Below are 144179 nucleotides of genomic sequence, written 5' to 3'. Positions count from 1 at the left end.
CTCCACTCCCGCTTTTGATGGTGTATTGTCAGGCATTTGAACCTTTTCTTACCCGCTTTTTACAAACTATGCTCGGACATTCAAACCTTCTTGTAGCCAAAAACCTCCGCTCCCTCTTTTAATCATACATTGTCGGGCATTCGCACCTTTTCTTACCCGTTTTTTACAAACCATGGTCGGACTTTCACACATTCTTGTAGCCAAACACATCCGCTCCCACTATTGATTGTGTACAGTCGGGTATTTTAACCTTTTCTTACCCACTTGTTACGAACTATGGTCGGACATTCACACCGTCTTACAGCGGAACATCTCCGCTCCCGCTTTTGATGGTGTATAGTCAGGCATTTGAACCTTTTCTTACCCGCTTTTTACAAACTATGGTCGGACATTCAAACCTTCTTGTAGCCGAAAACCTCTGCTCCCTCTTTTGATTATACATTGTCGGGCATTCGCACCTTATCTTACCCGCTTTTTACAAACTATAGTCAGACATTCACACCTTGGTGCTGAACCACCTCAGCTCCCTGTTTTGATCATGTATGGTCTGGCAATACTAGCTTTTCTTACCCGTTTGTGAGTAAGCATGGCTGGACATTCACACCTACTTGCAGTCGAACAGCTCTGCTCCCGCTTTTGATTATGTTTGGTTGGATATTCGAACCTTTTCTTAACTGCTTTTTACAAACTTTGGTCGGACGTTCACACCTTCTTAAAGCCGAACACCTCCGCTTCCGCTTTTGATGGTATATATTCGGGCATTCGAACCTTTTCTTAGCAGCTTTTTACAAACCATGGTTGGACTTTCACACCTTCTTGTAGCCGAACAACTCCGCTCCCGCTATTGATTGTGTACAGTCAGGTATTTTAACCTTTTCTTACCCGCTTTTTACCAACTATGGTCGGACATTCACACCGTCTTACAGCGGAACACCTCCACTCCCGCTTTTGATGGTGTATTGTCAGGCATTTGAACCTTTTCTTACCCGCTTTTTACAAACTATGGTCGGACATTCAAACCTTCTTGTAGCCAAAAACCTCCGCTCCCTCTTTTGATCATACATTGTCGGGCATTCGCACCTTTTCTTACCCATTTTTTACAAACCATGGTCGGACTTTCAAACCTTCTTGTAGCCCAACACATCCACTCCTGCTTTTGATGATGTATGTTTGGGCATTCGCACCTTTTCTTACCCATTTTTCACTAATTATGGGTGGACATTCACACCTTCTTGCAGCTGAACACCTCCTCTCCCGCTTATGATGGTGTATGTTTGGGCTTTCAAGCCTTTTCTTACCCGGTTTTTACAAATTATAGTTGGACATTCAGACCTTCTTACAGCCGAAAACCTCCACTCCCTCTTTTGATCATACATTGTCGGGCATTAGCACCTTTTCTTACCCGCTTTTTACAAACCATAGTCGGACTTTCACATCTTTTAGTAGCCGAACAACTCCGCTCCCGCTATTGATTGTGTACAGTCGGGTATTTTAACCTTTTCTTACCCGCTTTTTACCAACTATGGTCGGACATTCACACCTTCTCACAGCGGAACACCTCCGCTCCCTCTTTTGATGGTGTATTTTCGGGCAGTCAAACCTTTTCTTACCTGCTTTTTACAAACTATGGTCAGACATTCAACCCTTCTTGGAGCCGAACACATCCACTCCTGCTTTTGATTATGTATAGTTGGGCATTTTCAACTTTTCTTACCCATTTTTCAGTAATTATGGGTGTACATTCACACCTTCTTGCAGCCGAACACCTCCGCTCCCTCTTTTGATCATACATTTTCGGGCATTCGCACCTTTTCTTACCCGCTTTTTACAAACCATGGTCGGACTTTCACACCTTTTAGTAGCCGAACAACTCCGCACCCGCTACTGATTGTGTACAGTTGGGTATTTTGACCTTTTCTTACCCGTTTTTTACCAACTACGGGCGGACATTCACACCTTCTTACAGCGGAACACCTCCGCTCCCTCCTTTGATGGTGTATGTTCGGGCATTCGAACCTTTTCTTACCCGCTTTTTACAAACTATGGTCAGACGTTCAAACCTTCTTGTAGCCGAACATATCCACTCCTGCTTTTGATGATGTATGGTTGGGCATTCGAACCTACTTGTTGCCCGCTTTTCATTAATTATGGGTGGACATTCACACCTTGTCTCAGCCAAACACCTCCGCTCCCTGTTTTGATCATGTATGGTTTGACATTCGCACCTTTGCTTACCCTCTTTTTATACTGATTGCTCAAGATTAAGTTGTTCTTTCTCAAACTACAAAATTTTTTTAATTGTTGAAACTTGATTTGAAGTGGATAAATAAGGAAGACAAACAGTTTTAAGTCAGGCTGATAGCAATTAATTTTATAGCAAAATCTGTATTTCGTTATTTGTCGAGAGATGCTTATTGCTGAAGAAGTTCTTTCTCATTCTACAAAGTACAACGTTGTTTATCATTGAAACTTGATTAGACATGAATAAATATGAAGGACAAAGCAGTCTTAACTTGGTTTGAGTTAAGGAATTCGTTTTATAGGAGAATCCGAATTCGTGCATAACTCGTAAAATAGAGCTTATTTTCGGATTCCTGAAGAATGAGTCTGGTTCTTTCTCATAATACAAAGTTTGTGGTTTATTGTTGAAACTTCATCAGACCGTTAGATATAGTCGGACTCATCTCGACGCATGGCTTGGGATCTCGAACCAGTACTCTTGAGAGGGGTTGGACTCTCTTCCACTCTGGAGTTGCCCGTGGTGAGAGGCGCAGAGCAGGTGTGGGCATACTTATTGCCCCCCGGCTGTGTGCCAGTACATTGGGGTTTACCCCAGTGAACGAGAGGGTAGCCTCCCTCCGCCTTGGGTGGGGGGACGAGTCCTGACTGTTGTTTGTGCCTATGCGCCAAACAGCAGTTCAGAGTACCTACCCTTTTTGGAGTCTCTGGGGGAGGCACTGGAGAATGCTCCTACCGGAGACTCCCTCATTCTGCTGGGGGACTTCAATGCTCACGTGGGCAATGACAGTGAGACCTGGAGGGGTGTGATTGGGAGGAACGGCCCCCCCGATCTGAATCAGAGTGGTGTTATGTTGTTGGACTTCTGTGCCAGTCATAGACTGTCCATAACGAACACCATGTTTAGGCATAAGGGTGTCCATATGTGCACTTGGCACCAGGACACCCTTGGCCGCAGTTCGATGATCGACTTTGTGGTTGTATCATCGGACTTGCGGCCGTATGTCCTGGACACTCGGGTGAAGAGAGGGGCGGAGCTGTCAACTGATCACCACCTGGTGGTGAGGTGGCTCCGCTGGTGGGGGAGGATGCCGATCAGACCTGGCAGGCCCAAACGTATTGTGAGGGTCTGCTGGGAGCGTTTGTCAGAATCCCCCGTCAGAAGGAGCTTTAACTCCCACCTCCGGCAGAGCTTCAACCATATTTGAGGTGGGGGACATTGAATGGGTCATGTTCCGTGACTCCATTGCCGAGGCAGCTGGTCGGAGTTGTGGCCGTAAGGTGGTCGGTGCCTGTCGTGGCGGCAACCCTCGAACCTGCTGGTGGACACCAGTGGTGAGGGAAGCCGTCAAGCTGAAGAAGGAGTCCTATCGGGCCTTTTTGGCCAGTGGGACCCTGGAAGAAGCTGATAGGTACCAACGGGCCAGACGGGCCGCGGCTTCGGCGGTTGCTGAGGCAAAAACTCGGGCCTGGGAGGAGTTCGGTGAGACCATGGAGAACGATTTCCGGACGGCCTCGAAAAGATTCTGGTCCACCATCCGGCGTCTCAGGGGGGGGAAGCGGCTCACAGTCAACACTGTTTACAGTGGGGACGGGGCTTTGCTGACCTCAACTCGGGATGTTGTGAGTCGGTGGGGGGAGTACTTCGAGGAACTCCTCAATCCTACCAACACGTGCTCGGAAGAGGCAGAGTCGGAGAGCTCGGAGACGGGGCCTCCCATTTCTGGGGCTGAGGTTGCCGAGGTGGTTAAAAAGCTCCTCGGTGGCAAGGCAAGGGTGGATGAGGTCCGTCCTGAGTTTCTCAAGGCTCTGGATGTTGTAGGGCTGTCTTGGCTGACACGCCTCTGCAGTATCGCGTGGACATCGGGGACAGTGCCTCTGGACTGGCAGATTGGGGTGGTGGTCCCCCTCTTTAAAAAGGGGGACCGGAGGGTGTGTTCCAACTATAGGGGTATCACACTCCTCAGCCTCCCTGGTAAGGTCTATTCGGGGGTATTGGAGAGGAGGATCCGTCGGATAATCGAGCCTCGGATTCAGGAGATGCAGTGTGGCTTTCGTCCTGGCCGTGGAACAGTGGACCAGCTCTATACCCTCGGCAGGATCCTGGAGGGTGCATGGGAGTTCGCCCAACCAGTCTACATGTGTTTTGTGGACTTGGAGAAAGCGTTCGACCGTGTCCCTCGTGGAGTCCTGTGGGTGGTGCTCCGGGAATATGGAGTGCCGGACCCCTTGATAGGGGCCGTTCGGTCTCTGTATGACCGGTGCCAGAGTTTGGTCCGCATTGCCGGCAGTAAGTCGGATGCGTTTCCGGTGAGAGTTGGACTCCGTCAGGGCTGCCCTTTGTCACCGATTCTGTTCCTAACTTTTATGGACAGAATTTCTGCTGTGACAGCTCACTGACACTGTATTTCTGCTTAATCAGTTTCAGTCTCGCCAGAGTTACATTAATATCTGTATTTTTATATTTGAAATTCAGGGGATTTTGATAATAGATTATTAAAGTTTGTTTGCGAGGCTGTGGCCTCTGCATGTGCAAAGCTTGTGCGCCAAACTTTAGGGCGTATTTGCGCCGGCATATCATTAGTGCAAAATGTTTTGGGTAAAAAATAGGCTATTAAAAGGAACTGTCGGAATGTTAAAAAAAAAAAAAAAACATACCGCCATTCCGACCATAGGAGGAAAAAAGTGTCGGAATGGTGGGACGTTTGATAAAAAATTAAGTGTCGCCATTCCGACAATTGGAGACCCATGTCGGAATGGCGAGATGTCGGAATGGCAGCATGTAACCATGATGAAGGAGAGACCATTTGAGCAGCACAGCCATTTCGCAGCACAGGGACAGCAATCCAAGTTACAGGATCTCCCACGTGGTATCACCTGTCACATTGTGTCAAGGCATCAAAAGAAGAAAAAATCACCAAACTCAAGGACAAAAAGACAAAGACTCCGGTGAACGAAGACAGAGGACTGACAAACCAGAAATACAAAAGGATTCTCGATATCAAGATCCAGAAGAAGAGGCTAACAATGCCACGAACACTTACGATGCTGGGAATGATGCCAGCAATGAACAGAGAAGAAGATTCAGTGTCATCAATCTGCATTACGTGCCTCTAATGAGGGGGTGAATATAGAATCCTCAACGATTACAACGTCTCTGGGAACTGTGACAACAACAAGGTTTAAACCATTTTGATATATATTGTAACCTATTGTCTAAGGAATAGTGCTGAAAATGAGGTAAATCTAATCCACCACTGTCCTTGGTCTTCTGTAGGGTTTTTAAACTAATACGTGGTGGTTTGTTTTTCCACAGAAATTTGGAGATGCATGAATCTAGTGACTTAAACCAAGTAGCAGATGGTTTTATGGGGATCATTGAGTCAAACCATCAAATGCGGGAGCGGAAGTGTTCGGCTGTGAGTAGGTGTGAATGTCCGACCATAATTGCTGAAAAATGTATTAGAAGAGACTAGAATGCCGGACAAGACATCATCAAATGCGGGAGCGGAGTTGTTCGGCTGTGAGTAGGTGTGAATCTCCGAGCATAGTTTGTAAAAAGGGGGTAAGAATAGGTTCGAATGCCCGAACATACACTATCAAAACAAGGAGCTGAGGTGGCTCAGCTGCAAGGTGTGAATGTCTGACTATAGTTTGTAAATAAGGTGCGAATGCCCAACAATGTATAATCAAAAGAGGGAGCGGAGGTTTTCGGCTACAAGAAGGTTTGATTGTCCGACCATAGTTTGTAAAAAGCGGGTAAGAAAAGGTTCAAATGCCTGACTATACACCATCAAAAGCGGGAGCAGAGGTGTTCCGCTGTAAGACGGTGTGAATGTCCGACCATATTTGGTAAAAAGCGGGTAAGAAAAGGTTAAAATACCCGACTGTACACAATCAATAGCGGGAGAGGAGGTGTTCAGCTGCAAGAAGGTGTGAATGTCCACCCATAATTACTGAAAAATGGGTAAGAAAAGGTGCGAATGCCCAACCATACATTATCAAAAGCAGGTGTGAATGTCAGATCATAATTTGCAAAAAGCTGATGAGAAAGGGTGAGAATGCCCGACTATACACCATCAAATGCGGGAGCGGAGTTGTTCGGCTGTGAGTAAGTGTGAATCTCCGACCATAATTGCTGAAAAATGTGTTAGAAAAGGTAAGAATGCCGGTCCATACATCATCAAAAGCGGGAGAGGTGGTGTTCGGCTGCAAGTAGGTGTGAATGTCCAGCCATAATTACTAACAAACGGGTAAGAAAAGGTAGTATTGCAAGACCATACATGATCAAAACAGGGAGCGGAGGTGGTTCAGCTGCAAGAAGGTGTGAATGTCCGACTAAAGTTCAAATATATTAACAAAAGCGGGAGGAGAGGTCTTCGGATGAGAGTGGTTGAGAATTTCCAACCATAATCTATAAAATGCGGTGAAAAAAAAGGTGTGATAGAACACTAAAAGGTGGAGCGGAAGTGTTCGGCTGCAAGAAGGTGTGAATGTCCTCCTATATTTGGTGAAAAGCAGGTGAATCAAGGTCTGAATGCCCAACCTTACATCATCAAAAGCGAGATAAGAGGTGTTTGGCTGCATGAAGGCCATAGTTTGCCAAAAGCGGGTAAGCTGCGAATGACCGACTAAATATCAACAAAAGGTCTTCGGATGCAAGTGGGTGTGAATATCCCACCATACAAGTATGGTGGAGAGGAAGCTGTGAACAGCCGACCATAGTTGGCAAAAAGCGGGTGAGAAAAGGTGCGAATGTCCAACCATACATGATCAAAACAGGGAGCGGAGGTGTTTGGCTGTGACAAGGTGTGAATGTCCACCCAAAATTAATGAAAAGCAGGCAACAAGTAGGTTTGAATGCCCAACCATACATCATCAAAAGCAGGAGTGGATATGTTCGGCTACAAGAAGGTTTGAATGTCCGAGCATAGTTTGTAAAAAGCGGGTAAGAAAAGGTTCGAATGCCCAAACATACACCATCAAAAGAGGGAGCGGAGGTGTTCCGCTGTAAGAAGGTGTGAATGTCCGACCATAGTTGGTAAAACACGGGTAAGAAAAGGTTAAAATACCCGACTGTACACAATCAATAGCGCGAGAGGAGGTGTTTGGCTACAAGAATGTGTGACAGTCCGACCATGGTTTGTAAAAAACGGGTAAGAAAAGGTGCGAATGCCCGACAATGTATGATCAAAAGAGGGAGCGGAGGTTTTCGGCTAGAAGAAGGTTTGAATGTCCGACCATAGTTGGTAAAACACGGGTAAGAAAAGGTTAAAATACCCGACTGTACACAATCAATAGCGGGAGAGGAGGTGTTTGGCTACAAGAATGTGTGACAGTCCGACCATGGTTTGTAAAAAACGGGTAAGAAAAGGTGCGAATGCCCGACAATGTATGATCAAAAGAGGGAGCGGAGGTTTTCGGCTAGAAGAAGGTTTGAATGTCCGACCATAGTTTGTAAAAAGCGGGTAAGAAAAGGTTCAAATGCCTGACTATACACCATCAAAAGCGGGAGCAGAGGTGTTCCGCTGTAAGATGGTGTGAATGTCCGACCATATTTGGTAAAAAGCGGGTAAGAAAAGGTTAAAATACCCGACTGTACACAATCAATAGCGGGAGAGGAGGTGTTCAGCTGCAAGAAGGTGTGAATGTCCACCCATAATTACTGAAAAATGGGTAAGAAAAGGTGCGAATGCCCAACCATACATTATCAAAAGCAGGTGTGAATGTCAGATCATAATTTGCAAAAAGCTGATGAGAAAGGGTGAGAATGCCCGACTATACACCATCAAATGCGGGAGCGGAGTTGTTCGGCTGTGAGTAAGTGTGAATCTCCGACCATAATTGCTGAAAAATGTGTTAGAAAAGGTAAGAATGCCGGTCCATACATCATCAAAAGCGGGAGAGGTGGTGTTCGGCTGCAAGTAGGTGTGAATGTCCAGCCATAATTACTAACAAACGGGTAAGAAAAGGTAGTATTGCAAGACCATACATGATCAAAACAGGGAGCGGAGGTGGTTCAGCTGCAAGAAGGTGTGAATGTCCGACTAAAGTTCAAATATATTAACAAAAGCGGGAGGAGAGGTCTTCGGATGAGAGTGGTTGAGAATTTCCAACCATAATCTATAAAATGCGGTGAAAAAAAAGGTGTGATAGAACACTAAAAGGTGGAGCGGAAGTGTTCGGCTGCAAGAAGGTGTGAATGTCCTCCTATATTTGGTGAAAAGCAGGTGAATCAAGGTCTGAATGCCCAACCTTACATCATCAAAAGCGAGATAAGAGGTGTTTGGCTGCATGAAGGCCATAGTTTGCCAAAAGCGGGTAAGCTGCGAATGACCGACTAAATATCAACAAAAGGTCTTCGGATGCAAGTGGGTGTGAATATCCTACCATACAAGTATGGTGGAGAGGAAGCTGTGATAAGCCGACCATAGTTGGCAAAAAGCGGGTGAGAAAAGGTGCGAATGTCCAACCATACATGATCAAAACAGGGAGCGGAGGTGTTTGGCTGGGACAAGGTGTGAATGTCCACCCAAAATTAATGAAAAGCAGGCAACAAGTAGGTTTGAATGCCCAACCATACATCATCAAAAGCAGGAGTGGATATGTTCGGCTACAAGAAGGTTTGAATGTCCGAGCATAGTTTGTAAAAAGCGGGTAAGAAAAGGTTCGAATGCCCAAACATACACCATCAAAAGAGGGAGCGGAGGTGTTCCGCTGTAAGAAGGTGTGAATGTCCGACCATAGTTGGTAAAACACGGGTAAGAAAAGGTTAAAATACCCGACTGTACACAATCAATAGCGGGAGAGGAGGTGTTTGGCTACAAGAATGTGTGACAGTCCGACCATGGTTTGTAAAAAACGGGTAAGAAAAGGTGCGAATGCCCGACAATGTATGATCAAAAGAGGGAGCGGAGGTTTTCGGCTAGAAGAAGGTTTGAATGTCCGACCATAGTTTGTAAAAAGCGGGTAAGAAAAGGTTCAAATGCCTGACTATACACCATCAAAAGCGGGAGCGGAGGTGTTTGGCTACAAGAAGGTGTGAAAGTTCAACCATGGTTTGTAAAAAGCTGCTAAGAAAAGGTTCGAATGCCCGAATATATACCATCAAAAGCGGAAGCGGAGGTGTTCAGCTGCAAGAAGGTGTGAACGTCCGACCAAAGTTTGTAAAAAGCAGTTAAGAAAAGGTTCGAATGCCCGAATATATACCATCAAAAGCGGGAGCAGAGCTGTTCGACTGCAAGTAGGTGTGAATGTCCAGCCATATTTACTCACAAACGGGTAGAAAAGGTAGTATTGCCAGACCATACATGATCAAAACAGGGAGCTGAGGTGGTTCAGCTGCAAGGTGTGAATGTCTGACTATAGTTTGTAAAAAGCGGGTAAGACAAGGTGCGAATGCCCGACAATGTATGATCAAAAGAGGGAGTGGAGGTCTTCGGCTGCAAGGTCTGAATGTCCAACCATAATTTCTAAAAACCGGGTAAGAAAAGGCTCGAAAGCCCGACTATACACAATCAAAAGCGGGAGCGGGAGGTTTTCAGCTGCAAATCCTTCACTCAAACCAAGTGAAAACTGCTTTGTCCTTCATATTTATCAATGTCTAGATCGACTTCAACAAAGAACAACATTGTACTTTGCAGTAAAGAAAGAGCAAATCAAAAGTTTTAGGAATCCGAGAATAAGCTTATTTTCATGAGTTCTGCACGATTATTGATTTTACTATAAATGAATGCCTTCACTCAAACTATGTTAAAACTGCTTTGTCCTTCATATTTATCAATGTCTAGATTGACTTGAACAAAGAACAACACTGGATTTTGCTGTAGAAGAAAGAGCAACACTGAAGGATCAGTAATCCGAGAATAAGCTTATTTTCATACGTTCTGCATGATTTGGGATTTTATGTATAAAATGAATTCCTTTACTCAAACTATGTTAAAACTGCTTTGTCCCTCATATTTATCAATGTCTAGATTGACTTCAACATAGAGCAACATTGTATTTTGTAGTAGAAGAAATAGCAACACTGAAGGATCAGGAATCCGAAAACAAGCTTATTTTCATACGTTCTGCATGATTTGGGATTTTGCTATAGAATTAATTCCTTCACTCAAACAAAGTGGAAACTGCTTTGTCCTTCATATTTATCAATGTCTATATCGATTTCAACAAATAACAAGGCTGTATTTTGCAGTATAGGAAAGAGCAACACTGGAGGATCAGGAATCCGAGAATAAGCTTACTTTCATGAGTCCTGCACGATTTCGGATTTTCCTATAAAATGAATTGCTTTGCTCAAACCAAGTTAAAATTGCTTTGTCCTTCATAGTTATCCATGTCTAAAATGTATCAAGCATAAAGTTCCTCATATTACCCTGAATGAGAAAGAAGCATCCCTTTGGTTGAGCAATACGTTCCTTTTGCGGAGTTATGCATGATTACGGATTTTGCTATAAAATTCATTCCTTCACACCTTTTTTTTTCACCGCATTTTATAGATTATGGTTGGAAATTTCAACCACTCTAATCCGAAGACCTCTCCTCCCGCTTTTGTTAATATATTTGAACTTTAGTTGGACATTCACCCCTTTTTGCAGCTAAACCACCTCCGCTCCCTGTTTTGATCATGTATGGTCTGGCAATACTACATTTTCTTACCCGTTTGTGAGTAATTATGGCTGGATATTCACACCTACTTGCAGCTGAACACAATCTCTCTCGCTTTTAATTATGTTTGGATATTCGAACCTTTTCTTTACTGCTTTTTGCCAACTTTGGTCGGACGTTCACACCTTCTTGCAGCCGAACACCTCCGCTTCCGCTTTTGATGGTATATAGTCAGGCATTTGAACCTTTTCTTACCCGCTTTTTACAAACTATGGTCGGACATTCAAACCTTCTTGTAGCAAAAAACCTCTGCTCCCTCTTTTGATTATACATTGTCGGGCATTCGCACCTTATCTTACCCGCTTTTTACAAACTATAGTCAGACATTCACACCTTGGTGCTGAACCACCTCAGCTCCCTGTTTTGATCATGTATGGTCTGGAAATACTACCTTTTCTTACCCGTTTGTGAGTAATTATGGCTGGACATTCACACCTACTTGCAGTCGAACAGCTCTGCTCCCGCTTTTGATTATGTTTGGTTGGATATTCGAACCTTTTCTTAACTGCTTTTTACAAACTTTGGTCGGACGTTCACACCTTCTTGCAGCCGAACACCTCCACTTCCGCTTTTGATGGTATATATTCGGGCATTCGAACCTTTTCTTACCAGCTTTTTACAAACCATGGTTGGACTTTCACACCTTCTTGTAGCCGAACAACTCCGCTCCCCCTATTGATTGTGTACAGTCGGGTATTTTAACCTTTTCTTACCCGTTTTTTACCAACTATGGTCGGACATTCACACCTTCTTACAGCGGAACACCTCCGCTCCCTCTTTTGATGGTGTATGTTTGGGCATTCGAACCTTTTCTTACCCGCTTTTTACAAACTATGCTCGGACATTCAAACCTTCTTGTAGCCGAACACATCCACTCCTGCTTTTGATGATGTATGGTTGGGCATTCAAACCTACTTGTTGCCCACTTTTCATTAATTTTGGGTGGACATTCACACCTTGTCACAGCCAAACACCTCCGCTCCCTGTTTTGATCGTGTATGGTTGGACATTCGCACCTTTTCTCACCCGCTTTTTGCCAACTATGGTCGGCTGTTCACAGCTTCCTCTCCACCATACTTGTATGGTGGGATATTCACACCCACTTGCATCCGAAGACCTTTTGTTGATATTTAGTCGGTCATTCGCAGCTTACCCGCTTTTGGCAAACTATGGCCTTCATGCAGCCAAACACCTCTGATCTCGCTTTTGATGATGTAAGGTTGGGCATTCAGACCTTGCTTCACCTGCTTTTCACCAAATATAGGAGGACATTCACACCTTCTTGCAGCCGAACACTTCCGCTCCACCTTTTAGTGTTCTATCACACCTTTTTTTCACCGCATTTTATAGATTATGGTTGGAAATTCTCAACCACTCTCATCCGAAGACCTCTCCTCCCGCTTTTGTTAATATATTTGAACTTTAGTCGGACATTCACACCTTCTTGCAGCTGAACCACCTCCGCTCCCTGTTTTGATCATATATGGTATGGCAATACTACCTTTTCTTACCCGTTTGTTAGTAATTATGGCTGGACATTCACACCTACTTGCAGCCGAACACCACCTCTCCCGCTTTTGATGATGTATGGACCAGCATTCTTACCTTTTCTAACACATTTTTCAGCAATTATGGTCGGAGATTCACACTTACTCACAGCCGAACAACTCCGCTCCCGCATTTGATGGTGTATAGTCGGGCATTCTCACCCTTTCTCATCAGCTTTTTGCAAATTATGATCTGACATTCACACCTGCTTTTGATAATGTATGGTTGGGCATTCACACCTTTTCTTACCCATTTTTCAGTAATTATGGGTGGACATTCACACCTTCTTGCAGCTGAACACCTCCTCTCCCGCTATTGATTGTGTACAATCGGGTATTTTAACCTTTTCTTACCCGCTTTTTACCAAATATGGTCGGACATTCACACCGTCTTACAGCGGAACACCTCAGCTCCCTGTTTTGATAGTGTATGTTCGGGCATTCGAACCTATTCTTACCCCCTTTTTACAAACTATGGTCGGAGATTCACACCTACTCACAGCCGAACAACTCCGCTCCCGCATTTGATGATGTCTTGTCCGGCATTCTAGTCTCTTCTAACACATTTTTCAGTAATTATGGTTGGACATTCACACCTACTCACAGCCGAACACTTCCGCTCCCGCATTTGATGGTGTATAGCCGGGCATTCTCACCCTTTCTCATCAGCTTTTTGCAAATTATGATCTGACATTCACACCTACTTGCAGTCGAACAGCTCTGCTCCCGCTTTTGATTATGTTTGGTTGGATATTCGAACCTTTTCTTAACTGCTTTTTACAAACTATGGTCGGACGTTCACACCTTCTTGCAGCCGAACACCTCCGCTTCCGCTTTTGATGGTATATATTCGGGCATTCAAACCTTTTCTTACCAGCTTTTTACAAACCATGGTCGGACATTCAAACCTTCTTGTAGCCGAAAACCTCCGCTCCCTCTTTTGATTATACATTGTTGGGCATTCGCACCTTATTTACAAACTATAGTCACACATTCACACCTTGCAGCTGAGCCACCTCAGCTCCCTGTTTTGATAGTGTATGTTCGGGCATTCGAACCTATTCTTACCCCCTTTTTACAAACTATGGTCGGAGATTCACACCTACTCACAGCCGAACAACTCCGCTCCCGCATTTGATGATGTCTTGTCCGGCATTCTAGTCTCTTCTAACACATTTTTCAGTAATTATGGTTGGACATTCACACCTACTCACAGCCGAACACTTCCGCTCCCGCATTTGATGGTGTATAGCCGGGCATTCTCACCCTTTCTCATCAGCTTTTTGCAAATTATGATCTGACATTCACACCTACTTGCAGTCGAACAGCTCTGCTCCCGCTTTTGATTATGTTTGGTTGGATATTCGAACCTTTTCTTAACTGCTTTTTACAAACTATGGTCGGACGTTCACACCTTCTTGCAGCCGAACACCTCCGCTTCCGCTTTTGATGGTATATATTCGGGCATTCGAACCTTTTCTTACCAGCTTTTTACAAACCATGGTTGGACTATCACACCTTCTTGTAGCCGAACAACTCCGCTCCCCCTATTGATTGTGTACAGTCGGGTATTTTAACCTTTTCTTACCCGCTTTTTACCAACTATGGTCGGACATTCACACCGTCTTACAGCGGAACACCTCCGCTCCCGCTTTTGATGGTGTATAGTCAGGCATTTGAACCTTTTCTTACCCGCTTTTTACAAACTATGGTCGGACATTCAAACCTTCTTGTAGCCAAAAACCTCCGCTCCCTCTTTTGATCATACATTGTCGGGCATTCGCACCTTATCTTACCCGCTTTTTACAAACTATAGTCAGACATTCACACCTTGGTGCTGAACCACCTCAGCTCCCTGTTTTGATCATGTATGGTCTGGCAATACTACCTTTTCTTACCCGTTTGTGAGTAATTATGGCTGGACATTCACACCTACTTGCAGTCGAACAGCTCTGCTCCCGCTTTTGATTATGTTTGGTTGGATATTCGAACCTTTTCTTAACTGCTTTTTACAAACTTTGGTCGGACGTTCACACCTTCTTGCAGCCGAACACCTCCGCTTCCGCTTTTGATGGTATATATTCGGGCATTTGAACCTTTTCTTAGCAGCTTTTTACAAACCATGGTTGGACTTTCACACCTTCTTGTAGCCGAACAACTCCGCTCCCGCTATTGATTGTGTACAGTCAGGTATTTTAACCTTTTCTTACCCGCTTTTTACCAACTATGGTCGGACATTCACACCGTCTTACAGCGGAACACCTCCGCTCCCGCTTTTGATGGTGTATTGTCAGGCATTTGAACCTTTTCTTACCCGCTTTTTACAAACTATGGTCGGATATTCAAACCTTCTTGTAGCCAAAAATCTCCGCTCCCTCTTTTGATCATACATTGTCGGGCATTCGCACCTTTTCTTACCCGTTTTTTACAAACCATGGTCGGACTTTCAAACCTTCTTGTAGCCCAACACATCCACTCCTTCTTTTGATGATGTATGTTTGGGCATTCGCACCTTTTCTTACCCATTTTTCAGTAATTATGGGTGGACATTCACACCTTCTTGCAGCTGAACACCTCCTCTCCCGCTTATGATGGTGTATAGTCGGGCTTTCAAGCCTTTTCTTACCCGGTTTTTACAAATTATAGTTGGACATTCAGACCTTTTTACAGCCGAAAACCTCCACTCCCTCTTTTGATCATACATTGTCGGGCATTAACACGTTTTCTTACCCGCTTTTTACAAACCATTGTCGGACTTTCACATCTTTCAGTAGCCGAACAACTCCGCTCCCGCTATTGATTGTGTACAGTCGGGTATTTTAACCTTTTCTTACCCGCTTTTTACCAACTATGGTCGGACATTCACACAGTCTTACAGCGGAACATCTCCGCTCCCGCTTTTGATGGTGTATAGTCAGGCATTTGAACCTTTTCTTACCCGCTTTTTACAAACTATGCTCGGACATTCAAACCTTGTAGCAAAAAATCTCTGCTCCCTCTTTTGATTATACATTGTCGGGCATTCGCACCTTATCTTACCCGCTTTTTACAAACTATAGTCAGACATTCACACCTTGGTGCTGAACCACCTCAGCTCCCTGTTTTGATCATGTATGGTCTGGCAATACTACCTTTTCTTACCCGTTTGTGAGTAATTATGGCAGGACATTCACACCTACTTGCAGTCGAACAGCTCTGCTCCCGCTTTTGATTATGTTTGGTTGGATATTCGAACCTTTTCTTAACTGCTTTTTACAAACTTTGGTCGGACGTTCACACCTTCTTGCAGCCGAACACCTCCACTTCCGCTTTTGATGGTATATATTTCGGCATTCGAACCTTTTCTTACCAGCTTTTTACAAACCATGGTTGGACTTTCACACCTTCTTGTGGCCGAACAACTCCGCTCCCCCTATTGATTGTGTACAGTCGGGTATTTTAACCTTTTCTTACCCGTTTTTTACGAACTATGGTCGGACATTCACACCTTCTTACAGCGGAACACCTCCGCTCCCTCTTTTGATGGTGTATGTTTGGGCATTCGCACCTTTTCTTACCCGCTTTTTACAAACTATGCTCGGACATTCAAACCTTCTTGTAGCCGAACACATCCACTCCTGCTTTTGATGATGTATGGTTGGGCATTCAAACCTACTTGTTGCCCACTTTTCATTAATTTTGGGTGGACATTCACACCTTGTCACAGCCAAACACCTCCGCTCCCTGTTTTGATCGTGTATGGTTGGACATTCGCACCTTTTCTCACCCGCTTTTTGCCAACTATGGTCGGCTGTTCACAGCTTCCTCTCCACCATACTTGTATGGTGGGATATTCACACCCACTTGCATCCGAAGACCTTTTGTTGATATTTAGTCGGTCATTCGCAGCTTACCCGCTTTTGGCAAACTATGGCCTTCATGCAGCCAAACACCTCTGATCTCGCTTTTGATGATGTAAGGTTGGGCATTCAGACCTTGCTTCACCTGCTTTTCACCAAATATAGGAGGACATTCACACCTTCTTGCAGCCGAACACTTCCGCTCCACCTTTTAGTGTTCTATCACACCTTTTTTTCACCGCATTTTATAGATTATGGTTGGAAATTCTCAACCACTCTCATCCGAAGACCTCTCCTCCCGCTTTTGTTAATATATTTGAACTTTAGTCGGACATTCACACCTTCTTGCAGCTGAACCACCTCCGCTCCCTGTTTTGATCATATATGGTATGGCAATACTACCTTTTCTTACCCGTTTGTTAGTAATTATGGCTGGACATTCACACCTACTTGCAGCCGAACACCACCTCTCCCGCTTTTGATGATGTATGGACCGGCATTCTTACCTTTTCTAACACATTTTTCAGCAATTATGGTCGGAGATTCACACTTACTCACAGCCGAACAACTCCGCTCCCGCATTTGATGGTGTATAGTCGGGCATTCTCACCCTTTCTCATCAGCTTTTTGCAAATTATGATCTGACATTCACACCTGCTTTTGATAATGTATGGTTGGGCATTCACACCTTTTCTTACCCATTTTTCAGTAATTATGGGTGGACATTCACAACTTCTTGCAGCTGAACACCTCCTCTCCCGCTATTGATTGTGTACAGTCGGGTATTTTAACCTTTTCTTACCCGCTTTTTACCAAATATGGTCGGACATTCACACCGTCTTACAGCGGAACACCTCTGCTCCCGCTTTTGATGGTGTATAGTCAGGCGCTTGAACCTTTTCTTACCCGCATTTTACAAACTATGGTCGGACATTCAAACCTTCTTGTAGCCGAAAACCTCCGCTCCCTCTTTTGATTATACATTGTTGGGCATTCGCACCTTATTTACAAACTATAGTCACACATTCACACCTTGCAGCTGAGCCACCTCAGCTCCCTGTTTTGATAGTGTATGTTCGGGCATTCGAACCTATTCTTACCCCCTTTTTACAAACTATGGTCGGAGATTCACACCTACTCACAGCCGAACAACTCCGCTCCCGCATTTGATGATGTCTTGTCCGGCATTCTAGTCTCTTCTAACACATTTTTCAGTAATTATGGTTGGACATTCACACCTACTCACAGCCGAACACTTCCGCTCCTGCATTTGATGGTGTATAGCCGGGCATTCTCACCCTTTCTCATCAGCTTTTTGCAAATTATGATCTGACATTCACACCTACTTGCAGTCGAACAGCTCTGCTCCCGCTTTTGATTATGTTTGGTTGGATATTCGAACCTTTTCTTAACTGCTTTTTACAAACTTTGGTCGGACGTTCACACCTTCTTGCAGCCGAACACCTCCGCTTCCGCTTTTGATGGTATATATTCGGGCATTCGAACCTTTTCTTACCAGCTTTTTACAAACCATGGTTGGACTTTCACACCTTCTTGTAGCCGAACAACTCCGCTCCCCCTATTGATTGTGTACAGTCGGGTATTTTAACCTTTTCTTACCCGCTTTTTACCAACTATGGTCGGACAATCACACCGTCTTACAGCGGAACACCTCCGCTCCCGCTTTTGATGGTGTATAGTCAGGCATTTGAACCTTTTCTTACCCGCTTTTTACAAACTATGGTCGGACATTCAAACCTTCTTGTAGCCAAAAACCTCCGCTCCCTCTTTTGATCATATATTGTCGGGCATTCGCACCTTATCTTACCCGCTTTTTACAAACTATAGTCAGACATTCACACCTTGGTGCTGAACCACCTCAGCTCCCTGTTTTGATCATGTATGGTCTGGCAATACTACCTTTTCTTACCCGTTTGTGAGTAATTATGGCTGGACATTCACACCTACTTGCAGTCGAACAGCTCTGCTCCCGCTTTTGATTATGTTTGGTTGGGTATTCGAACCTTTTCTTAACTGCTTTTTACAAACTTTGGTCGGACGTTCACACCTTCTTGCAGCCGAACACCTCCGCTTCCGCTTTTGATGGTATATATTCGGGCATTCGAACCTTTTCTTAGCAGCTTTTTACAAACCATGGTTGGACTTTCACACCTTCTGGTAGCCGAACAACTCCGCTCCCGCTATTGATTGTGTACAGTCAGGTATTTTAACCTTTTCTTACCCACTTTTTACCAACTATGGTCGGACATTCACACCGTCTTACAGCGGAACACCTCCGCTCCCGCTTTTGATCATACATTGTCGGGCATTCGCACCTTTTCTTACCCGTTTTTTACAAACCATGGTCGGACTTTCAAACCTTCTTGTAGCCCAACACATCCACTCCTTCTTTTGATGATGTATGTTTGGGCATTCGCACCTTTTCTTACCCATTTTTCAGTAATTATGGGTGGACATTCACACCTTCTTACAGCCGAAAACCTCCACTCCCTCTTTTGATCATACATTGTCGGGCATTAGCACCTTTTCTTACCCGCTTTTTACAAACAATAGTCTGACTTTCACATCTTTTAGTAGCCGGACAACTCCGCTCCCGCTATTGATTGTGTACAGTCGGGTATTTTAACCTTTTCTTACCCGCTTTTTACCAACTATGGTCGGACATTCACACCTTCTCACAGCGGAACACCTCCGCTCCCTCTTTTGATGGTGTATGTTCGGGCAGTCAAACCTTTTCTTACCTGCTTTCTACCAACTATGGTCGGACATTTACACCTTCTTACAGCGGAATACCTCCGGTCCCTCTTTTGATGGTCTATGTTCGGGCATTCGAACCTTTTCTTACCCGCTTTTTACAAACTATGGTCGGACATTCAAACCTTCTTGGAGCCGAACACATCCACTCCTGCTTTTGATGATGTATGGTTGGGCATTCGCACCTTTTCTTTCCCATTTTTCAGTAATTATGGGTGTACATTCACACCTTCTTGCAGCCGAACACCTCCGCTCCCTCTTTTGATCATACATTTTCGGGCATTCGCACCTTTTCTTACCCGCTTTTTACAAACCATGGTCGGACTTTCACACCTTTTAGTAGCCGAACAACTCCGCACCCGCTACTGATTGTGTACAGTCGGGTATTTTAACCTTTTCTTACCCGTTTTTTACCAACTACGGGCGGACATTCACACCTTCTTACAGCGGAACACCTCCGCTCCCTCCTTTGATGGTGTATGTTCGGGCATTCGAACCTTTTCTTACCCGCTTTTTACAAACTATGGTCAGACGTTCAAACCTTCTTGTAGCCGAACATATCCACTCCTGCTTTTGATGATGTATGGTTGGGCATTCGAACCTACTTGTTGCCCGCTTTTCATTAATTATGGGTGGACATTCACACCTTGTCTCAGCCAAACACCTCCGCTCCCTGTTTTGATCATGTATGGTTTGACATTCGCACCTTTGCTTACCCTCTTTTTATACTGATTGCTCAAGATTAAGTTGTTCTTTCTCAAACTACAAAATTTTTTTAATTGTTGAAACTTGATTTGAAGTGGATAAATAAGGAAGACAAACAGTTTTAAGTCAGGCTGATAGCAATTAATTTTATAGCAAAATCTGTATTTCGTCATTTGTCGAGAGATGCTTATTGCTGAAGAGGTTCTTTCTCATTCTACAAAGTACAACGTTGTTTATCATTGAAACTTGATTAGACATGAATAAATATGAAGGACAAAGCAGTCTTAACTTGGTTTGAGTTAAGGAATTCGTTTTATAGGAGAATCCGAATTCGTGCATAACTCGTAAGATAGAGCTTATTTTCGGATTCCTGAAGAATGAGTCTGGTTCTTTCTCATAATACAAAGTTTGTGGTTTATTGTTGAAACTTCGTCAGACCGTTAGATATAGTCGGACTCATCTCGACGCACGGCATGGGATCTGGAACCAGTACTCTTGAGAGGGGTTGGACTCTCTTCCACTCTGGAGTTGCCCGTGGTGAGAGGCGCAGAGCAGGTGTGGGCATACTTATTGCCCCCCGGCTGTGTGCCAGTACATTGGGGTTTACCCCAGTGAACGAGAGGGTAGCCTCCCTCCGCCTTGGGTGGGGGGACGAGTCCTGACTGTTGTTTGTGCCTATGCGCCAAACAGCAGTTCAGAGTACCTACCCTTTTTGGAGTCTCTGGGGGAGGCACTGGAGAATGCTCCTACCGGAGACTCCCTCATTCTGCTGGGGGACTTCAATGCTCACGTGGGCAATGACAGTGAGACCTGGAGGGGTGTGATTGGGAGGAACGGCCCCCCCGATCTGAATCAGAGTGGTGTTATGTTGTTGGACTTCTGTGCCAGTCATAGACTGTCCATAACGAACACCAAGTTCAGGCATAAGGGTGTCCATATGTGCACTTGGCACCAGGACACCCTTGGCCGCAGTTCGATGATCGACTTTGTGGTTGTATCATCGGACTTGCGGCCGTATGTCCTGGACACTCGGGTGAAGAGAGGGGCGGAGCTGTCAACTGATCACCACCTGGTGGTGAGTTGGCTCCGCTGGTGGGGGAGGATGCCGATCAGACCTGGCAGGCCCAAACGTATTGTGAGGGTCTGCTGGGAGCGTTTGTCAGAATCCCCCGTCAGAAGGAGCTTTAACTCCCACCTCCGGCAGAGCTTCAACCATATTTGAGGTGGGGGACATTGAATGGGCCATGTTCCGTGACTCCATTGCCGAGGCAACTGGTCGGAGTTGTGGCCGTAAGGTGGTCGGTGCCTGTCGTGGCGGCAACCCTCGAACCTGCTGGTGGACACCAGTGGTGAGGGAAGCCGGCTTCGGCGGTTGCTGAGGCAAAAACTCGGGCCTGGGAGGAGTTCAGTGAGACCATGGAGAACGATTTCCGGACGGCCTCGAAAAGATTCTGGTCCACCATCCGGCGTCTCAGGGGGGGGAAGCGGCTCACAGTCAACACTGTTTACAGTGGGGACGGGGCTTTGCTGACCTCAACTAGGGATGTTGTGAGTCGGTGGGGGGAGTACTTCGAGGAACTCCTCAATCCTACCAACACGTGCTCGGAAGAGGCAGAGTCGGAGAGCTCGGAGACGGGGCCTCCCATTTCTGGGGCTGAGGTTGCCGAGGTGGTCAAAAAGCTCCTCGGTAGCAAGGCCCCGGGGGTGGATGAGGTCCGTCCTGAGTTTCTCAAGGCTCTGGATGTTGTAGGGCTGTCTTGGCTGACACGCCTCTGCAGCATCGCGTGGACATCGGGGACAGTGCCTCTGGACTGACAGATTGGGGTGGTGGTCCCCCTCTTTAAAAAGGGGGACCGGAGGGTGTGTTCCAACTATAGGGGTATCACACTCCTCAGCCTCCCTGGTAAGGTCTATTCGGGGGTATTGGAGAGGAGGATCCGTCGGATAATCGAGCCTCGGATTCAGGAGATGCAGTGTGGCTTTCGTCCTGGCCGTGGAACAGTGGACCAGCTCTATACCCTCGGCAGGATCCTGGAGGGTGCATGGGAGTTCGCCCAACCAGTCTACATGTGTTTTGTGGACTTGGAGAAAGCGTTCGACCGTGTCCCTCGTGGAGTCCTGTGGGTGGTGCTCCGGGAATATGGAGTGCCGGACCCCTTGATAGGGGCCGTTCGGTCTCTGTATGACCGGTGCCAGAGTTTGGTCCGCATTGCCGGCAGTAAGTCGGATACGTTTCCGGTGAGAGTTGGACTCCGTCAGGGCTGCCCTTTGTCACCGATTCTGTTCCTAACTTTTATGGACAGAATTTCTAGGCGGAGCCAGGGCGTTGAGGGTGTCCCATTTGGCGACCTCAGAATCGGGTCTCTGCTTTTTGCAGATGATGTGGTTCTGTTAGCGTCGTCAGGCCGTGACCTTCAGCTCTCACTGGAGTGATTTGCAGCCGAGTGTGAAGCGGCTGGGATGAGAATCAGCACCTCCAAATCCGAGACTATGGTTCTCAGCCGGAAAAGGGTGGAATGCTCTCTCCGGGTCGGGAATGAGATCCTTCCCCAAGAGGAGGAGTTCAAGTATCTCGGGGTCTTGTTCACGAGTGACGAACGAATGGAGCGGGAGATTGACGGACGGGTCGGTGCAGAGCCTGCAACACTGCTGTGAAGAGGGAGCTGAGCCAGAAGGCGAAGCTCTCTACTTACTGGTCAATCTACGTTCCCATCCTCACCTATGGTCACGAGTTGTGGGTAGTGACCGAAAGAACAAGATCGCGAATACAAGCGGCCGAAATGGGTTTCCTCCGCAGGGTGTCTGGGCTCTCCCTTAGAGATAGGGTGAGAAGCTCAGTCATCCGGGAGGGGCTCGGAGTAGAACCGCTGCTCCTCCGCATTGAGAGGAGTCAGATGAGGTGGCTCGGGCATCTGGTTAGGATGCCCCCTGGGCGCCTCCCTGGGGAGGTGTTCCGGGCACGTCCCACTGGGAGGAGACCCCGGGGGAGACCCAGGACACGTTGGAGAGACTATGTCTCTCGGCTGGCCTGGGAACGCCTCGGGGTCCCCCCGGAAGAGCTGGAGGAAGTGGCCGGGGACAGAGACGTCTGGGTTTCTCTGCTCAAGCTGCTGCCCCCGCGACCCGACCCCCGGATAAGCGGCAGATGATGGATGGATGGATGGATATATCCTCCACCAACCAGACTTACAACCCCCGACTAGGGTAGCAGAATTTCTAAGCATCTGTACCCCAAAACTACTATCAAAAATATATAAATTATTGTCTAAGATAGATGACGTGATGTAGTGGATGGGGCCACGTAGGTGGTCCCCTTTGGTTGCACTCTGCAGTTCCCTGCCCCTGTTTTAATTACACCTTAGACATTACTACTTATCAAACACACTCACACACACACATTAGGTCTTGGGGGGTGGTTACACTGAGTGGCATCTGGTGGGCGGGGCTCTTTGGGTATGTAGGCTGCCCAGAGTGCCGCGCTCCCAGTTCTACAAGTTTGGCTGCCCCTCAATTTTAATTGCTCACTATTAGAAAATATTGAAGAGCCAGAAGGGTGAGGGGAGGGGTCTTCTTCGCACACCCCTGCTTCCTGGTGTCTGCTCGGGGCAGGAGGGGCCAGGAGGATTAATTAATTTTTCTGCTGGTTCGGGGTCTGTGGTGGCTGGGGGGTTGCTGGCCTCCTGGTGTGCCCACTGCACTACACCCCAGCAGAGTCGAGGGAGGTAGGATGTGTGGATGTGTGGATGTATGGGACGTGAAAGTGTGTGTGGTAATGATTGGGCCTGGATCTGGGACTTGCTGTCGCCTGGCCTGCCTGTGTTTCTCCCGATGGGGCATCAGCGTTGCCTCTCCCCACTGCTCGCGACTTCACCCACCTGTGGGCACGTCTTGACTCCCAGGGCACTTGGCCAGGGGCGCTGGGGCAGGCGCTGACCCACTTTGTGGCTGTCTGGGGCGCTTGGCCCTCCTGGGTATTGGGTGGGGCCTCTGCCGGGGGGTTTGGGGGCGCTCGGGCTCCTGGGGCCCAGGTCCCGGAGTGCCTCTGCCCTATGCTTATGGGGGCTCTTTCCGGGGGCTTCCTCTGCAGTCTTCTGGGTGGATGCGTGGTTGCCCCTGCGGTGGGCTGCCTGGGTCCTGTGCTCTGTGGGGGCTGCTGGTGGCCTGGGTCTTGTGGCCCTCTCTGCCTGCTTCTGATTGCTTGGGGGGGGGCTGTGGATTGTGGCCCTGTACGCTTATACACTCATAACTAAGCACGGTTATCATGTAGGTCCTGTGCCATGGGTGTTGCATGTTCTCACACACACACACACACACACATTCATTAGTCCAGTAGCATGGTCACTAAGCAGTTGATGTATTATCATGTCGTCTCAGGTCATCTATATCCACAGCTGTGTTGTATGCGATTGCCGCTTCTTGTGCTTGTTTTTGTTTGTCTGTTTGTTTTTTCTCTGCTTGTCTGCTTTCAGGTGCTCCTGGTGGCGCTAAGGCTGGATTCCCCTCATAGGCCATGGATTGTTGTCTGTTTTGTTTTTTACAGGTGTAGCAGCTGGTTGTCTGGTTTTTGTTTCTATTTTTGTTCTGTTTCCTCTTCTTTCCTCTTCTTCTTTCCTTGTCCCCCGGTCCGGTTCAGTTCAGTTCATGTCATATATTGTAAACAGAAATAAATAAATGGGCATCAAGGGGAGCTTTACATTTATAAAACTTCCCTTGGCAAAACAAATCTGTTTGGCATCAAAGGTATTCAGACTACAATTCTTCTGACATAATGCTGAACAGGACAAGGGGAAAAAAAAGTAAAGAAGACAGTTCTGCCGAAAGCCAGGGATAGACCTGTTCTAAGTTCTATACTTTTTAAAAGGGGCGTGTTTATCAACTATGGAATTAGAAGATTTACAAAAATGGTCAAGTGCTAGATCTTCATCTGGGATTTTAACAGTGTCATATAACTATTCAACAGATCAGTTAAAAAAAAGCCTGCTCATGGAGATGTTTCAGGATCTGGATACCAAGCGTGGACCTAATGTTTTCATTTTTGCAATTCTGATACAGGCTATTGAGCAGTGATAACTAACACCAAGTTCAGATACTGCGGATTTTCTACCTTTGATATGTTAAGATTGAGCCAATCAGGGACAACCTTGAAGGATCTCTTTGGTTTTGTAGGATCAGTAATTACCTGAGAAAGGTTGATATTGGTACACACTTTTTTTAAATGATCAGAGGCAGAGTTCAACTTGTTTAAATTAAAATTGCCATGGGTTTAGGCCACATGCACACAGAATGACATCAACAAATATAAGAAATATTAAACATTTACACATAGATTTTTGAATATATGTAGAGGAATGATACTTTGAAATGTGCTCATTGCGGAGTTATGATCAGTTGAGTAATGAAGGTTGAACTATTTTACTGATCAGTCAAGTTGCTCCAGTGTACTCCATACAAACTGGTTGGCTACTGAAGGGATAGAAAATGGGGAATACTTGTTTTAAAGCAAACAAGGAATTAGATGGGAAAGATACATGTTTTAACGGGACCCAGACAATATTAAATACTCAGACAGATGGGAGAAGAAGTGTAGTTTTGTAGGAAATCACAAAATTATTACATAGAATTAGTGAAATCAATTGAAGAATGCCTTTCTGAAGAGCTGTTTACCATAGATGAGCAGCTTTGCGACCAAGCACATTGTAGATCGCTTTACTGCCAAAATGATCTAATTTAATGGATTGGTTTAGACATGCATAACAGCATTTTAAGAACAAAGAGAGAAACAAAAAGGGACAACGCTTCATGGTGGAAGGTGATGTATAAATAACTGTGTATATGATGAAGGGGGTGGCAACACCCATTCCGAAATCCAGCCATTCCGACATCCCGCTATTCCGACATCCCACCATTCCGACATACCACCATTCCGACATGCAAACGTCCCACCATTCCGACATCCCACCATTGCGACATCCCGCTATTCTGACGTTCAAATGTCCCACATTTCCGACAAGGCTTTCCGTATAAGGAAATGTGTGTTACTCAACAGGTGAGTCCCTTCTTTCTGTTCATGCAATTTATATGTTTAACACATGTTTATAGACAAGCGTTATTAAAAACACAAAGTCTCGGCAACTGGAGGAGGAGAAGCAGTCCGCGGTGGTTTTTAATCACACACTCCAATGCCACTTGTTTCAACTTCCGAAAATTTAATCCAGGAAAAAAAGGCTTACAAACATGGACCAAAACGGCTCCATAACACGCACAAGAATCCAAAAGAAACGAAAGTTAACTAAAAGAAAGCAAATAAACAGTATGAAGTGGTCAAAATTGGTTTTACGCATGCCTATGTGCGTCTGGCACATGCGTCTTCGGGCTCTCCCACGTTGGTTTGTGGATGAAAGCTATATGTTCAGCTGTAATGTCATGTAAAAACAATCTCTACATGACATTTACTCCCAGGTGTGACCAGTTAGGTCCTTAAGATATCAACAGGCTGTATAAAGCTACAACCGTTGCGGCTGTGTGTTTGTGCCAAATGCGCAAAACCCATCCGCGCTTCCCAAAATTGGAGTGAGTACTCATAAATCACGTGAATAACATGAATAAACGTTTTTACTGCATTTTGTTGTGTTTTATACGTTCTATGCTGTCATTTCTCTATTCTCCTATTGGCAAGGCAAGGCAGAGTGCTCGCAACTGTGTCCTGTGCAGTAGCCGTGATATCTGTAATTGCAATTATTACTTTTGCATATGATGACAGCGTGCAAAAGACGCATGGGCTCTGTGGAGAGCTCCGCTCCAGCTGGCTGCTGTGACAGCTCACTGACACTGTATTTCTGCTTAATCAGTTTCAGTCTCGCCAGAGTTACATTAATATCTGTATTTTTATATTTGAAATTCAGGGGATTTTGATAATAGATTATTAAAGTTTGTTTGCGAGGATGTGGCCTCTGCATGTGCAAAGCTTGTGCGCCAAACTTTAGGGCGTATTTGCGCCGGCATATCATTAGTGCAAAATGTTTTGGGTAAAAAATAGGCTATTAAAAGGAACTGTCGGAATGTTAAAAAAAAACAAAAAACATACCGCCATTCCGACCATAGGAGGAAAAAAGTGTCGGAATGGTGGGACGTTTGATAAAAAATTAAGTGTCGCCATTCCGACAATTGGAGACCCATGTCGGAATGGCGAGATGTCGGAATGGCAGCATGTAACCATGATGAAGGAGAGACCATTTGAGCAGCACAGCCATTTCGCAGCACAGGGACAGCAATCCAAGTTACAGGATCTCCCACGTGGTATCACCTGTCACATTGTGTCAAGGCATCAAAAGAAGAAAAAATCACCAAACTCAAGGACAAAAAGACAAAGACTCCGGTGAACGAAGACAGATGACTGACAAACCAGAAATACAAAAGGATTCTCGATATCAAGATCCAGAAGAAGAGGCTAACAATGCTACGAACACTTACGATGCTGGGAATGATGCCAGCAATGAACAGAGAAGAAGATTCAGTGTCATCAATCTGCATTACGTGCCTCTAATGAGGGGGTGAATATAGAATCCTCAACGATTACAACGTCTCTGGGAACTGTGACAACAACAAGGTTTAAACCATTTTGATATATATTGTAACCTATTGTCTAAGGAATAGTGCTGAAAATGAGGTAAATCTAATCCACCACTGTCCTTGGTCTTCTGTAGGGTTTTTAAACTAATTTGTTTGTGGTTTGTTTTTTCCACAGAAATTTGGAGATGCATGAATCTAGTGACTTCAACCAAGTAGCAGATGGTTTTATGGGGATCATTGAGAACAAATAGTTAACTTTTGGTAGTATCATCATTTTAATGGATGTAACTCTCCCCATAAGTGATATAGGTAAGGACTTCCAACGAGAGATCGTCCTCTACTGTCTTTATTAATTGCACATAATTTAGCTTTGTTAGCTCTGAGAGCCTGGAGGAAATGTTTATGCCTAAATATCTAATATTTCCTGACTGTAAAGTGATCGCAGGTATATTATGGACCCTACAGTTAATGGGCAGAACTGTGGTCTTAGACCAGTTGATAGAGTAGTCAGAAAGTGCTGAGAATTTATTTATGAGTGTGATCGTGTGACTGAGAGACGTCTGTGAGTTCTGAAGGAAAAGTAATACATCATCAGCATAAAGACTTATTTTATGCTCAATATTTTGGGATTAATTACTCACAAACGGGTAAGAAAAGGTAGTATTGCCAGACCACACATGATCAAAACAGGGAGCGGAGGTGGTTCAGCTGCAAGGTGTGAATGTCTGACTATAGTTTGTAAAAAGCGGGTAAGATAAGGTGCGAATGCCCGACAATGTATGATCAAAAGAGGAAGCGGAGGTTTTCGGCTGCAAGAAGGTCTGAATGTCCACCCAAAATTCCTGAAAAATGGGTAAAAAAAGGGTGCGAATGCCAAACCATACATCATCAAAAGCAGGAGTGGATGTGTTCGGCTACAAGAAGATTTGAATGTCCATCAATAATTGCTTTAAAACATGAAAGAAAATTTTCGAATATCAAACCGCACATGATCATAAGCGGGAGGGGAGTTGTTCAGCTGCAAGAAGGTGTGAATGTCCACCCATAATTACTGAAAAATGGGTAAGAAAAGGTGAAAATGCCCAACCATACATCATCAAAAGCAGGAGTGGATGTGTTCGGCTACAAGAAGGTTTGAATGTCCGACCATAGTTTGTAAAAAGCGGGTAAGAAAAGGTTCGAATGCCCGAACATAGACCATCAAAAGAGGGAGCGGAGGTGTTCCGCTGTAAGAAGGTGTAAATGTCCGACCATAGTTGGTAAAAAGCGGGTAAGAAAAGGTTAAAATACCCGACTGTACACAATCAATAGCGGGAGCGGAGTTGTTTGGCTACAAGAAGGTGTGAAAGTCCGACCAAAGTTTGTAAAAAGCAGTTAAGAAAAGGTTCGAATATCCAACCAAACATAATCAAAAGCGGGAGCAGAGCTGTTCGACTGCAAGTAGGTTTGAATGTCAGATCATAATTTGCAAAAAGCTGATGAGAAAGGGTGAGAATGCCCGGCTATACACCATCAAATGCGGGAGCGGAAGTGTTCGGCTGTGAGTAGTTGTGAATGTCCGACCATAATTGCTGAAAAATGTGTTAGAAGAGACTAGAATGCCGGACAAGACATCATCAAATGCGGGAGCAGAGTTGTTCGGCTGTGAGTAGGTGTGAATCTCCGAGCATAGTTTGTAAAAAGGGGGTAAGAATAGGTTCGAATGCCCGAACATACACTATCAAAACAGGGAGCTGAGGTGGCTCAGCTGCAAGGTGTGAATGTCTGACTATAGTTTGTAAATAAGGTGCGAATGCCCAACAATGTATAATCAAAGGAGGAAGCGGAGGTTTTCGGCTACAAGAAGGTTTGATTGTCCGACCATAGTTTGTAAAAAGCGGGTAAGAAAAGGTTCAAATGCCTGACTATACACCATCAAAAGCGGGAGCAGAGGTGTTCCGCTGTAAGACGGTGTGAATGTCCGACCATATTTGGTAAAAAGCGGGTAAGAAAAGGTTAAAATACCCGACTGTACACAATCAATAGCGGGAGAGGAGGTGTTCAGCTGCAAGAAGGTGTGAATGTCCACCCATAATTACTGAAAAATGGGTAAGAAAAGGTGCGAATGCCCAACCATACATTATCAAAAGCAGATGTGAATGTCAGATCATAATTTGCAAAAAGCTGATGAGAAAGGGTGAGAATGCCCGACTATACACCATCAAATGCGGGAGCGGAGTTGTTCGGCTGTGAGTAAGTGTGAATCTCCGACCATAATTGCTGAAAAATGTGTTAGAAAAGGTAAGAATGCCGGTCCATACATCATCAAAAGCAGGAGAGGTGGTGTTCGGCTGCAAGTAGGTGTGAATGTCCAGCCATAATTACTAACAAACGGGTAAGAAAAGGTAGTATTGCCAGACCATACATGATCAAAACAGGGAGCGGAGGTGGTTCAGCTGCAAGAAGGTGTGAATGTCCGACTAAAGTTCAAATATATTAACAAAAGCGGGAGGAGAGGTCTTCGGATGAGAGTGGTTGAGAATTTCCAACCATAATCTATAAAATGCGGTGAAAAAAAAGGTGTGATAGAACACTAAAAGGTGGAGCGGAAGTGTTCGGCTGCAAGAAGGTGTGAATGTCCGACTATATTTGGTGAAAAGCAGGTGAAGCAAGGTCTGAACGCCCAACCTTACATCATCAAAAGCGAGATCAGAGGTGTTTGGCTGCATGAAGGCCATAGTTTGCCAAAAGCGGGTAAGCTGCGAATGACCGACTAAATATCAACAAAAGGTCTTCGGATACAAGTGGGTGTGAATATCCCACCATACAAGTATGGTGGAGAGGAAGCTGTGAACAGCCGACCATAGTTGGCAAAAAGCGGGTGAGAAAAGGTGCGAATGTCCAACCATACATGATCAAAACAGGGAGCGGAGGTGTTTGGCTGTGACAAGGAGTGAATGTCCACCCAAAATTAATGAAAAGCAGGCAACAAGTAGGTTTGAATGCCCAACCATACATCATCAAAAGCAGGAGTGGATGTGTTCGGCTACAAGAAGGTTTGAATGTCCGAGCATAGTTTGTAAAAAGCGGGTAAGAAAAGGTTCGAATGCCCAAACATACACCATCAAAAGAGGGAGCGGAGGTGTTCCGCTGTAAGAAGGTGTGAATGTCCGACCATAGTTGGTAAAACACGGGTAAGAAAATGTTAAAATACCCGACGTACACAATCAATAGCGGGAGAGGAGGTGTTTGGCTACAAGAATGTGTGACAGTCCGACCATGGTTTGTAAAAAACGGGTAAGAAAAGGTGCGAATGCCCGACAATGTATGATCAAAAGAGGGAGCGGAGGTTTTCGGCTACAAGAAGGTTTGAATGTCCGACCATAGTTTGTAAAAAGCGGGTAAGAAAAGGTTCAAATGCCTGACTATACACCATCAAAAGCGGGAGCGGAGGTGTTCAGCTGCAAGAAGGTGTGAAAGTTCAACCATGGTTTGTAAAAAGCTGCTAAGAAAAGGTTCGAATGCCCGAATATATACCATCAAAAGCGGGAGCAGAGCTGTTCGACTGCAAGTAGGTGTGAATGTCCAGCCATATTTACTCACAAACGGGTAAGAAAAGGTAGTATTGCCAGACCATACATGATCAAAACAGGGAGCTGAGGTGGTTCAGCTGCAAGGTGTGAATGTCTGACTATAGTTTGTAAAAAGCAGGTAAGACAAGGTGCGAATGCCCGACAATGTATGATCAAAAGAGGGAGTGGAGGTATTCGGCTGCAAGGTCTGAATGTCCAACCATAATTTCTAAAAACCGGTGAAGAAAAGGCTCGAAAGCCCGACTATACACAATCAAAAGCGGGAGCGGGAGGTTTTCAGCTGCAAATCCTTCACTCAAACCAAGTGAAAACTGCTTTGTCCTTCATATTTATCAATGTCTAGATCGACTTCAACAAAGAACAACATTGTACTTTGCAGTAAAGAAAGAGCAAATCAAACGTTTTAGGAATCCGAGAATAAGCTTATTTTCATGAGTTCTGCACGATTATTGATTTTACTATAAATGAATGCCTTCACTCAAACTATGTTAAAACTGCTTTGTCCTTCATATTTATCAATGTCTAGATCGACTTCAACAAAGAACAACATTGTATTTTGCAGTAGAAGAAAAAACAACACTGAAGGATCAGGAATCCGAGAATAAGCTTCTTTTCATACGTTCTGCATGATTTGGGATTTTATGTATAAAATTAATTCCTTCACTCAAACCAAGTGAAAACTGCTTTGTCCTTCATATTTATCAATGTCTAGATTTACTTCAACAAAGAACAACATTGTATTTTGCAGTAGTAGAAAGAGCAACACTGAAGGATCAGGAATTCGAGAATAAGCTTATTTTCATACGTTCTGCATGATTTGGGATTTTATGTATAAAATGAATTCCTTTACTCAAACTATGTTAAAACTGCTTTGTCCTTCATATTTATCAATGTCTAGATTGACTTCAACAAAGAACAACATTGTATTTTGTAGTAGAAGAAATAGCAACACTGAAGGATCAGGAATCCGAAAACAAGCTTATTTTCATACGTTCTGCATGATTTGGGATTTTGCTATAAAATTAATTCCTTCACTCAAACAAAGTGGAAACTGCTTTGTCCTTCATATTTATCAATGTCTATATCGATTTCAACAAAGAACAAGGCTGTATTTTGCAGTATAGGAAAGAGCAACACTGGAGGATCAGGAATCCGAGAATAAGCTTACTTTCATGAGTCCTGCACGATTTCGGATTTTCCTATAAAATGAATTGCTTTGCTCAAACCAAGTTAAAATTGCTTTGTCCTTCATAGTTATCCATGTCTAAAATGTATCAAGCATAAAGTTCCTCATATTACCCTGAATGAGAAAGAAGCATCCCTTTGGTTGAGCAATACGTTCCTTTTGCGGAGTTATGCATGATTTCGGATTTTGCTATAAAATTCATTCCTTCACACCTTTTTTTTCACCGCATTTTATAGATTATGGTTGGAAATTTCAACCACTCTAATCCGAAGACCTCTCCTCCCGCTTTTGTTAATATATTTGAACTTTAGTTGGACATTCACCCCTTTTTGCAGCTAAACCACCTCCGCTCCCTGTTTTGATCATGTATGGTCTGGCAATATTACATTTTCTTACCCGTTTGTGAGTAATTATGGCTGGATATTCACACCTACTTGCAGCTGAACACAATCTCTCTCGCTTTTAATTATGTTTGGAAATTCGAACCTTTTCTTTACTGCTTTTTGACAACTTTGGTCGGACGTTCACACCTTCTTGCAGCCGAACACCTCCGCTTCCGCTTTTGATGGTATATATTCGGGCATTCGAACCTTTTCTTACCAGCTTTTTACAAACGATGGTTGGACTTTCACACCTTCTTGTAGCCGAACAACTCCGCTCCCGCTATTGATTGTGTACAGTCGGGTATTTTAACCTTTTCTTACCCGCTTTTTACCAACTATGGTCGGACATTCACACCGTCTTACAGAGGAACATCTCCGCTCCCGCTTTTGATGGTGTATAGTCAGGCATTTGAACCTTTTCTTACCCGCTTTTTACAAACTATGGTCGGACATTCAAACCTTCTTGTAGCTGAAAACCTCTGCTCCCTCTTTTGATTATACATTGTCGGGCATTCGCACCTTATCTTACCCGCTTTTTACAAACTATAGTCAGACATTCACACCTTGGTGCTGAACCACCTCAGCTCCCTGTTTTGATCATGTATGGTCTGACAATACTACCTTTTCTTACCCGTTTGTGAGTAATTATGGCTGGACATTCACACCTACTTGCAGTCGAACAGCTCTGCTCCCGCTTTTGATTATGTTTGGTTGGATATTCGAACCTTTTCTTAACTGCTTTTTACAAACTTTGGTCGGACGTTCACACCTTCTTGCAGCCGAACACCTCCACTTCCGCTTTTGATGGTATATATTCGGGCATTCGAACCTTTTCTTATCAGCTTTTTACAAACCATGGTTGGACTTTCACACCTTCTTGTAGCCGAACAACTCCGCTCCCCCTATTGATTGTGTACAGTCGGGTATTTTAACCTTTTCTTACCCACTTTTTACCAACTATGGTCGGACATTCACACCTTCTTACAGCGGAACACCTCCGCTCCCTCTTTTGATGGTGTATGTTTGGGCATTCGAACCTTTTCTTACCCGCTTTTTACAAACTATGCTCGGACATTCAAACCTTCTTGTATCCGAACACATCCACTCCCGCTATTGATTGTGTACAGTCGGGTATTTTAACCTTTTCTTACCCACTTTTTACCAACTATGGTCGGACATTCACACCTTCTTACAGCGGAACACCTCCGCTCCCTCTTTTGATGGTGTATGTTTGGGCATTCGAACCTTTTCTTACCCGCTTTTTACAAACTATGGTCGGACATTCAAACCTTCTTGTAGCCGAACACATCCACTCCTTCTTTTGATGATGTATGCTTGGGCATTCAAACCTACTTTTTGCCCGATTTTCATTAATTTTGGGTGGACATTCACACCTTGTCACAGCCAAACACCTCCGCTCCCTGTTTTGATCATGTATGGTTGGACATTCGCACCTTGTCTCACCCGCTTTTTGCAAACTATGGTCGGCTGTTCACAGCTTCCTCTCCACCATACTTGTATGGTGAGATATTCACACCCACTTGCATCCGAAGACCTTTTGTTGATATTTAGTCGGTCATTCGCAGCTTACCCGCTTTTGGCAAACTATGGCCTTCATGCAGCCAAACACCTCTGATCTCGCTTTTGATGATGTAAGGTTGGGCATTCAGACCTTGCTTCACCTGCTTTTCACCAAATATAGTCGGACATTCACACCTTCTTGCAGCCGAACACTTCCGCTCCACCTTTTAGTGTTCTATCACACCTTTTTTTCACCGAATTTTATAGATTATGGTTGGAAATTCTCAACCACGACGGTGCCTGTCGTAGGCATTCGAACCTACTTGTTGCCCGCTTTTCATTAATTATGGGTGGACATTCACACCTTGTCTCAGCCAAACACCTCCGCTCCCTGTTTTGATCATGTATGGTTTGACATTCGCACCTTTGCTTACCCTCTTTTTATACTGATTGCTCAAGATTAAGCTGTTCTTTCTCAAACTACAAAATTTTTTTAATTGTTGAAACTTGATTTGAAGTGGATAAATAAGGAAGACAAACAGTTTTAAGTCAGGCTGATAGCAATTAATTTTATAGCAAAATCTGTATTTCGTCATTTGTCGAGAGATGCTTATTGCTGAAGAAGTTCTTTCTCATTCTACAAAGTACAACGTTGTTTATCATTGAAACTTGATTAGACATGAATAAATATGAAGGACAAAGCAGTCTTAACTTGGTTTGAGTTTAGGAATTCGTTTTATAGGAGAATCCGAATTCGTGCATAACTCGTAAAATAGAGCTTATTTTCGGATTCCTGAAGAATGAGTCTGGTTCTTTCTCATAATACAAAGTTTGTTGTTTATTGTTGAAACTTCATCAGACCGTTAGATATGGTCGGACTCACCTCGACGCACGGCTTGGGATCTGGAACCAGTACTCTTGAGAGGGGTTGGACTCTCTTCCACTCTGGAGTTGCCCGTGGTGAGAGGCGCAGAGCAGGTGTGGGCATACTTATTGCCCCCCGGCTGTGTGCCAGTACATTGGGGTTTACCCCAGTACCCTTTTTGGAGTCTCTGGGGGAGGCACTGGAGAATGCTCCTACCGGAGACTCCCTCATTCTGCTGGGGGACTTCAATGCTCACGTGGGCAATGACAGTGAGACCTGGAGGGGTGTGATTGGGAGGAACGGCCCCCCCGATCTGAATCAGAGTGGTGTTATGTTGTTGGACTTCTGTGCCAGTCATAGACTGTCCATAACGAACACCATGTTCAGGCATAAGGGTGTCCATATGTGCACTTGGCACCAGGACACCCTTGGCCGCAGTTCGATGATCGACTTTGTGGTTGTATCATCGGACTTGCGGCCGTATGTCCTGGACACTCGGGTGAAGAGAGGGGCGGAGCTGTCAACTGATCACCACCTGGTGGTGAGTTGGCTCCGCTGGTGGGGGAGGATGCCGATCAGACCTGGCAGGCCCAAACGTATTGTGAGGGTCTGCTGGGAGCGTTTGTCAGAATCCCCCGTCAGAAGGAGCTTTAACTCCCACCTCCGGCAGAGCTTCAACCATATTTGAGGTGGGGGACATTGAATGGGCCATGTTCCGTGACTCCATTGCCGAGGCAGCTGGTCGGAGTTGTGGCCGTAAGGTGGTCGGTGCCTGTCGTGGCGGCAACCCTCGAACCTGCTGGTGGACACCAGTGGTGAGGGAAGCCGTCAAGCTGAAGAAGGAGTCCTATCGGGCCTTTTTGGCCAGTGGGACCCTGGAAGAAGCTGATAGGTACCGACGGGCCAGATGGGCCACGGCTTCGGCGGTTGCTGAGGCAAAAACTCGGGCCTGGGAGGAGTTCGGTGAGACCATGGAGAACGATTTCCGGACGGCCTCGAAAAGATTCTGGTCCACCATCCGGCGTCTCAGGGGGGGGGGGGGGGTGGCTCACAGTCAACACTGTTTACAGTGGGGACGGGGCTTTGCTGACCTCAACTAGGGATGTTGTGAGTTTCGGTGGGGGGAGTACTTCGAGGAACTCCTCAATCCTACCAACACGTGCTCGGAAGAGGCAGAGTCGGAGAGCTCGGAGACGGGGCCTCCCATTTCTGGGGCTGAGGTTGCCGAGGTGGTTAAAAAGCTCCTCGGTGGCAAGGCCCCGGGGGTGGATGAGGTCCGTCCTGAGTTTCTCAAGGCTCTGGATGTTGTAGGGCTGTCTTGGCTGACACGCCTCTGCAGTATCGCGTGGACATCGGGGACAGTGCCTCTGGACAGGCAGATTGGGGTGGTGGTCCCCCTCTTTAAAAAGGGGGACCGGAGGGTGTGTTCCAACTATAGGGGTATCACACTCCTCAGCCTCCCTGGTAAGGTCTATTCGGGGGTATTGGAGAGGAGGATCCGTCGGATAATCGAGCCTCGGATTCAGGAGATGCAGTGTGGCTTTCGTCCTGGCCGTGGAACAGTGGACCAGCTCTATACCCTCGGCAGGATCCTGGAGGGTGCATGGGAGTTCGCCCAACCAGTCTACATGTGTTTTGTGGACTTGGAGAAAGCGTTCGACCGTGTCCCTCGTGGAGTCCTGTGGGGGGTGCTCCGGGAATATGGAGTGCCGGACCCCTTGATAGGGGCCGTTCGGTCTCTGTATGACCGGTGCCAGAGTTTGGTCCGCATTGCCGGCAGTAAGTCGGATACGTTTCCGGTGAGAGTTGGACTCCGTCAGGGCTGCCCTTTGTCACCGATTCTGTTCCTAACTTTTATGGACAGAATTTCTAGGCGGAGCCAGGGCGTTGAGGGTGTCCCATTTGGCGACCTCAGAATCGGGTCTCTGCTTTTTGCAGATGATGTGGTTCTGTTAGCGTCGTCAGGCCGTGACCTTCAGCTCTCACTGGAGTGATTCGCAGCCGAGTGTGAAGCGGCTGGGATGAGAATCAGCACCTCCAAATCCGAGACTATGGTTCTCAGCCGGAAAAGGGTGGAATGCTCTCTCCGGGTCGGGAATGAGATCCTTCCCCAAGAGGAGGAGTTCAAGTATCTCGGGGTCTTGTTCACGAGTGACGGACGAATGGAGCGGGAGATTGACGGGCGGATCGGTGCGGCGCCTGCAGTGTTGCAGGCTCTGCACCGACCCGTCGTTGTGAAGAGGGAGCTGAGCCAGAAGGCGAAGCTCTCTACTTACTGGTCAATCTACGTTCCAATCCTCACCTATGGTCACGAGTTGTGGGTAGTGACCGAAAGAACAAGATCGCGAATACAAGCGGCCGAAATGGGTTTCCTCCGCAGGGTGTCTGGGCTCTCCCTTAGAGATAGGGTGAGAAGCTCAGTCATCCGGGAGGGGCTCGGAGTAGAACCGCTGCTCCTCCGCATTGAGAGGAGTCAGATGAGGTGGCTCGGGCATCTGGTTAGGATGCCCCCTGGGCGCCTCCCTGGGGAGGTGTTCCGGGCACGTCGCACTGGGAGGAGACCCCGGGGGAGACCCAGGACACGTTGGAGAGACTATGTCTCTCGGCTGGCCTGGGAACGCCTCGGGGTCCCCCCGGAAGAGCTGGAGGAAGTGGCCGGGGACAGAGACGTCTGGGTTTCTCTGCTCAAGCTGCTGCCCCCGCGACCCGACCCCCGGATAAGCGGCAGATGATGGATGGATGGATGGATATATCCTCCACCAACCAGACTTACAACCCCCGACTAGGGTAGCAGAATTTCTAAGCATCTGTACCCCAAAACTACTATCAAAAATATATAAATTATTGTCTAAGATAGATGACACAATGTCTCTTCCATCCTCAAAATGGGAGGCAGATTTATCCATCAGTTCTGGTCATAGCTTCTAACCACAAATATGTTTGAACACCTTCATAAAGACTCGAAATCCTAATTTACAGCTCATACAATACAAAATCCTTCATAGAACACACTATACAGGACAAAGGATGTTCAGGATGGGTCTAACACACTCAAACATCTGCTCACATTGCACAGATAACACACCTGATGATTATGCACACGCTTTGTGGTTTTCTGCGCCTGTCCAGAAGTTCTGGCTTGAAGTCTGTGAGGACCTATCAACATGGCTAAAGTGTAGCATCCCTGCATGCCCCACACTGTGCATACTGGGTGACTTAGACAACATCAACATGGAAATTAACTCAGCACACATGGTTGTCACAGTGTTATGTATCGCAAAGAAAACTATTCTCATGAACTGGAAAGCGAAGAACAATCTGTGTATTAACCAGTTTAGAAATTTTCTTTTAGATTATATTAGCATGGAAACAATGTCTGCCTCCTCAAAACATCAATTGGCTGAATTTCATTCTCTCTGGTCCCCTCTGATTAGTTTTATCACATAGTGGTGGTGGTGGGTTGCTGGGTGATGGTGGGTCTCAGGCCCGGGCTGCTGCGACTGGTGTGACCAGGTGGTTTGTTTGTTTGTTTTTTGATGTTGTTTGTTTGTTTTTTGTAGAGGTCCTCCTGGGTGGGGTTGGGTTGAGTGGGGTGGGGCGGGATGGGTACCTTCTGGGGGTACAGTAGCTCCCGGAATATGGTCGCTGCAGGCCCCGAGCCTGGTGGACATCAGGCCCTCCTGCCCATTGTTGGCTCCCAGTCCCTGGCTGCCCTCTCTGGGGGAGAGTAGCTCCCCCGGTATATATCCCCATACCCCTCTCCCTTCTGGCTCCTGTACACAGCACACACTCACACATGAAGGGTTTTGGGGGCGTGTGTGTTCGGTGGGGTGTAGTGGATGGGGCCACGTAGGTGGTCCCCTTTGGTTGCACTCTGCAGTTCCCTGCCCCTGTTTTAATTACACCTTAGACATTACTACTTATCAAACACACTCACACACACACATTAGGTCTTGGGGGGTGGTTACACTGAGTGGCATCTGGTGGGCGGGGCTCTTTGGGTATGTAGGCTGCCCAGAGTGCCGCGCTCCCAGTTCTACAAGTTTGGCTGCCCCTCAATTTTAATTGCTCACTATTAGAAAATATTGTAGAGCCAGAAGGGTGAGGGGAGGGGTCTTCTTCGCACACCCCTGCTTCCTGGTGTCTGCTCGGGGCAGGAGGGGCCAGGAGGATTAATTAATTGTTCTGCTGGTTCGGGGTCTGTGGTGGCTTGGGGGTTGCTGGCCTCCTGGTGTGCCCGCTGCACTACACCCCAGCAGAGTCGAGGGAGGTAGGATGTGTGGATGTGTGGATGTATGGGACGTGAAAGTGTGTGTGGTAATGATTGGGCCTGGATCTGGGACTTGCTGTCGCCTGGCCTGCCTGTGTTTCTCCCGATGGGGCATCAGCGTTGCCTCTCCCCACTGCTCGCGACTTCACCCACCTGTGGGCACGTCTTGACTCCCAGGGCACTTGGCCAGGGGCGCTGGGGCAGGCGCTGACCCACTTTGTGGCTGTCTGGGGCGCTTGGCCCTCCTGGGTATTGGGTGGGGCCTCTGCCGGGGGGGTTTGGGGGCGCTCGGGCTCCTGGGGCCCAGGTCCAGTGCACGGCCCATGTCTGGGCGGCTGGGGCCTGGCGGGGTCGGTGGGCTGTTACCCCTGGTTCCCGGAGTGCCTCTGCCCTATGCTTATGGGGGCTCTTTCCGGGGGCTTCCTCTGCAGTCTTCTGGGTGGATGCGTGGTTGCCCCTGCAGTGGGCTGCCTGGGTTCTGTGCTCTGTGGGGGCTGCTGGTGGCCTGGGTCTTGTGGCCCTCTCTGCCTGCTTCTGATTGCTTGGGGGGGGGGCTGTGGATTGTGGCCCTGTACGCTTATACACTCATAACTAAGCACGGTTATCATGTAGGTCCTGTGCCATGGGTGTTGCATGTTCTCACACACACACACACACATTCATTAGTCCAGTAGCATGGTCACTAAGCAGTTGATGTATTATCATGTCGTCTCAGGTCATCTATATCCACAGCTGTGTTGTATGCGATTGCCGCTTCTTGTGCTTGTTTTTGTTTGTTTGTCTGTTTGTTTTTTCTCTGCTTGTCTGCTTTCAGGTGCTCCTGGTGGCGCTAAGGCTGGATTCCCCTCATAGGCCATGGATTGTTGTCTGTTTTGTTTTTTACAGGTGTAGCAGCTGGTTGTCTGGTTTTTGTTTCTATTTTTGTTCTGTTTCCTCTTCTTTCCTCTTCTTCTTTCCTTGTCCCCCGGTCCGGTTCAGTTCAGTTCATGTCATATATTGTAAACAGAAATTAATAAATGGGCATCAAGGGGAGCTTTACATTTATAAAACTTCCCTTGGCAAAACCAATCTGTTTGGCATCAAAGGTATTCAGACTACAATTCTTCTGACATAATGCTGAACAGGACAAGGGGAAAAAAAAGTAAAGAAGACAGTTCTGCCGAAAGCCAGGGATAGACCTGTTCTAAGTTCTATACTTTTTAAATGGGGCGTGTTTATCAACTATGGAATTAGTAGATTTACAAAAATGGTCAAGTGCTAGATCTTCATCTGGGATTTTAACAGTGTCATATAACTATTCAACAGATCAGTTAAAAAAAAGCCTGCTCATGGAGATGTTTCAGGATCTGGATACCAAGCGTGGACCTAATGTTTTCATTTTTGCAATTCTGATACAGGCTATTGAGCAGTGATAACTAACACCAAGTTCAGATACTGCGGATTTTCTACCTTTGATATGTCAAGATTGAGCCAATCAGGGACAACCTTGAAGGATCTCTTTGGTTTTGTAGGATCAGTAATTACCTGAGAAAGGTTGATATTGGTACACACCTTTTTTAAATGATCAGAGGCAGAGTTCAACTTGTTTAAATTAAAATTGCCACACAGAGATTGGGTTTAGGCCACATGCACACAGAATGACATCAACAAATATAAGAAATATTAAACATTTACACATAGATTTTTTAATACATGTAGAGGAATGATACTTTGAAATGTGCTCATTGCAGAGTTATGATCAGTTGAGTAATGAAGGTTGAACTATTCTAGGAAAGAGGTTCTATTCCCAGCATCATGATGGACACTCCTGATATAGAAGGTTTCGCTAACGCATTGGAATTGTTTTACTATTTTCATATGCATGTGCAATGAAGAATTGCTTGCTGCTGATAAATGCAAAGAAGAACAGCTTACACATAGATGCTCACATATAGGCTGCTGAATGCAATGAAGACCTGCTTATCAAGTAAAGTTCAATGTCAATGTGTAATATTCAATTAGGATTTGCAAAACAGTGAAGTTAAACAATGAATGGGTCCATAGTCGGTATGAGAAGACTACAGGAATATTTACCTGGGTGTACGTTCAAACAGAGATGAGAAAATTGCGATAAATAATTGTTTGTTTGTTTGTTAGTATGTATGGGAATGTTATGTGTATAAACTGTGTTGAGTTATAGTTACTCAGTAGTGTCTCAGTGAAACAACCGACGGGGGAAGCCTTGCGGTGACAACAAAAGCAGTGTTTTACTGATCAGTCAAGTTGCTCCAGTGTACTCCATACAAACTGGTTGGCTACTGAAGGGATAGAAAATGGGGAATACTTGTTTTAAAGCAAACAAGGAATTAGATGGGAAAAATACATGTTTTAACGGGACCCAGACAATATTAAATACTCAGACAGATGGGAGAAGAAGTGTAGTTTTGTAGGAAATCACAAAATTATTACATAGAATTAGTGAAATCAATTGAAGAATGCCTTTCTGAAGAGCTGTTTACCACAGATGAGCAGCTTTGCGACCAAGCACATTGTAGATCGCTTTACTGCCAAAATGATCTAATTTAATGGATTGGTTTAGACATGCATAACAGCATTTTAAGAACAAAGAGAGAAACAAAAAGGGACAACGCTTCATGGTGGAAGGGGATGTATAAATAACTGTGTATATGATGAAGGGGGTGGCAACACCCATTCCGAAATCCCGCCATTCCGACATCCCGCTATTCCGACATCCCACCATTCCGACATACCACCATTCCGACATACCACCATTCCGACATGCAAACGTCCCACCATTCCGACATCCCACCATTGCGACATCCCGCTATTCTGACGTTCAAATGTCCCACCATTCCGACAAGGCTTTCCGTATAAGGAAATGTGTGTTACTCAACAGGTGAGTCCCTTCTTTCTGTTCATGCAATTTATATGTTTAACACATGTTTATAGACAAGCGTTATTAAAAACACAAAGTCTCGGCAACTGGAGGAGGAGAAGCAGTCCGCGGTGGTTTTCAATCACACACTCCAATGCCACTTGTTTCAACTTCCGAAAATTTAATCCAGGAAAAAAAGGCTTACAAACATGGACCAAAACGGCTCCATAACACGCACAAGAATCCAAAAGAAACGAAAGTTAACTAAAAGAAAGCAAATAAACAGTATGAAGTGGTCAAAATTGGTTTTACGCATGCCTATGTGGGTCTGGCACATGCGTCTTCGGGCTCTCCCACGTTGGTTTGTGGATGAAAGCTATATGTTCAGCTGTAATGTCATGTAAAAACAATCTCTACATGACATTTACTCCCAGGTGTGACCAGTTAGGTCCTTAAGATATCAACAGGCTGTATAAAGCTACAACCGTTGCGGCTGTGTGTTTGTGCCAAATGCGCAAAGCCCATCCGCGCTTCCCAAAATTGGAGTGAGTACTCATAAATCACGTGAATAACATGAATAAACGTTTTTACTGAATTTTGTTGTGTTTTATACGTTCTATGCTGTCATTTCTCTCTTCTCCTATTGGCAAGGCAAGGCAGAGTGCTCGCAACTGTGTCCTGTGCAGTAGCCGTGATATCTGTAATTGCAATTATTACTTTTGCATATGATGACAGCGTGCAAAAGACGCATGGGCTCTGTGGAGAGCTCCGCTCCAGCTGGCTGCTGTGACAGCTCACTGACACTGTATTTCTGCTTAATCAGTTTCAGTCTCGCCAGAGTTACATTAATATCTGTATTTTTATATTTGAAATTCAGGGGATTTTGATCATAGATTATTAAAGTTTGTTTGCGAGGCTGTGGCCTCTGCATGTGCAAAGCTTGTGCGCCAAACTTTAGGGCGTATTTGCGCCGGCATATCATTAGTGCAAAATGTTTTGGGTAAAAAATAGGCTATTAAAAGGAACTGTCGGAATGTTAAAAAAAAACAAAAAACATACCGCCATTCCGACCATAGGAGGAAAAAAGTGTCGGAATGGTGGGACGTTTGATAAAAAATTAAGTGTCGCCATTCCGACAATTGGAGACCCATGTCGGAATGGCGAGATGTCGGAATGGCAGCATGTAACCATGATGAAGGAGAGACCATTTGAGCAGCACAGCCATTTCGCAGCACAGGGACAGCAATCCAAGTTACAGGATCTCCCACGTGGTATCACCTGTCACATTGTGTCAAGGCATCAAAAGAAGAAAAAATCACCAAACTCAAGGACAAAAAGACAAAGACTCCGGTGAACGAAGACAGAGGACTGACAAACCAGAAATACAAAAGGATTCTCGATATCAAGATCCAGAAGAAGAGGCTAACAATGCCACGAACACTTACGATGCTGGGAATGATGCCAGCAATGAACAGAGAAGAAGATTCAGTGTCATCAATCTGCATTACGTGCCTCTAATGAGGGGGTGAATATAGAATCCTCAACGATTACAACGTCTCTGGGAACTGTGACAACAACAAGGTTTAAACCATTTTGATATATATTGTAACCTATTGTCTAAGGAATAGTGCCGAAAATGAGGTAAATCTAATCCACCACTGTCCTTGGTCTTCTGTAGGGTTTTTAAACTAAGACGTGGTGGTTTGTTTTTCCACAGAAATTTGGAGATGCATGAATCTAGTGACTTAAACCAAGTAGCAGATGGTTTTATGGGGATCATTGAGAACAAATAGTTAACTTTTGGTAGTATCATCATTTTAATGGATGTAACTCTCCCCATAAGTGATATAGGTAAGGACTTCCAACGAGAGATCGTCCTCTACTGTCTTTAATAATTGCACATAATTTAGCTTTGTTAGCTCTGAGAGCCTGGAGGAAATGTTTATGCCTAAATATCTAATATTTCCTGACTGTAAAGTGATCGCAGGTATATTATGGACCCTACAGTTAATGGGCAGAACTGTGGTCTTAGACCAGTTGATAGAGTAGTCAGAAAGTGCTGAGAATTTATTTATGAGTGTGATCGTGTGACTGAGAGACGTCTGTGAGTTCTGAAGGAAAAGTAATACATCATCAGCATAAAGACTTATTTTATGCTCAATATTTTGGGATTAATTACTCACAAACGGGTAAGAAAAGGTAGTATTGCCAGACCACACATCAAAAGAGGGAGCGGAGGTTTTCGGCTGCAAGAAGGTCTGAACGTCCACCCAAAATTCCTGAAAAATGGGTAAAAAAAGGGTGCGAATGCCAAACCATACATCATCAAAAGCAGGAGTGGATGTGTTCGGCTACAAGAAGATTTGAATGTCCATCAATAATTGCTTTAAAACATGAAAGAAAATTTTCGAATATCAAACCGCACATGATCATAAGCGGGAGGGGAGTTGTTCAGCTGCAAGAAGGTGTGAATGTCCACCCATAATTACTGAAAAATGGGTAAGAAAAGGTGAAAATGCCCAACCATACATCATCAAAAGCAGGAGTGGATGTGTTCGGCTACAAGAAGGTTTGAATGTCCGACCATAGTTTGTAAAAAGCGGGTAAGAAAAGGTTCGAATGCCCAAACATAGACCATCAAAAGAGGGAGCGGAGGTGTTCCGCTGTAAGAAGGTGTAAATGTCCGACCATAGTTGGTAAAAAGCGGGTAAGAAAAGGTTAAAATACCCGACTGTACACAATCAATAGCGGGAGCGGAGTTGTTTGGCTACAAGAAGGTGTGAAAGTCCGACCACGGTTTGTAAAAAGCGGGTAAGAAAAGGTTCGAATGCCCGAATATATACCATCAAAAGTGGAAGTGGATGTGTTCGGCTGCAAGAAGGTGTGAACGTCCGACCAAAGTTTGTAAAAAGCAGTTAAGAAAAGGTTCGAATATCCAACCAAACATAATCAAAAGCGGGAGCAGAGCTGTTCGACTGCAAGTAGGTGTGAATGTCAGATCATAATTTGCAAAAAGCTGATGAGAAAGGGTGAGAATGCCCAGCTATACACCATCAAATGCGGGAGCGGAAGTGTTCGGCTGTGAGTAGGTGTGAATGTCCGACCATAATACTGAAAAATGTGTTAGAAGAGACTAGAATGCCGGACAATACATAATCAAATGCGGGAGCGGAGTTGTTCGGCTGTGAGTAGGTGTGAATCTCCGAGCATAGTTTGTAAAAAGGGGGTAAGAATAGGTTCGAATGCCCGAACATACACTATCAAAACAGGGAGCTGAGGTGGCTCAGCTGCAAGGTGTGAATGTCTGACTATAGTTTGTAAATAAGGTGCGAATGCCCAACAATGTATAATCAAAAGAGGGAGCGGAGGTTTTCGGCTACAAGAAGGTTTGAATGTCCGACCATAGTTTGTAAAAAGAGGGTAAGAAAAGGTTCAAATGCCTGACTATACACCATCAAAAGCGGGAGCAGAGGTGTTCCGCTGTAAGACGGTGTGAATGTCCGACCATATTTGGTAAAAAGCGGGTAAGAAAAGGTTAAAATACCCGACTGTACACAATCAATAGCGGGAGAGGAGGTGTTCAGCTGCAAGAAGGTGTGAATGTCCACCCATAATTACTGAAAAATGGGTAAGAAAAGGTGCGAATGCCCAACCATACATTATCAAAAGCAGGTGTGAATGTCAGATCATAATTTGCAAAAAGCTGATGAGAAAGGGTGAGAATGCCCGACTATACACCATCAAATGCGGGAGCGGAGTTGTTCGGCTGTGAGTAAGTGTGAATCTCCGACCATAATTGCTGAAAAATGTGTTAGAAAAGGTAAGAATGCCGGTCCATACATCATCTAAAGCGGGAGAGGTGGTGTTCGGCTGCAAGTAGGTGTGAATGTCCAGCCATAATTACTAACAAACGGGTAAGAAAAGGTAGGATTGCCAGACCATACATGATCAAAACAGGGAGCGGAGGTGGTTCAGCTGCAAGAAGGTGTGAATGTCCGACTAAAGTTCAAATATATTAACAAAAGCGGGAGGAGAGGTCTTCGGATGAGAGTGGTTGAGAATTTCCGACCATAATCTATAAAATGCGGTGAAAAAAAAGGTGTGATAGAACACTAAAAGGTGGAGCGGAAGTGTTCGGCTGCAAGAAGGTGTGAATGTCCGACTATATTTGGTGAAAAGCAGGTGAAGCAAGGTCTGAATGCCCAACCTTACATCATCAAAAGCGAGATCAGAGGTGTTTGGCTGCATGAAGGCCATAGTTTGCCAAAAGCGGGTAAGCTGCGAATGACCGACTAAATATCAACAAAAGGTCTTCGGATGCAAGTGGGTGTGAATATCTCACCATACAAGTATGGTGGAGAGGAAGCTGTGAACAGCCGACCATAGTTTGCAAAAAGCGGGTGAGACAAGGTGCGAATGTCCAACCATACATGATCAAAACAGGGAGCGGAGGTGTTTGGCTGTGACAAGGTGTGAATGTCCACCCAAAATTAATGAAAATCGGGCAAAAAGTAGGTTTGAATGCCCAAGCATACATCATCAAAAGAAGGAGTGGATGTGTTCGGCTACAAGAAGGTTTGAATGTCCGACCATAGTTTGTAAAAAGCGGGTAAGAAAAGGTTCGAATGCCCAAACATACACCATCAAAAGAGGGAGCGGAGGTGTTCCGCTGTAAGAAGGTGTGAATGTCCGACCATAGTTGGTAAAAAGTGGGTAAGAAAAGGTTAAAATACCCGACTGTACACAATCAATAGCGGGAGTGGATGTGTTCGGATACAAGAAGGTTTGAATGTCCGAGCATAGTTTGTAAAAAGCGGGTAAGAAAAGGTTCGAATGCCCAAACATACACCATCAAAAGAGGGAGCGGAGGTGTTCCGCTGTAAGAAGGTGTGAATGTCCGACCATAGTTGGTAAAAAGTGGGTAAGAAAAGGTTAAAATACCCGACTATACACAATCAATAGGGGGAGCGGAGTTGTTCGGCTACAAGACGGTGTGAAAGTCCAACCATGGTTTGTAAAAAGCTGGTAAGAAAAGGTTCGAATGCCCGAATATATACCATCAAAAGCGGAAGTGGAGGTGTTTTGCTGCAAGAAGGTGTGAACGTCCGACCAAAGTTTGTAAAAAGCAGTTAAGAAAAGGTTCGAATATCCAACCAAACATAATCAAAAGCGGGAGCAGAGCTGTTCGACTGCAAGTAGGTGTGAATGTCCAGCCATAATTACTCACAAACGGGTAAGAAAAGGTAGTATTGCCAGACCATACATGATCAAAACAGGGAGCTGAGGTGGTTCAGCACCAAGGTGTGAATGTCTGACTATAGTTTGTAAAAAGCGGGTAAGATAAGGTGCGAATGCCCGACAATGTATAATCAAAAGAGGGAGCAGAGGTTTTCGGCTACAAGAAGGTTTGAATGTCCGACCATAGTTTGTAAAAAGCGGGTAAGAAAAGGTTCAAATGCCTGACTATACACCATCAAAAGCAGGAGCGGAGACTCTAATCCGAAGACCTCTCCTCCCGCTTTTGTTAATATATTTGAACTTTAGTTGGACATTCACCCCTTTTTGCAGCTAAACCACCTCCGCTCCCTGTTTTGATCATGTATGGTCTGGCAATACTACATTTTCTTACCCGTTTGTGAGTAATTATGGCTGGATATTCACACCTACTTGCAGCTGAACACAATCTCTCTCGCTTTTAATTATGTTTGGATATTCGAACCTTTTCTTTACTGCTTTTTGACAACTTTGGTCGGACGTTCACACCTTCTTGCAGCCGAACACCTCCGCTTCCGCTTTTGATGGTATATATTCGGGCATTCGAACCTTTTCTTACCAGCTTTTTACAAACCATGGTTGAACTTTCACACCTTCTTGTAGCTGAACACCTCCGCTCCGGCTTTTGATGGTGTATAGTCAGGCATTTGAACCTTTTCTTACCCGCTTTTTACAAACTATGGTCGGACATTCAAACCTTCTTGTAGCCGAAAACCTCCGCTCCCTCTTTTGATCATACATTGTCGGGCATTCGCACCTTTTCTTACCCGTTTTTTACAAACCATGGTCGGACTGTCACACATTCTTGTAGCCAAACACCTCCTCTCCCGCTATTGATTGTGTACAGTCGGGTATTTTAACATTTTCTTACCCGTGTTTTACCAACTATGGTCGGACATTCACACCTTCTTACAGCGGAACAACTCCGCTCCCTCTTTTGATGGTGTATGTTTGGGCATTCGAACCTTTTCTTACCCGCTTTTTACAAACTATGCTCGGACATTCAAACCTTCTTGTAGCCGAACACATCCGCTCCTGCTTTTGATGATGTATGGTTGGGCATTCGCACCTTTTCTCACACGCTTTTTGCCAACTATGGTCGGCTTTTCACAGCTTCCTCTCCACCATACTTGTATGGTGGGATATTCACACCCACTTGTATCCGAAGACCTTTTGTTGATATTTAGTCGGTCATTCGCAGCTTACCCGCTTTTGGCAAACTATGGCCTTCATGCAGCCAAACACCTCTGATCTCGCTTTTGATGATGTAAGGTTGGGCGTTCAGACCTTGCTTCACCTGCTTTTCACCAAATATAGTCGGACATTCACACCTTCTTGCAGCCGAACACTTCCGCTCCACCTTTTAGTGTTCTATCACACCTTTTTTTTCACCGCATTTTATAGATTATGGTTGGAAATTCTCAACCACTCTCATCCGAAGACCTCTCCTCCCGCTTTTGTTAATATATTTGAACTTTAGTCGGACATTCACACCTTCTTGCAGCTGAACCACCTCCGCTCCCTGTTTTGATCATGTATGGTCTGGCAATACTACCTTTTCTTACCCGTTTGTTAGTAATTATGGCTGGACATTCACACCTACTTGCAGCCGAACACCACCTCTCCTGCTTTTGATGATGTATGGACCGGCATTCTTACCTTTTCTAACACATTTTTCAGCAATTATGGTCGGAGATTCACACTTACTCACAGCCGAACAACTCCGCTCCCGCATTTGATGGTGTATAGTCGGGCATTCTCACCCTTTCTCATCAGCTTTTTGCAAATTATGATCTGACATTCACATCTGCTTTTGATAATGTATGGTTGGGCATTCGCACCTTTTCTTACCCATTTTTCAGTAATTATGGGTGGACATTCACACCTTCTTGCAGCTGAACACCTCCTCTCCCGCTATTGATTGTGTACAGTCGGGTATTTTAACCTTTTCTTACCCGCTTTTTACCAAATATGGTCGGACATTCACACCGTCTTACAGCGGAACACCTCTGCTCCCGCTTTTGATGGTGTATAGTCAGGCATTTGAACCTTTTCTTACCCGCTTTTTACAAACTATGGTCGGACAATCAAACCTTCTTGTAGCCGAAAACCTACGCTTCCTCCTTTGATTATACATTGTTGGGCATTCGCACCTTATTTACAAACTATAGTCAGACATTCACACCTTGCAGCTGAGCCACCTCAGCTCCCTGTTTTGATAGTGTATGTTCGGGCATTCGAACCTATTCTTACCCCCTTTTTACAAACTATGCTCGGAGATTCACACCTACTCACAGCCGAACAACTCCGCTCCCGCATTTGATGATGTCTTGTCCGGCATTCTAGTCTCTTCTAACACATTTTTCAGCAATTATTGTCGGACATTCACAACTACTCACAGCCGAACACTTCCGCTCCCGCATTTGATGGTGTATAGCCGGGCATTCTCACCCTTTCTCATCAGCTTTTTGCAAATTATGATCTGACATTCAAACCTACTTGCAGTCGAACAGCTCTGCTCCCGCTTTTGATTATGTTTGGTTGGATATTCGAACCTTTTCTTAACTGCTTTTTACAAACTTTGGTCGGACTTTCACACCTTCTTGTAGCCAAACAACTCCGCTCCCGCTATTGATTGTGTACAGTCGGGTATTTTAACCTTTTCTTACCCGCTTTTTACCAACTATGGTCGGACATTTACACCTTCTTACAGCGGAACACCTCCGCTCCCTCTTTTGATGGTCTATGTTCGGGCATTCGAACCTTTTCTTACCCGCTTTTTACAAACTATGGTCGGACATTCAAACCTTCTTGTAGCCGAACAGATCCACTCCCGCTTTTGATGATGTATGGTTGGGCATTTTCACCTTTTCTTACCCATTTTTCAGTAATTATGGGTGGACATTCACACCTTCTTGCAGCTGAACAACTTCTCTCCCGCTTATGATCATGTGCGGTTTGATATTCGAAAATTTTCTTTCATGTTTTAAAGCAATTATTGATGGACATTCAAATCTTCTTGTAGCCGAACACATCCACTCCTGCTTTTGATGATGTATGGTTTGGCATTCGCACCCTTTTTTTACCCATTTTTCAGGAATTTTGGGTGGACATTCAGACCTTCTTGCAGCCGAAAACCTCCGCTCCCTCTTTTGATAATACATTGTCGGGCATTCGCACCTTATCTTACCCGCTTTTTACAAACTATAGTCAGACATTCACACCTTGGTGCTGAACCACCTCAGCTCCCTGTTTTGATCATGTATGGTCTGGCAATACTACCTTTTCTTACCCGTTTGTGAGTAATTAATCCCAAAATATTGAGCATAAAATAAGTCTTTATGCTGATGATGTATTACTTTTCCTTCAGAACTCACAGACGTCTCTCAGTCACACGATCACACTCATAAATAAATTCTCAGCACTTTCTGACTACTCTATCAACTGGTCTAAGACCACAGTTCTGCCCATTAACTGTAGGGTCCATAATATACCTGCGATCACTTTACAGTCAGGAAATATTAGATATTTAGGCATAAACATTTCCTCCAGGCTCTCAGAGCTAACAAAGCTAAATTATGTGCAATTATTAAAGACAGTAGAGGACGATCTCTCGTTGGAAGTCCTTACCTATTTCACTTATGGGGAGAGTTACATCCATTAAAATGATGATACTACCAAAAGTTAACTATTTGTTCTCAATGATCCCCATAAAACCATCTGCTACTTGGTTGAAGTCACTAGATTCATGCATCTCCAAATTTCTGTGGAAAAACAAACCACCACGTATTAGTTTAAAAACCCTACAGAAGACCAAGGACAGTGGTGGATTAGATTTACCTCATTTTCAGCACTATTCCTTAGACAATAGGTTACAATATATATCAAAATGGTTTAAACCTTGTTGTTGTCACAGTTCCCAGAGACGTTGTAATCGTTGAGGATTCTATATTCACCCCCTCATTAGAGGCACGTAATGCAGATTGATGACACTGAATCTTCTTCTCTGTTCATTGCTGGCATCATTCCCAGCATCGTAAATGTTCGTGGCATTGTTAGCCTCTTCTTCTGGATCTTGATATCGAGAATCCTTTTGTATTTCTGGTTTGTCAGTCATCTGTCTTCGTTCACCGGAGTCTTTGTCTTTTTGTCCTTGAGTTTGGTGATTTTTTCTTCTTTTGATGCCTTGACACAATGTGACAGGTGATACCACGTGGGAGATCCTGTAACTTGGATTGCTGTCCCTGTGCTGCGAAATGGCTGTGCTGCTCAAATGGTCTCTCCTTCATCATGGTTACATGCTGCCATTCCGACATCTCGCCATTCCGACATGGGTCTCCAATTGTCGGAATGGCGACACTTAATTTTTTATCAAACGTCCCACCATTCCGACACTTTTTTCCTCCTATGGTCGGAATGGCGGTATGTTTTTTGTTTTTTTTTAACATTCCGACAGTTCCTTTTAATAGCCTATTTTTTACCCAAAACATTTTGCACTAATGATATGCCGGCGCAAATACGCCCTAAAGTTTGGCGCACAAGCTTTGCACATGCAGAGGCCACATCCTCGCAAACAAACTTTAATAATCTATTATCAAAATCCCCTGAATTTCAAATATAAAAATACAGATATTAATGTAACTCTGGCGAGACTGAAACTGATTAAGCAGAAATACAGTGTCAGTGAGCTGTCACAGCAGCCAGCTGGAGCGGAGCTCTCCACAGAGCCCATGCGTCTTTTGCACGCTGTCATCATATGCAAAAGTAATAATTGCAATTACAGATATCACGGCTACTGCACAGGACACAGTTGCGAGCACTCTGCCTTGCCTTGCCAATAGGAGAAGAGAGAAATGACAGCATAGAACGTATAAAACACAACAAAATGCAGTAAAAACGTTTATTCATGTTATTCACGTGATTTATGAGTACTCACTCCAATTTTGGGTAGCGCGGATGGGTTTTGCGCATTTGGCACAAACACACAGCCGCAACGGTTGTAGCTTTATACAGCCTGTTGATATCTTAAGGACCTAACTGGTCACACCTGGGAGTAAATGTCATGTAGAGATTGTTTTTACATGACATTACAGCTGAACATATAGCTTTCATCCACAAACCAACGTGGGAGAGCCCGAAGACGCATGTGCCAGACGCACATAGGCATGCGTAAAACCAATTTTGACCACTTCATACTGTTTATTTGCTTTCTTTTAGTTAACTTTCGTTTCTTTTGGATTCTTGTGCGTGTTATGGAGCCGTTTTGGTCCATGTTTGTAAGCCTTTTTTTCCTGGATTAAATTTTCGGAAGTTGAAACAAGTGGCATTGGAGTGTGTGATTAAAAACCACCGCGGACTGCTTCTCCTCCTCCAGTTGCCGAGACTTTGTGTTTTTAATAACGCTTGTCTATAAACATGTGTTAAACATATAAATTGCATGAACAGAAAGAAGGGACTCACCTGTTGAGTAACACACATTTCCTTATACGGAAAGCCTTGTCGGAAATGTGGGACATTTGAACGTCAGAATAGCGGGATGTCGCAATGGTGGTATGTCGGAATGGTGGGATGTCGGAATAGCGGGATGTCGGAATGGCTGGATTTCGGAATGGGTGTTGCCACACCCTTCATCATATACACAGTTATTTATACATCACCTTCCACCATGAAGCGTTGTCCCTTTTTGTTTCTCTCTTTGTTCTTAAAATGCTGTTATGCATGTCTAAACCAATCCATTAAATTAGATCATTTTGGCAGTAAAGCGATCTACAATGTGCTTGGTCGCAAAGCTGCTCATCTATGGTAAACAGCTCTTCAGAAAGGCATTCTTCAATTGATTTCACTAATTCTATGTAATAATTTTGTGATTTCCTACAAAACTACACTTCTTCTCCCATCTGTCTGAGTATTTAATATTGTCTGGGTCCCGTTAAAACATGTATTTTTCCCATCTAATTCCTTGTTTGCTTTAAAACAAGTATTCCCCATTTTCTATCCCTTCAGTAGCCAACCAGTTTGTATGGAGTACACTGGAGCAACTTGACTGATCAGTAAAACACTGCTTTTGTTGTCACCGCAAGGCTTCCCCCGTCGGTTGTTTCACTGAGACACTACTGAGTAACTATAACTCAACACAGTTTATACACATAACATTCATATACATACTAACAAACAAACAAACAATTATTTATCGCAATTTTCTCATCTCTGTTTGAACGTACACCCAGGTAAATATTCCTGTAGTCTTCTCATACCGACTATGGACCCATTCATTGTTTAACTTCACTGTTTTGCAAATCCTAATTGAATATTACACATTGACATTGAACTTTACTTGATAAGCAGGTCTTCATTGCATTCAGCAGCCTATATGTGAGCATCTATGTGTAAGCTGTTCTTCTTTGCATTTATCAGCAGCAAGCAATTCTTCATTGCACATGCATATGAAAATAGTAAAACAATTCCAATGCGTTAGCGAAACCTTCTATATCAGGAGTGTCCATCATGATGCTGGGAATAGAACCTCTTTCCCAGAATAGTTCAACCTTCATTACTCAACTGATCATAACTCCGCAATGAGCACATTTCAAAGTATCATTCCTCTACATATATTCAAAAATCTATGTGTAAATGTTTAATATTTCTTATATTTGTTGATGTCATTCTGTGTGCATGTGGCCTAAACCCAATCTCTGTGTGGCAATTTTAATTTAAACAAGTTGAACTCTGCCTCTGATCATTTAAAAAAGGTGTGTACCAATATCAACCTTTCTCAGGTAATTACTGATCCTACAAAACCAAAGAGATCCTTCAAGGTTGTCCCTGATTGGCTCAATCTTAACATATCAAAGGTAGAAAATCCGCAGTATCTGAACTTGGTGTTAGTTATCACTGCTCAATAGCCTGTATCAGAATTGCAAAAATGAAAACATTAGGTCCACGCTTGGTATCCAGATCCTGAAACATCTCCATGAGCAGGCTTTTTTTTAACTGATCTGTTGAATAGTTATATGACACTGTTAAAATCCCAGATGAAGATCTAGCACTTGACCATTTTTGTAAATCTTCTAATTCCATAGTTGATAAACACGCCCCTTTTAAAAAGTATAGGACTTAGAACAGGTCTATCCCTGGCTTTCGGCAGAACTGTCTTCTTTACTTTTTTTTCCCCTTGTCCTGTTCAGCATTATGTCAGAAGAATTGTAGTCTGAATACCTTTGATGCCAAACAGATTTGTTTTGCCAAGGGAAGTTTTATAAATGTAAAGCTCCCCTTGATGCCCATTTATTTATTTCTGTTTACAATATATGACATGAACTGAACTGAACCGGACCGGGGGACAAGGAAAGAAGAAGAGGAAAGAAGAGGAAACAGAACAAAAATAGAAACAAAAACCAGACAACCAGCTGCTACACCTGTAAAAAACAAAACAGACAACAATCCATGGCCTATGAGGGGAATCCAGCCTTAGCGCCACCAGGAGCACCTGAAAGCAGACAAGCAGAGAAAAAACAAACAGACAAACAAACAAAAACAAGCACAAGAAGCGGCAATCGCATACAACACAGCTGTGGATATAGATGACCTGAGACGACATGATAATACATCAACTGCTTAGTGACCATGCTACTGGACTAATGAATGTGTGTGTGTGTGTGTGAGAACATGCAACACCCATGGCACAGGACCTACATGATAACCGTGCTTAGTTATGAGTGTATAAGCGTACAGGGCCACAATCCACAGCCCCCCCCCAAGCAATCAGAAGCAGGCAGAGAGGGCCACAAGACCCAGGCCACCAGCAGCCCCCACAGAGCACAGGACCCAGGCAGCCCACCGCAGGGGCAACCACGCATCCACCCAGAAGACTGCAGAGGAAGCCCCCGGAAAGAGCCCCCATAAGCATAGGGCAGAGGCACTCCGGGACCTGGGCCCCAGGAGCCCGAGCGCCCCCAAGCCCCCCGGCAGAGGCCCCACCCAATACCCAGGAGGGCCAAGCGCCCCAGACAGCCACAAAGTGGGTCAGCGCCTGCCCCAGCGCCCCTGGCCAAGTGCCCTGGGAGTCAAGACGTGCCCACAGGTGGGTGAAGTCGCGAGCAGTGGGGAGAGGCAACGCTGATGCCCCATCGGGAGAAACACAGGCAGGCCAGGCCACAGCAAGTCCCAGATCCAGGCCCAATCATTACCACACACACTTTCACGTCCCATACATCCACACATCCACACATCCTACCTCCCTCGACTCTGCTGGGGTGTAGTGCAGCGGGCACACCAGGAGGCCAGCAACCCCCCAGCCACCACAGACCCCGAACCAGCAGAAAAATTAATTAATCCTCCTGGCCCCTCCTGCCCCGAGCAGACACCAGGAAGCAGGGGTGTGCGAAGAAGACCCCTCCCCTCACCCTTCTGGCTCTTCAATATTTTCTAATAGTGAGCAATTAAAATTGAGGGGCAGCCAAACTTGTAGAACTGGGAGCGCGGCACTCTGGGCAGCCTACATACCCAAAGAGCCCCGCCCACCAGATGCCACTCAGTGTAACCACCCCCCAAGACCTAATGTGTGTGTGTGAGTGTGTTTAAGTAGTAATGTCTAAGGTGTAATTAAAACAGGGGCAGGGAACTGCAGAGTGCAACCAAAGGGGACCACCTACGTGGCCCCATCCACTACATCACGTCATCTATCTTAGACAATAATTTATATATTTTTGATAGTAGTTTTGGGGTACAGATGCTTAGAAATTCTGCTACCCTAGTCGGGGGTTGTAAGTCTGGTTGGTGGAGGATATATCCATCCATCCATCCATCATCTGCCGCTTATCCGGGGGTCGGGTCGCGGGGGCAGCAGCTTGAGCAGAGAAACCCAGACGTCTCTGTCCCCGGCCACTTCCTCCAGCTCTTCCGGGGGGACCCCGAGGCGTTCCCAGGCCAGCCGAGAGACATAGTCTCTCCAACGTGTCCTGGGTCTCCCCCGGGGTCTCCTCCCAGTGGGACGTGCCCGGAACACCTCCCCAGGGAGGCGCCCAGGGGGCATCCTAACCAGATGCCCGAGCCACCTCATCTGACTCCTCTCAATGCGGAGGAGCAGCGGTTCTACTCCGAGCCCCTCCCGGATGACTGAGCTTCTCACCCTATCTCTAAGGGAGATTCCAGACACCCTGCGGAGGAAACCCATTTCGGCCGCTTGTATTCGCGACCTTGTTCTTTCGGTCACTACCCACAACTCGTGACCATAGGTGAGGATGGGAACGTAGATTGACCAGTAAGTAGAGAGCTTCGCCTTCTGGCTCAGCTCCCTCTTCACAGCAGTGTTGCAGGCTCTGCACCGACCCGCCCGTCAATCTCCCGCTCCATTCGTTCGTCACTCGTGAACAAGACCCCGAGATACTTGAACTCCTCCTCTTGGGGAAGGATCTCATTCCCGACCCGGAGAGAGCATTCCACCCTTTTCCGGCTGAGAACCATAGTCCAGGATTTGGAGGTGCTGATTCTCATCCCAGCTGCTTCACACTCGGCTGCGAATCACTCCAGTGAGAGCTGAAGGTCACGGCCTGACGACGCTAACAGAACCACATCATCTGCAAAAAGCAGAGACCCGATTCTGAGGTCGCCAAATGGGACACCCTCAACGCCCTGGCTCCGCCTAGAAATTCTGTCCATAAAAGTTAGGAACAGAATCGGTGACAAAGGGCAGCCCTGACGGAGTCCAACTCTCACCGGAAACGTATCCGACTTACTGCCGGCAATGCGGACCAAACTCTGGCACCGGTCATACAGAGACCGAACGGCCCCTATCAAGGGGTCCGGCACTCCATATTCCCGGAGCACCACCCACAGGACTCCACGAGGGACACGGTCGAACGCTTTCTCCAAGTCCACAAAACACATGTAGACTGGTTGGGCGAACTCCCATGCACCCTCCAGGATCCTGCCGAGGGTATAGAGCTGGTCCACTGTTCCACGGCCAGGACGAAAGCCACACTGCATCTCCTGAATCCGAGGCTCGATTATCCGACGGATCCTCCTCTCCAATACCCCCGAATAGACCTTAGCAGGGAGGCTGAGGAGTGTGATACCCCTATAGTTGGAACACACCCTCCGGTCCCCCTTTTTAAAGAGGGGGACCACCACCCCAATCTGCCAGTCCAGAGGCACTGTCCCCGATGTCCACACGATACTGCAGAGGCGTGTCAGCCAAGACAGCCCTACAACATCCAGAGCCTTGAGAAACTCAGGACGGACCTCATCCACCCCCGGGGCCTTGCCACCGAGGAGCTTTTTAACCACCTCGGCAACCTCAGCCCCAGAAATGGGAGGCCCCGTCTCCGAGCTCTCCGACTCTGCCTCTTCCGAGCACGTGTTGGTAGGATTGAGGAGTTCCTCGAAGTACTCCCCCCACCGACTCACAACATCCCTAGTTGAGGTCAGAAAGCCCCGTCCGCACTGTAAACAGTGTTGACTGTGAGCCGCTTCCCCCCCCTGAGACGCCGGATGGTGGACCAGAATCTTTTCGAGGCCGTCCGGAAATCGTTCTCCATGGTCTCACCGAACTCCTCCCAGGCCCGAGTTTTTGCCTCAGCAACCGCCGAAGCCGCGGCCCGTCTGGCCCGTCGGTACCTATCAGCTTCTTCCAGGGTCCCACTGACCAAAAAGGCCCGATAGGACTCCTTCTTCAGCTTGACGGCTTCCCTCACCACTGGTGTCCACCAGCAGGTTCGAGGGTTGCCGCCACGACAGGCACCGACCACCTTACGGCCACAACTCCGACCAGCTGCCTCGGCAATGGAGTCACGGAACATGGCCCATTCAATGTCCCCCACCTCAAATATGGTTGAAGCTCTGCCGGAGGTGGGAGTTAAAGCTCCTTCTGACGGGGGATTCTGACAAACGCTCCCAGCAGACCCTCACAATACGTTTGGGCCTGCCAGGTCTGATCGGCATCCTCCCCCACCAGCGGAGCCAACTCACCACCAGGTGGTGATCAGTTGACAGCTCCGCCCCTCTCTTCACCCGAGTGTCCAGGACATACGGCCGCAAGTCCGATGATACAACCACAAAGTCGATCATCGAACTGCGGCCAAGGGTGTCCTGGTGCCAAGTGCACATATGGACACCCTTATGCCTGAACATGGTGTTCGTTATGGACAGTCTATGACTGGCACAGAAGTCCAACAACATAACACCACTCTGATTCAGATCGGGGGGGCCGTTCCTCCCAATCACACCCCTCCAGGTCTCACTGTCATTGCCCACGTGAGCATTGAAGTCCCCCAGCAGAATGAGGGAGTCTCCGGTAGGAGCATTCTCCAGTGCCTCCCCCAGAGACTCCAAAAAGGGTAGGTACTCTGAACTGCTGTTTGGCGCATAGGCACAAACAACAGTCAGGACTCGTCCCCCCACCCAAGGCGGAGGGAGGCTACCCTCTCGTTCACTGGGGTAAACCCCAATGTACTGGCACACAGCCGGGGGGCAATAAGTATGCCCACACCTGCTCTGCGCCTCTCACCACGGGCAACTCCAGAGTGGAAGAGAGTCCAACCCCTCTCAAGAGTACTGGTTCCAGATCCCAAGCCGTGCGTCGAGATGAGTCCGACTATATCTAACGGTCTGACGAAGTTTCAACAATAAACCACAAACTTTGTATTATGAGAAAGAACCAGACTCATTCTTCAGGAATCCGAAAATAAGCTCTATTTTACGAGTTATGCACGAATTCGGATTCTCCTATAAAACGAATTCCTTAACTCAAACCAAGTTAAGACTGCTTTGTCCTTCATATTTATTCATGTCTAATCAAGTTTCAATGATAAACAACGTTGTACTTTGTAGAATGAGAAAGAACTTCTTCAGCAATAAGCATCTCTCGACAAATGACGAAATACAGATTTTGCTATAAAATTAATTGCTATCAGCCTGACTTAAAACTGTTTGTCTTCCTTATTTATCCACTTCAAATCAAGTTTCAACAATTAAAAAAATTTTGTAGTTTGAGAAAGAACAACTTAATCTTGAGCAATCAGTATAAAAAGAGGGTAAGCAAAGGTGCGAATGTCAAACCATACATGATCAAAACAGGGAGCGGAGGTGTTTGGCTGAGACAAGGTGTGAATGTCCACCCATAATTAATGAAAAGCGGGCAACAAGTAGGTTCGAATGCCCAACCATACATCATCAAAAGCAGGAGTGGATATGTTCGGCTACAAGAAGGTTTGAACGTCTGACCATAGTTTGTAAAAAGCGGGTAAGAAAAGGTTCGAATGCCCGAACATACACCATCAAAGGAGGGAGCGGAGGTGTTCCGCTGTAAGAAGGTGTGAATGTCCGCCCGTAGTTGGTAAAAAACGGGTAAGAAAAGGTTAAAATACCCGACTGTACACAATCAGTAGCGGGTGCGGAGTTGTTCGGCTACTAAAAGGTGTGAAAGTCCGACCATGGTTTGTAAAAAGCGGGTAAGAAAAGGTGCGAATGCCCGAAAATGTATGATCAAAAGAGGGAGCGGAGGTGTTCGGCTGCAAGAAGGTGTGAATGTACACCCATAATTACTGAAAAATGGGTAAGAAAAGGTGCGAATGCCCAACCATACATCATCAAAAGCAGGAGTGGATGTGTTCGGCTCCAAGAAGGGTTGAATGTCTGACCATAGTTTGTAAAAAGCAGGTAAGAAAAGGTTTGACTGCCCGAACATACACCATCAAAAGAGGGAGCGGAGGTGTTCCGCTGTGAGAAGGTGTGAATGTCCGACCATAGTTGGTAAAAAGCGGGTAAGAAAAGGTTAAAATACCCGACTGTACACAATCAATAGCGGGAGCGGAGTTGTTCGGCTACTAAAAGATGTGAAAGTCAGACTATTGTTTGTAAAAAGCGGGTAAGAAAAGGTGCTAATGCCCGACAATGTATGATCAAAAGAGGGAGTGGAGGTTTTCGGCTGTAAGAAGGTGTGAATGTCCACCCATAATTACTGAAAAATGGGTAAGAAAAGGTGCGAATGCCCAAACATACATCATCAAAAGAAGGAGTGGATGTGTTGGGCTACAAGAAGGTTTGAAAGTCCGACCATGGTTTGTAAAAAACGGGTAAGAAAAGGTGCGAATGCCCGACAATGTATGATCAAAAGCGGGAGCGGAGGTGTTCCGCTGTAAGACGGTGTGAATGTCCGACCATAGTTGGTAAAAAGCGGGTAAGAAAAGGTTAAAATACCTGACTGTACACAATCAATAGCGGGAGCGGAGTTGTTCGGCTACCAGAAGGTGTGAAAGTCCAACCATGGTTTGTAAAAAGCTGCTAAGAAAAGGTTCGAATGCCCGAATATATACCATCAAAAGCGGAAGCGGAGGTGTTCGGCTGCAAGAAGGTGTGAACGTCCGACCAAAGTTTGTAAAAAGCAGTTAAGAAAAGGTTCGAATACCCAACCAAACATAATCAAAAGCGGGAGCAGAGCTGTTCGACTGCAAGTAGGTGTGAATGTCCAGCCATAATTACTCACAAACGGGTAAGAAAAGGTAGTATTGCCAGCCATACATGATCAAAACAGGGAGCTGAGGTGGTTCAGCACCAAGGTGTGAATGTCTGACTATAGTTTGTAAAAAGCGGGTAAGATAAGGTGCGAATGCCCGACAATATATGATCAAAAGAGGGAGCGGAGGTTTTTGGCTACAAGAAGGTGTGATTGTCCGACCATAGTTGGTAAAAAGCGGGTAAGAAAAGGTTAAAATACCCGACTGTACACAATCAATAGGGGGAGCGGAGTTGTTCGGCTACAAGAAGGTGTGAAAGTCCAACCATGGTTTGTAAAAAGCTGGTAAGAAAAGGTTCGAATGCCCGAATATATACCATCAAAAGCGGAAGCGGAGGTGTTCGGCTGCAAGAAGGTGTGAACGTCCGACCAAAGTTTGTAAAAAGCAGTTAAGAAAAGGTTCGAATATCCAACCAAACATAATCAAAAGCGGGAGCAGAGCTGTTCGACTGCAAGTAGGTGTGAATGTCAGATCATAATTTGCAAAAAGCTGATGAGAAAGGGTGAGAATGCCCGGCTATACACCATCAAATGCGGGAGCGGAAGTGTTCGGCTGTGAGTAGGTGTGAATGTCCAACCATAATTACTGAAAAATGTGTTAGAAGAGACTAGAATGCCGGACAAGACATCATCAAATGCGGGAGCGGAGTTGTTCGGCTGTGAGTAGGTGTGAATCTCCGACCATAGTTTGTAAAAAGGGGGTAAGAATAGGTTCGAATGCCCGAACATACACTATCAAAACAGGGAGCTGAGGTGGCTCAGCTGCAAGGTGTGAATGTGTGACTATAGTTTGTAAATAAGGTGCGAATGCCCAACAATGTATAATCAAAAGAGGGAGCGGAGGTTTTCGGCTACAAGAAGGTTTGAATGTCCGACCATAGTTTGTAAAATGCGGGTAAGAAAAGGTTCAAGCGCCTGACTATACACCATCAAAAGCGGGAGCAGAGGTGTTCCGCTGTAAGACGGTGTGAATGTCCGACCATATTTGGTAAAAAGCGGGTAAGAAAAGGTTAAAATACCCGACTGTACACAATCAATAGCGGGAGAGGAGGTGTTCAGCTGCAAGAAGGTGTGAATGTCCACCCATAATTACTGAAAAATGGGTAAGAAAAGGTGTGAATGCCCAACCATACATTATCAAAAGCAGGTGTGAATGTCAGATCATAATTTGCAAAAAGCTGATGAGAAAGGGTGAGAATGCCCGACTATACACCATCAAATGCGGGAGCGGAGTTGTTCGGCTGTGAGTAAGTGTGAATCTCCGACCATAATTGCTGAAAAATGTGTTAGAAAAGGTAAGAATGCCGGTCCATACATCATCAAAAGCGGGAGAGGTGGTGTTCGGCTGCAAGTAGGTGTGAATGTCCAGCCATAATTACTAACAAACGGGTAAGAAAAGGTAGTATTGCCATACCATATATGATCAAAACAGGGAGCGGAGGTGGTTCAGCTGCAAGAAGGTGTGAATGTCCGACTAAAGTTCAAATATATTAACAAAAGCGGGAGGAGAGGTCTTCGGATGAGAGTGGTTGAGAATTTCCAACCATAATCTATAAAATGCGGTGAAAAAAAGGTGTGATAGAACACTAAAAGGTGGAGCGGAAGTGTTCGGCTGCAAGAAGGTGTGAATGTCCTCCTATATTTGGTGAAAAGCAGGTGAAGCAAGGTCTGAATGCCCAACCTTACATCATCAAAAGCAAGATCAGAGGTGTTTGGCTGCATGAAGGCCATAGTTTGCCAAAAGCGGGTAAGCTGCGAATGACCGACTAAATATCAACAAAAGGTCTTCGGATGCAAGTGGGTGTGAATATCCCACCATACAAGTATGGTGGAGAGGAAGCTGTGAACAGCCGACCATAGTTGGCAAAAAGCGGGTGAGAAAAGGTGCGAATGTCCAACCATACACGATCAAAACAGGGAGCGGAGGTGTTTGGCTGTGACAAGGTGTGAATGTCCACCCAAAATTAATGAAAAGTGGGCAACAAGTAGGTTTGAATGCCCAACCATACATCATTAAAAGCAGGAGTGGATGTGTTCGGCTACAAGAAGGTTTGAATGTCCGAGCATAGTTTGTAAAAAGCGGGTAAGAAAAGGTTCGAATGCCCAAACATACACCATCAAAAGAGGGAGCGGAGGTGTTCCGCTGTAAGAAGGTGTGAATGTCCGACCATAGTTCGTAAAAAACGGGTAAGAAAAGGTTAAAATACCCGACTGTACACAATCAATAGGGGGAGCGGAGTTGTTCGGCTACAAGAAGGTGTGAAAGTCCAACCATGGTTTGTAAAAAGCTGGTAAGAAAAGGTTCGAATGCCCAAATATATACCATCAAAAGCGGAAGTGGAGGTGTTCGGCTGCAAGAAGGTGTGAACGTCCGACCAAAGTTTGTAAAAAGCAGTTAAGAAAAGGTTCGAATATCCAACCAAACATAATCAAAAGCGGGAGCAGAGCTGTTCGACTGCAAGTAGGTGTGAATGTCCTGCCATAATTACTCACAAACGGGTAAGAAAAGGTAGTATTGCCAGACCATACATGATCAAAACAGGGAGCTGAGGTGGTTCAGCACCAAGGTGTGAATGTCTGACTATAGTTTGTAAAAAGCGGTTAAGATGAGGTGCGAATGCCCGACAATGTATAATCAAAAGAGGGAGCAGAGGTTTTTTGCTACAAGAAGGTTTGAATGTCCGACCATAGTTTGTAAAAAGCGGGTAAGAAAAGGTTCGAATGCCTGACTATACACCATCAAAAGCGGGAGCGGAGATGTTCCGCTGTAAGACGGTGTGAATGTCCGACCATAGTTGGTAAAAAGCAGGTAAGAAAAGGTTAAAATACCCGACTGTACACAATCAATAGCGGGAGCGGAGTTGTTCGGCTACTAAAAGATGTGAAAGTCCGACTATGGTTTGTAAAAAGCGGGTAAGAAAAGGTGTTAATGCCCGACAATGTATGATCAAAAGAGGGAGTGGAGGTTTTCGGCTGTAAGAAGGTCTGAATGTCCAACTATAATTTGTAAAAACCGGGTAAGAAAAGGCTTGAAAGCCCGACTATACACCATCATAAGCGGGAGAGGAGGTGTTCAGCTGCAAGAAGGTGTGAATGTCCACCCATAATTACTGAAAAATGGGTAAGAAAAGGTGCGAATGCCCAAACATACATCATCAAAAGAAGGAGTGGATGTGTTGGGCTACAAGAAGGTTTGAAAGTCCGACCATGGTTTGTAAAAAACGGGTAAGAAAAGGTGCGAATGCCCGACAATGTATGATCAAAAGAGGGAGCGGAGATTTTTGGCTACAAGGTTTGAATGGCCGACCATAGTTTGTAAAAAGCGGGTAAGAAAAGGTTCAACTGCCTGACAATACACCATCAAAAGCGGGAGCGGAGGTGTTCCGCTGTAAGACGGTGTGAATGTCCGACCATAGTTGGTAAAAAGCGGGTAAGAAAAGGTTAAAATACCTGACTGTACACAATCAATAGCGGGAGCGGAGTTGTTCGGCTACAAGAAGGTGTGAAAGTCCAACCATGGTTTGTAAAAAGCTGCTAAGAAAAGGTTCAAATGCCCGAATATATACCATCAAAAGCGGAAGCGGAGGTGTTCGGCTGCAAGAAGGTGTGAACGTCCGACCAAAGTTTGTAAAAAGCAGTTAAGAAAAGGTTCGAATATCCAACCAAACATAATCAAAAGCGGGAGCAGAGCTGTTCGACTGCAAGTAGGTGTGAATGTCCAGCCATAATTACTCACAAACGGGTAAGAAAAGGTAGTATTGCCAGACCATACATGATCAAAACAGGGAGCTGAGGTGGTTCAGCACCAAGGTGTGAATGTCTGACTATAGTTTGTAAAAAGCGGGTAAGATAAGGTGCGAATGCCCGACAATGTATGATCAAAAGAGGGAGCGGAGGTTTTTGGCTACAAGAAGGTTTGAATGTCCGACCATAGTTTGTAAAAAGCGGGTAAGAAAAGGTTCAAATGCCTGACTATACACCATCAAAAGCGGGAGCGGAGGTGTTCCGCTGTAAGACGGTGTGAATGTCCGACCATAGTTGGTAAAAAGCGGGTAAGAAAAGGTTAAAATACCCGACTGTACACAATCAATAGGGGGAGCGGAGTTGTTCGGCTACAAGAAGGTGTGAAAGTCCAACCATGGTTTGTAAAAAGCTGGTAAGAAAAGGTTCGAATGCCCGAATATATACCATCAAAAGCGGAAGCGGAGGTGTTCGGCTGCAAGAAGGTGTGAACGTCCGACCATAGTTTGTAAAAAGCAGTTAAGAAAAGGTTCGAATATCCAACCAAACATAATCAAAAGCGGGAGCAGAGCTGTTCGACTGCAAGTAGGTGTGAATGTCAGATCATAATTTGCAAAAAGCTGATGAGAAAGGGTGAGAATGCCCGGCTATACACCATCAAATGCGGGAGCGGAAGTGTTCGGCTGTGAGTAGGTGTGAATGTCCAACCATAATTACTGAAAAATGTGTTAGAAGAGACTAGAATGCCGGACAAGACATCATCAAATGCGGGAGCGGAGTTGTTCGGCTGTGAGTAGGTGTGAACGTCCGACCAAAGTTTGTAAAAAGCAGTTAAGAAAAGGTTCGAATATCCAACCAAACATAATCAAAAGCGGGAGCAGAGCTGTTCGACTGCAAGTAGGTGTGAATGTCAGATCATAATTTGCAAAAAGCTGATGAGAAAGGGTGAGAATGCCCGGCTATACACCATCAAATGCGGGAGCGGAAGTGTTCGGCTGTGAGTAGGTGTGAATGTCCAACCATAATTACTGAAAAATGTGTTAGAAGAGACTAGAATGCCGGACAAGACATCATCAAATGCGGGAGCGGAGTTGTTCGGCTGTGAGTAGGTGTGAATCTCCGACCATAGTTTGTAAAAAGGGGGTAAGAATAGGTTCGAATGCCCGAACATACACTATCAAAACAGGGAGCTGAGGTGGCTCAGCTGCAAGGTGTGAATGTGTGACTATAGTTTGTAAATAAGGTGCGAATGCCCAACAATGTATAATCAAAAGAGGGAGCGGAGGTTTTCGGCTACAAGAAGGTTTGAATGTCCAACCATGGTTTGTAAAAAGCGGGTAAGAAAAGGTTCGAATGCCCGAATATATACCATCAAAAGCGGAAGCGGAGGTGTTCGGCTGCAAGAAGGTGTGAACGTCCGACCATAGTTTGTAAAAAGCAGTTAAGAAAAGGTTCGAATATCCAACCAAACATAATCAAAAGCGGGAGCAGAGCTGTTCGACTGCAAGTAGGTGTGAATGTCAGATCATAATTTGCAAAAAGCTGATGAGAAAGGGTGAGAATGCCCGGCTATACACCATCAAATGCGGGAGCGGAAGTGTTCGGCTGTGAGTAGGTGTGAATGTCAAACCATAATTACTGAAAAATGTGTTAGAAGAGACTAGAATGCCGGACAAGACATCATCAAATGCGGGAGCGGAGTTGTTCGGCTGTGAGTAGGTGTGAATCTCCGACCATAGTTTGTAAAAAGGGGGTAAGAATAGGTTCGAATGCCCAAACATACACTATCAAAACAGGGAGCTGAGGTGTTCCGCTGTAAGACGGTGTGAATGTCCGACCATATTTGGTAAAAAGCGGGTAAGAAAAGGTTAAAATACCCGATTGTACACAATCAATAGCGGGAGAGGAGGTGTTCAGCTGCAAGAAGGTGTGAATGTCCACCCATAATTACTGAAAAATGGGTAAGAAAAGGTGTGAATGCCCAACCATACATTATCAAAAGCAGGTGTGAATGTCAGATCATAATTTGCAAAAAGCTGATGAGAAAGGGTGAGAATGCCCGACTATACACCATCAAATGCGGGAGCGGAGTTGTTCGGCTGTGAGTAAGTGTGAATCTCCGACCATAATTGCTGAAAAATGTGTTAGAAAAGGTAAGAATGCTGGTCCATACATCATCAAAAGCGGGAGAGGTGGTGTTCGGCTGCAAGTAGGTGTGAATGTCCAGCCATAATTACTAACAAACGGGTAAGAAAAGGTAGTATTGCCATACCATATATGATCAAAACAGGGAGCGGAGGTGGTTCAGCTGCAAGAAGGTGTGAATGTCCGACTAAAGTTCAAATATATTAACAAAAGCGGGAGGAGAGGTCTTCGGATGAGAGTGGTTGAGAATTTCCAACCATAATCTATAAAATGCGGTGAAAAAAAGGTGTGATAGAACACTAAAAGGTGGAGCGGAAGTGTTCGGCTGCAAGAAGGTGTGAATGTCCTCCTATATTTGGTGAAAAGCAGGTGAAGCAAGGTCTGAATGCCCAACCTTACATCATCAAAAGCGAGATCAGAGGTGTTTGGCTGCATGAAGGCCATAGTTTGCCAAAAGCGGGTAAGCTGCGAATGACCGACTAAATATCAACAAAAGGTCTTCGGATGCAAGTGGGTGTGAATATCCCACCATACAAGTATGGTGGAGAGGAAGCTGTGAACAGCCGACCATAGTTGGCAAAAAGCGGGTGAGAAAAGGTTCGAATGTCCAACCATACACGATCAAAACAGGGAGCGGAGGTGTTTGGCTGTGACAAGGTGTGAATGTCCACCCAAAATTAATGAAAAGTGGGCAACAAGTAGGTTTGAATGCCCAACCATACATCATCAAAAGCAGGAGTGGATGTGTTCGGCTACAAGAAGGTTTGAATGTCCGAGCATAGTTTGTAAAAAGCGGGTAAGAAAAGGTTCGAATGCCCAAACATACACCATCAAAAGAGGGAGCGGAGGTGTTCCGCTGTAAGAAGGTGTGAATGTCCGACCATAGTTGGTAAAAAACGGGTAAGAAAAGGTTAAAATACCCGACTGTACACAATCAATAGGGGGAGCGGAGTTGTTCGGCTACAAGAAGGTGTGAAAGTCCAACCATGGTTTGTAAAAAGCTGGTAAGAAAAGGTTCGAATGCCCGAATATATACCATCAAAAGCGGAAGTGGAGGTGTTCGGCTGCAAGAAGGTGTGAACGTCCGACCAAAGTTTGTAAAAAGCAGTTAAGAAAAGGTTCGAATATCCAACCAAACATAATCAAAAGCGGGAGCAGAGCTGTTCGACTGCAAGTAGGTGTGAATGTCCAGCCATAATTACTCACAAACGGGTAAGAAAAGGTAGTATTGCCAGACCATACATGATCAAAACAGGGAGCTGAGGTGGTTCAGCACCAAGGTGTGAATGTCTGACTATAGTTTGTAAAAAGCGGGTAAGATAAGGTGCGAATGCCTTTCATTTCACCAAATATAGGAGGACATTCACACCTTCTTGCAGCCGAACACTTCCGCTCCACCTTTTAGTGTTCTATCACACCTTTTTTTTCACCGCATTTTATAGATTATGGTTGGAAATTCTCAACCACTCTCATCCGAAGACCTCTCCTCCCGCTTTTGTTAATATATTTGAACTTTAGTCGGACATTCACACCTTCTTGCAGCTGAACCACCTCCGCTCCCTGTTTTGATCATGTATGGTCTTGCAATACTACCTTTTCTTACCCGTTTGTTAGTAATTATGGCTGGACATTCACACCTACTTGCAGCCGAACACCACCTCTCCCGCTTTTGATGATGTATGGACCGGCATTCTTACCTTTTCTAACACATTTTTCAGCAATTATGGTCGGAGATTCACACTTACTCACAGCCGAACAACTCCGCTCCCGCATTTGATGGTGTATAGTCGGGCATTCTCACCCTTTCTCATCAGCTTTTTGCAAATTATGATCTGACATTCACACCTGCTTTTGTAGATGTATGGTTGGGCATTCGCACCTTTTCTTACCCATTTTTCAGTAATTATGGGTGGACATTCACACCTTCTTGCAGCTGAACACCTCCTCTCCCGCTATTGATTGTGTACAGTCGGGTATTTTAACCTTTTCTTACCCGCTTTTTACCAAATATGGTCGGACATTCACACCGTCTTACAGCGGAACACCTCTGCTCCCGCTTTTGATGGTGTATAGTCAGGCATTTGAACCTTTTCTTACCCGCTTTTTACAAACTATGGTCGGACAATCAAACCTTCTTGTAGCCGAAAACCTCCGCTCCCTCTTTTGATTATACATTGTTGGGCATTCGCACCTTATTTACAAACTATAGTCACACATTCACACCTTGCAGCTGAGCCACCTCAGCTCCCTGTTTTGATAGTGTATGTTCGGGCATTTGAACCTATTCTTACCCCCTTTTTACAAACTATGCTCGGAGATTCACACCTACTCACAGCCGAACAACTCCGCTCCCGCATTTGATGATGTCTTGTCCGGCATTCTAGTCTCTTCTAATACATTTTTCAGCAATTATGGTCGGACATTCACACCTACTCACAGCCGAACACTTCCGCTCCCGCATTTGATGGTTTGACTCAATGATCCCCATAAAACCATCTGCTACTTGGTTTAAGTCACTAGATTCATGCATCTCCAAATTTCTGTGGAAAAACAAACCACCACGTATTAGTTTAAAAACCCTACAGAAGACCAAGGACAGTGGTGGATTAGATTTACCTCATTTTCAGCACTATTCCTTAGACAATAGGTTACAATATATATCAAAATGGTTTAAACCTTGTTGTTGTCACAGTTCCCAGAGAAGTTGTAATCGTTGAGGATTCTATATTCACCCCCTCATTAGAGGCACGTAATGCAGATTGATGACACTGAATCTTCTTCTCTGTTCATTGCTGGCATCATTCCCAGCATCGTAAGTGTTCGTGGCATTGTTAGCCTCTTCTTCTGGATCTTGATATCGAGAATCCTTTTGTATTTCTGGTTTGTCAGTCCTCTGTCTTCGTTCACCGGAGTCTTTGTCTTTTTGTCCTTGAGTTTGGTGATTTTTTCTTCTTTTGATGCCTTGACACAATGTGACAGGTGATACCACGTGGGAGATCCTGTAACTTGGATTGCTGTCCCTGTGCTGCGAAATGGCTGTGCTGCTCAAATGGTCTCTCCTTCATCATGGTTACATGCTGCCATTCCGACATCTCGCCATTCCGACATGGGTCTCCAATTGTCGGAATGGCGACACTTAATTTTTTATCAAACGTCCCACCATTCCGACACTTTTTTCCTCCTATGGTCGGAATGGCGGTATGTTTTTTGTTTTTTTTTAACATTCCGACAGTTCCTTTTAATAGCCTATTTTTTACCCAAAACATTTTGCACTAATGATATGCCGGCGCAAATACGCCCTAAAGTTTGGCGCACAAGCTTTGCACATGCAGAGGCCACAGCCTCGCAAACAAACTTTAATAATCTATTATCAAAATCCCCTGAATTTCAAATATAAAAATACAGATATTAATGTAACTCTGGCGAGACTGAAACTGATTAAGCAGAAATACAGTGTCAGTGAGCTGTCACAGCAGCCAGCTGGAGCGGAGCTCTCCACAGAGCCCATGCGTCTTTTGCACGCTGTCATCATATGCAAAAGTAATAATTGCAATTACAGATATCACGGCTACTGCACAGGACACAGTTGCGAGCACTCTGCCTTGCCTTGCCAATAGGAGAAGAGAGAAATGACAGCATAGAACGTATAAAACACAACAAAATGCAGTAAAAACGTTTATTCATGTTATTCACGTGATTTATGAGTACTCACTCCAATTTTGGGAAGCGCGGATGGGTTTTGCGCATTTGGCACAAACACACAGCCGCAACGGTTGTAGCTTTATACAGCCTGTTGATATCTTAAGGACCTAACTGGTCACACCTGGGAGTAAATGTCATGTAGAGATTGTTTTTACATGACATTACAGCTGAACATATAGCTTTCATCCACAAACCAACGTGGGAGAGCCCGAAGACGCATGTGCCAGACGCACATAGGCATGCGTAAAACCAATTTTGACCACTTCATACTGTTTATTTGCTTTCTTTTAGTTAACTTTCGTTTCTTTTGGATTCTTGTGCGTGTTATGGAGCCGTTTTGGTCCATGTTTGTAAGCCTTTTTTTCCTGGATTAAATTTTCGGAAGTTGAAACAAGTGGCATTGGAGTGTGTGATTAAAAACCACCGCGGACTGCTTCTCCTCCTCCAGTTGCCGAGACTTTGTGTTTTTAATAACGCTTGTCTATAAACATGTGTTAAACATATAAATTGCATGAACAGAAAGAAGGGACTCACCTGTTGAGTAACACACATTTCCTTATACGGAAAGCCTTGTCGGAATGGTGGGACATTTGAACGTCAGAATAGCGGGATGTCGCAATGGTGGGATGTCGGAATGGTGGGACGTTTGCATGTCGGAATGGTGGTATGTCGGAATGGTGGTATGTCGGAATGGTGGGATGTCGGAATAGCGGGATGTCGGAATGGCTGGATTTCGGAATGGGTGTTGCCACCCCCTTCATCATATACACAGTTATTTATACATCACCTTCCACCATGAAGCGTTGTCCCTTTTTGTTTCTCTCTTTGTTCTTAAAATGCTGTTATGCATGTCTAAACCAATCCATTAAATTAGATCATTTTGGCAGTAAAGCGATCTACAATGTGCTTGGTCGCAAAGCTGCTCATCTATGGTAAACAGCTCTTCAGAAAGGCATTCTTCAATTGATTTCACTAATTCTATGTAATAATTTTGTGATTTCCTACAAAACTACACTTCTTCTCCCATCTGTCTGAGTATTTAATATTGTCTGGGTCCTGTTAAAACATGTATTTTTCCCATCTAATTCCTTGTTTGCTTTAAAACAAGTATTCCCCATTTTCTATCCCTTCAGTAGCCAACCAGTTTGTATGGAGTACACTGGAGCAACTTGACTGATCAGTAAAACACTGCTTTTGTTGTCACCGCAAGGCTTCCCCCGTCGGTTGTTTCACTGAGACACTACTGAGTAACTATAACTCAACACAGTTTATACACATAACATTCATATACATACTAACAAACAAACAAACAATTATTTATCGCAATTTTCTCATCTCTGTTTGAACGTACACCCAGGTAAATATTCCTGTAGTCTTCTCATACCGACTATGGACCCATTCATTGTTTAACTTCACTGTTTTGCAAATCCTATTTGAATATTACACATTGACATTGAACTTTACTTGATAAGCAGGTCTTCATTGCATTCAGCAGCCTATATGTGAGCATCTATGTGTAAGCTGTTCTTCTTTGCATTTATCAGCAGCAAGCAATTCTTCATTGCACATGCATATGAAAATAGTAAAACAATTCCAATGCGTTAGCGAAACCTTCTATATCAGGAGTGTCCATCATGATGCTGGGAATAGAACCTCTTTCCCAGAATAGTTCAACCTTCATTACTCAACTGATCATAACTCCGCAATGAGCACATTTCAAAGTATCATTCCTCTACATATATTCAAAAATCTATGTGTAAATGTTTAATATTTCTTATATTTGTTGATGTCATTCTGTGTGCATGTGGCCTAAACCCAATCTCTGTGTGGCAATTTTAATTTAAACAAGTTGAACTCTGCCTCTGATCATTTAAAAAAGGTGTGTACCAATATCAACCTTTCTCAGGTAATTACTGATCCTACAAAACCAAAGAGATCCTTCAAGGTTGTCCCTGATTGGCTCAATCTTAACAAATCAAAGGTAGAAAATCCGCAGTATCTGAACTTGGTGTTAGTTATCACTGCTCAATAGCCTGTATCAGAATTGCAAAAATGAAAACATTAGGTCCACGCTTGGTATCCAGATCCTGAAACATCTCCATGAGCAGGCTTTTTTTTAACTGATCTGTTGAATAGTTATATGACACTGTTAAAATCCCAGATGAAGATCTAGCACTTGACCATTTTTGTAAATCTTCTAATTCCATAGTTGATAAACACGCCCCTTTTAAAAAGTATAGAACTTAGAACAGGTCTATCCCTGGCTTTCGGCAGAACTGTCTTCTTTACTTTTTTTTCCCCTTGTCCTGTTCAGCATTATGTCAGAAGAATTGTAGTCTGAATACCTTTGATGCCAAACAGATTTGTTTTGCCAAGGGAAGTTTTATAAATGTAAAGCTCCCCTTGATGCCCATTTATTTATTTCTGTTTACAATATATGACATGAACTGAACTGAACCGGACCGGGGGACAAGGAAAGAAGAAGAGGAAAGAAGAGGAAACAGAACAAAAATAGAAACAAAAACCAGACAACCAGCTGCTACACCTGTAAAAAACAAAACAGACAACAATCCATGGCCTATGAGGGGAATCCAGCCTTAGCGCCACCAGGAGCACCTGAAAGCAGACAAGCAGAGAAAAAACAAACACACAAACAAACAAAAACAAGCACAAGAAGCGGCAATCGCATACAACACAGCTGTGGATATAGATGACCTGAGACGACATGATAATACATCAACTGCTTAGTGACCATGCTACTGGACTAATGAATGTGTGTGTGTGTGTGTGAGAACATGCAACACCCATGGCACAGGACCTACATGATAACCGTGCTTAGTTATGAGTGTATAAGCGTACAGGGCCACAATCCACAGCCCCCCCCCAAGCAATCAGAAGCAGGCAGAGAGGGCCACAAGACCCAGGCCACCAGCAGCCCCCACAGAGCACAGAACCCAGGCAGCCCACCGCAGGGGCAACCACGCATCCACCCAGAAGACTGCAGAGGAAGCCTCCGGAAAGAGCCCCCATAAGCATAGGGCAGAGGCACTCCGGGAACCAGGGGCAACAGCCCACCGACCCCGCCAGGCCCCAGCCGCCCAGACATGGGCCGTGCACTGGACCTGGGCCCCAGGAGCCCGAGCGCCCCCAAACCCCCCGGCAGAGGCCCCACCCAATACCCAGGAGGGCCAAGCGCCCCAGACAGCCACAAAGTGGGTCAGCGCCTGCCCCAGCGCCCCTGGCCAAGTGCCCTGGGAGTCAAGACGTGCCCACAGGTGGGTGAAGTCGCGAGCAGTGGGGAGAGGCAACGCTGATGCCCCATCGGGAGAAACACAGGCAGGCCAGGCGACAGCAAGTCCCAGATCCAGGCCCAATCATTACCACACACACTTTCACGTCCCATACATCCACACATCCACACATCCTACCTCCCTCGACTCTGCTGGGGTGTAGTGCAGCGGGCACACCAGGAGGCCAGCAACCCCCCAGCCACTACAGACCCCGAACCAGCAGAACAATTAATTAATCCTCCTGGCCCCTCCTGCCCCGAGCAGACACCAGGAAGCAGGGGTGTGCGAAGAAGACCCCTCCCCTCACCCTTCTGGCTCTTCAATATTTTCTAATAGTGAGCAATTAAAATTGAGGGGCAGCCAAACTTGTAGAACTGGGAGCGCGGCAGTCTGGGCAGCCTACATACCCAAAGAGCCCCGCCCACCAGATGCCACTCAGTGTAACCACCCCCCAAGACCTAATGTGTGTGTGTGAGTGTGTTTGATAAGTAGTAATGTCTAAGGTGTAATTAAAACAGGGGCAGGGAACTGCAGAGTGCAACCAAAGGGGACCACCTACGTGGCCCCATCCACTACACCCCACCGAACACACACGCCCCCAAAACCCTTCATGTGTGAGCTACTCTCCCCCAGAGAGGGCAGCCAGGGACTGGCTGCAATAGGCATCCCCGCTACCTGGGAGCCAACAATGGGCAGGAGGGCCTGATGTCCACCAGGCTCGGGGCCTGCAGTGACCATATTCCGGGAGCTACTGTACCCCCAGAAGGTACCCATCCCATCCCGCCCCACCCCACTCAACCCAACCCCACCCAGGAGGACCTCTACAAAAAACAAACAAACAACATCAAAAAACAAACAAACAAACCACCCGGTCACACCAGTCGCAGCAGCCCGGGCCTGAGACCCACCATCACCCAGCAACCCACCACCACCACTATGTGATAAAACTAATCAGAGGGGACCAGAGAGAATGAAATTCAGCCAATTGATGTTTTGAGGAGGCAGACATTGTTTCCATGCTAATATAATCTAAAAGAAAATTTCTAAACTGGTTAATACACAGATTGTTCTTCGCTTTCCAGTTCATGAGAATAGTTTTCTTTGCGATACATAACACTGTGACAACCATGTGTGCTGAGTTAATTTCCATGTTGATGTTGTCTAAGTCACCCAGTATGCACAGTGTGGGGCATGCAGGGATGCTACACTTTAGCCATGTTGATAGGTCCTCACAGACTTCAAGCCAGAACTTCTGGACAGGCGCAGAAAAACCACAAAGCGTGTGCATAATCATCAGGTGTGTTATCTGTGCAATGTGAGCAGATGTTTGAGTGTGTTAGACCCATCCTGAACATCCTTTGTCCTGTATAGTGTGTTCTATGAAGGATTTTGTATTGTATGAGCTGTAAATTAGGATTTCGAGTCTTTATGAAGGTGTTCAAACATATTTGTGGTTAGAAGCTATGACCAGAACTGATGGATAAATCTGCCTCCCATTTTGAGGATGGAAGAGACATTGTGTCATCTATCTTAGACAATAATTTATATATTTTTGGGGTACAGATGCTTAGAAATTCTGCTACCCTAGTCGGGGGTTGTAAGTCTGGTTGGTGGAGGATATATCCATCCATCCATCCATCATCTGCCGCTTATCCGGGGGTCGGGTCGCGGGGGCAGCAGCTTGAGCAGAGAAACCCAGACGTCTCTGTCCCCGGCCACTTCCTCCAGCTCTTCCGGGGGGACCCCGAGGCGTTCCCAGGCCAGCCAAGAGACATAGTCTCTCCAACGTGTCCTGGGTCTCCCCCGGGGTCTCCTCCCAGTGGGACGTGCCCGGAACACCTTCCCAGGGAGACGCCCAGGGGGCATCCTAACCAGATGCCCGAGCCACCTCATCTGACTCCTCTCAATGCGGAGGAGCAGCGGTTCTACTCCGAGCCCCTCCCGGATGACTGAGCTTCTCACCCTATCTCTAAGGGAGAGCCCAGACACCCTGCGGAGGAAACCCATTTCGGCCGCTTGTATTCGCGATCTTGTTCTTTCGGTCACTACCCACAACTCGTGACCATAGGTGAGTCTTGGGGAAGGATCTCATTCCCGACCCGGAGAGAGCATTCCACCCTTTTCCGGCTGAGAACCATAGTCTCGGATTTGGAGGTGCTGATTCTCATCCCAGCCGCTTCACACTCGGCTGCGAATCACTCCAGTGAGAGCTGAAGGTCACGGCCTGACGACGCTAACAGAACCACATCATCTGCAAAAAGCAGAGACCCGATTCTGAGGTCGCCAAATGGGACACCCTCAACGCCCTGGCTCCGCCTAGAAATTCTGTCCATAAAAGTTAGGAACAGAATCGGTGACAAAGGGCAGCCCTGACGGAGTCCAACTCTCACCGGAAACGTATCCGACTTACTGCCGGCAATGCGGACCAAACTCTGGCACCGGTCATACAGAGACCGAACGGCCCCTATCAAGGGGTCCGGCACTCCATATTCCCGGAGCACCCCCCACAGGACTCCACGAGGGACACGGTCGAACGCTTTCTCCAAGTCCACAAAACACATGTAGACTGGTTGGGCGAACTCCCATGCACCCTCCAGGATCCTGCCGAGGGTATAGAGCTGGTCCACTGTTCCACGGCCAGGACGAAAGCCACACTGCATCTCCTGAATCCGAGGCTCGATTATCCGACGGATCCTCCTCTCCAATACCCCCGAATAGACCTTACCAGGGAGGCTGAGGAGTGTGATACCCCTATAGTTGGAACACACCCTCCGGTCCCCCTTTTTAAAGAGGGGGACCACCACCCCAATCTGCCAGTCCAGAGGCACTGTCCCCGATGTCCACGCGATACTGCAGAGGCGTGTCAGCCAAGACAGCCCTACAACATCCAGAGCCTTGAGAAACTCAGGACGGACCTCATCCACCCTTGCCTTGCCACCGAGGAGCTTTTTAACCACCTCGGCAACCTCAGCCCCAGAAATGGGAGGCCCCGTCTCCGAGCTCTCCGACTCTGCCTCTTCCGAGCACGTGTTGGTAGGATTGAGGAGTTCCTCGAAGTACTCCCCCCACCGACTCACAACATCCCGAGTTGAGGTTAGCAAAGCCCCGTCCCCACTGTAAACAGTGTTGACTGTGAGCCGCTTCCCCCCCCTGAGACGCCGGATGGTGGACCAGAATCTTTTCGAGGCCGTCCAGAAATCGTTCTCCATGGTCTCACCGAACTCCTCCCAGGCCCGAGTTTTTGCCTCGGCAACCGCCGAAGCCGCGGCCCGTCTGGCCCGTTGGTACCTATCAGCTTCTTCCAGGGTCCCACTGGCCAAAAAGGCCCGATAGGACTCCTTCTTCAGCTTGACGGCTTCCCTCACCACTGGTGTCCACCAGCAGGTTCGAGGGTTGCCGCCACGACAGGCACCGACCACCTTACGGCCACAACTCCGACCAGCTGCCTCGGCAATGGAGTCACGGAACATGGCCCATTCAATGTCCCCCACCTCAAATATGGTTGAAGCTCTGCCGGAGGTGGGAGTTAAAGCTCCTTCTGACGGGGGATTCTGACAAACGCTCCCAGCAGACCCTCACAATACGTTTGGGCCTGCCAGGTCTGATCGGCATCCTCCCCCACCAGCGGAGCCAACTCACCACCAGGTGGTGATCAGTTGACAGCTCCGCCCCTCTCTTCACCCGAGTGTCCAGGACATACGGCCGCAAGTCCAATGATACAACCACAAAGTCGATCATCGAACTGCGGCCAAGGGTGTCCTGGTGCCAAGTGCACATATGGACACCCTTATGCCTGAACATGGTGTTCGTTATGGACAGTCTATGACTGGCACAGAAGTCCAACAACATAACACCACTCTGATTCAGATCGGGGGGGCCGTTCCTCCCAATCACACCCCTCCAGGTCTCACTCTCATTGCCCACGTGAGCATTGAAGTCCCCCAGCAGAATGAGGGAGTCTCCGGTAGGAGCATTCTCCAGTGCCTCCCCCAGAGACTCCAAAAAGGGTAGGTACTCTGAACTGCTGTTTGGCGCATAGGCACAAACAACAGTCAGGACTCGTCCCCCCACCCAAAGGCGGAGGGAGGCTACCCTCTCGTTCACTGGGGTAAACCCCAATGTACTGGCACACAGCCGGGGGGCAATAAGTATGCCCACACCTGCTCTGCGCCTCTCACCACGGGCAACTCCAGAGTGGAAGAGAGTCCAACCCCTCTCAAGAGTACTGGTTCCAGATCCCAAGCCGTGCGTCGAGGTGAGTCCGACTATATCTAACGGTCTGATGAAGTTTCAACAATAAACAACAAACTTTGTATTATGAGAAAGAACCAGACTCATTCTTTAGAATTCCGAAAATAAGCTCTATTTTACGAGTTATGCACGAATTCGGATTCTCCTATAAAACGAATTCCTTAACTCAAACCAAGTTAAGACTGCTTTGTCCTTCATATTTATTCATGTCTAATCAAGTTTCAATGATAAACAAAGTTGTACTTTTTAGAATGAGAAAGAACTTCTTCAGCAATAAGCATCTCTCGACAAATGACGAAATACAGATTTTGCTATAAAATTAATTGCTATCAGCCTGACTTAAAACTGTTTGTCTTCCTTATTTATCCACTTCAAATCAAGTTTCAATAATTAAAAAAATTTTGTAGTTTGAGAAAGAACAACTTAATCTTGAGCAATCAGTATAAAAAGAAGGTAAGCAAAGGTGCGAATGTCAAACCATACATGATCAAAACAGGGAGCGGAGGTGTTTGGCTGGGACAAGGTGTGAATGTCCACCCATAATTAATGAAAAGCGGGCAACAAGTAGGTTCGAATGCCCAACCATACATCATCAAAAGCAGGAGTGGATATGTTCGGCTACAAGAAGGTTTGAACGTCTGACCATAGTTTGTAAAAAGCGGGTAAGAAAAGGTTCGAATGCCCGAACATACACCATCAAAGGAGGGAGCGGAGGTGTTCCGCTGTAAGAAGGTGTTAATGTCCGACCATAGTTGGTAAAAAACGGGTAAGAAAAGGTTAAAATACCCGACTGTACACAATCAGTAGCGGGTGCGGAGTTGTTCGGCGACTAAACGGTGTGAAAGTCCGACCATGGTTTGTAAAAAGCGGGTAAGAAAAGGTGCGAATGCCCGAAAATGTATGATCAAAAGAGGGAGCGGAGGTGTTCGGCTGCAAGAAGGTGTGAATGTACACCCATAATTACTGAAAAATGGGTAAGAAAAGGTGCGAATGCCCAACTATACATAATCAAAAGCAGGAGTGGATGTGTTCGGCTCCAAGAAGGGTTGAATGTCTGACCATAGTTTGTAAAAAGCAGGTAAGAAAAGGTTTGACTGCCCGAACATACACCATCAAAAGAGGGAGCGGAGGTGTTCCGCTGTAAGAAGGTGTGAATGTCCGACCATAGTTGGTAAAAAGCGGGTAAGAAAAGGTTAAAATACCCGACTGTACACAATCAAAAGCAGGAGCGGAGTTGTTCGGCTACTAAAAGATGTGAAAGTCCGACTATGGTTTGTAAAAAGCGGGTAAGAAAAGGTGCTAATGCCCGACAATGTATGATCAAAAGAGGGAGTGGAGGTTTTCGGCTGTAAGAAGGTCTGAATGTCCAACTATATTTTGTAAAAACCGGGTAAGAAAAGGCTTGAAAGCCCGACTATACACCATCATAAGCGGGAGAGGAGGTGTTCAGCTGCAAGAAGGTGTGAATGTCCACCCATAATTACTGAAAAATGGGTATGAAAAGGTGCGAATGCCCAAACATACATCATCAAAAGCAGGAGTGGATGTGTTGGGCTACAAGAAGGTTTGAAAGTCCCACCATGGTTTGTAAAAAACGGGTAAGAAAAGGTGCGAATGCCCGACAATGTATGATCAAAAGAGGGAGCGGAGGTTTTTGGCTACAAGAAGGTTTGAATGTCCGACCATAGTTTGTAAAAAGCGGGTAAGAAAAGGTTCAAATGCCTGACAATACACCATCAAAAGCGGGAGCGGAGTTGTTCCGCTGTAAGACGGTGTGAATGTCCGACCATAGTTGGTAAAAAGCGGGTAAGAAAAGGTTCAAATGCCTGACAATACACCATCAAAAGCGGGAGCGGAGATGTTCCGCTGTAAGACGGTGTGAATGTCCGACCATAGTTGGTAAAAAGCGGATAAGAAAAGGTTAAAATACCCGACTGTACACAATCAATAGGGGGAGCGGAGTTGTTCGGCTACAAGAAGGTGTGAAAGTCCAACCATGGTTTGTAAAAAGCTGCTAAGAAAAGCTTCGAATGCCCGAATATATACCATCAAAAGCGGAAGCGGAGGTGTTCGGCTGCAAGAAGGTGTGAACGTCCGACCAAAGTTTGTAAAAAGCAGTTAAGAAAAGGTTCGAATATCCAACCAAACATAATCAAAAGCGGGAGCAGAGCTGTTCGACTGCAAGTAGGTGTGAATGTCCAGCCATAATTACTCACAAACGGGTAAGAAAAGGTAGTATTGCCAGACCATACATGATCAAAACAGGGAGCGGAGGTGGTTTAGCTGCAAAAAGGGGTGAATGTCCAACTAAAGTTCAAATATATTAACAAAAGCGGGAGGAGAGGTCTTCGGATTAGAGTGGTTGAAATTTCCAACCATAATCTATAAAATGTGGTGAAAAAAAAAGGTGTGAAGGAATTAATTTTATAGCAAAATCCGAAATCATGCATAACTCCGCAAAAGGAACGTATTGCTCGACCAAAGGGATGCTTCTTTCTCATTCAGGGTAATATGAGGAACTTTATGCTTGATACATTTTAGACATGGATAACTATGAAGGACAAAGCAATTTTAACTTGGTTTGAGCAAAGCAATTCATTTTATAGGAAAATCCGAAATCGTGCAGGACTCATGAAAGTAAGCTTATTCTCGGATTCCTGATCCTCCAGTGTTGCTCTTTCCTATACTGCAAAATACAGCCTTGTTCTTTGTTGAAATCGATATAGACATTGATAAATATGAAGGACAAAGCAGTTTCCACTTTGTTTGAGTGAATGAATTAATTTTATAGCAAAATCCCAAATCAAGCAGAACGTATGAAAATAAGCGTGTTTTCGGATTCCTGATCCTTCAGTGTTGCTATTTCTTCTACTGCAAAATACAATGTTGTTCTTTGTTGAAGTCAATCTAGACATTGATAAATATGAAGGACAAAGCAGTTTTAACATAGTTTGAGTAAAGGAATTCATTTTATACATAAAATCCCAAATCATGCAGAACGTATGAAAAGAAGCTTATTCTCGGATTCCTGATCCTTCAGTGTTGCTTTTTCTTCTACTGCAAAATACAATGTTGTTCTTTGTTGAAGTCGATCTAGACATTGATAAATATGAAGGACAAAGCAGTTTTAACTTGGTTTGAGTGAAGGAATTCATTTTATACATAAAATCCCAAATCATGCAGAACGTATGAAAATAAGCTTATTCTCGGATTACTGATCCTTCAGTGTTGCTCTTTCATCTACTGCAAAATCCAGTGTTGTTCTTTGTTGAAGTCAATCTAGACATTGATAAATATGAAGGACAAAGCAGTTTTAACATAGTTTGAGTGAAAGCATTCATTTATAGTAAAATCAATAATCGTGCAGAACTCATGAAAATAAGCTTATTCTCGGATTCCTAAACCTTTTGATTTGCTCTTTCTTTACTGCAAAGTACAATGTTGTTCTTTGTTGAAGTCGATCTAGACATTGATAAATATGAAGGACAAAGCAGTTTTCACTTGGTTTGAGTGAAGGATTTGCAGCTGAAAACCTCCCGCTCCCGCTTTTGATTGTGTATAGTCGGGCTTTCGAGCCTTTTCTTACCCGGTTTTTAGAAATTATGGTTGGACATTCAGACCTTGCAGCTGAACCACCTCAGCTCCCTGTTTTGATCATGTATGGTCTGGCAATACTACCTTTTCTTACCCGTTTGTGAGTAATTATGGCTGGACATTCACACCTACTTGCAGTCGAACAGCTCTGCTCCCGCTTTTGATGGTATATATTCGGGCATTCTAACCTTTTCTTAACTGCTTTTTGCAAACTTTGGTCGGACGTTCACACCTTCTTGCAGCCGAACACCTCCGCTTCCACTTTTGATGGTATATATTCGGGCATTCGAACCTTTTCTTAGCAGCTTTTTACAAACCATGGTTGAACTTTCACACCTTCTTGTTGCCGAACACCTCCGCTCCCGCTTTTGATGGTGTATAGTCAGGCATTTGAACCTTTTCTTACCCGCTTTTTACAAACTATGGTCGGACATTCAAACCTTCTTGTAGCCGAAAACCTCCACTCCCTCTTTTGATCATACATTGTCGGGCATTCGCACCTTTAATTACCCGTTTTTTACAAACCATGGTCGGACTGTCACACATTCTTGTAGCCAAACACATCCGCTCCCGCTATTGATTGTGTACAGTCGGGTATTTTAACCTTTTCTTACCCGCTTTTTACCAACTATGGTCGGACATTCACACCGTCTTACAGCGGAACACCTCCGCTCCCGCTTTTGATGGTGTATAGTCAGGCATTTGAACCTTTTCTTACCCGCTTTTTACAAACTATGGTCGGACATTCAAACCTTCTTGTAGCCGAAAACCTCCGCTCCCTCTTTTGATCATACATTGTCGGGCATTCGCACCTTTTCTTACCCATTTTTTACAAACATTGGTCGGACTGTCACACATTCTTGTAGCCAAACACATCCGCTCCCGCTATTGATTGTGTACAGTCGGGTATTTTAACCTTTTCTTACCCGTTTTTTACCAACTATGGTCGGACATTCACACCTTCTTACAGCGGAACACCTCCGCTCCCTCTTTTGATGGTGTATGTTTGGGCATTCGAACCTTTTCTTACCCGCTTTTTACAAACTATGCTCGGACATTCAAACCTTCTTGTAGCCGAACACATCCACTCCTGCTTTTGATGATGTATGGTTGGGCATTCAAACCTACTTGTTGCCCGCTTTTCATTAATTTTGGGTGGACATTCACACCTTGTCACAGCCAAACACCTCCGCTCCCTGTTTTGATCATGTATGGTTGGACATTCGCACCTTTTCTCACCCGCTTTTTGCCAACTATGGTCGGCTGTTCACAGCTTCCTCTCCACCATACTTGTATGGTGGGATATTCACACCCACTTGCATCCGAAGACCTTTTGTTGATATTTAGTCGGTCATTCGCAGCTTACCCGCTTTTGGCAAACTATGGCCTTCATGCAGCCAAACACCTCTGATCTCGCTTTTGATGATGTAAGGTTGGGCATTCAGACCTTGCTTCACCTGCTTTTCACCAAATATAGTCGGACATTCACACCTTCTTGCAGCCGAACACTTCCGCTCCACCTTTTAGTGTTCTATCACACCTTTTTTTTCACCGCATTTTATAGATTATGGTTGGAAATTCTCAACCACTCTCATCCGAAGACCTCTCCTCCCGCTTTTGTTAATATATTTGAACTTTAGTCGGACATTCACACCTTCTTGCAGCTGAACCACCTCCGCTCCCTGTTTTGATCATGTATGGTCTGGCAATACTACCTTTTCTTACCCGTTTGTTAGTAATTATGGCTGGACATTCACACCTACTTGCAGCCGAACACCACCTCTCCCGCTTTTGATGATGTATGGACCGGCATTCTTACCTTTTCTAACACATTTTTCAGCAATTATGGTCGGAGATTCACACTTACTCACAGCCGAACAACTCCGCTCCCGCATTTGATGGTGTATAGTCGGGCATTCTCACCCTTTCTCATCAGCTTTTTGCAAATTATGATCTGACATTCACACCTGCTTTTGATAATGTATGGTTTGGCATTCGCACCTTTTCTTACCCATTTTTCAGTAATTATGGGTGGACATTCACACCTTCTTGCAGCTGAACACTCTCCCGCTATTGATTGTGTACAGTCGGGTATTTTAACCTTTTCTTACCCGCTTTTTACCAAATATGGTCGGACATTCACACCGTCTTACAGCGGAACACCTCTGCTCCCGCTTTTGATGGTGTATAGTCAGGCATTTGAACCTTTTCTTACCCGCTTTTTACAAACTATGGTCAGACATTCAAACCTTCTTGTAGCCGAAAACCTCCGCTCCCTCTTTTGATTATACATTGTTGGGCATTCGCACCTTATCTTACCCGCTTTTTACAAACTATAGTCAGACATTCACACCTTGCAGCTGAACCACCTCCGCTCCCTGTTTTGATCATGTATGGTCTGGCAATACTACCTTTTCTTACCCGTTTGTGAGTAATTAATCCCAAAATATTGAGCATAAAATAAGTCTTTATGCTGATGATGTATTACTTTTCCTTCAGAACTCACAGACGTCTCTCAGTCACACGATCACACTCATAAATAAATTCTCAGCACTTTCTGACTACTCTATCAACTGGTCTAAGACCACAGTTCTGTCCATTAACTGTAGGGTCCATAATATACCTGCGATCACTTTACAGTCAGGAAATATTAGATATTTAGGCATAAACATTTCCTCCAGGCTCTCAGAGCTAACAAAGCTAAATTATGTGCAATTATTAAAGACAGTAGAGGACGATCTCTCGTTGGAAGTCCTTACCTATATCACTTATGGGGAGAGTTACATCCATTAAAATGATGATACTACCAAAAGTTAACTATTTGTTCTCAATGATCTGGTTTAAGTCACTAGATTCATGCATCTCCAAATTTCTGTGGAAAAACAAACCACCACGTCTTAGTTTAAAAACCCTACAGAAGACCAAGGACAGTGGTGGATTAGATTTACCTCATTTTCAGCACTATTCCTTAGACAATAGGTTACAATATATATCAAAATGGTTTAAACCTTGTTGTTGTCACAGTTCCCAGAGACGTTGTAATCGTTGAGGATTCTATATTCACCCCCTCATTAGAGGCACGTAATGCAGATTGATGACACTGAATCTTCTTCTCTGTTCATTGGTGGCATCATTCCCAGCATCGTAAGTGTTCGTGGCATTGTTAGCCTCTTCTTCTGGATCTTGATATCGAGAATCCTTTTGTATTTCTGGTTTGTCAGTCATCTGTCTTCGTTCACCGGAGTCTTTGTCTTTTTGTCCTTGAGTTTGGTGATTTTTTCTTCTTTTGATGCCTTGACACAATGTGACAGGTGATACCACGTGGGAGATCCTGTAACTTGGATTGCTGTCCCTGTGCTGCGAAATGGCTGTGCTGCTCAAATGGTCTCTCCTTCATCATGGTTACATGCTGCCATTCCGACATCTCGCCATTCCGACATGGGTCTCCAATTGTCGGAATGGCGACACTTAATTTTTTATCAAACGTCCCACCATTCCGACACTTTTTTCCTCCTATGGTCGGAATGGCGGTATGTTTTTTTTTTTTTTTTAACATACCGCCATTCCGACAGTTCCTTTTAATAGCCTATTTTTTACCCAAAACATTTTGCACTAATGATATGCCGGCGCAAATACGCCCTAAAGTTTGGCGCACAAGCTTTGCACATGCAGAGGCCACAGCCTCGCAAACAAACTTTAATAATCTATTATCAAAATCCCCTGAATTTCAAATATAAAAATACAGATATTAATGTAACTCTGGCGAGACTGAAACTGATTAAGCAGAAATACAGTGTCAGTGAGCTGTCACAGCAGCCAGCTGGAGCGGAGCTCTCCACAGAGCCCATGCGTCTTTTGCACGCTGTCATCATATGCAAAAGTAATAATTGCAATTACAGATATCACGGCTACTGCACAGGACACAGTTGAGAGCACTCTGCCTTGCCTTGCCAATAGGAGAAGAGAGAAATGACAGCATAGAACGTATAAAACACAACAAAATGCAGTAAAAACGTTTATTCATGTTATTCACGTGATTTATGAGTACTCACTCCAATTTTGGGAAGCGCGGATGGGTTTTGCGCATTTGGCACAAACACACAGCCGCAACGGTTGTAGCTTTATACAGCCTGTTGATATCTTAAGGACCTAACTGGTCACACCTGGGAGTAAATGTCATGTAGAGATTGTTTTTACATGACATTACAGCTGAACATATAGCTTTCATCCACAAACCAACGTGGGAGAGCCCGAAGACGCATGTGCCAGACGCACATAGGCATGCGTAAAACCAATTTTGACCACTTCATAATGTTTATTTGCTTTCTTTTAGTTAACTTTCGTTTCTTTTGGATTCTTGTGCGTGTTATGGAGCCGTTTTGGTCCATGTTTGTAAGCCTTTTTTTCCTGGATTAAATTTTCGGAAGTTGAAACAAGTGGCATTGGAGTGTGTGATTGAAAACCACCGCGGACTGCTTCTCCTCCTCCAGTTGCCGAGACTTTGTGTTTTTAATAACGCTTGTCTATAAACATGTGTTAAACATATAAATTGCATGAACAGAAAGAAGGGACTCACCTGTTGAGTAACACACATTTCCTTATACGGAAAGCCTTGTCGGAATGGTGGGACATTTGAACGTCAGAATAGCGGGATGTCGCAATGGTGGGATGTCGGAATGGTGGGACGTTTGCATGTCGGAATGGTGGTATGTCGGAATGGTGGTATGTCGGAATGGTGGGATGTCGGAATAGCGGGATGTCGGAATGGCGGGATTTCGGAATGGGTGTTGCCACCCCCTTCATCATATACACAGTTATTTATACATCACCTTCCACCATGAAGCGTTGTCCCTTTTTGTTTCTCTCTTTGTTCTTAAAATGCTGTTATGCATGTCTAAACCAATCCATTAAATTAGATCATTTTGGCAGTAAAGCGATCTACAATGTGCTTGATCACAAAGCTGCTCATCTGTGGTAAACAGCTCTTCAGAAAGGCATTCTTCAATTGATTTCACTAATTCTATGTAATAATTTTGTGATTTCCTACAAAACTACACTTCTTCTCCCATCTGTCTGAGTATTCAATATTGTCTGGGTCCCGTTAAAACATGTATTTTTCCCATCTAATTCCTTGTTTGCTTTAAAACAAGTATTCCCCATTTTCTATCCCTTCAGTAGCCAACCAGTTTGTATGGAGTACACTGGAGCAACTTGACTGATCAGTAAAACACTGCTTTTGTTGTCACCGCAAGGCTTCCCCCGTCGGTTGTTTCACTGAGACACTACTGAGTAACTATAACACAACACAGTTTATACACATAACATTCATATACATACTAACAAACAAACAAACAATTATTTATCGTAATTTTCTCATCTCTGTTTGAACGTACACCCAGGTAAATATTCCTGTAGTCTTCTCATACCGACTATGGACCCATTCATTGTTTAACTTCACTGTTTTGCAAATCCTAATTGAATATTACACATTGACATTGAACTTTACTTGATAAGCAGGTCTTCATTGCATTCAGCAGCCTATATGTGAGCATCTATGTGTAAGCTGTTCTTCTTTGCATTTATCAGCAGCAAGCAATTCTTCATTGCACATGCATATGAAAATAGTAAAACAATTCCAATGCGTTAGCGAAACCTTCTATATCAGGAGTGTCCATCATGATGCTGGGAATAGAACCTCTTTCCCAGAATAGTTCAACCTTCATTACTCAACTGATCATAACTCCGCAATGAGCACATTTCAAAGTATCATTCCTCTACATATATTCAAAAATCTATGTGTAAATGTTTAATATTTCTTATATTTGTTGATGTCATTCTGTGTGCATGTGGCCTAAACCCAATCTCTGTGTGGCAATTTTAATTTAAACAAGTTGAACTCTGCCTCTGATCATTTAAAAAAGGTGTGTACCAATATCAACCTTTCTCAGGTAATTACAGATCCTACAAAACCAAAGAGATCCTTCAAGGTTGTCCCTGATTGGCTCAATCTTAACAAATCAAAGGTAGAAAATCCGCAGTATCTGAACTTGGTGTTAGTTATCACTGCTCAATAGCCTGTATCAGAATTGCCAAAAATGAAAACATTAGGTCCACGCTTGGTATCCAGATCCTGAAACATCTCCATGAGCAGGCTTTTTTTTAACTGATCTGTTGAATAGTTATATGACACTGTTAAAATCCCAGATGAAGATCTAGCACTTGACCATTTTTGTAAATCTTCTAATTCCATAGTTGATAAACATGCCCCTTTTAAAAAGTATAGAACTTAGAACAGGTCTATCCCTGGCTTTCGGCAGAACTGTCTTCTTTACTTTTTTTTCCCCTTGTCCTGTTCAGCATTATGTCAGAAGAATTGTAGTCTGAATACCTTTGATGCCAAACAGATTTGTTTTGCCAAGGGAAGTTTTATAAATGTAAAGCTCCCCTTGATGCCAATTTATTTATTTCTGTTTACAATATATGACATGAACTGAACTGAACCGGACCGGGGGACAAGGAAAGAAGAAGAGGAAAGAAGAGGAAACAGAACAAAAATAGAAACAAAAACCAGACAACCAGCTGCTACACCTGTAAAAAACAAAACAGACAACAATCCATGGCCTATGAGGGGAATCCAGCCTTAGCGCCACCAGGAGCACCTGAAAGCAGACAAGCAGAGAAAAAACAAACACACAAACAAACAAAAACAAGCACAAGAAGCGTCAATCGCATACAACACAGCTGTGGATATAGATGACCTGAGACGACATGATAATACATCAACTGCTTAGTGACCATGCTACTGGACTAATGAATGTGTGTGTGTGTGTGTGAGAACATGCAACACCCATGGCACAGGACCTACATGATAACCGTGCTTAGTTATGAGTGTATAAGCGTACAGGGCCACAATCCACAGCCCCCCCCCCAAGCAATCAGAAGCAGGCAGAGAGGGCCACAAGACCCAGGCCACCAGCAGCCCCCACAGAGCACAGAACCCAGGCAGCCCACCGCAGGGGCAACCACGCATCCACCCAGAAGACTGCAGAGGAAGCCCCCGGAAAGAGCCCCCATAAGCATAGGGCAGAGGCACTCCGGGAACCAGGGGCAACAGCCCACCGACCCCGCCAGGCCCCAGCCGCCCAGACATGGGCCGTGCACTGGACCTGGGCCCCAGGAGCCCGAGCGCCCCCAAACCCCCCGGCAGAGGCCCCACCCAATACCCAGGAGGGCCAAGCGCCCCAGACAGCCACAAAGTGGGTCAGCGCCTGCCCCAGCGCCCCTGGCCAAGTGCCCTGGGAGTCAAGACGTGCCCACAGGTGGGTGAAGTCGCGAGCAGTGTGGAGAGGCAACGCTGATGCCCCATCGGGAGAAACACAGGCAGGCCAGGCGACAGCAAGTCCCAGATCCAGGCCCAATCATTACCACACACACTTTCACGTCCCATACATCCACACATCCACACATCCTACCTCCCTCGACTCTGCTGGGGTGTAGTGCAGCGGGCACACCAGGAGGCCAGCAACCCCCCAGCCACCACAGACCCCGAACCAGCAGAACAATTAATTAATCCTCCTGGCCCCTCCTGCCCCGAGCAGACACCAGGAAGCAGGGGTGTGCGAAGAAGACCCCTCCCCTCACCCTTCTGGCTCTTCAATATTTTCTAATAGTGAGCAATTAAAATTGAGGGGCAGCCAAACTTGTCGAACTGGGAGCGCGGCACTCTGGGCAGCCTACATACCCAAAGAGCCCCGCCCACCAGATGCCACTCAGTGTAACCATCCCCCAAGACCTAATGTGTGTGTGTGAGTGTGTTTGATAAGTAGTAATGTCTAAGGTGTAATTAAAACAGGGGCAGGGAACTGCAGAGTGCAACCAAAGGGGACCACCTACGTGGCCCCATCCACTACACCCCACCGAACACACACGCCCCCAAAACCCTTCATGTGTGAGTGTGTGCTGTGTACAGGAGCCAGAAAGGAGAGGGGTATGGGGATATATACCGGGGGAGCTACTCTCCCCGAGAGAGGGCAGCCAGGGACTGGCTGCAATAGGCATCCCCGCTACCTGGGAGCCAACAATGGGCAGGAGGGCCTGATGTCCACCAGGCTGGGGGCCTGCAGCGACCATATTCCGGGAGCTACTGTACCCCCAGAAGGTACCCATCCCGCCCCACCCCACTCAACCCAACCCCACCCAGGAGGACCTCTACAAAAAACAAACAAACAAACCACCCGGTAACACCAGTTGCAGCAGCCCGGGCCTGAGACCCACCATCACCCAGCAACCCACCACCACCACTATGTGATAAAACTAATCAGAGGGGACCAGAGAGAATGAAATTCAGCCAATTGATGTTTTGAGGAGGCAGACATTGTTTCCATGCTAATATAATCTAAAAGAAAATTTCTAAACTGGTTAATACACAGATTGTTCTTCGCTTTCCAGTTCATGAGAATAGTTTTCTTTGCGATACATAACACTGTGACAACCATGTGTGCTGAGTTAATTTCCATGTTGATGTTGTCTAAGTCACCCAGTATGCACAGTGTGGGGCATGCAGGGATGCTACACTTTAGCCATGTTGATAGGTCCTCACAGACTTCAAGCCAGAACTTCTGGACAGGCGCAGAAAACCACAAAGCGTGTGCATAATCATCAGGTGTGTTATCTGTGCAATGTGAGCAGATGTTTGAGTGTGTTAGACCCATCCTGAACATCCTTTGTCCTGTATAGTGTGTTCTATGAAGGATTTTGTATTGTATGAGCTGTAAATTAGGATTTCGAGTCTTTATGAAGGTGTTCAAACATATTTGTGGTTAGAAGCTATGACCAGAACTGATGGATAAATCTGCCTCCCATTTTGAGGATGGAAGAGACATTGTGTCATCTATCTTAGACAATAATTTATATATTTTTGATAGTAGTTTTGGGGTACAGCTGCTTAGAAATTCTGCTACCCTAGTCGGGGGTTGTAAGTCTGGTTGGTGGAGGATATATCCATCCATCCATCCATCATCTGCCGCTTATCCGGGGGTCGGGTCGCGGGGGCAGCAGCTTGAGCAGAGAAACCCAGACGTCTCTGTCCCCGGCCACTTCCTCCAGCTCTTCCGGGGGGACCCCAAGGCGTTCCCAGGCCAGCCGAGAGACATAGTCTCTCCAACGTGTCCTGGGTCTCCCCCGGGGTCTCCTCCCAGTGGGACGTGCCCGGAACACCTCCCCAGGGAGGCGCCCAGGGGGCATCCTAACCAGATGCCCGAGCCACCTCATCTGACTCCTCTCAATGCGGAGGAGCAGCGGTTCTACTCCGAGCCCCTCCCGGATGACTGAGCTTCTCACCCTATCTCTAAGGGAGAGCCCAGACACCCTGCGGAGGAAATCCATTTCGGCCGCTTGTATTCGCGATCTTGTTCTCTCGGTCACTACCCACAACTCGTGACCATAGGTGAGGATGGGAACGTAGATTGACCAGTAAGTAGAGAGCTTCGCCTTCTGGCTCAGCTCCCTCTTCACAACGACGGGTCGGTGCAGAGCCTGCAACACTGCAGGCGCCGCACCGATCCGCCCGTCAATCTCCCGCTCCATTCGTCCGTCACTCGTGAACAAGACCCCGAGATACTTGAACTCCTCCTCTTGGGGAAGGATCTCATTCCCGACCCGGAGAGAGCATTCCACCCTTTTCCGGCTGAGAACCATAGTCTCGGATTTGGAGGTGCTGATTCTCATCCCAGCCGCTTCACACTCGGCTGCGAATCACTCCAGTGAGAGCTGAAGGTCACGGCCTGACGACGCTAACAGAACCACATCATCTGCAAAAAGCAGAGACCCGATTCTGAGGTCGCCAAATGGGACACCCTCAACGCCCTGGCTCCGCCTAGAAATTCTGTCCATAAAAGTTAGGAACAGAATCGGTGACAAAGGGCAGCCCTGACAGAGTCCAACTCTCACCGGAAACGTATCCGACTTACTGCCGGCAATGCGGACCAAACTCTGGCACCGGTCATACGGTCATATTCCCGGAGCACCCCCCACAGGACTCCACGAGGGACACGGTCGAACGCTTTCTCCAAGTCCACAAAACACATGTAGACTGGTTGGGCGAACTCCCATGCACCCTCCAGGATCCTGCCGAGGGTATAGAGCTGGTCCACTGTTCCACGGCCAGGACGAAAGCCACACTGCATCTCCTGAATCCGAGGCTCGATTATCCGACGGATCCTCCTCTCCAATACCCCCGAATAGACCTTACCAGGGAGGCTGAGGAGTGTGATACCCCTATAGTTGGAACACACCCTCCGGTCCCCCTTTTTAAAGAGGGGGACCACCACCCCAATCTGCCAGTCCAGAGGCACTGTCCCCGATGTCCACGCGATACTGCAGAGGCGTGTCAGCCAAGACAGCCCTACAACATCCAGAGCCTTGAGAAACTCAGGACGGACCTCATCCACCCCCGGGGCCTTGCCACGGAGGAACTTTTTAACCACCTCGGCAACCTCAGCCCCAGAAATGGGAGGCCCCGTCTCCGAGCTCTCCGACTCTGCCTCTTCCGAGCACGTGTTGGTAGGATTGAGGAGTTCCTCGAAGTACTCCCCCCACCGACTCACAACATCCCTAGTTGAGGTCAGCAAAGCCCCGTCCCCACTGTAAACAGTGTTGACTGTGAGCCGCTTCCCCCCCCTGAGACGCCGGATGGTGGACCAGAATCTTTTCGAGGCCGTCCGGAAATCGTTCTCCATGGTCTCACCGAACTCCTCCCAGGCCCGAGTTTTTGCCTCAGCAACCGCCGAAGCCGCGGCCCGTCTGGCCCGTCGGTACCTATCAGCTTCTTCCAGGGTCCCACTGGCCAAAAAGGCCCGATAGGACTCCTTCTTCAGCTTGACGGCTTCCCTCACCACTGGTGTCCGCCAGCAGGTTCGAGGGTTGCCGCCATGACAGGCACCGACCACCTTACGGCCACAACTCCGACCAGCTGCCTCGGCAATGGAGTCACGGAACATGGCCCATTCAATGTCCCCCACCTCAAATATGGTTGAAGCTCTGCCGGAGGTGGGAGTTAAAGCTCCTTCTGACGGGGGATTCTGACAAACGCTCCCAGCAGACCCTCACAATACGTTTGGGCCTGCCAGGTCTGATCGGCATCCTCCCCCACCAGCGGAGCCAACTCACCACCAGGTGGTGATCAGTTGACAGCTCCGCCCCTCTCTTCACCCGAGTGTCCAGGACATACGGCCGCAAGTCTGATGATATAACCACAAAGTCGATCATCGAACTGCGGCCAAGGGTGTCCTGGTGCCAAGTGCACATATGGAGACCCTTATGCCTGAACATGGTGTTCGTTATGGACAGTCTATGACTGGCACAGAAGTCCAACAACATAACACCACTCTGATTCAGATCGGGGGGGCCGTTCCTCAGCAGAATGAGGGAGTCTCCGGTAGGAGCATTCTCCAGTGCCTCCCCCAGAGACTCCAAAAAGGGTAGGTACTCTGAACTGCTGTTTGGCGCATAGGCACAAACAACAGTCAGGACTCGTCCCCCCACCCAAGGCGGAGGGAGGCTACCCTCTCGTTCACTGGGGTAAACCCCAATGTACTGGCACACAGCCGGGGGGCAATAAGTATGCCCACACCTGCTCTGCGCCTCTCACCACGGGCAACTCCAGAGTGGAAGAGAGTCCAACCCCTCTCAAGAGTACTGGTTCCAGATCCCAAGCCATGCGTCGAGGTGAGTCCGACTATATCTAACGGTCTGATGAAGTTTCAACAATAAACAACAAACTTTGTATTATGAGAAAGAACCAGACTCATTCTTCAGGAATCCGAAAATAAGCTCTATTTTACGAGTTATGCACGAATTCGGATTCTCCTATAAAACGAATTCCTTAACTCAAACCAAGTTAAGACTGCTTTGTCCTTCATATTTATTCATGTCTAATCAAGTTTCAATGATAAACAACGTTGTACTTTTTAGAATGAGAAAGAACTTCTTCAGCAATAAGCATCTCTCGACAAATGACGAAATACAGATTTTGCTATAAAATGAATTGCTATCAGCCTGACTTAAAACTGTTTGTCTTCCTTATTTATCCACTTCAAATCAAGTTTCAACAATTAAAAAAATTTTGTAGTTTGAGAAAGAACAACTTAATCTTGAGCAATCAGTATAAAAAGAAGGTAAGCAAAGGTGCGAATGTCAAACCATACATGATCAAAACAGGGAGCGGAGGTGTTTGGCTGAGACAAGGTGTGAATGTCCACCCATAATTAATGAAAAGCGGGCAACAAGTAGGTTCGAATGCCCAACCATACATCATCAAAAGCAGGAGTGGATATGTTCAGCTACAAGAAGGTTTGAACGTCTGACCATAGTTTGTAAAAAGCGGGTAAGAAAAGGTTCAAATGCCCGAACATACACCATCAAAGGAGGGAGCGGAGGTGTTCCGCTGTAAGAAGGTGTGAATGTCCGACCATAGTTGGTAAAAAACGGGTAAGAAAAGGTTAAAATACCCGACTGTACACAATCAGTAGCGGGTGCGGAGTTGTTCGGCTACTAAAAGGTGTGAAAGTACGACCATGGTTTGTAAAAAGCGGGTAAGAGAAGGTGCGAATGCCCGAAAATGTATGATCAAAAGAGGGAGCGGAGGTGTTCGGCTGCAAGAAGGTGTGAATGTACACCCATAATTACTGAAAAATGGGTAAGAAAAGGTGCGAATGCCTAACTATACATAATCAAAAGCAGGAGTGGATGTGTTCGGCTCCAAGAAGGGTTGAATGTCTGACCATAGTTTGTAAAAAGCAGGTAAGAAAAGGTTTGACTGCCCGAACATACACCATCAAAAGAGGGAGCGGAGGTGTTCCGCTGTAAGAAGGTGTGAATGTCCGACCATAGTTGGTAAAAAGCGGGTAAGAAAAGGTTAAAATACCCGACTGTACACAATCAATAGCGGGCGCGGAGTTGTTCGGCTACTAAAAGATGTGAAAGTCCGACTATAATTTGTAAAAACCGGGTAAGAAAAGGCTTGAAAGCCCGACTATACACCATCATAAGCGGGAGAGGAGGTGTTCAGCTACAAGAAGGTGTGAATGTCCACCCATAATTACTGAAAAATGGGTAAGAAAAGATGCGAATGCCCAAACATACATCATCAAAAGCAGGAGTGGATGTGTTGGGCTACAAGAAGGTTTGAAAGTCCGACCATAGTTTGTAAAAAACGGGTAAGGAAAGGTTCAAATGCCCGAACATACACCATCAAAGGAGGGAGCGGAGGTGTTCCGCTGTAAGAAGGTGTGAATGTCCGACCATAGTTGGTAAAAAACGGGTAAGAAAAGGTTAAAATACCCGACTGTACACAATCAGTAGCGGGTGCGGAGTTGTTCGGCTACTAAAAGGTGTGAAAGTACGACCATGGTTTGTAAAAAGCGGGTAAGAGAAGGTGCGAATGCCCGAAAATGTATGATCAAAAGAGGGAGCGGAGGTGTTCGGCTGCAAGAAGGTGTGAATGTACACCCATAATTACTGAAAAATGGGTAAGAAAAGGTGCGAATGCCTAACTATACATAATCAAAAGCAGGAGTGGATGTGTTCGGCTCCAAGAAGGGTTGAATGTCTGACCATAGTTTGTAAAAAGCAGGTAAGAAAAGGTTTGACTGCCCGAACATACACCATCAAAAGAGGGAGCGGAGGTGTTCCGCTGTAAGAAGGTGTGAATGTCCGACCATAGTTGGTAAAAAGCGGGTAAGAAAAGGTTAAAATACCCGACTGTACACAATCAATAGCGGGCGCGGAGTTGTTCGGCTACTAAAAGATGTGAAAGTCCGACTATAATTTGTAAAAACCGGGTAAGAAAAGGCTTGAAAGCCCGACTATACACCATCATAAGCGGGAGAGGAGGTGTTCAGCTGCAAGAAGGTGTGAATGTCCACCCATAATTACTGAAAAATGGGTAAGAAAAGATGCGAATGCCCAAACATACATCATCAAAAGCAGGAGTGGATGTGTTGGGCTACAAGAAGGTTTGAAAGTCCGACCATAGTTTGTAAAAAACGGGTAAGAAAAGGTGCGAATGCCCGACAATGTATGATCAAAAGAGGGAGCGGAGGTTTTTGGCTACAAGAAGGTTTGAATGTCCGACCATAGTTGGTAAAAAGCAGGTAAGAAAAGGTTCAAATGCCTGACAATACACCATCAAAAGCGGGAGCGGAGGTGTTCCGCTGTAAGACGGTGTGAATGTCCGACCATAGTTGGTAAAAAGCGGGTAAGAAAAGGTTAAAATACCCGACTGTACACAATCAATAGCGGGAGCGGAGTTGTTCAGCTACAAGAAGGTGTGAAAGTCCAACCATGGTTTGTAAAAAGCTGCTAAGAAAAGGTTCGAATGCCCGAATATATACCATCAAAAGCGGAAGCGGAGGTGTTCGGCTGCAAGAAGGTGTGAACGTCCGACCAAAGTTTGTAAAAAGCAGTTAAGAAAAGGTTCGAATATCCAACCAAACATAATCAAAAGCGGGAGCAGAGCTGTTCGACTGCAAGTAGGTGTGAATGTCCAGCCATAATTACTCACAAACGGGTAAGAAAAGGTAGTATTGCCAGACCATACATGATCAAAACAGGGAGCTGAGGTGGTTCAGCACCAAGGTGTGAATGTCTGACTATAGTTTGTAAAAAGCGGGTAAGATAAGGTGCGAATGCCCGACAATGTATGATCAAAAGAGGGAGCAGAGGTTTTCGGCTGCAAGAAGGTCTGAATGTCCATCCAAAATTCCTGAGAAATGGGTAAAAAATAGGTGCGAATGCCAAACCATACATCATCAAAAGCAGGAGTGGATGTGTTCGGCTACAAGAAGATTTGAATGTCCATCAATAATTGCTTTAAAACATGAAAGAAAATTTTCGAATATCAAACCGCACATGATCATAAGCGGGAGAGGAGTTGTTCAGCTGCAAGAAGGTGTGAATGTCCACCCATAATTACTGAAAAATGGGTAAGAAAAGGTGAAAATGCCCAACCATACATCATCAAAAGCAGGAGTGGATGTGTTCGGTTACAAGAAGGTTTGAATGTCTGACCATAGTTTGTAATAAGCGGGTAAGAAAAGGTTCGAACGCCCCGAACATAGACCATCAAAAGAGGGAGCGGAGGTGTTCCGCTGTAAGAAGGTGTAAATGTCCGACCATAGTTGGTAAAAAGCGGGTAAGAAAAGGTTAAAATACCCGACTGTACACAATCAATAGCGGGAGCGGAGTTGTTTGGCTACAAGAAGGTGTGAAAGTCCGACCACGAATTGTAAAAAGCGGGTAAGAAAAGGTTCGAATGCCCGAATATATACCATCAAAAGTGGAAGTGGATGTGTTCGGCTGCAAGAACGTGTGAACGTCCGACCAAAGTTTGTAAAAAGCAGTTAAGAAAAGGTTCGAATATCCAACCAAACATAATCAAAAGCGGGAGTAGAGCTGTTCGACTGCAAGTAGGTGTGAATGTCCAGCCATAATTACTCACAAACGGGTAAGAAAAGGTAGTATTGCCAGACCATACATGATCAAAACAGGGAGCTGAGGTGGTTCAGCACCAAGGTGTGAATGTCTGACTATAGTTTGTAAAAAGCGGGTAAGATAAGGTGCGAATGCCCGACAATGTATGATCAAAAGAGGGAGCAGAGGTTTTCGGCTGCAAGAAGGTCTGAATGTCCATCCAAAATTCCTGAGAAATGGGTAAAAAATAGGTGCGAATGCCAAACCATACATCATCAAAAGCAGGAGTGGATGTGTTCGGCTACACGAAGATTTGAATGTCCATCAATAATTGCTTTAAAACATGAAAGAAAATTTTCGAATATCAAACCGCACATGATCATAAGCGGGAGAGGAGTTGTTCAGCTGCAAGAAGGTGTGAATGTCCACTCATAATTACTGAAAAATGGGTAAGAAAAGGTGAAAATGCCCAACCATACATCATCAAAAGCAGGAGCGGAGGTGTTCCGCTGTAAGAAGGTGTAAATGTCCGACCATAGTTGGTAAAAAGCGGGTAAGAAAAGGTTAAAATACCCGACTGTACACAATCAATAGCGGGAGCGGAGTTGTTTGGCTACAAGAAGGTGTGAAAGTCCGACCACGATTTGTAAAAAGCGGGTAAGAAAAGGTTCGAATGCCCGAATATATACCATCAAAAGTGGAAGTGGATGTGTTCGGCTGCAAGAAGGTGTGAACGTCCGACCAAAGTTTGTAAAAAGCAGTTAAGAAAAGGTTCGAATATCCAACCAAACATAATCAAAAGCGGGAGCAGAGCTGTTCGACTGCAAGTAGGTGTGAATGTCAGATCATAATTTGCAAAAAGCTGATGAGAAAGGGTGAGAATGCCCGGCTATACACCATCAAATGCGGGAGTGGAAGTGTTCGGCTGTGAGTAGGTGTGAATGTCCGACCATAATTGCTGAAAAATGTGTTAGAAGAGACTAGAATGCCGGACAAGACATCATCAAATGCGGGAGCGGAGTTGTTCGGCTGTGAGTAGGTGTGAATCTCCGAGCATAGTTTGTAAAAAGGGGGTAAGAATAGGTTCGAATGCCCGAACATACACTATCAAAACAGGGAGCTGAGGTGGCTCAGCTGCAAGGTGTGAATGTCCGACCATAGTTTGTAAAAAGCGGGTAAGAAAAGGTTCAAGCGCCTGACTATACACCATCAAAAGCGGGAGCAGAGGTGTTCCGCTGTAAGACGGTGTGAATGTCCGACCATATTTGGTAAAAAGCGGGTAAGAAAAGGTTAAAATACCCGACTGTACACAATCAATAGCGGGAGAGGAGGTGTTCAGCTGCAAGAAGGTGTGAATGTCCACCCATAATTACTGAAAAATGGGTAAGAAAAGGTGCGAATGCCCAACCATACATTATCAAAAGCAGGTGTGAATGTCAGATCATAATTTGCAAAAAGCTGATGAGAAAGGGTGAGAATGCCCGACTATACACCATCAAATGCGGGAGCGGAGTTGTTCGGCTGTGAGTAAGTGTGAATGTCCGACCATATTTGCTGAAAAATGTGTTAGAAAAGGTAAGAATGCCGGTCCATACATCATCAAAAGCGGGAGAGGTGGTGTTCGGCTGCAAGTAGGTGTGAATGTCCAGCCATAATTACTAACAAACGGGTAAGAAAAGGTAGTATTGCCATACCATACATGATCAAAACAGGGAGCGGAGGTGGTTCAGCTGCAAGAAGGTGTGAATTTCCGACTAAAGTTCAAATATATTAAAAAAAGCGGGAGGAGAGGTCTTCGGATGAGAGTGGTTGAGAATTTCCAAAAATAATCTATAAAATGCGGTGAAAAAAAAGGTGTGATAGAACACTAAAAGGTGGAGCGGAAGTGTTCGGCTGCAAGAAGGTGTGAACGTCCGACCAAAGTTTGTAAGAAGCAGTTAAGACAAGGTTCGAATATCCAACCAAACATAATCAAAAGCGGTAGCAGAGCTGTTCGACTGCAAGTAGGTGTGAATGTCCAGCCATAATTACTCACAAACGGGTAAGAAAAGGTAGTATTGCCAGACCATACATGATCAAAACAGGGAGCTGAGGTGGTTCAGCACCAAGGTGTGAATGTCTGACTATAGTTTGTAAAAAGCGGGTAAGATAAGGTGCGAATGCCCGACAATGTATGATCAAAAGAGGGAGCAGAGGTTTTCGGCTGCCAGAAGGTCTGAATGTCCACCCAAAATTCCTGAGAAATGGGTAAAAAATAGGTGCGAATGCCAAACCATACATCATCAAAAGCAGGAGTGGATGTGTTCGGCTACAAGAAGATTTGAATGTCCATCAATAATTGCTTTAAAACATGAAAGAAAATTTTCGAATATCAAACCGCACATGATCATAAGCGGGAGAGGAGTTGTTCAGCTGCAAGAAGGTGTGAATGTCCACCCATAATTACTGAAAAATGGGTAAGAAAAGGTGAAAATGCCCAACCATACATCATCAAAAGCAGGAGTGGATGTGTTCGGCTACAAGAAGGTTTGAATGTCTGACCATAGTTTGTAATAAGCGGGTAAGAAAAGGTTCGAATGCCCGAACATAGACCATCAAAAGAGGGAGCGGAGGTGTTCCGCTGTAAGAAGGTGTAAATGTCCGACCATAGTTGGTAAAAAGCGGGTAAGAAAAGGTTAAAATACCCGACTGTACACAATCAATAGCGGGAGCGGAGTTGTTCGGCTACAAGAAGGTGTGAAAGTCCAACCATCGTTTGTAAAAAGCTGGTAAGAAAAGTTTCGAATGCCCGAATATATACCATCAAAAGCGGAAGCGGAGGTGTTCGGCTGCAAGAAGGTGTGAACGTCCGACCAAAGTTGGCAAAAAGCAGTAAAGAAAAGGTTCGAATATCCAAACATAATTAAAAGCAATAGAGATTGTGTTCAGCTGCAAGTAGGTGTCAATATCCAGCCATAATTACTCACAAACGGGTAAGAAAATGTAGTATTGCCAGACCATACATGATCAAAACAGGGAGCGGAGGTGGTTTAGCTGCAAAAAGGGGTGAATGTCCAACTAAAGTTCAAATATATTAACAAAAGCGGGAGGAGAGGTCTTCGGATTAGAGTGGTTTAAATTCCCAACCATAATCTATAAAATGCGGTGAAAAAAAAAGGTGTGAAGGAATGAATTTTATAGCAAAATCCGAAATCATGCATAACTCTGCATAAGGAACGTATTGCTCAACCAAAGGGATGCTTCTTTCTCATTCAGGGTAATATGAGGAACTTTATGCTTGATACATTTTAGACATGGATAACTATGAAGGACAAAGCCATTTTAACTTGGTTTGAGCAAAGCAATTCATTTTATAGGAAAATCCGAAATTGTGCAAGACTCATGAAAGTAAGCTTATTCTCGGATTCCTGATCCTCCAGTGTTGCTCTTTCCTATACTGCAAAATACAGCCTTGTTCTTTGTTGAAATCGATATAGACATTGATAAATATGAAGGACAAAGCAGTTTCCACTTTGTTTGAGTGAAGGAATTAATTTTATAGCAAAATCCCAAATCAAGCAGAACGTATGAAAATAAAGCGTGTTTTCGGATTCCTGATCCTTCAGTGTTGCTATTTCTTCTACTGCAAAATACAATGTTGTTCTTTGTTGAAGTCAATCTAGACATTGATAAATATGAAGGACAAAGCAGTTTTAACATAGTTTGAGTAAAGGAATTCATTTTATACATAAAATCCCAAATCATGCAGAACGTATGAAAATAAGCTTATTCTCGGATTCCTGATCCTTCAGTGTTGCTTTTTCTTCTATTGCAAAATACAATGTTGTTCTTTGTTGAAGTAAATCTAGACATTGATAAATATGAAGGACAAAGCAGTTTTCACTTGGTTTGAGTGAAGGAATTCATTTTATACATAAAATCCCAAATCATGCAGAACGTATGAAAAGAAGCTTATTCTCGGATTCCTGATCCTTCAGTGTTGCTTTTTCTTCTACTGCAAAATACAATGTTGTTCTTTGTTGAAGTCGATCTAGACATTGATAAATATGAAGGACAAATCAGTTTTAACTTGGTTTGAGTGAAGGAATTCATTTTATACATAAAATCCCAAATCATGCAGAACGTATGAAAATAAGCTTATTCTCGGATTACTGATCCTTCAGTGTTGCTCTTTCTTCTACTGCAAAATCCAGTGTTGTTCTTTGTTGAAGTCAATCTAGACATTGATAAATATGAAGGACAAAGCAGTTTTAACATAGTTTGAGTGAAGGCATTCATTTATAGTAAAATCAATAATCGTGCAGAACTCATGAAAATAAGCTTATTCTCGGATTCCTAAAACTTTTGATTTGCTCTTTCTTTACTGCAAAGTACAATGTTGTTCTTTGTTGAAGTCGATCTAGACATTGATAAATATGAATGACAAAGCAGTTTTCACTTGGTTTGAGTGAAGGATTTGCAGCTGAAAACCTCCCGCTCCCGCTTTTGATTGTGTATAGTCGGAATTTCGAGCCTTTTCTTACCCGGTTTTTAGAAATTATGGTTGGACATTCAGACCTTGCAGCCGAAGATCTCTACTCCCTCTTTTGATCATATATTGTCGGGCATTCGCACCTTGTCTTACCCGCTTTTTACAAACTATAGTCAGACATTCACACCTTGCAGCTGAACCACCTCAGCTCCCTGTTTTGATCATGTATGGTCTGGCAATACTACCATTTCTTACCCGTTTGTGATTAATTATGGCTGGACATTCACACCTACTTGCAGTCGAACACCTCCGCTTCCGCTTTTGATGGTATATATTCGGGCATTCGAACCTTTTCTTACCCGCTTTTTACAAACCGTGGTCGGACTTTCACACCTTCTTGTAGCCAAACAACTCCGCTCCCCCTATTGATTGTGTACAGTCGGGTATTTTAACCTTTTCTTACCCGTTTTTTACCAACTATGGTCGGACATTCACACCTTCTTACAGCGGAACACCTCCGCTCCCTCTTTTGATGGTGTATGTTTGGGCATTCGAACCTTTTCTTACCCGCTTTTTACAAACTATGCTCGGACATTCAAACCTTCTTGTAGCCGAACACATCCACTCCTGCTTTTGATGATGTATGGTTGGGCATTCAAACCTACTTGTTGCCCGCTTTTCATTAATTTTGGGTGGACATTCACACCTTGTCACAGCCAAACACCTCCGCTCCCTGTTTTGATCATGTATGGTTGGACATTCGCACCTTTTCTCACCCGCTTTTTGCCAACTATGGTCGGCTGTTCACAGCTTCCTCTCCACCATACTTGTATGGTGGGATATTCACACCCACTTGCATCCGAAGACCTTTTGTTGATATTTAGTCGGTCATTCGCAGCTTACCCGCTTTTGGCAAACTATGGCCTTCATGCAGCCAAACACCTCTGATCTCACTTTTGATGATGTAATGTTGGGCATTCAGACCTTGCTTCACCTGCTTTTCACCAAATATAGTCGGACATTCACACCTTCTTGCAGCCGAACACTTCCGCTCCACCTTTTAGTGTTCTATCACACCTTTTTTTTCACCGCATTTTATAGATTATGGTTGGAAATTCTCAACCACTCTCATCCGAAGACCTCTCCTCCCGCTTTTGTTAATATATTTGAACTTTAGTCGGACATTCACACCTTCTTGCAGCTGAACCACCTCCGCTCCCTGTTTTGATCATGTATGGTCTGGCAATACTACCTTTTCTTACCCGTTTGTTAGTAATTATGGCTGGACATTCACACCTACTTGCAGCCGAACACCACCTCTCCCGCTTCTGATGATGTATGGACTGGCATTCTTACCTTTTCTAACACATTTTTCATTAATTATGGTCGGAGATTCACACTTACTCACAGCCGAACAACTCCGCTCCCGCATTTGATGGTGTATAGTCGGGCATTCTCACCCTTTCTCATCAGCTTTTTGCAAATTATGATCTGACATTCACACCTGCTTTTGATAATGTATGGTTTGGCATTCGCACCTTTTCTTACCCATTTTTCAGTAATTATGGGTGGACATTCACACCTTCTTTCAGCTGAACACCTCCTCTCCCGCTATTGATTGTGTACAGTCGGGTATTTTAACCTTTTCTTACCCGCTTTTTACCAAATATGGTCGGACATTCACACCGTCTTACAGCGGAACACCTCTGCTCCCGCTTTTGATGGTGTATAGTCAGGCATTTGAACCTTTTCTTACCCGCTTTTTACAAACTATGGTCGGACATTCAAACCTTCTTGTAGCCGAAAACCTCCGCTCCCTCTTTTGATTATACATTGTTGGGCATCCGCACCTTATTTACAAACTATAGTCAGACATTCACACCTTGCAGCTGAGCCACCTCAGCTCCCTGTTTTGATAGTGTATGTTCGGGCATTCGAACCTATTCTTACCCCCTTTTTACAAACTATGCTCGGAGATTCACACCTACTCACAGCCGAACAACTCCGCTCCCGCATTTGATGATGTCTTGTCCGGCATTCTAGTCTCTTCTAACACATTTTTCAACAATTATGGTTGGACATTCACACCTACTCACAGCCGAACAGTTCCGCTCCCGCATTTGATGGTGTATAGCCGGGCATTCTCACCCTTTCTCATCAGCTTTTTGCAAATTATGATCTGACATTCACACCTACTTGCAGTCGAACAGCTCTGCTCCCGCTTTTGATTATGTTTGGTTGGATATTCGAACCTTTTCTTAACTGCTTTTTACTAACTTTGGTCGGACGTTCACACCTTCTTGCAGCCGAACACATCCACTTCCACTTTTGATGGTATATATTCGGGCATTCGAACCTTTTCTTACCCGCTTTTTACAAACCGTGGTCGGACTTTCACACCTTCTTGTAGCCAAACAACTCCGCTCCCCCTATTGATTGTGTACAGTCGGGTATTTTAACCTTTTCTTACCCACTTTTTACCAACTATGGTCGGACATTCACAACTTCTTACAGCGGAACATCTCCGCTCCCGCTTTTGATGGTGTATGGACCGGCATTCTTACCTTTTCTAAAACATTTTTCAGCAATTATGGTCGGAGATTCACACTGACTAACAGCCGAACAACTCCGCTCCCGCATTTGATGGTGTATAGTCGGGCATTCTCACCCTTTCTCATCAGCTTTTTGCAAATTATGATCTGACATTCACACCTGCTTTTGATAATGTATCGTTTGGCATTCGCACCTTTTCTTACCCATTTTTCAGTAATTATGGGTGGACATTCACACCTTCTTGCAGCTGAACACCTCCTCTCCCGCTATTGATTGTGTACAGTCGGGTATTTTAACCTTTTCTTACCCGCTTTTTACCAATATGGTCGGACATTCACACCGTCTTACAGCGGAACACCTCTGCTCCCGCTTTTGATGGTGTATAGTCAGGCATTTGAACCTTTTCTTACCCGCTTTTTACAAACTATGGTCGGACATTCAAACCTTCTTGTAGCCGAAAACCTCCGCTCCCTCTTTTGATTATACATTGTTGGGCATTCGCACCTTATTTACAAACTATAGTCAGACATTCACACCTTGCAGCTGAGCCACCTCAGCTCCCTGTTTTGATAGTGTATGTTCGGGCATTCGAACCTATTCTTACCCCCTTTTTACAAACTATGCTCGGAGATTCACACCTACTCACCTAGTCTCTTCTAACACACTTTTCAGCAATTATGGTTGGACATTCACACCTACTCACAGCCGAACACTTCCGCTCCCACATTTGATGGTGTATAGCCGGGCATTCTCACCCTTTCTCATCAGCTTTTTGCAAATTATGATCTGACATTCACACCTACTTGCAGTCGAACAGCTCTGCTCCCGCTTTTGATTATGTTTGGTTGGATATTCGAACCTTTTCTTAACTGCTTTTTACAAACTTTGGTCGGACGTTCACACCTTCTTGCAGCCGAACACATCCACTTCCACTTTTGATGGTATATATTCGGGCATTCGAACCTTTTCTTACCCGCTTTTTACAAACCGTGGTCGGACTTTCACACCTTCTTGTAGCCAAACACATCCACTCCTACTTTTGATGATGTATGGTTGGGCATTTTCACCTTTTCTTACCCATTTTTCAGTAATTATGGGTGGACATTCACACCTTCTTGCAGCTGAACAACTCCTCTCCCGCTTATGATCATGTGCGGTTTGATATTCGAAAATTTTCTTTCATGTTTTAAAGCAATTATTGATGGACATTCAAATCTTCTTGTAGCCGAACACATCCACTCCTGCTTTTGATGATGTATGGTAACCTTTTCTTACCCGCTTTTTACAAACTATGGTCGGACATTCAAACCTTCTTGTAGTCAAAACCCTCCGCTCCCTCTTTTGATCATACATTGTCGGGCATTCGCACCTTATCTTACCCGCTTTTTACAAACTATAGTCAGACATTCACACCTTGCAGCTGAACCACCTCCGCTCCCTGTTTTGATCATGTATGGTCTGGCAATACTACCTTTTCTTACCCGTTTGTGAGTTATTAATCCCAAAATATTGAGCATAAAATAAGTCTTTATGCTGATGATGTATTACTTTTCCTTCAGAACTCACAGACGTCTCTCAGTCACACGATCACACTCATAAATAAATTCTCAGCACTTTCTGACTACTCTATCAACTGGTCTAAGACCACAGTTCTGCCCATTAACTGTAGGGTCCATAATATACCTGCGATCACTTTACAGTCAGGAAATATTAGATATTTAGGCATAAACATTTCCTCCAGGCTCTCAGAGCTAACAAAGCTAAATTATGTGCAATTATTAAAGACAGTAGAGGACGATCTCTCGTTGGAAGTCCTTACCTATATCACTTAAGTGTTCGTGGCATTGTTAGCCTCTTCTTCTGGATCTTGATATCGAGAATCCTTTTGTATTTCTGGTTTGTCAGTCCTCTGTCTTCGTTCACCGGAGTCTTTGTCTTTTTGTCCTTGAGTTTGGTGATTTTTTCTTCTTTTGATGCCTTGACACAATGTGACAGGTGATACCACGTGGGAGATCCTGTAACTTGGATTGCTGTCCCTGTGCTGCGAAATGGCTGTGCTGCTCAAATGGTCTCTCCTTCATCATGGTTACATGCTGCCATTCCGACATCTCGCCATTCCGACATGGGTCTCCAATTGTCGGAATGGCGACACTTAATTTTTTATCAAACGTCCCACCATTCCGACACTTTTTTCCTCCTATGGTCGGAATGGCGGTATGTTTTTTGTTTTTTTTAACATACCGCCATTCCGACAGTTCCTTTTAATAGCCTATTTTTTACCCAAAACATTTTGCACTAATGATATGCCGGCGCAAATACGCCCTAAAGTTTGGCGCACAAGCTTTGCACATGCAGAGGCCACAGCCTCGCAAACAAACTTTAATAATCTATTATCAAAATCCCCTGAATTTCAAATATAAAAATACAGATATTAATGTAACTCTGGCGAGACTGAAACTGATTAAGCAGAAATACAGTGTCAGTGAGCTGTCACAGCAGCCAGCTGGAGCGGAGCTCTCCACAGAGCCCATGCGTCTTTTGCACGCTGTCATCATATGCAAAAGTAATAATTGCAATTACAGATATCACGGCTACTGCACAGGACACAGTTGCGAGCACTCTGCCTTGCCTTGCCAATAGGAGAAGATAGAAATGACGGCATAGAACGTATAAAACACAACAAAATGCAGTAAAAACGTTTATTCATGTTATTCACGTGATTTATGAGTACTCACTCCAATTTTGGGAAGCGCGGATGGGTTTTGCGCATTTAGCACAAACACACAGCCGCAACGGTTGTAGCTTTATACAGCCTGTTGATATCTTAAGGACCTAACTGGTCACACCTGGGAGTAAATGTCATGTAGAGATTGTTTTTACATGACATTACAGCTGAACATATAGCTTTCATCCACAAACCAACGTGGGAGAGCCCGAAGACGCATGTGCCAGACGCACATAGGCATGCGTAAAACCAATTTTGACCACTTCATACTGTTTATTTGCTTTCTTTTAGTTAACTTTCGTTTCTTTTGGATTCTTGTGCGTGTTATGGAGCCGTTTTGGTCCATGTTTGTAAGCCTTTTTTTCCTGGATTAAATTTTCGGAAGTTGAAACAAGTGGCATTGGAGTCTGTGATTGAAAACCACCGCGGACTGCTTCTCCTCCTCAAGTTGCCGAGACTTTGTGTTTTTAATAACGCTTGTCTATAAACATGTTAAACATATAAATTGCATGAACAGAAAGAAGGGACTCACCTGTTGAGTAACACACATTTCCTTATACGGAAAGCCTTGTCGGAATGGTGGGACATTTGAACGTCAGAATAGCGGGATGTCGCAATGGTGGGATGTCGGAATGGTGGGACGTTTGCATGTCGGAATGGTGGTATTTCGGAATGGTTGTATGTCGGAATGGTGGGATGTCGGAATAGCGGGATGTCGGAATGGCGGGATTTCGGAATGGGTGTTGCCACCCCCTTCATCATATACACAGTTATTTATACATCACCTTCCACCATGAAGCGTTGTCCCTTTTTGTTTCTCTCTTTGTTCTTAAAATGCTGTTATGCATGTTTAAACCAATCCATTAAATTAGATCATTTTGGCAGTAAAGCGATCTACAATGTGCTTGGTCGCAAAGCTGCTCATCTGTGGTAAACAGCTCTTCAGAAAGGCATTCTTCAATTGATTTCACTAATTCTATGTAATAATTTTGTGATTTCCTACAAAACTACACTTCTTCTCCCATCTGTCTGAGTATTTAATATTGTCTGGGTCCCGTTAAAACATGTATTTTTCCCATCTAATTCCTTGTTTGCTTTAAAACAAGTATTCCCCATTTTCTATCCCTTCAGTAGCCAACCAGTTTGTATGGAGTACACTGGAGCAACTTGACTGATCAGTAAAACACTGCTTTTGTTGTCACCGCAAGGCTTCCCCCGTCAGTTGTTTCACTGAGACACTACTGAGTAACTATAACTCAACACAGTTTATACACATAACATTCATATACATACTAACAAACAAACAAACAATTATTTATCGCAATTTTCTCATCTCTGTTTGAACGTACACCCAGGTAAATATTCCTGTAGTCTTCTCATACCGACTATGGACCCATTCATTGTTTAACTTCACTGTTTTGCAAATCCTAATTGAATATTACACATTGACATTGAACTTTACTTGATAAGCAGGTCTTCATTGCATTCAGCAGCCTATATGTGAGCATCTATGTGTAAGCTGTTCTTCTTTGCATTTATCAGCAGCAAGCAATTCTTCATTGCACATGCATATGAAAATAGTAAAACAATTCCAATGCGTTAGCGAAACCTTCTATATCAGGAGTGTCCATCATGATGCTGGGAATAGAACCTCTTTCCCAGAATAGTTCAACCTTCATTACTCAACTGATCATAACTCCGCAATGAGCACATTTCAAAGTATCATTCCTCTACATATATTCAAAAATCTATGTGTACTGCCACTTATTAGTCAAAACGTAAAACATCACAAATGTTTCAAAAGCATTAACATCAGCACCTCTCTGACAGCCTGGTGGGAATTTCTTAAAATAACAAAGTCTTCAATTGTCCCATGTAAGCTTACACCCATCTGGAACAATCCTGACATACTGCAAAACAAAAAAATGCTAAACTTTACTCTGTGGAAGATCAAAGGAATCAAACATCTGGAACATATAATCCAAAATGGAAATTTTATTTCATTTGATGAGCTCATATCACAACATGAGATAGGCAGCAATAAATTCCTAGAATATCAACAACTTAAGTCTATAATAACAAAGAAATATATCCCCCACCAACCAGACTTACAACTCCCGACTAGGGTAGCAGAATTTCTAAGCATCTGCACCCCAAAACTACTATCAAAAATATATAAATTATTGTCTAAAATAGATGACACAATGTCTCTACCGTCCTCAAAATGGGAGGCAGATTTATCCATCAGTTCTAGTCATAGCTTCTGGCCACAAATATGTTTGAACACCTTTAGAATGACTCAGAATTCTAATTTACAGCTCATACAATACAAAATCCTTCATAGAACACACTATACAGGACAAAGGATGTTCAGGATGGGTCTGACACACTCAAACATCTGCTCACATTGCACAGATAACACACCTGATGATTATGCACACGCTTTGTGGTTCTGTGCGCCTGTCCAGAAGTTCTGGCTTGAAGTCTGTGCGGACCTATCAACATGGCTAAAGTGTAGCATTCCTGCATGCCCCACACTGTGCATACTGGGTGACTTAGACAACATCAACATGGAAATTAACTCAGCACACATGGTTCTCACAGTGTTATGTATCGCAAAGAAAACTATTCTCATGAACTGGAAAGCGAAGAACAATCTGTGTATTAACCAGTTTAGAAATTTTCTTTTAGATTATATTAGCATGGAAACAATGTCTGCCTCCTCAAAACATCAATTGGCTGAATTTCATTCTCTCTGGTCCCCTCTGATTAGTTTTATCACATAGTGGTGGTGGTGGGTTGCTGGGTGATGGTGGGTCTCAGGCCCGGGCTGCTGCGACTGGTGTGACCGGGTGGTTTGTTTGTTTGTTTTTTGTAGAGGTCCTCCGGGGTGGGGTTGGGTTGAGTGGGGTGGGGCGGGATGGGTACCTTCTGGGGGTACAGTAGCTCCCGGAATATGGTCGCTGCAGGCCCCGAGCCTGGTGGACATCAGGCCCTCCTGCCCATTGTTGGGTCCCAGGTAGCGGGGATGCCTATTGCAGCCAGTCCCTGGCTGCCCTCTCTGGGGGAGAGTAGCTCCCCCGGTATATATCCCCATACCCCTCTCCCTTCTGGCTCCTGTACACAGCACACACTCACACATGAAGGGTTTTGGGGGCGTGTGTGTTCGGTGGGGTGTAGTGGATGGGGCCACGTAGGTGGTCCCCTTTGGTTGCACTCTGCAGTTCCCTGCCCCTGTTTTAATTACACCTTAGACATTACTACTTATCAAACACACTCACACACACATTAGGTCTTGGGGGGTGGTTACACTGAGTGGCATCTGGTGGGCGGGGCTCTTTGGGTATGTAGGCTGCCCAGACTGCCGCGCTCCCAGTTCTACAAGTTTGGCTGCCCCTCAATTTTAATTGCTCACTATTATAAAATATTGAAGAGCCAGAAGGGTGAGGGGAGGGGTCTTCTTCGCACACCCCTGCTTCCTGGTGTCTGCTCGGGGCAGGAGGGGCCAGGAGGATTAATTAATTGTTCTGCTGGTTCGGGGTCTGTAGTGGCTGGGGGGTTGCTGGCCTCCTGGTGTGCCCGCTGCACTACACCCCAGCAGAGTCGAGGGAGGTAGGATGTGTGGATGTGTGGATGTATGGGACGTGAAAGTGTGTGTGGTAATGATTGGGCCTGGATCTGGGACTTGCTGTCGCCTGGCCTGCCTGTGTTTCTCCCGATGGGGCATCAGCATTGCCTCTCCCCACTGCTCGCGACTTCACCCACCTGTGGGCACGTCTTGACTCCCAGGGCACTTGGCCAGGGGCGCTGGGGCAGGCGCTGACCCACTTTGTGGCTGTCTGGGGCGCTTGGCCCTCCTGGGTATTGGGTGGGGCCTCTGCCGGGGGGTTTGGGGGCGCTCGGGCTCCTGGGGCCCAGGTCCAGTGCACGGCCCATGTCTGGGCGGCTGGGGCCTGGCGGGGTCGGTGGGCTGTTGCCCCTGGTTCCCGGAGTGCCTCTGCCCTATGCTTATGGGGGCTCTTTCCGGGGGCTTCCTCTGCAGTCTTCTGGGTGGATGCGTGGTTGCCCCTGCGGTGGGCTGCCTGGGTTCTGTGCTCTGTGGGGGCTGCTGGTGGCCTGGGTCTTGTGGCCCTCTCTGCCTGCTTCTGATTGCTTGGGGGGGGGCTGTGGATTGTGGCCCTGTACGCTTATACACTCATAACTAAGCACGGTTATCATGTAGGTCCTGTGCCATGGGTGTTGCATGTTCTCACACACACACACACACACATTCATTAGTCCAGTAGCATGGTCACTAAGCAGTTGATGTATTATCATGTCGTCTCAGGTCATCTATATCCACAGCTGTGTTGTATGCGATTGCCGCTTCTTGTGCTTGTTTTTGTTTGTTTGTGTGTTTGTTTTTTCTCTGCTTGTCTGCTTTCAGGTGCTCCTGGTGGCGCTAAGGCTGGATTCCCCTCATAGGCCATGGATTGTTGTCTGTTTTGTTTTTTACAGGTGTAGCAGCTGGTTGTCTGGTTTTTGTTTCTATTTTTGTTCTGTTTCCTCTTCTTTCCTCTTCTTCTTTCCTTGTCCCCCGGTCCGGTTCAGTTCAGTTCATGTCATATATTGTAAACAGAAATAAATAAATGGGCATCAAGGGGAGCTTTACATTTATAAAACTTCCCTTGGCAAAACAAATCTGTTTGGCATCAAAGGTATTCAGACTACAATTCTTCTGACATAATGCTGAACAGGACAAGGGGAAAAAAAAGTAAAGAAGACAGTTCTGCCGAAAGCCAGGGATAGACCTGTTCTAAGTTCTATACTTTTTAAAAGGGGCGTGTTTATCAACTATGGAATTAGAAGATTTACAAAAATGGTCAAGTGCTAGATCTTCATCTGGGATTTTAACAGTGTCATATAACTATTCAACAGATCAGTTAAAAAAAAGCCTGCTCATGGAGATGTTTCAGGATCTGGATACCAAGCGTGGACCTAATGTTTTCATTTTTGCAATTCTGATACAGGCTATTGAGCAGTGATAACTAACACCAAGTTCAGATACTGCGGATTTTCTACCTTTGATTTGTTTAGATTGAGCCAATCAGGGACAACCTTGAAGGATCTCTTTGGTTTTGTAGGATCAGTAATTACCTGAGAAAGGTTGATATTGGTACACACCTTTTTTAAATGATCAGAGGCAGAGTTCAACTTGTTTAAATTAAAATTGCCACACAGAGATTGGGTTTAGGCCACATGCACACAGAATGACATCAACAAATATAAGAAATATTAAACATTTACACATAGATTTTTGAATATATGTAGAGGAATGATACTTTGAAATGTGCTCATTGCGGAGTTATGATCAGTTGAGTAATGAAGGTTGAACTATTCTGGGAAAGAGGTTCTATTCCCAGCATCATGATGGACACTCCTGATATAGAAGGTTTCGCTAACGCATTGGAATTGTTTTACTATTTTCATATGCATGTGCAATGAAGAATTGCTTGCTGCTGATAAATGCAAAGAAGAACAGCTTACACATAGATGCTCACATATAGGCTGCTGGATGCAATGAAGACCTGCTTATCAAGTAAAGTTCAATGTCAATGTGTAATATTCAATTAGGATTTGCAAAACAGTGAAGTTAAACAATGAATGGGTCCATAGTCGGTATGAGAAGACTACAGGAATATTTACCTGGGTGTACGTTCAAACAGAGATGAGAAAATTGCGATAAATAATTGTTTGTTTGTTTGTTAGTATGTATATGAATGTTATGTGTATAAACTGTGTTGAGTTATAGTTACTCAGTAGTGTCTCAGTGAAACAACTGACGGGGGAAGCCTTGCGGTGACAACAAAAGCAGTGTTTTACTGATCAGTCAAGTTGCTCCAGTATACTCCATACAAACTGGTTGGCTACTGAAGGGATAGAAAATGGGGAATACTAGTTTTAAAGCAAACAAGGAATTAGATGGGAAAAATACATGTTTTAACGGGACCCAGACAATATTAAATACTCAGACAGATTGGAGAAGAAGTGTAGTTTTGTAGGAAATCACAAAATTATTACATAGAATTAGTGAAATCAATTGAAGAATGCCTTTCTGAAGAGCTGTTTACCACAGATGAGCAGCTTTGCGACCAAGCACATTGTAGATCACTTTACTGCCAAAATGATCTAATTTAATGGATTGGTTTAAACATGCATAACAGCATTTTAAGAACAAAGAGAGAAACAAAAAGGGACAACGCTTCATGGTGGAAGGTGATGTATAAATAACTGTGTATACGATGAAGGGGGTGGCAACACCCATTCCGAAATCCCGCCATTCCGACATCCCGCTATTCCGACATCCCACCATTCCGACATACCACCATTCCGACATACCACCATTCCGACATGCAAACGTCCCACCATTCCGACATCCCACCATTGCGACATCCCGCTATTCTGACGTTCAAATGTCCCACCATTCCGACAAGGCTTTCCGTATAAGGAAATGTGTGTTACTCAACAGGTGAGTCCCTTCTTTCTGTTCATGCAATTTATATGTTTAACATGTTTATAGACAAGCGTTATTAAAAACACAAAGTCTCGGCAACTTGAGGAGGAGAAGCAGTCCGCGGTGGTTTTCAATCACACACTCCAATGCCACTTGTTTCAACTTCCGAAAATTTAATCCAGGAAAAAAAGGCTTACAAACATGGACCAAAACGGCTCCATAACACGCACAAGAATCCAAAAGAAACGAAAGTTAACTAAAAGAAAGCAAATAAACAGTATGAAGTGGTCAAAATTGGTTTTACGCATGCCTATGTGCGTCTGGCACATGCGTCTTCGGGCTCTCCCACGTTGGTTTGTGGATGAAAGCTATATGTTCAGCTGTAATGTCATGTAAAAACAATCTCTACATGACATTTACTCCCAGGTGTGACCAGTTAGGTCCTTAAGATATCAACAGGCTGTATAAAGCTACAACCGTTGCGGCTGTGTGTTTGTGCCAAATGCGCAAAACCCATCCGCGCTTCCCAAAATTGGAGTGAGTACTCATAAATCACGTGAATAACATGAATAAACGTTTTTACTGTTTTTTGTTGTGTTTTATACGTTCTATGCTGTCATTTCTATCTTCTCCTATTGGCAAGGCAAGGCAGAGTGCTCGCAACTGTGTCCTGTGCAGTAGCCGTGATATCTGTAATTGCATTTATTACTTTTGCATATGATGACAGCGTGCAAAAGACGCATGGGCTCTGTGGAGAGCTCCGCTCCAGCTGGCTGCTGTGACAGCTCACTGACACTGTATTTCTGCTTAATCAGTTTCAGTCTCGCCAGAGTTACATTAATATCTGTATTTTTATATTTGAAATTCAGGGGATTTTGATAATAGATTATTAAAGTTTGTTTGCGAGGCTGTGGCCTCTGCATGTGCAAAGCTTGTGCGCCAAACTTTAGGGCGTATTTGCGCCGGCATATCATTAGTGCAAAATGTTTTGGGTAAAAAATAGGCTATTAAAAGGAACTGTCGGAATGGCGGTATGTTAAAAAAAAACAAAAAACATACCGCCATTCCGACCATAGGAGGAAAAAAGTGTCGGAATGGTGGGACGTTTGATAAAAAATTAAGTGTCGCCATTCCGACAATTGGAGACCCATGTCGGAATGGCGAGATGTCGGAATGGCAGCATGTGACCATGATGAAGGAGAGACCATTTGAGCAGCACAGCCATTTCGCAGCACAGGGACAGCAATCCAAGTTACAGGATCTCCCACGTGGTATCACCTGTCACATTGTGTCAAGGCATCAAAAGAAGAAAAAATCACCAAACTCAAGGACAAAAAGACAAAGACTCCGGTGAACGAAGACAGAGGACTGACAAACCAGAAATACAAAAGGATTCTCGATATCAAGATCCAGAAGAAGAGGCTAACAATGCCACGAACACTTAAGTGATATAGGTAAGGACTTCCAACGAGAGATCGTCCTCTACTGTCTTTAATAATTGCACATAATTTAGCTTTGTTAGCTCTGAGAGCCTGGAGGAAATGTTTATGCCTAAATATCTAATATTTCCTGACTGTAAAGTGATCGCAGGTATATTATGGACCCTACAGTTAATGGGCAGAACTGTGGTCTTAGACCAGTTGATAGAGTAGTCAGAAAGTGCTGAGAATTTATTTATGAGTGTGATCGTGTGACTGAGAGACGTCTGTGAGTTCTGAAGGAAAAGTAATACATCATCAGCATAAAGACTTATTTTATGCTCAATATTTTGGGATTAATAACTCACAAACGGGTAAGAAAAGGTAGTATTGCCAGACCATACATGATCAAAACAGGGAGCGGAGGTGGTTCAGCTGCAAGGTGTGAATGTCTGACTATAGTTTGTAAAAAGCGGGTAAGATAAGGTGCGAATGCCCGAAAATGTATGATCAAAAGAGGGAGCGGAGGGTTTTGGCTACAAGAAGGTTTGAATGTCCGACCATAGTTTGTAAAAAGCGGGTAAGAAAAGGTTACCATACATCATCAAAAGCAGGAGTGGATGTGTTCGGCTACAAGAAGATTTGAATGTCCATCAATAATTGCTTTAAAACATGAAAGAAAATTTTCGAATATCAAACCGCACATGATCATAAGCGGGAGAGGAGTTGTTCAGCTGCAAGAAGGTGTGAATGTCCACCCATAATTACTGAAAAATGGGTAAGAAAAGGTGAAAATGCCCAACCATATATCATCAAAAGTAGGAGTGGATGTGTTCGGCTACAAGAAAGTTTGAATGTCCGACCATAGTTTGTAAAAAGCGGGTAAGAAAAGGTTCGAATGCCCGAACATAGACCATCAAAAGAGGGAGCGGAGGTGTTCCGCTGTAAGAAGGTGTAAATGTCCGACCATAGTTGGTAAAAAGCGGGTAAGAAAAGGTTAAAATACCCGACTGTACAAAATCAATAGCGGGAGCGGAGTTGTTTGGCTTCAAGAAGGTGTGAAAGTCCGACCACGGTTTGTAAAAAGCGGGTAAGAAAAGGTTCGAATGCCCGAATATATACCATCAAAAGTGGAAGTGGATGTGTTCGGCTGTAAGAAGGTGTGAACGTCCGACCAAAGTTTGTAAAAAGCAGTTAAGAAAAGGTTCGAATATCCAACCAAACATAATCAAAAGCGGGGTGTGAATGTCAGATCATAATTTGCAAAAAGCTGATGAGAAAGGGTGAGAATGCCCGGCTATACACCATCAAATGTGGGAGCGGAAGTGTTCGGCTGTGAGTAGGTGTGAATGTCCAACCATAATTGCTGAAAAGTGTGTTAGAAGAGACTAGAATGCCGGACAAGACATCATCAAATGCGGGAGCGGAGTTGTTCGGCTGTGAGTAGGTGTGAATCTCCGAGCATAGTTTGTAAAAAGGGGGTAAGAATAGGTTCGAATGCCCGAACATACACTATCAAAACAGGGAGCTGAGGTGGCTCAGCTGCAAGGTGTGAATGTCTGACTATAGTTTGTAAATAAGGTGCGAATGCCAAACAATGTTTGATCAAAAGAGGGAGCGGAGGTTTTCGGCTACAAGGTTTGAATGTCCGACCATAGTTTGTAAAAAGCGGGTAAGAAAAGGTTCAAATGCCTGACTATACACCATCAAAAGCGGGAGCGGAGGTGTTCGGCTACAAGAAAGTGTGAAAGTTCAACCATGGTTTGTAAAAAGCAGCTAAGAAAAGGTTCGAATGCCCGAATATATACCATCAAAAGCGGAAGCGGAGGTGTTCGGCTGCAAGAAGGTGTGAACGTCCGACCAAAGTTTGCAAAAAGCAGTTAAGAAAAGGTTCGAATGCCCGAATATATACCATCAAAAGCGGGAGTGGAGGTGTTCGGCTGCAAGAAGGTGTGAACGTCCGACCAAAGTTTGCAAAAAGCAGTTAAGAAAAGGTTCGAATGCCCGAATACCATCAAAAGCGGGAGCAGAGCTGTTCGACTGCAAGTAGGTGTGAATGTCCAGCCATAATTACTCACAAACGGGTAAGAAAAGGTAGTATTGCCAGACCATACATGATCAAAACAGGGAGCTGAGGTGGTTCAGCTGCAAGGTGTGAATGTCTGACTATAGTTTGTAAAAAGCGGGTAAGACAAGGTGCGAATGCCCGACAATGTATGATCAAAAGAGGGAGTGGAGGTCTTCGGCTGCAAGGTCTGAATGTCCAACCATAATTTCTAAAAACCGGGTAAGAAAAGGCTCGAAATTCCGACTATACACAATCAAAAGCGGGAGCGGGAGGTTTTCAGCTGCAAATCCTTCACTCAAACCAAGTGAAAACTGCTTTGTCCTTCATATGTCTAGATCGACTTCAACAAAGAACAACATTGTACTTTGCAGTAAAGAAAGAGCAAATCAAAAGTTTTAGGAATCCGAGAATAAGCTTATTTTCATGAGTTCTGCACGATTATTGATTTTTACCATAAATGAATGCCTTCACTCAAACTATGTTAAAACTCCTTTGTCCTTCATATTTATCAATGTCTAGATTGACTTCAACAAAGAACAACACTGGACTTTGCAGTAGAAGAAAGAGCAACACTGAAGGATCAGTAATCCGAGAATAAGCTTATTTTCATACGTTCTGCATGATTTGGGATTTTATGTATAAAATGAATTCCTTCACTCAAACCAAGTTAAAACTGCTTTGTCCTTCATATTTATCAATGTCTAGATCGACTTCAACAAAGAACAACATTGTATTTTGCAGTAGAAGAAAAAGCAAGACTGAAGGATCAGGAATCCGAGAATAAGCTTCTTTTCATACGTTCTGCATGATTTGGGATTTTATGTATAAAATGAATTCCTTCAGTCAAACCAAGTGAAAACTGCTTTGTCCTTCATATTTATCAATGTCTAGATCGACTTCAACAAAGAACAACATTGTATTTTGCAGTAGAAGAAAAAGCAAGACTGAAGGATCAGGAATCCGAGAATAAGCTTCTTTTCATACGTTCTGCATGATTTGGGATTTTATGTATAAAATGAATTCCTTCACTCAAACCAAGTGAAAACTGCTTTGTCCTTCATATTTATCAATGTCTAGATTTACTTCAACAAAGAACAACATTGTATTTTGCAGTAGTAGAAAGAGCAACACTTGAAGGAACAGGAATCCGAGAATAAGCTTATTTTCATACGTTCTGCATGATGTGGGATTTCATGTATAAAATGAATTCCTTTACTCAAACTATGTTAAAACTGCTTTGTTCTTCATATTTATCAATGTTTAGATTGACTTCAACAAAGAACAACATTGTATTTTGCAGTAGAAGAAATAGCAACACTGAAGGATCAGGAATCCGAAAACACGCTTATTTTCATACGTTCTGCTTGATTTGGGATTTTGCTATAAAATTAATTCCTTCACTCAAACAAAGTGGAAACTGCTTTGTCCTTCATATTTATCAATGTCTATATCGATTTCAACAAAGAACAAGGCTGTATTTTGCAGTATAGGAAAGAGCAACACTGGGGGATCAGGAATCCGAGAATAAGCTTACTTTCATGAGTCCTGCACGATTTCGGATTTTCCTATAAAATGAATTGCTTTGCTCAAACCAAGTTAAAATTGCTTTGTCCTTCATAGTTATCCATGTCTAAAATGTATCAAGCATAAAGTTCCTCATATTACCCTGAATGAGAAAGAAGCATCCCTTTGGTTGAGCAATACGTTCCTTTTGCGGAGTTATGCATGATTTCGGATTTTGCTATAAAATTCATTCCTTCACACCTTTTTTTTTCACCGCATTTTATAGATTATGGTTGGAAATTTCAACCACTCTAATCCGAAGACCTCTCCTCCCGCTTTTGTTAATATATTTGAACTTTAGTTGGACATTCACCCCTTTTTGCAGCTAAACCACCTCCGCTCCCTGTTTTGATCATGTATGGTCTGGCAATACTACATTTTCTTACCCGTTTGTGAGTAATTATGGCTGGATATTCACACCTACTTGCAGCTGAACACAATCTCTCTCGCTTTTAATTATGTTTGGATATTCGAACCTTTTCTTTACTGCTTTTTGCCAACTTTGGTCGGACGTTCACACCTTCTTGCAGCCGAACACCTCCGCTTCCGCTTTTGATGGTATATATTCGGGCATTCGAACCTTTTCTTACCAGCTTTTTACAAACGATGGTTGGACTTTCACACCTTCTTGTAGCCGAACAACTCCGCTCCCGCTATTGATTGTGTACAGTCGGGTATTTTAAACTTTTCTTACCCGCTTTTTACCAACTATGGTCGGACATTCACACCGTCTTACAGCGGAACATCTCCACTCCCACTTTTGATGGTGTATAGTCAGGCATTTGAACCTTTTCTTACCCGCTTTTTACAAACTATGGTCGGACATTCAAACCTTCTTGTAGCCGAAAACCTCTGCTCCCTCTTTTGATTATACATTGTCGGGCATTCGCACCTTATCGTACCCATTTTTTACAAACTATAGTCAGACATTCACACCTTGGTGCTGAACCACCTCAGCTCCCTGTTTTGATCATGTATGGTCTGGCAATACTACCTTTTCTTACCCGTTTGTGAGTAATTATGGCTGGACATTCACACCTACTTGCAGTCGAACAGCTCTGCTCCCGCTTTTGATTTTGTTTGGTTGGATATTCGAACCTTTTCTTAACTGCTTTTTACAAACTTTGGTCGGACGTTCACACCTTCTTGCAGCCGAACACCTCCGCTTCCGCTTTTGATGGTATATATTCGGGCATTCGAACCTTTTCTTACCAGCTTTTTACAAACCATGGTTGGACTTTCACACCTTCTTGTAGCCGAACAACTCCGCTCCCCCTATTGATTGTGTACAGTCGGGTATTTTAACCTTTTCTTACCCACTTTTTACCAACTATGGTCGGACATTCACACCTTCTTACAGCGGAACACCTCCGCTCCCTCTTTTGATGGTGTATGTTTGGGCATTCGAACCTTTTCTTACCCGCTTTTTACAAACTATGCTCGGACATTCAAACCTTCTTGTAGCCGAACACATCCACTCCTTCTTTTGATGATGTATGCTTGGGCATTCAAACCTACTTTTTGCCCTTTTTTCATTAATTTTGGGTGGATATTCACACCTTGTCACAGCCAAACACCTCCGCTCCCTGTTTTGATCATGTATGGTTGGACATTCGCACCTTGTCTCACCCGATTTTTGCAAACTATGGTCGGCTGTTCACAGCTTCCTCTCCACCATACTTGTATGGTGGGATATTCACACCCACTTGCATCTGAAGACCTTTTGTTGATATTTAGTCGGTCATTCGCAGCTTACCCGCTTTTTACAAACTATAGTCAGACATTCACACCTTGGTGCTGAACCACCTCAGCTCCCTGTTTTGATCATGTATGGTCTGGCAATACTACCTTTTCTTACCCGTTTGTGAGTAATTATGGTCTGACATTCACACCTACTTGCAGTCGAACAGCTCTGCTCCCGCTTTTGATTATGTTTGGTTGGATATTCGAACCTTTTCTTAACTGCTTTTTACAAACTTTGGTCGGACGTTCACACCTTCTTGCAGCCGAACACCTCCGCTTCCGCTTTTGATGGTATATATTCGGACATTCGAACGTTTTCTTAGCAGCTTTTTACAAACCATGGTTGGACTTTCACACCTTCTTGTAGCCGAACAACTCCGCTCCCGCTATTGATTGTGTACAGTCGGGTATTTTAACCTTTTCTTACCCGCTTTTTACCAACTATGGTCGGACATTCACACCGTCTTACAGCGGAACACCTCCGCTCCCGCTTTTGATGGTGTATTGTCAGGCATTTGAACCTTTTCTTACCCGCTTTTTACAAACTATGGTCGGACATTCAAACCTTCTTGTAGCCAAAAACCTCCGCTCCCTCTTTTGATCATATATTGTCGGGCATTCGCACCTTTTCTTACCCGTTTTTTACAAACCATGGTCGGACTTTCAAACCTTCTTGTAGCCCAACACATCCACTCCTGCTTTTGATGATGTATGTTTGGGCATTCGCACCTTTTCTTACCCATTTTTCAGTAATTATGGGTGGACATTCACACCTTCTTACAGCTGAACACCTCCTCTCCCGCTTATGATGGTGTATAGTCGGGCTTTCAAGCCTTTTCTTACCCGGTTTTTACAAATTATAGTTGGACATTCAGACCTTCTTACAGCCGAAAACCTCCACTCCCTCTTTTGATCATACATTGTCGGGCATTATCACCTTTTCTTATCCGCTTTTTACAAACCATGGTCGGACTTTCACACCTTTTAGTAGCCGAACAACTCCGTACCCGCTACTGATTGTGTACAGTCGGGTATTTTAACCTTTTCTTACCCGTTTTTTACCAACTATGGTCGGACATTCACACCTTCTTACAGCGGAACACCTCCGCTCCCTCCTTTGATGGTGTATGTTCGGGCATTCGAACCTTTTCTTACCCGCTTTTTACAAACTATGGTCAGACGTTCAAACCTTCTTGTAGCCGAACATATCCACTCCTGCTTTTGATGATGTATGGTTGGGCATTCGAACCTACTTGTTGCCCGCTTTTCATTAATTATGGGTGGACATTCACACCTTGTCTCAGCCAAACACCTCCGCTCCCTGTTTTGATCATGTATGGTTTGACATTCGCACCTTTGCTTACCCTCTTTTTATACTGATTGCTCAAGATTAAGTTGTTCTTTCTCAAACTACAAAATTTTTTTAGTTGTTGAAACTTGATTTGAAGTGGATAAATAAGGAAGACAAACAGTTTTAAGTCAGGCTGATAGCAATTAATTTTATAGCAAAATCTGTATTTCGTCATTTGTCGAGAGATGCTTATTGCTGAAGAAGTTCTTTCTCATTCTACAAAGTACAACGTTGTTTATCATTGAAACTTGATTAGACATGAATAAATATGAAGGACAAAGCAGTCTTAACATGGTTTGAGTTAAGGAATTCGTTTTATAGGAGAATCCGAATTCGTGCATAACTCGTAAAATAGAGCTTATTTTCGGATTCCTGAAGAATGAGTCTGGTTCTTTCTCATAATACAAAGTTTGTTGTTTATTGTTGAAACTTCATCAGACCGTTAGATATAGTCGGACTCACCTCGACGCACGGCTTGGGATCTGGAACCAGTACTCTTGAGAGGGGTTGGACTCTCTTCCACTCTGGAGTTGCCCGTGGTGAGAGGCGCAGAGCAGGTGTGGGCATACTTATTGCCCCCCGGCTGTGTGCCAGTACATTGGGGTTTACCCCAGTGAACGAGAGGGTAGCCTCCCTCCGCCTTTGGGTGGGGGGACGAGTCCTGACTGTTGTTTGTGCCTATGCGCCAAACAGCAGTTCAGAGTACCTACCCTTTTTGGAGTCTCTGGGGGAGGCACTGGAGAATGCTCCTACCGGAGACTCCCTCATTCTGCTGGGGGACTTCAATGCTCACGTGGGCAATGAGAGTGAGACCTGGAGGGGTGTGATTGGGAGGAACGGCCCCCCCGATCTGAATCAGAGTGGTGTTATGTTGTTGGACTTCTGTGCCAGTCATAGACTGTCCATAACGAACACCATGTTCAGGCATAAGGGTGTCCATATGTGCACTTGGCACCAGGACACCCTTGGCCGCAGTTCGATGATCGACTTTGTGGTTGTATCATCGGACTTGCGGCCGTATGTCCTGGACACTCGGGTGAAGAGAGGGGCGGAGCTGTCAACTGATCACCACCTGGTGGTGAGTTGGCTCCGCTGGTGGGGGAGGATGCCGATCAGACCTGGCAGGCCCATACGTATTGTGAGGGTCTGCTGGGAGCGTTTGTCAGAATCCCCCGTCAGAAGGAGCTTTAACTCCCACCTCTGGCAGAGCTTCAACCATATTTGAGGTGGGGGACATTGAGTCCGAATGGGCCATGTTCCGTGACTCCATTGCCGAGGCAGCTGGTCGGAGTTGTGGCCGTAAGGTGGTCGGTGCCTGTCGTGGCGGCAACCCTCGAACCTGCTGGTGGACACCAGTGGTGAGGGAAGCCGTCAAGCTGAAGAAGGAGTCCTATCGGGCCTTTTTGGCCAGTGGGACCCTGGAAGAAGCTGATAGGTACCGACGGGCCAGACGGGCCACGGCTTCGGCGGTTGTGAGGCAAAAACTCGGGCCTGGGAGGAGTTCGGCAAGACCATGGAGAACGATTTCCGGACGGCCTCGAAAAGATTCTGGTTCACCATCCGGCGTCTCGGGGGGGGGAAGCGGCTCACAGTCAACACTGTTTACAGTGGGGACGGGGCTTTGCTGACCTCAACTAGGGATGTTGTGAGTCGGTGGGGGGAGTACTTCGAGGAACTCCTCAATCCTACCAACACGTGCTCGGAAGAGGCAGAGTCGGAGAGCTCGGAGACGGGGCCACCCATTTCTGGGGCTGAGGTTGCCGAGGTGGTTAAAAAGCTCCTCGGTGGCAAGTCCCCGGGGGTGGATGAGGTCCGTCCTGAGTTTCTCAAGGCTCTGGATGTTGTAGGGCTGTCTTGGCTGACACGCCTCTGCAGTATCGCGTGGACATCGGGGACAGTGCCTCTGGACTGGCAGATTGGGGTGGTGGTCCCCCTCTTTAAAAAGGGGGACCGGAGGGTGTGTTCCAACTATAGGGGTATCACACTCCTCAGTCTCCCTGGTAAGGTCTATTCGGGGGTATCGGAGAGGAGGATCCGTCGGATAATCGAGCCTCGGATTCAGGAGATGCAGTGTGGCTTTCGTCCTGGCCGTGGAACAGTGGACCAGCTCTATACCCTCGGCAGGATCCTGGAGGGTGCATGGGAGTTCGCCCAACCAGTCTACATGTGTTTTGTGGACTTGGAGAAAGCGTTTGACCGTGTCCCTCGTGGAGTCCTGTGGGGGGTGCTCCGGGAATATGGAGTGCCGGACCCCTTGATAGGGGCCGTTCGGTCTCTGTATGACCGGTGCCAGAGTTTGGTCCGCATTGCCGGCAGTAAGTCGGATACGTTTCCGGTGAGAGTTGGACTCCGTCAGGGCTGCCCTTTGTCACCGATTCTGTTCCTAACTTTTATGGACAGAATTTCTAGGCGGAGCCAGGGCGTTGAGGGTGTCCCATTTGGCGACCTCAGAATCGGGTCTCTGCTTTTTGCAGATGATGTGGTTCTATTAGCGTCGTCAGGCCGTGACCTTCAGCTCTCACTGGAGTGATTCGCAGCCGAGTGTGAAGCGGCTGGGATGAGAATCAGCACCTCCAAATCCGAGACTATGGTTCTCAGCCGGAAAAGGGTGGAATGCTCTCTCCGGGTCGGGAATGAGATCCTTCCCCAAGAGGAGGAGTTCAAGTATCTCGGGGTCTTGTTCACGAGTGACGGACGAATGGAGCGGGAGATTGACGGGCGGATCGGTGCGGCGCCTGCAGTGTTGCAGGCTCTGCGTACTTACTGGTCAATCTACGTTCCCAACTCACCTATGGTCACGAGTTGTGGGTAGTGACCGAAAGAACAAGATCGCGAATACAAGCGGCCGAAATGGGTTTCCTCCGCAGGGTGTCTGGGCTCTCCCTTAGAGATGGGGTGAGAAGCTCAGTCATCCGGGAGGGGCTCGGAGTAGAACCGCTGCTCCTCCGCATTGAGAGGAGTCAGATGAGGTGGCTCGGGCATCTGGTTAGGATGCACCCTGGGCGCCTCCCTGGGGAGGTGTTCCGGGCACGTCCCACTGGGAGGAGACCCCGGGGGAGACCCAGGACACGTTGGAGAGACTATGTCTCTCGGCTGGCCTGGGAACGCCTCGGGGTCCCCCCGGAAGAGCTGGAGGAAGTGGCCGGGGACAGAGACGTCTGGGTTTCTCTGCTCAAGCTGCTGCCCCCGCGACCCGACCCCCGGATAAGCGACAGATGATGGATGGATGGATGGATATATCCTCCACCAACCAGACTTACAACCCCCGACTAGGGTAGCAGAATTTCTAAGCATCTGTACCCCAAAACTACTATCAAAAATATATAAATTATTGTCTAAGATAGATGACACAATGTCTCTTCCATCCTCAAAATGGGAGGCAGATTTATCCATCAGTTCTGGTCATAGCTTCTAACCACAAATATGTTTGAACACCTTCATAAAGACTCGAAATCCTAATTTACAGCTCATACAATACAAAATCCTTCATAGAACACACTATACAGGACAAAGGATGTTCAGGATGGGTCTAACACACTCAAACATCTGCTCACATTGCACAGATAACACACCTGATGATTATGCACACGCTTTGTGGTTTTTCTGCGCCTGTCCAGAAGTTCTGGCTTGAAGTCTGTGAGGACCTATCAACATGGCTAAAGTGTAGCATCCCTGCATGCCCCACACTGTGCATACTGGGTGACTTAGACAACATCAACATGGAAATTAACTCAGCACACATGGTTGTCACAGTGTTATGTATCGCAAAGAAAACTATTCTCATGAACTGGAAAGCGAAGAACAATCTGTGTATTAACCAGTTTAGAAATTTTCTTTTAGATTATATTAGCATGGAAACAATGTCTGCCTCCTCAAAACATCAATTGACTGAATTTCATTCTCTCTGGTCCCCTCTGATTAGTTTTATCACATAGTGGTGGTGGTGGGTTGCTGGGTGATGGTGGGTCTCAGGCCCGGGCTGCTGCGACTGGTGTGACCGGGTGGTTTGTTTGTTTGTTTTTTGATGTTGTTTGTTTGTTTTTTGTAGAGGTCCTCCTGGGTGGGGTTGGGTTGAGTGGGGTGGGGCGGGATGGGTACCTTCTGGGGGTACAGTAGCTCCCGGAATATGGTCGCTGCAGGCCCCGAGCCTGGTGGACATCAGGCCCTCCTGCCCATTGTTGGCTCCCAGGTAGCGGGAATGCCTATTGCAGCCAGTCCCTGGCTGCCCTCTCTGGGGGAGAGTAGCTCCCCCGTTATATATCCCCATACCCCTCTCCCTTCTGGCTCCTGTACACAGCACACACTCACACATGAAGGGTTTTGGGGGCGTGTGTGTTCGGTGGGGTGTAGTGGATGGGGCCACGTAGGTGGTCCCCTTTGGTTGCACTCTGCAGTTCCCTGCCCCTGTTTTAATTACACCTTAGACATTACTACTTATCAAACACACTCACACACACATTAGGTCTTGGGGGGTGGTTACACTGAGTGGCATCTGGTGGGCGGGGCTCTTTGGGTATGTAGGCTGCCCAGAGTGCCGCGCTCCCAGTTCTACAAGTTTGGCTGCCCCTCAATTTTAATTGCTCACTATTAGAAAATATTGAAGAGCCAGAAGGGTGAGGGGAGGGGTCTTCTTCGCACACCCCTGCTTCCTGGTGTCTGCTCGGGGCAGGAGGGGCCAGGAGGATTAATTAATTGTTCTGCTGGTTCGGGGTCTGTGGTGGCTGGGGGGTTGCTGGCCTCCTGGTGTGCCCGCTGCACTACACCCCAGCAGAGTCGAGGGAGGTAGGATGTGTGGATGTGTGGATGTATGGGACGTGAAAGTGTGTGTGGTAATGATTGGGCCTGGATCTGGGACTTGCTGTCGCCTGGCCTGCCTGTGTTTCTCCCGATGGGGCATCAGCGTTGCCTCTCCCCACTGCTCGCGACTTCACCCACCTGTGGGCACGTCTTGACTCCCAGGGAACTTGGCCAGGGGCGCTGGGGCAGGCGCTGACCCACTTTGTGGCTGTCTGGGGCGCTTGGCCCTCCTGGGTATTGGGTGGGGCCTCTGCCGGGGGGTTTGGGGGCGCTCGGGCTCCTGGGGCCCAGGTCCAGTGCACGGCCCATGTCTGGGCGGCTGGGGCCTGGCGGGGTCGGTGGGCTGTTACCCCTGGTTCCCGGAGTGCCTCTGCCCTATGCTTATGGGGGCTCTTTCCGGGGGCTTCCTCTGCAGTCTTCTGGGTGGATGCGTGGTTGCCCCTGCGGTGGGCTGCCTGGGTTCTGTGCTCTGTGGGGGCTGCTGGTGGCCTGGGTCTTGTGGCCCTCTCTGCCTGCTTCTGATTGCTTGGGGGGGGGGGGGCTGTGGATTGTGGCCCTGTACGCTTATACACTCATAACTAAGCACGGTTATCATGTAGGTCCTGTGCCATGGGTGTTGCATGTTCTCACACACACACACACACATTCATTAGTCCAGTAGCATGGTCACTAAGCAGTTGATGTATTATCATGTCGTCTCAGGTCATCTATATCCACAGCTGTGTTGTATGCGATTGCCGCTTCTTGTGCTTGTTTTTGTTTGTTTGTGTGTTTGTTTTTTCTCTGCTTGTCTGCTTTCAGGTGCTCCTGGTGGCGCTAAGGCTGGATTCCCCTCATAGGCCATGGATTGTTGTCTGTTTTGTTTTTTACAGGTGTAGCAGCTGGTTGTCTGGTTTTTGTTTCTATTTTTGTTCTGTTTCCTCTTCTTTCCTCTTCTTCTTTCCTTGTCCCCCGGTCCGGTTCAGTTCAGTTCATGTCATATATTGTAAACAGAAATAAATAAATGGGCATCAAGGGGAGCTTTACATTTATAAAACTTCCCTTGGCAAAACAAATCTGTTTGGCATCAAAGGTATTCAGACTACAATTCTTCTGACATAATGCTGAACAGGACAAGGGGAAAAAAAAGTAAAGAAGACAGTTCTGCCGAAAGCCAGGGATAGACCTGTTCTAAGTTCTATACTTTTTAAAAGGGGCGTGTTTATCAACTATGGAATTAGAAGATTTACAAAAATGGTCAAGTGCTAGATCTTCATCTGGGATTTTAACAGTGTCATATAACTATTCAACAGATCAGTTAAAAAAAAGCCTGCTCATGGAGATGTTTCAGGATCTGGATACCAAGCGTGGACCTAATGTTTTCATTTTTGCAATTCTGATACAGGCTATTGAGCAGTGATAACTAACACCAAGTTCAGATACTGCGGATTTTCTACCTTTGATTTGTTAAGATTGAGCCAATCAGGGACAACCTTGAAGGATCTCTTTGGTTTTGTAGGATCTGTAATTACCTGAGAAAGGTTGATATTGGTACACATCTTTTTTAAATGATCAGAGGCAGAGTTCAACTTGTTTAAATTAAAATTGCCACACAGAGATTGGGTTTAGGCCACATGCACACAGAATGACATCAACAAATATAAGAAATATTAAACATTTACACATAGATTTTTGAATATATGTAGAGGAATGATACTTTGAAATGTGCTCATTGCGGAGTTATGATCAGTTGAGTAATGAAGGTTGAACTATTCTGGGAAAGAGGTTCTATTCCCAGCATCATGATGGACACTCCTGATATAGAAGGTTTCGCTAACGCATTGGAATTGTTTTACTATTTTCATATGCATGTGCAATGAAGAATTGCTTGCTGCTGATAAATGCAAAGAAGAACAGCTTACACATAGATGCTCACATATAGGCTGCTGAATGCAATGAAGACCTGCTTATCAAGTAAAGTTCAATGTCAATGTGTAATATTCAATTAGGATTTGCAAAACAGTGAAGTTAAACAATGAATGGGTCCATAGTCGGTATGAGAAGACTACAGGAATATTTACCTGGGTGTACGTTCAAACAGAGATGAGAAAATTGCGATAAATAATTGTTTGTTTGTTTGTTAGTATGTATAGGAATGTTATGTGTATAAACTGTGTTGAGTTATAGTTACTCAGTAGTGTCTCAGTGAAACAACCGACGGGGGAAGCCTTGCGGTGACAACAAAAGCAGTGTTTTACTGATCAGTCAAGTTGCTCCAGTGTACTCCATACAAACTGGTTGGCTACTGAAGGGATAGAAAATGGGGAATACTTGTTTTAAAGCAAACAAGGAATTAGATGGGAAAAATACATGTTTTAACGGGACCCAGACAATATTAAATACTCAGACAGATGGGAGAAGAAGTGTAGTTTTGTAGGAAATCACAAAATTATTACATAGAATTAGTGAAATCAATTGAAGAATGCCTTTCTGAAGAGCTGTTTACCACAGATGAGCAGCTTTGCGACCAAGCACATTGTAGATCGCTTTACTGCCAAAATGATCTAATTTAATGGATTGGTTTAGACATGCATAACAGCATTTTAAGAACAAAGAGAGAAACAAAAAGGGACAACGCTTCATGGTGGAAGGTGATGTATAAATAACTGTGTATATGATGAAGGGGGTGGCAACACCCATTCCGAAATCCCGCCATTCCGACATCCCGCTATTCCGACATCCCACCATTCCGACATACCACCATTCCGACATACCACCATTCCGACATGCAAACGTCCCACCATTCCGACATCCCACCATTGCGACATCCCGCTATTCTGACGTTCAAATGTCCCACCATTCCGACAAGGCTTTCCGTATAAGGAAATGTGTGTTACTCAACAGGTGAGTCCCTTCTTTCTGTTCATGCAATTTATATGTTTAACATGTTTATAGACAAGCGTTATGAAAAACACAAAGTCTCGGCAACTGGAGGAGGAGAAGCAGTCCGCGGTGGTTTTCAATCACACACTCCAATGCCACTTGTTTCAACTTCCGAAAATTTAATCCAGGAAAAAAAGGCTTACAAACATGGACCAAAACGGCTCCATAACACGCACAAGAATCCAAAAGAAACGAAAGTTAACTAAAAGAAAGCAAATAAACAGTATGAAGTGGTCAAAATTGGTTTTACGCATGCCTATGTGCGTCTGGCACATGCGTCTTCGGGCTCTCCCACGTTGGTTTGTGGATGAAAGCTATATGTTCAGCTGTAATGTCATGTAAAAACAATCTCTACATGACATTTAGTCCCAGGTGTGACCAGTTAGGTCCTTAAGATATCAACAGGCTGTATAAAGCTACAACCGTTGCGGCTGTGTGTTTGTGCCAAATGCGCAAAACCCATCCGCGCTTCCCAAAATTGGAGTGAGTACTCATAAATCACGTGAATAACATGAATAAACATTTTTACTGCATTTTGTTGTGTTTTATACGTTCTATGCTGTCATTTCTATCTTCTCCTATTGGCAAGGCAAGGCAGAGTGCTCGCAACTGTGTCCTGTGCAGTAGCCGTGATATCTGTAATTGCAATTATTACTTTTGCATATGATGACAGCGTGCAAAAGACGCATGGGCTCTGTGGAGAGCTCCGCTCCAGCTGGCTGCTGTGACAGCTCACTGACACTGTATTTCTGCTTAATCAGTTTCAGTCTCGCCAGAGTTACATTAATATCTGTATTTTTATATTTGAAATTCAGGGGATTTTGATAATAGATTATTAAAGTTTGTTTGCGAGGCTGTGGCCTCTGCATGTGCAAAGCTTGTGCGACAAACTTTAGGGCGTATTTGCGCCGGCATATCATTAGTGCAAATTGTTTTGGGTAAAAAATAGGCTATTAAAAGGAACTGTCGGAATGGCGGTAGGTTAAAAAAAACAAAAAACATACCGCCATTCCGACCATAGGAGGAAAAAAGTGTCGGAATGGTGGGACGTTTGATAAAAAATTAAGTGTCGCCATTCCGACAATTGGAGACCCATGTCGGAATGGCGAGATGTCGGAATGGCAGCATGTAACCATGATGAAGGAGAGACCATTTGAGCAGCACAGCCATTTCGCAGCACAGGGACAGCAATCCAAGTTACAGGATCTCCCACGTGGTATCACCTGTCACATTGTGTCAAGGCATCAAAAGAAGAAAAAATCACCAAACTCAAGGACAAAAAGACAAAGACTCCGGTGAACGAAGACAGAGGACTGACAAACCAGAAATACAAAAGGATTCTCGATATCAAGATCCAGAAGAAGAGGCTAACAATGCCACGAACACTTACGATGCTGGGAATGATGCCACCAATGAACAGAGAAGAAGATTCAGTGTCATCAATCTGCATTACGTGCCTCTAATGAGGGGGTGAATATAGAATCCTCAACGATTACAACGTCTCTGGGAACTGTGACAACAACAAGGTTTAAACCATTTTGATATATATTGTAACCTATTGTCTAAGGAATAGTGCCGAAAATGAGGTAAATCTAATCCACCACTGTCCTTGGTCTTCTGTAGGGTTTTTAAACTAAGACGTGGTGGTTTGTTTTTCCACAGAAATTTGGAGATGCATGAATCTAGTGACTTAAACCAGATCATTGAGAACAAATAGTTAACTTTTGGTAGTATCATCATTTTAATGGATGTAACTCTTCCCATAAGTGATATAGGTAAGGACTTCCAACGAGAGATCGTCCTCTACTGTCTTTAATAATTGCACATAATTTAGCTTTGTTAGCTCTGAGAGCCTGGAGGAAATGTTTATGCCTAAATATCTAATATTTCCTGACTGTAAAGTGATCGCAGGTATATTATGGACCCTACAGTTAATGGGCAGAACTGTGGTCTTAGACCAGTTGATAGAGTAGTCAGAAAGTGCTGAGAATTTATTTATGAGTGTGATCGTGTGACTGAGAGACGTCTGTGAGTTCTGAAGGAAAAGTAATACATCATCAGCATAAAGACTTATTTTATGCTCAATATTTTGGAATTAATTACTCACAAACGGGTAAGAAAAGGTAGTATTGCCAGACCATACATGATCAAAACAGGGAGCGGAGGTGGTTCAGCTGCAAGGTGTGAATGTCTGACTATAGTTTGTAAAAAGCGGGTAAGATAAGGTGCGAATGCCCGACAATGTATGATCAAAAGCGGGAGCAGAGCTGTTCGACTGCAAGTAGGTGTGAATGTCAGATCATAATTTGCAAAAAGCTGATGAGGAAGGGTGAGAATGCCCGGCTATACACCATCAAATGCGGGAGCGGAACTGTTCGGCTGTGAGTAGGTGTGAATGTCCAACCATAATTGTTGAAAAATGTGTTAGAAGAGACTAGAATGCCGGACAAGACATCATCAAATGCGGGAGCGGAGTTGTTCGGCTGTGAGTAGGTGTGAATCTCCGAGCATAGTTTGTAAAAAGGGGGTAAGAATAGGTTCGAATGCCCGAACATACACTATCAAAACAGGGAGCTGAGGTGGCTCAGCTGCAAGGTGTGAATGTCTGACTATAGTTTGTAAATAAGGTGCGAATGCCCAACAATGTATAATCAAAAGAGGGAGCGGAGGTTTTCGGCTACAAGAAGGTTTGAATGTCCGACCATAGTTTGTAAAAAGCGGGTAAGAAAAGGTTCAAATGCCTGACTATACACCATCAAAAGCGGGAGCAGAGGTGTTCCGCTGTAAGACGGTGTGAATGTCCGACCATATTTGGTAAAAAGCGGGTAAGAAAAGGCTAAAATACCCGACTGTACACAATCAATAGCGGGAGAGGAGGTGTTCAGCTGAAAGAAGGTGTGAATGTCCACCCATAATTACTGAAAAATGGGTAAGAAAAGGTGCGAATGCCAAACCATACATTATCAAAAGCAGGTGTGAATGTCAGATCATAATTTGCAAAAAGCTGATGAGAAAGGGTGAGAATGCCCGACTATACACCATCAAATGCGGGAGCGGAGTTGTTCGGCTGTGAGTAAGTGTGAATCTCCGACCATAATTGCTGAAAAATGTGTTTGAAAAGGTAAGAATGCCAGTCCATACATCATCAAAAGCGGGAGAGGTGGTGTTCGGCTGCAAGTAGGTGTGAATGTCCAGCCATAATTACTAACAAACGGGTAAGAAAAGGTAGTATTGCCAGACCATACATGATCAAAACAGGGAGCGGAGGTGGTTCAGCTGCAAGAAGGTGTGAATGTCCGACTAAAGTTCAAATATATTAACAAAAGCGGGAGGAGAGGTCTTCGGATGAGAGTGGTTGAGAATTTCCAACCATAATCTATAAAATGCGGTGAAAAAAAAGGTGTGATAGAACACTAAAAGGTGGAGCGGAAGTGTTCGGCTGCAAGAAGGTGTGAATGTCCGACTATATTTGGTGAAAAGCAGGTGAAGCAAGGTCTGAATGCCCAACCTTACATCATCAAAAGTGAGATCAGAGGTGTTTGGCTGCATGAAGGCCATAGTTTGCCAAAAGCGGGTAAGCTGCGAATGACCGACTAAATATCAACAAAAGGTCTTCGGATGCAAGTGGGTGTGAATATCCCACCATACAAGTATGGTGGAGAGGAAGCTGTGAACAGCCGACCATAGTTGGCAAAAAGCGGGTGAGAAAAGGTGCGAATGTCCAACCATACATGATCAAAACAGGGAGCGGAAGTGTTTGGCTGTGACAAGGTGTGAATGTCCACCCAAAATTAATGAAAAGCAGGCAACAAGTAGGTTTGAATGCCCAACCATACATCATCAAAAGCAGGAGTGGATGTGTTCGGCTACAAGAAGGTTTGAATGTCCGAGCATAGTTTGTAAAAAGCGGGTAAGAAAAGGTTCGAATGCCCAAACATACACCATCAAAAAAGGGAGCGGAGGTGTTCCGCTGTAAGAAGGTGTGAATGTCCGACCATAGTTGGTAAAAAACGGGTAAGAAAAGGTTAAAATACCCGACTGTACACAATCAATAGGGGGAGCGGAGTTGTTCGGCTACAAGAAGGTGTGAAAGTCCAACCACGGTTTGTAAAAAGCTGGTAAAAAAATGTTCGAATGCCCGAATTTATACCATCAAAAGCGGAAGCGGAGGTGTTCGACTGCAAGTAGGTGTGAATGTCCAGCCATAATTACTCACAAACGGGTAAGAAATGGTAGTATTGCCAGACCATACATGATCAAAACAGGGAGCTGAGGTGGTTCAGCTGCAAGGTGTGAATGTCTGACTATAGTTTGTAAAAAGCGGGTAAGACAAGGTGCGAATGCCCGACAATATATGATCAAAAGAGGGAGTAGAGGTCTTCGGCTGCAAGGTCTGAATGTCCAACCATAATTTCTAAAAACCGGGTAAGAAAAGGCTCGAAATTCCGACTATACACAATCAAAAGCGGGAGCGGGAGGTTTTCAGCTGCAAATCCTTCACTCAAACCAAGTGAAAACTGCTTTGTCCTTCATATTTATCAATGTCTAGATCGACTTCAACAAAGAACAACATTGTACTTTGCAGTAAAGAAAGAGCAAATCAAAAGTTTTAGGAATCCGAGAATAAGCTTATTTTCATGAGTTCTGCACGATTATTGATTTTACTATAAATGAATGCCTTCACTCAAACTATGTTAAAACTGTTTTGTCCTTCATATTTATCAATGTCTAGATTGACTTCAACAAAGAACAACACTGGATTTTGCAGTAGAAGAAATAGCAACACTGAAGGATCAGTAATCCGAGAATAAGCTTATTTTCATACGTTCTGCATGATTTGGGATTTTATGTATAAAATGAATTCCTTTACTCAAACTATGTTAAAACTGCTTTGTCCTTCATATTTATCAATGTCTAGATTGACTTCAACAAAGAACAACATTGTATTTTGCAGTAGAAGAAATAGCAACACTGAAGGATCAGGAATCCGAAAACACGCTTTATTTTCATACGTTCTGCTTGATTTGGGATTTTGCTATAAAATTAATTCCTTCACTCAAACAAAGTGGAAACTGCTTTGTCCTTCATATTTATCAATGTCTATATCGATTTCAACAAAGAACAAGGCTGTATTTTGCAGTATAGGAAAGAGCAACACTGGAGGATCAGGAATCCGAGAATCAGCTTACTTTCATGAGTCCTGCACGATTTCGGATTTTCCTATAAAATGAATTGCTTTGCTCAAACCAAGTTAAAATTGCTTTGTCCTTCATAGTTATCCATGTCTAAAATGTATCAAGCATAAAGTTCCTCATATTACCCTGAATGAGAAAGAAGCATCCCTTTGGTTGAGCAATACGTTCCTTATGCAGAGTTATGCATGATTTCGGATTTTGCTATAAAATTCATTCCTTCACACCTTTTTTTTTCACCGCATTTTATAGATTATGGTTGGAAATTTCAACCACTCTAATCCGAAGACCTCTCCTCCCGCTTTTGTTAATATATTTGAACTTTAGTTGGACATTTACCCCTTTTTGCAGCTAAACCACCTCCGCTCCCTGTTTTGATCATGTATGGTCTGGCAATACTACATTTTCTTACCAGTTTGTGAGTAATTATGGCTGGATATTGACACCTACTTGCAGCTGAACACAATCTCTATCGCTTTTAATTATGTTTGGATATTCGAACCTTTTCTTTACTGCTTTTTGCCAACTTTGGTCGGACTTTCACACCTTCTTGTAGCCGAACAACTCCGCTCCCGCTATTGATTGTGTACAGTCGGGTATTTTAACCTTTTCTTACCCGCTTTTTACCAACTATGGTCGGACATTTACACCTTCTTACAGCGGAACACCTCCGCTCCCTCTTTTGATGGTCTATGTTCGGGCATTCGAACCTTTTCTTACCAGCTTTTTACAAACTATGATCAGACATTCAAACCTTCTTGTAGCCGAACACATCCACTCCTGCTTTTGATGATGTATGGTTGGGCATTTTCACCTTTTCTTACTCATTTTTCAGTAATTATGGGTGGACATTCACACCTTCTTGCAGCTGAACAACTCCTCTCCCGCTTATGATCATGTGCGGTTTGATATTCGAAAATTTTCTTTCATGTTTTAAAGCAATTATTGATGGACATTCAAATCTTCTTGTAGCCGAACACATCCACTCCTGCTTTTGATGATGTATGGTTTGGCATTCGCACCTATTTTTTACCCATTTCTCAGGAATTTTGGGTGGACATTCAGACCTTCTTGCAGCCGAAAACCTCTGCTCCCTCTTTTGATCATACATTGTCGGGAATTCGCACCTTATCTTACCCGCTTTTTACAAACTATAGTCAGACATTCACACCTTGGTGCTGAACCACCTCAGCTCCCTGTTTTGATCATGTATGGTCTGGCAATACTACCTTTTCTTACCCGTTTGTGAGTAATTATGGCTGGACATTCACACCTACTTGCAGTCGAACACCTCTGCTCCCGCTTTTGATTATGTTTGGTTGGATATTCGAACCTTGTCTTAACTGCTTCTTACAAACTTTGGTCGGACGTTCACACCTTCTTGCAGCCGAACACTTCCGCTCCACCTTTTAGTGTTCTATCACACCTTTTTTTTCACCGCATTTTATAGATTATTTTTGGAAATTCTCAACCACTCTCATCCGAAGACCTCTCCTCCCGCTTTTGTTAATATATTTGAACTTTAGTCGGACATTCACACCTTCTTGCAGCTGAACCACCTCCGCTCCCTGTTTTGATCATGTATGGTATGGCAATACTACCTTTTCTTACCCGTTTGTTAGTAATTATGGCTGGACATTCACACCTACTTGCAGCCGAACACCACCTCTCCCGCTTTTGATGATGTATGGACCGGCATTCTTACCTTTTCTAACACATTTTTCAGCAATTATGGTCGGACATTCACACTTACTCACAGCCGAACAACTCCGCTCCCGCATTTGATGGTGTATAGTCGGGCATTCTCACCCTTTCTCATCAGCTTTTTGCAAATTATGATCTGACATTCACACCTGCTTTTGATAATGTATGGTTGGGCATTCGCACCTTTTCTTACCCATTTTTCAGTAATTATGGGTGGACATTCACACCTTCTTGCAGCTGAACACCTCCTCTCCCGCTATTGATTGTGTACAGTCGGGTATTTTAACCTTTTCTTACCCGCTTTTTACCAAATATGGTCGGACATTCACACCGTCTTACAGCGGAACACCTCTGCTCCCGCTTTTGATGGTGTATAGTCAGGCGCGTGAACCTTTTCTTACCCGCTTTTTACAAACTATGGTCGGACATTCAAACCTTCTTGTAGCCGAAAACCTCCGCTCCCTCTTTTGATTATACATTGTTGGGCATTCGCACCTTATTTACAAACTATAGTCAGACATTCACACCTTGCAGCTGAGCCACCTCAGCTCCCTGTTTTGATAGTGTCTGTTCGGGCATTCGAACCTATTCTTACCCCCTTTTTACAAACTATGCTCGGAGATTCACACCTACTCACAGCCGAACAACTCCGCTCCCGCATTTGATGATGTCTTGTCCGGCATTCTAGTCTCTTCTAACACATTTTTCAGCAATTATGGTCGGACATTCACACCTACTCACAGCCGAACACTTCCACTCCCGCATTTGATGGTGTATAGCCGGGCATTCTCACCCTTTCTCATCAGCTTTTTACAAATTATGATCTGACATTCACACCTACTTGCAGTCGAACAGCTCTGCTCCCGCTTTTGATTATGTTTGGTTGGATATTCGAACCTTTTCTTAACTGCTTTTTACAAACTTTGGTCGGACGTTCACACCTTCTTGCAGCCGAACACATCCACTTCCACTTTTGATGGTATATATTCGGGCATTCGAACCTTTTCTTACCCGCTTTTTACAAACCGTGGTCGGACTTTCACACCTTCTTGTAGCCAAACAACTCCGCTCCCGCTATTGATTGTGTACAGTCGGGTATTTTAACCTTTTCTTACCCGCTTTTTACCAACTATGGTCGGACATTTACACCTTCTTACAGCGGAACACCTCCGCTCCTGCTTTTGATGATGTATGGTTGGGCATTTTCACCTTTTCTTACCCATTTTTCAGTAATTATGGGTGGACATTCACACCTTCTTGCAGCTGAACAACTCCTCTCCCGCTTATGATCATGTGCGGTTTGATATTCGAAAATTTTCTTTCATGTTTTAAAGCAATTATTGATGGACATTCAAATCTTCTTGTAGCCGAACACATCCACTCCTGCTTTTGATGATGTATGGTTTGGCATTCGCACCTATTTTTTACCCATTTCTCAGGAATTTTGGATGGACATTCAGACCATCTTGCAGCCGAAAACCTCTGCTCCCTCTTTTGATCATAAATTGTCGGGCATTCGCACCTTATCTTACCCGCTTTTTACAAACTATAGTCAGACATTCACACCTTGGTGCTGAACCACCTCAGCTCCCTGTTTTGATCATGTATGGTCTGGCAATACTACCTTTTCTTACCCGTTTGTGAGTAATTATGGCTGGACATTCACACCTACTTGCAGTCGAACAGCTCTGCTCCCGCTTTTGATTATGTTTGGTTGGATATTCGAACCTTTTCTTAACTGCTTTTTACAAACTTTGGTCGGACGTTCACACCTTCTTGCAGCCGAACACATCCACTTCCACTTTTGATGGTATATATTCGGGCATTCGAACCTTTTCTTACCCGCTTTTTACAAACCGTGGTCGGACTTTCACACCTTCTTGTAGCCAAACAACTCCGCTCCCGCTATTGATTGTGTACAGTCGGGTATTTTAACCTTTTCTTACCCGCTTTTTACCAACTATGGTCGGACATTTACACCTTCTTACAGCGGAACACCTCCGCTCCCTCTTTTGATGGTCTATGTTCGGGGCATTCAAACCTTTTCTTACCCGCTTATTACAAACTATGGTCAGACATTCAAACCTTCTTGTAGCCGAACACATCCACTCCTGCTTTTGATGATGTATGGTTGGGCATTTTCACCTTTTCTTACCCATTTTTCAGTAATTATGGGTGGACATTCACACCTTCTTGCAGCTGAACAACTCCTCTCCCGCTTATGATCATGTGCGGTTTGATATTCGAAAATTTTCTTTCATGTTTTAAAGCAATTATTGATGGACATTCAAATCTTCTTGTAGCCGAACACATCCACTCCTGCTTTTGATGATGTATGGTTTGGCATTCGCACCTATTTTTTACCCATTTCTCAGGAATTTTGGATGGACATTCAGACCTTCTTGCAGCCGAAAACCTCTGCTCCCTCTTTTGATCATACATTGTCGGGCATTCGCACCTTATCTTACCCGCTTTTTACAAACTATAGTCAGACATTCACACCTTGGTGCTGAACCACCTCAGCTCCCTGTTTTGATCATGTATGGTCTGGCAATACTACCTTTTCTTACCCGTTTGTGAGTAATTATGGCTGGACATTCACACCTACTTGCAGTCGAACAGCTCTGCTCCCGCTTTTGATTATGTTTGGTTGGATATTCGAACCTTTTCTTAACTGCTTTTTACAAACTTTGGTCGGACGTTCACACCTTCTTGCAGCCGAACACCTCCGCTTCCGCTTTTGATGGTATATATTCGGGCATTCGAACCTTTTCTTAGCAGCTTTTTACAAACCATGGTTGGACTTTCACACCTTCTTGTTGCTGAACAACTCCGCTCCCGCTATTGATTGTGTACAGTCGGGTATTTTAACCTTTTCTTACCCGCTTTTTACCAACTATGGTCGGACATTCACACCGTCTTACAGCGGAACACCTCCGCTCCCGCTTTTGATGGTGTATTGTCAGGCATTTGAACCTTTTCTTACCTGCTTTTTACAAACTATGGTCGGACATTCAAACCTTCTTGTAGCCAAAAACCTCCGCTCCCTCTTTTGATCATACATTGTCGGGCATTCGCACCTTTTCTTACCCGTTTTTTACAAACTATGGTCGGACTTTCAAACCTTCTTGTAGCCCAACACATCCACTCCTGCTTTTGATGATGTATGTTTGGGCATTCGCATCTTTTCTTACCCATTTTTCAGTAATTATGGGTGGACATTCACACCTTCTTGCAGCTGAACACCTCCTCTCCCGCTTATGATGGTGTATAGTCGGGCTTTCAAGCCTTTTCTTACCCGGTTTTTACAAATTATAGTTGGACATTCAGACCTTCTTTCAGCCGAAAACCTCCACTCCCTCTTTTGATCATACATTGTCGGGCATTAGCACCTTTTCTTACCCGCGTTTTACAAACCATGGTCGGACTTTCACATCTTTTAGTAGCCGAACAACTCCGCTCCTGCTATTGATTGTGTACAGTCGGGTATTTTAACCTTTTCTTACCCGCTTTTTACCAACTATGGTCGGACATTCACACCTTCTTACAGCGGAACACCTCCGCTCCCTCTTTTGATGGTGTATGTTCGGGCAGTCAAACCTTTTCTTACCTGCTTTTTACAAACTATGGTCAGACATTCAACCCTTCTTGGAGCCGAACACATCCACTCCTGCTTTTGATTATGTATAGTTAGGCATTCGCACCTTTTCTTACCCATTTTTCAGTAATTATGGGTGTACATTCACACCTTCTTGCAGCCGAACACCTCCGCTCCCTCTTTTGATCATACATTTTCGGGCATTCGCACCTTCTCTTACCCGCTTTTTACAAACCATGGTCGTACTTTCACACCTTTTAGTAGCCGAACAACTCCGCACCCGCTACTGATTGTGTACAGTTGGGTATTTTAACCTTTTCTTACCCGTTTTTTACCAACTATGGTCGGACATTCACACCTTCTTACAGCGGAACACCTCCGCTCCCTCCTTTGATGGTGTATGTTCGGGCATTTGAACCTTTTCTTACCCGCTTTTTACAAACTATGGTCAGACGTTCAAACCTTCTTGTAGCCGAACATATCCACTCCTGCTTTTGTTGATGTATGGTTGGGCATTCGAACCTACTTGTTGCCCGCTTTTCATTAATTATGGGTGGACATTCACACCTTGTCTCAGCCAAACACCTCCGCTCCCTGTTTTGATCATGTATGGTTTGACATTCGCACCTTTGCTTACCTTCTTTTTATACTGATTGCTCAAGATTAAGTTGTTCTTTCTCAAACTACAAAATTTTTTTAATTGTTGAAACTTGATTTGAAGTGGATAAATAAGGAAGACAAACAGTTTTAAGTCAGGCTGATAGCAATTCATTTTAAAGCAAAATCTGTATTTCGTCATTTGTCGAGAGATGCTTATTGCTGAAGAAGTTCTTTCTCATTCTACAAAGTACAACGTTGTTTATCATTGAAACTTGATTAGACATGAATAAATATGAAGTACAAAGCAGTCTTAACTTGGTTTGAGTTAAGGAATTCGTTTTATAGGAGAATCCGAATTCGTGCATAACTCGTAAAATAGAGCTTATTTTCGGATTCCTGAAGAATGAGTCTGGTTCTTTCTCATAATACAAAGTTTGTGGTTTATTGTTGAAACTTCATCAGACCGTTAGATATAGTCGGACTCACCTCGACGCACGGCTTGGGATCTGGAACCAGTACTCTTGAGAGGGGTTGGACTCTCTTCCACTCTGGAGTTGCCCGTGGTGAGAGGCGCAGAGCAGGTGTGGGCATACTTATTGCCCCCCGGCTGTGTGCCAGTACATTGGGGTTTACCCCAGTGAACGAGAGGGTAGCCTCCCTCCGCCTTGGGTGGGGGGACGAGTCCTGACTGTTGTTTGTGCCTATGCGCCAAACAGCAGTTCAGAGTACCTACCCTTTTTGGAGTCTCTGGGGGAGGCACTGGAGAATGCTCCTACCGGAGACTCCCTCATTCTGCTAGGGGACTTCAATGCTCACGTGGGCAATGACAGTGAGACCTGGAGGGGTGTGATTGGGAGGAACGGCCCCCCCGATCTGAATCAGAGTGGTGTTATGTTGTTGGACTTCTGTGCCAGTCATAGACTGTCCATAACGAACACCATGTTCAGGCATAAGGGTCTCCATATGTGCACTTGGCACCAGGACACCCTTGGCCGCAGTTCAATGATCGACTTTGTGGTTATATCATCAGACTTGCGGCCGTATGTCCTGGACACTCGGGTGAAGAGAGGGGCGGAGCTGTCAACTGATCACCACCTGGTGGTGAGTTGGCTCCGCTGGTGGGGGAGGATGCCGATCAGACCTGGCAGGCCCAAACGTATTGTGAGGGTCTGCTGGGAGCGTTTGTCAGAATCCCCCGTCAGAAGGAGCTTTAACTCCCACCTCCGGCAGAGCTTCAACCATATTTGAGGTGGGGGACATTGAATGGGCCATGTTCCGTGACTCCATTGCCGAGGCAGCTGGTCGGAGTTGTGGCCGTAAGGTGGTCGGTGCCTGTCATGGCGGCAACCCTCGAACCTGCTGGTGGACACCAGTGGTGAGGGAAGCCGTCAAGCTGAAGAAGGAGTCCTATCGGGCCTTTTTGGCCAGTGGGACCCTGGAAGAAGCTGATAGGTACCGACGGGCCAGACGGGCCGCGGCTTCGGCGGTTGCTGAGGCAAAAACTCGGGCCTGGGAGGAGTTCGGTGAGACCATGGAGAACGATTTCCGGACGGCCTCGAAAAGATTCTGGTCCACCATCCGGCGTCTCAGGGGGGGGAAGCGGCTCACAGTCAACACTGTTTACAGTGCGGACGGGGCTTTGCTGACCTCAACTAGGGATGTTGTGAGTCGGTGGGGGGAGTACTTCGAGGAACTCCTCAATCCTACCAACACGTGCTCGGAAGAGGCAGAGTCGGAGAGCTCGGAGACGGGGCCTCCCTTTTCTGGGGCTGAGGTTGCCGAGGTGGTTAAAAAGTTCCTCGGTGGCAAGGCCCCGGGGGTGGATGAGGTCCGTCCTGAGTTTCTCAAGGCTCTGGATGTTGTAGGGCTGTCTTGGCTGACACGCCTCTGCAGTATCGCGTGGACATCGGGGACAGTGCCTCTGGACTGGCAGATTGGGGTGGTGGTCCCCCTCTTTAAAAAGGGGGACCGGAGGGTGTGTTCCAACTATAGGGGTATCACACTCCTCAGCCTCCCTGGTAAGGTCTATTCGGGGGTATTGGAGAGGAGGATCCGTCGGATAATCGAGCCTCGGATTCAGGAGATGCAGTGTGGCTTTCGTCCTGGCCGTGGAACAGTGGACCAGCTCTATACCCTCGGCAGGATCCTGGAGGGTGCATGGGAGTTCGCCCAACCAGTCTACATGTGTTTTGTGGACTTGGAGAAAGCGTTTGACCGTGTCCCTCGTGGAGTCCTGTGGGGGGTGCTCCGGGAATATGGAGTGCCGGACCCCTTGATAGGGGCCGTTCGGTCTCTGTATGACCGGTGCCAGAGTTTGGTCCGCATTGCCGGCAGTAAGTCGGATACGTTTCCGGTGAGAGTTGGACTCTGTCAGGGCTGCCCTTTGTCACCGATTCTGTTCCTAACTTTTATGGACAGAATTTCTAGGCGGAGCCAGGGCGTTGAGGGTGTCCCATTTGGCGACCTCAGAATCGGGTCTCTGCTTTTTGCAGATGATGTGGTTCTGTTAGCGTCGTCAGGCCGTGACCTTCAGCTCTCACTGGAGTGATTCGCAGCCGAGTGTGAAGCGGCTGGGATGAGAATCAGCACCTCCAAATCCGAGACTATGGTTCTCAGCCGGAAAAGGGTGGAATGCTCTCTCCGGGTCGGGAATGAGATCCTTCCCCAAGAGGAGGAGTTCAAGTATCTCGGGGTCTTGTTCACGAGTGACGGACGAATGGAGCGGGAGATTGACGGGCGGATCGGTGCGGCGCCTGCAGTGTTGCAGGCTCTGCACCGACCCGTCGTTGTGAAGAGGGAGCTGAGCCAGAAGGCGAAGCTCTCTACTTACTGGTCAATCTACGTTCCCATCCTCACCTATGGTCACGAGTTGTGGGTAGTGACCGAAAGAACAAGATCGCGAATACAAGCAGCCGAAATGGATTTCCTCCGCAGGGTGTCTGGGCTCTCCCTTAGAGATAGGGTGAGAAGCTCAGTCATCCGGGAGGGGCTCGGAGTAGAACCGCTGCTCCTCCGCATTGAGAGGAGTCAGATGAGGTGGCTTGGGCATCTGGTTAGGATGCCCCCTGGGCGCCTCCCTGGGGAGGTGTTCCGGGCACGTCCCACTGGGAGGAGACCCCGGGGGAGACCCAGGACACGTTGGAGAGACTATGTCTCTCGGCTGGCCTGGGAACGCCTCGGGGTCCCCCCGGAAGAGCTGGAGGAAGTGGCCGGGGACAGAGACGTCTGGGTTTCTCTGCTCAAGCTGCTGCCCCCGCGACCCGACCCCCGGATAAGCGGCAGATGATGGATGGATGGATGGATATATCCTCCACCAACCAGACTTACAACCCCCGACTAGGGTAGCAGAATTTCTTAGCAGCTGTACCCCAAAACTACTATCAAAAATATATAAATTATTGTCTAAGATAGATGACACAATGTCTCTTCCATCCTCAAAATGGGAGGCAGATTTATCCATCAGTTCTGGTCATAGCTTCTAACCACAAATATGTTTGAACACCTTCATAAAGACTCGAAATCCTAATTTACAGCTCATACAATACAAAATCCTTCATAGAACACACTATACAGGACAAAGGATGTTCAGGATGGGTCTAACACACTCAAACATCTGCTCACATTGCACAGATAACACACCTGATGATTATGCACACGCTTTGTGGTTTTCTGCGCCTGTCCAGAAGTTCTGGCTTGAAGTCTGTGAGGACCTATCAACATGGCTAAAGTGTAGCATCCCTGCATGCCCCACACTGTGCATACTGGGTGACTTAGACAACATCAACATGGAAATTAACTCAGCACACATGGTTGTCACAGTGTTATGTATCGCAAAGAAAACTATTCTCATGAACTGGAAAGCGAAGAACAATCTGTGTATTAACCAGTTTAGAAATTTTCTTTTAGATTATATTAGCATGGAAACAATGTCTGCCTCCTCAAAACATCAATTGGCTGAATTTCATTCTCTCTGGTCCCCTCTGATTAGTTT

This window comes from Leuresthes tenuis, unplaced genomic scaffold (assembly GCF_036924035.1).
Source record: "Leuresthes tenuis unplaced genomic scaffold, fLeuTen1.0.hap1 SCAF_19, whole genome shotgun sequence".
Lineage (NCBI taxonomy): Eukaryota > Metazoa > Chordata > Actinopteri > Atheriniformes > Atherinopsidae > Leuresthes > Leuresthes tenuis.
This window is presented reverse-complemented; position numbering follows the sequence as displayed.